This window comes from Meriones unguiculatus, chromosome 3, assembly GCF_030254825.1.
Source record: "Meriones unguiculatus strain TT.TT164.6M chromosome 3, Bangor_MerUng_6.1, whole genome shotgun sequence".
NCBI classification, from domain to species: domain Eukaryota; kingdom Metazoa; phylum Chordata; class Mammalia; order Rodentia; family Muridae; genus Meriones; species Meriones unguiculatus.
This window is the reverse complement of record NC_083351.1, coordinates 150,144,242-150,254,290: the sequence shown is the minus strand read 5'-3', so window position 1 is coordinate 150,254,290 and position 110,049 is coordinate 150,144,242. Positions and strand designations below refer to the sequence as shown.

The 110,049-nt window shown below is 41.8% G+C and overlaps 2 protein-coding genes across 8 annotated transcripts; both read right to left on the bottom strand.

Moving 5' to 3' along the window:
- Positions 1-265: 265 nt before the first annotated feature.
- Exoc1 (exocyst complex component 1) lies at positions 266-44,723 on the bottom strand. 7 transcript variants are annotated; one of them, XM_060380782.1, is made up of 21 exons: positions 44,571-44,723; positions 39,613-39,746; positions 37,148-37,278; positions 33,261-33,420; positions 30,177-30,197; positions 28,484-28,671; positions 27,326-27,553; positions 27,006-27,138; positions 25,664-25,773; positions 24,899-24,952; positions 21,062-21,211; positions 17,986-18,091; positions 14,151-14,195; positions 11,540-11,703; positions 10,919-11,026; positions 9,339-9,415; positions 8,219-8,447; positions 6,064-6,247; positions 3,721-3,920; positions 2,507-2,701; positions 266-925 (listed from the first exon to the last, which is right to left on the bottom strand). In XM_060380782.1, exons 2-21 carry the CDS (start codon positions 39,734-39,736, stop codon positions 773-775), a joined length of 2,760 nt encoding a protein of 919 aa, XP_060236765.1. In that variant the 5' UTR covers positions 39,737-39,746; positions 44,571-44,723; the 3' UTR covers positions 266-772. The 7 variants fall into 7 exon arrangements, with proteins under 7 accessions (XP_060236765.1, XP_060236767.1, XP_060236766.1 ...); XM_060380784.1 differs by lacking the exon at positions 14,151-14,195; XM_060380783.1 differs by lacking the exon at positions 30,177-30,197.
- A 10,559-nt stretch (positions 44,724-55,282) lies between these two features.
- On the bottom strand, positions 55,283-77,999 carry Exoc1l (exocyst complex component 1 like). The gene is made up of 3 exons (XM_021651380.2): positions 77,561-77,999; positions 64,201-64,331; positions 55,283-55,746 (listed from the first exon to the last, which is right to left on the bottom strand). The coding sequence occupies exons 1-3, from the start codon at positions 77,679-77,681 to the stop codon at positions 55,480-55,482; spliced, it is 519 nt and encodes a 172-aa protein (XP_021507055.1). The 5' UTR covers positions 77,682-77,999; the 3' UTR covers positions 55,283-55,479.
- Positions 78,000-110,049: the final 32,050 nt, after the last annotated feature.

The following is a 110,049-nucleotide window of genomic DNA, read 5'->3' as shown; positions in this document are numbered from 1 at the left end:
TGGAATGCAGTCATTCATTCCACTGCTGAGACAGTTAGATGTTCAGTCCAGAGTACTGGACTGACTCTAACATGGAGAGTTAGTCCTAAATATTAAGTATCTTTGATGCTATTATAAATGGCTTTTTTTTTATTAATCTATTAACTTTCTTACTGTTAAAATTCTATGTGTTCTGTGGTATGAGGACTTAAAATTTTGAAAAAGATTCTGTAAAAGTTTGCTTTTACATGCAAGATACATAAAAACCTAAGAATATTACCAAATATCAACTTTTAAAAATGTTCTTTATTTAATATATAGAGCCACATAATCCTCAAAATCCAAGCTGGTAGCTCATTACCATATCAGCTCCCTAACCCGTATGTACACTTGTTAGACAAGGGGACAAAACAATACTGTGCAGTGTTTTCATAGTTCCATGATTTGTGAGCAACTGGCACCGAGCGAGTGTTGACAAACTCCCTGCTCCACTCAGGGCAGCCACTGGCAAAGAGAAGCAGCCGGCAGCAAAGAAAAATGTCCTGCCCGGTCACTGAACAGCGCTGAGGGCACTTCGTGATGGGAGAAATGCTGCTTAGCAAGTACATCACCTGGACGTCAACCCAACCAAGCCACAGGCTGCGGCTGCACCTCAACCTCTGGAGCAGAGTTCTACAGTCATCTGACAGCCCCACGCGAATGCTTGCATCTGCTTCTCAAAGCACTTGCTTCACTCCTTTAGGTGGTGTCTGGTGTACAGAGAAGGCGCTCACTTCTCTCTCTTTCAGGGTGCTTAGTGGGACTGTGCGATGCTGGAGCAGTAGTCCAGAATGTCCTGAATAGTGAACTCCATTGTCACCCCAGACCCAGGGTAACAGCGAGCTACCAAGCCCTCGAAGTGCTTGTACTGCTGTATAAATTCTTCTTGCATGGAGTGCCACACCACCTATTGCAGAACAGAGAGGGCCAAACAGTGGGGAATGATCACATAGTCACATGGACAACAGGATACAAGACAGAATCTAAGAATTTGGCATAACATGGTCTTTTATGGACATGCATTCTGAGCCAGCAGCCTCAGCCCTTTTACTTAAAAGATCTGTGACCTCAAGTATACACCGTTAGTCCTGTGGGCACAAATTCCTACCTGTAAACAAGGTATGGAGAATTACACTCTTCCCTCCTTATTTACACAAGGGAATAAAGCAAAGTGCTTAGGATAGGTCTGGTAGGAGCAAGCGCCCATTATGTGTTAGTTGTTATTACAAAAACTAGTATCCATAATAAATGCAACTTTGCACAATTATGTGTGGAATCAAGACCATCGTTCAGGAAGGGTAATACTTAACATTTAAGTCCATTTCAGACAATTTTTTTTTAAATCTAAAAGTGATAGCATAAAACACTGCTTGATACTATGGAGGGAGCGAGGTTTACTACCTGCAGCTCTGTGACTAATACCCTAGCCATGGAGGCAGACATGCAGATAGTCTCAAGACAGAACTCCATACACACAATGATGCCAGCACTTGGATTCGCTGAGGTCTACTCTGTATCAGCACAGTACGAGCCTCCCTTGGCCCTGGTGAGAGTGAGGACTATGACCATATCTGCACATGTCAACCAAGGAAAGGTACTCTTCTAGGATTTTCTTGTGGACCTCCTAAGTCCTCCACTCCTGTCCATTTCAGACCAGTCACTAACCCCACAGCGTTACACTTTTTGCTCTTCATAATTTAGCTCATGCTGTTTCTCCAGTGAGCATCACAGCTCCACTCGTTAGCAAGAGTTTTCCTCTGGGAAGTGAACACAAAGGTAGCATCACGGGTGAGTGTTCCTACAATGCTGAAATTAGAATTCTCCTCCTCCTCCGGGCCTTTTGGCATGGTTTCATTCCACCAAATCTGGCCCCACTGCACATGCACTAGGCTTGCTGCCACGTTAGTCCGCCTCTCTAAGTGCTCACCTTCATGGAACAAAGTAGCGCCCATCAACTGTCAAAGAAGGACAGTTGAAGCTTGGCCCAACTGCACAGCTTGATGTGGGTCCAGATTACAGACCCACTCTTAGCTCTAAACCCCACACAGTGCCAGAGCACCACACTATACAAGCCTGCACTTACGGTCACCCGAAACACAAAGACAAGGAGACGAAAACTCAGTCAACCACACAAACAACGGCTCACCTTAGGAAAATACAAACGTTAAAGCAGAAATGCTTACATAATGATTCCTTCCGTCCTTACAACTCATCACCCTGGTCCGTGCTTTATGGGATTTTCATTTGTCTTTACTTTTGTTTTGCCTTGCTTAGGCAGGGTCTTATGTAGCCCAGGCTGGCTCTGAGTTCACTATGTAGCCTAGAATGGCCTTGATCTCTTGATCCTTGTGCCTCAGCCTCCCAAGTGCTGTAGCTGTGTGCTTACTCAGCTACAGAACTTTTCTCAAGCACCAGAACCAGAGCATGTGTAGGCTCAATGGAGAGAAGCAGGGGACTCGGGGCCACGCAGGCGAGAGACTGCGCCTACCTGCAGTAGGTTCTCCTCTTCACACAGATGCTTGTCAACCTTCTTGTAGAGGTTATCCAGGCCCTTCTTCACCTCCTTGCCAGGATACTCTTTGATAACTTTGCGAAGCTCTTGTTTGTTAAATGCTAGCTGGTAGCTCACTTCCTCCTCCCGAATGCCCTGGGCCACTCGGGCTTCAACGCCTTCAAAGAAATGCTTCAAGGAGATGAAAATGAACAATGGCTAAGAACTAATTTTATTATCACTAGAATTTTTTAAAAACCAGATTCAAAAGTACGTAGGCGAATGGAAGTTGAAATATCATCTATTACCATGCTACTCAATGGTAATTGGAGCTAACATTTTGGACTTCCTTCTATTTCTTTAATATGGGTATACATAACTATAACCTCAGACGCTGCCATGTTTTCTGCATTTTCCATTTCATATGCTTATAGACTCAGGGTTTCTCTCTGTCTCTCTCGCTCAGCCTCCTAAATGTTGGGATTATAAACATAAACCATTATCTCCAGCAAAGCCATCATTTCTTAATTTTTGTATTATTTACCACTTGCAGATAGATGACTCAAGTCAGGAAAGGAAGGAAAGGCAATGTACAAAACAATTTTGTGCATATGTATGCATGTATGTGATGTATGTGGGTGCGTGTGGGGGCCAGAGGTTGACATCAACCTTCTTCAGTTGCTTCTCTACCTTATATTTTGAAGCAAGATCTCTCACTGAGCAAAGGAACTTGCTGTTAGGGCTGCGTTTGTTGGCCAGCGAGCACTTGGGATCTGCCTGCCTGCATGTCCCTGAACTGGGGTTAGGACATGCTTTTATGAGGGTGTGAGAAGCCCCTGAACCATTTCCTCTGTCCTTTTATCTTATTTTATGAATGTGATTTATGCATTATTACTTTGTGACAGAGCTCTGCTATGTTGCCCAAGCAGGCACTGAACACAATTATGACCCTCGTTTCAGCCTTCCAGGCAGTGAGGATTATAGGAGTGTCTTCCACACCCAGGTATATCACTGTTTGCACGAATTAAATGAAACTACGTATGTATAACGTTTATGAATATCTGGCATGTTGGCAGTTTCAACAACCAAGTCCTTCATCCTCATTCCCCTGTGTCAGTACACAGAATATTTGTGATAAGCGTCTGTTATTCTTATGTAAACTGGTGCGTATGGATTCAAGACCAGGAAAACACTGGTGAAAACATATTTACGTTTAGTTTTTCAAGAGGCTGTCCTAAGGAGTAGATGACATAAGACTGAAGATGATCAGTGTACTTCTGCTTGGCTTCTTTTTTCTCAGCTTCTAGACATGAGATTTTCAAACGAGAAAGAGTTGCAGAAATATGATGAAAGTTTTCCATCATAACCACATCTCTTGGGGTCTTCTGGCTTTCATTTGCTACTTTCTCCACTAAAATCAAAGCAGAAAAAGAAAGAAAGACTTCTCTGATATGAGTCTAATGGTTTGGGACTAAACACAGTATTCTGCATCTCAGGGTCCTCACTGTTTCCTCCCGAAATAGTAAGTCATTTTCACAGAATACCACACACATGTGGAAATTCAGTATGGAGTAAAGGTGACTTTTCAGATCAGTGGAGAAATTATGAACTATAACTGATGTTAGGACAACCAGATGATTCATACATCATGGCTAGATTCTAAAATGTTCAAGCACTTAAATATAAAAAGCAACAACATGCATAAGCACCAAGAAAAATGATCTAGTTAAAAATCAAGTTTTGTGATAGCATGACCTTCTAAAGAATGAATCTAACATAGGAGCTGAGAAAAAAAAGTGACACAAAATTTGAAAACCCCTACAAGGACACCATGAGCAAACTCATGCCCAGTGAGTTGAGTGAGATCATCTAAACCTACTGGTCTGGCAAAAGATAAGACTGACAATAGGTAGTAATGTCCAGCATGGCTAATATAGAGAGCAATGAAACTTTCACCGAATGCTCAGAGCACTCAACTGGCATAAGCTCAATGCACCAGGATTTGGCAACACCTTGACATATACATAAACCTTCGAACCACGAATTGCAATTATAGCTGGAAACAAGCTATGGCATATTCAGTAAGCAAACAGTGATCTGTGGAAGACCATGTGGTCGTTAAAGTGATTATGGGTACTGAAATGGTTAGTATTGTCAGCTTGACAGAATCTAGAGTAATGTGAGAGATGGGCCTTAGAACATGGCCTTGATTACATTAACTGAGGTAGTCAGAACTGCCCACTGTGGGTGGTACCATTCCCTAGGCTGGGAACCTTGGCCTGTATAAGCATAGAGAAAAGAAAGTGAATACTAACATGCATGCATTCACTGTTACCTTGTTCTGACTGTGGGTGTAATGCGACCAGCTGCTTCCAGCTTCATGACCTAACTTCCCTGGCATGATGTACCTGAACTGTGAGTGAAAATTAAGTATTTTTTTCTTAAGCTGCTTTTAAATCAGGATATTTTATCAAAGCAGGAGGGAAAGAAAAAGAAACTAAGACAGAAGCCTGTATCAACTAATAAGGAAAGACAACAGGATTATGGAGTTAGGCAGTTCCAGTGTATGGAAACTTACATCCAAAATTTGTATTACAAAATCATATACAAAATGTGAGAGACAGAGAAGGGCATGTAAAAGTATGTAAGTAGAAACATTTAAAAATTGAATAGGAGGTTGAATTGTGTAATAGTGCATGTAACATCCTTTGTGAAAGCAATTTTTAAAAGTCCATTTTCTAGTTTTGTGAGTGCATATTAGCATTTATTATTTTAAGCATAAGATAAAACAAACAAAATTAATTTTATTAGGTGTATGTATGTGTCCATGTTTCTGTGTATTCTCTATTGTGTATGGTTTTCTACAGATGCCTGTGTAGACTAAAAGATGGCGTCAGATCCTGAGTTAGAGTTACAGTTGTAAGCAACTGATGTGGGCGCTGGAAAGTGAACTTGCAAAGGCAGCATACTCTCTGAACTTTAAGCTAGCTTGCCAGCCCCCCGCTATACTATTTAAAACTTAAATACTAAGCACTGATCATGAAATTTATCTATCCTTTTTCTAGGCTTGCTTTCACAAAAAAAAAAAAAAAAAAAAAAAAAAATGTTACATGCAATATTACACAATTCAACCTATTTAATTTTTACTTTTAAAATCACTTAGTGTAAGTAATCAGACAATTTTTAATTAAATAACATGTCTCAAAATGTTTCTAACTAAGTGGGCTCTCACACAGGCCTGCCCAGCACCTTTAGAAGACCCCTGTTAAAATGCAAATGTACCCCTCAAGGTCATTTCTATATTGGCTTTCTAAAATGGCTTTCAATTGTGCACAGTAATAAGGCCCTAGGAGCCCGGGGCAGGAGTGGCTCTTGATGGGCATCAGTCAGCTTGGGAGCTGCTCAGTTTTCACATTTAAGAGATGCTCAATTTAGGATGCATAACAAAACTACAGACTACTAGAAACAGGGAGCCTGTCTGCACCCAGCATCAGTTACCCAGAAACGAAGAAAAGAGCCCTAACATTCTCTAGAGCAAAACATAAAATTCTCACCATTAACAAACACTCCTCTGATTAGTTTGGTGTATGCTTTGTCCAGATCGCCACGGCGTTCAGCATTTTTGAAGATAGATTCTGCCAGTCCAGCAAATTCTTCAAATTCAACAACAAATGGAAGAATTCCTACTTTACTTTTCTTTGAGATCTTTACTTCTTCCATTTGTCTTATTTGGTTACTCTGAAGTTACACAGAAAGCAAGGGGAGAAAAAGTCACATGACTTAGAAACTACTCACATCTAAATACACAATTGGTGTCTAGTGCTTGTTTGGAACTGCAACCGATGGGGATACTGAAGAAGACCAGTCTTCTAGATGGGCATTCTATATTGTATTTTATTTAGAAAACAAAAGAAGAATTAAATTTACTTAAAAGATGTTTCAATCAAGTCTGTGTTCCAACTAGAAGCAGTACATATTTCTATCTTTCAGGAAAGTCAGGGACGAGGCAGGGACCCATTAGGGTAAGAGCAGAGCTGAGGCCTAGGTGCATAGGGTGTCCCCAGTTGATTTCTGTTTGTGGCCATGTGGCTAAGTTGAAAAGCGTAAACACTTTCAATTCCTACTCATCTAAAACTTTTATTTAGACAAATAAATTTTTGGGGGGTAACAATACCAGAGAAGGAAGACACAAATTTCTATTATGAAGTTGCATGTCATCATTCTGAGAATCCAGCTATGAGGGCCCAGAAAGATCTGTAGATTCAAGTATGATTCGATGTTCTTCTAGGGGGTCCAGGTCCACTCACATAAGAATTACAGTCAAGTCAGTTTAGTTTCTACCTTAAATTTCAGTCTTGAGGTTGGGGGAGTAGAAGCTGAAAAACTACATGGCATACGGATCAGAGGATTAGATAGTAGATTCTAGATCGCAGGTATTTGAGTAAAATGCTCTGTGAGCTCTGTCAATGACTCCGTCTTGTCCTTCCGAATGATCGGCCTCCTCAGCATTAACAAGCTTGCAGAAGGGCGGATGCAGAAGGCAGCAGAGGACTACAGTGCCTCACCAGGCCTGGAGGGTCTGCAAGGCAACCCGGCCACTTTTTAACTGCTGAGTCAGGAGAGTAACTCCGCCTCTTGCACACACAGCACCTCCCCAAGGTGGTGGTAATGCAGGATCAGATGGACTGGGAAACCTGCTCTGGCCTATGCCAGACTGCTGTGAAGTACACAGGCACGAGGCACCAATTCTCTGCCAGGCAGAATGAACAGTGCCTCGATGACGTTCAGCCGCGTCGCTCACCCTGCTATCCCAGCCTGTTAGCTCTTCCTTTCCCTCCAAGTGTCCTCCAGGAGTAAGAAGCTCCTAGTTTGTGTTGTATGATGCTGGGGAAGAGCCCAGAGCCTTACACGTGGCAGGCAAGCCCCATTCCACTGAAATATGCTCCCAATCCAGAGAGTGCTAAATTCTTAAGTATAAAAAAAGTGTCATGGGTTTTAATTGCCCTTAATATTTTCACCTGTCATTATTATATGGATATTTAAGAATTAGCTATAACTTAGAGGCTATCTAAGAGAAACATCCAAATGATAAAAATCCAAAAGCACATTAACAGAATGAAAGGGTTGTAAAAACCAGGCTTTGCACAATTCATTCCTACAAACTGCCAAAGCCTCACAGGAAACAATAGAGCCGCTCAGACTGCTGCTTAGGAGGGGAGGACGCGATGACTGCCAGCAGCTATTAGGGGCAGGTCTCTCTGTGTAGCCCTAGCTGTCCTGGAACCCTACAGATAGACAGTGCTGGGACTAAAGCCAGGTGCCAGCATGCCCAGCAGCAACTGATCCTTAAGAGAAAGAAGCACGATCACTAGACTTTGTACACTATTAGTTACAATGAATTATAATAATGTCAACTATCAAAGTTAATTTTACTAGAGAATATGGAAATAACAATAAATCCAAATACCTTTCCATTGTGTCATTAAACCAAAAGTCACAGATCCCTCAGGTCACTCAGCAGCAGCTGTCCCTATGCCGTACACTGCTGAATTTGCATGTCTCAACAAGCCCTCCAACTTAGTCTGTTCAGATGGGCAACTGCTACCTCCCTACCTCACAATTTTGGGGGGCATGAACTCTAGACCCTCGATTAAGTAAATTAGCCATTTTGTACAACAACTTGTTCTTGACTGAATTTTGACAGCTTACAATGCATTTGTCAAAGTTCCTCTTCACAGTCACCAAAACATTTCCCAATGTGGTACTTAGAAAAGAAGCAGGGTCCACATTTTGTGCAGTCCACACATGATGACTCATTTTGACTAGCATGTAAAGAGAGTTAAAGCTGTCAATTTTGTCTCCTAATGCAATTAAGTTGTTCAGTTCTGGTTCAATGCAACGAAATATTTTGATCATCATTTGGCGAATCATATCTTTCCTGTTCATAAAGCAAGAAAAAAATATATAGTTAGTATAGACTTCAGGTGAATTCACCTTTAATTGTAACTGTAATTTACTCTATAAAAATACAGCTAAAACTAGTACTGCAACTAAAAGTGTCAAATTATGATGAACTGTTCTATAGCAGTTTTGAATATAAAAATAGCTCACTGAAAGTAAGGTTTGTCATTCCAATTAGCTTTGCTTTATTTGTAAAGCTGGGCGCTGAACTGTCTTTTCTATCTTCAAAAAATCACTGCAGCTTGAAGCCTACTTTCTAGCGTCAGACACTGGCACTGACTGATGCCCCTGTGATCATCAGACAGAAGAGTTCCTGAGCCCTCAGGCAGGACCAATAACAGTTCCTAGTAAGACAATGATCACCTGTGATTAGTATTGTCAACTTGACAAGATCTGGAGTCATCCAGGAGACAAGACTCCATGTATAGCTGTGAAAGATTATCTATGCTAGATGGCTTCTGGACACACCTGTGGCAGGTCATCTTGATTAGGTTAGCCGCATGGGACGGTCTATGTGCTGGGGGGTCACCGTTCCCTGGGCTGCATTCTGACCATATTAAAAGAACATGAGCTACACACAGGCATTCCTTGCTCTCCTCTTCCTGACAACTGAGGGAACATGACCACATGCTTCAAGTTCCTGTTGTCTTGATTTCCCTACCTGAACTGTAGGCCGAAACAGACCTTTTGCTTTTATCAGGGATTTTCATCATCATAGCAACAGAAACACTGGTAGGATAAGCATACAGGTCTGTGTGGGTACCTGAAGGCTGCTTAGAACCCTGTGGACATTTCAATGAGAAACACTTCCTTATGCCTCAACATTTACTTTTTCCAGAACAAACAACAGAGAATAATAAATACATACTCAGATGAAATAGGCAGCAGTGTGCCAGAACTATGCTGCCGTGACAATGAGCCTCCATCCAGGTCTTCTGCTTCAGTCTGGAAAAATATTCTCATACTTTAATGAAAGACCAACATACTGATAAGTTTATACATAAAAAGCCTGCTACTTTAAAAAATACCTACAAGAAAATATATCATGGAAAAGAATTATTTTTTTTACTATTAAAGCAATATAATATTGTATGCTCTTTAAGAAAGTTTCATGAAATGCACTGTTCTTTGATTTAAAAAACTGATTTGTTAAGTGTGCACACATAAATGCCACAGTGTGCATGTGGAGAGAAGAGGACTGTTCTTTCATTTTTCACTGTTATTTGAGTTCCAGGAATTGAACTCAGGTCATCAAGTTTGCTCAGCAAGCATCTTTACCCACTGACCCATCTTATCGGCGCACGCTCACACGCACGCTCACACACACGCACACACACACACACACACACACACACACACAAACATCCAACAACTCTAGAATGAAAACTTTAGCATTGAAAAAAAAATGCTGTCAGGCTTGAAGATGGCTCAGCAGCTAAGAGCACTGGCTGTTCTTGTGAAAGACCCAGGTTAGATTCCCAGCATCCCCATGGCAGCTCACAACCACCTGTAAACTCCAGTTCCTGGCCATCCTACAACCCTCTTCTGGCTTCCCTGGGCAATGCACACATGTGGGGCACAGACAGACATGCAGACAAAACATGAATACAAATAAACTAATAAGAAAACATAACACATAAAAGCTGTTATAAATTCCTCTGGAGCTGAGCAAGCAAACTTAACCACCACTCTTACTTCCAGGAAAGACAGACTCTGAACAATAATGAGTTCCTCATTCATCTATGGTGGCTTTCAAAGTTGGTTGCCCAAGGCATAATGTTTTGAGACGCTCATTTGAATTGTGGTTTTTAGTTCTTCATTTCATTCTCTTACACTTAAGCCTTGAAGGCATGCTGAGGAATGGCTACGTTCATATTACGCAAGTGGGGACTGGGGATCAGGGCAGCCACTGCACTGTCTAACTGCTTATCTGCAAGTCCCCAAGACAAAATCTGACTCAACGCTGATGCCACATTCCCCTGTTTATCATTGTCTCTTAGGTTGGATTTTTTTCTTTGAAAACACTAAAATATTAAAATTGGTATGATTTCTGTATTTTTTTTAGATCTGATATTATGCATCCCAGGCTAGCCTGGAACTCATGCAATCTTTCCACCTAAGTTTCCCAAGTGACTATAGACTTGGGCTAGCATATCCTGCTTAAAGTTGTGTTTTGAATGATGTTCTCTACATAATAAACACATACATTTCCTTTCTTATTAACTTAGAGGTTGTCAGCTTAAGACATTCTGGAATATTAGAAATCCAAAACCAGCTACTTTCCTGTTCTCAGTATTTTGTGAATGAAAAGAATACTTAAAGATTGATTTATTACAAATCCTTCCCATTTCATTTGTACACTGAAACTGTAAACTCATACTATCATAGTAACTAGGTTAATTTTATGTTACAGACTGTAAATACTGTCCAAATAAAGGTAAGCCATACCATTGATGCAGACATGTTTTGATGTTGCTGTAGTTTGAAAAATTTACTTATGAAGTCTTGTTCTGCCAGACACAGGGGCTCCAGCTCACTCAGTACCTGTTCAAAGATCTGAAGAAACCAAAGGACCCAAGGATTAAAGAACCACATGGAACACTTAAACAACACTCCATGTTGAATTCACTTTTTGGCAAGGACACAGATCATAGTATGAATAATCTATCAAGTCTAGGCTCTCCCAATATTGCCAAAGATAAACTTTCCCAAGACTGATAGTGTAATACAATACCAAAGTGAAACAGATATAAAAACCCCCAAAAGACTTTGAAACATGAGGCATCAGAGCTGCAATAAAGCTGTTACTCTTGAGCCTGTCATTCCTCAAACAACTTACATGTGATTTTATTTGCACATCATATATCTAACAAGTAAGTGTTAATGAATATTTTGTTACCTAATTGATAAGTCATACTTTAGCTGACTCTTGGACTGAGATTATTTTTCAGATTGAAGTCAGAATTAGAAGGACATGGTCATGACTTTAAAAGATGTTCCAAGAGCCCAAATCTCTAGAAACACTGAAGCAAGCCTGAGGCGAATGCTAAGAATCGCCTGTTATTTTACCTTATCAAATTTGGCTCTGTCAGCGACATCAAGGTCAGAGGCGGACATGTTCCCCATGTCCAGCAGGGAGGAGGACTGGGACCTGCGATTGCCGGAGCTCTGGACGCTCAGTTTATTCAGACTAGAAGTTGACCCGGTGAGTTTCCCAGAGCTTCCATGGAGACCTAAGAAACAAGAGAGCTTTGAAAGCTGTGTCTCAGGAATAAAATTCCTACAGTCTGCCTTGTAGAGCCTTGGTCTTCCAGGATTTCTTTTCTACTACGAAGCTTGCAGAGTCCTTCCCATTCATTAACTCTGGGGTCTTACTGCAGAGAATATTGTATGGAAGGAAGGCTATACGTATTGCTGGACTAGGAAGAAAAGGACCTTACTGACTGAACAGTCTATGCCCTGCCCCATCGCATCCTAAAGGTAAAGCTATCCAGTGCTCTCACTGAATACTTTGCTATCACTACAGCTGTCACAACTCTGTGACATTCCTAAAGAAAACCTACAGCTGAGTATTAATCATCTCTAATACCAATCTGTTAAGTTGAACTACATGAAACGATCACTTGACAAATTTTCCCATAAAACTCAATCATTTATGATTAAATTTAGTATGTTCCTAAGTCTAGAAACTCTTGCTTTTCTGAGTAGGTGGGCTGGTTAACATAGGGACAGATGAGAGCATGTGGTATTTTTAAAATGTAACAGCAATGTAGCATATTACTAGCCAAACGAGTAAGAGACATTTGTGCTTGGGTAAGATTTCGGAATTCCTCACGGCTATGGGGAAAATGAGAACATACAGCTGAGCAACAGTCCCTATACACTAAGGAATTAATGCTTTGTTCTTTTTTCCCCTTCATTTATTTATCTTACTCACTTTACATCCTTGTAGCCCCTTCCCTTTTCCCCTTCTAGTCCCACTTTCTCCCCTTCCCCCTCCTAGGTCCCCTTCCCCCTCCTAGATCCCCCTCCCTTTTTCCTCAGAAAAAGGGATTCCTTTCCCATCCAGCCCAGCTCATCAAGCTGCTTCAGGACTGAACCTATCCCTCTCCCCCCCCCACCCCCGGCCTGGCAAGACAGCCCCGCCAGGGGAAGGTGATCTAAATGCTAGCAAGTGAGTCCCTGTCTGATGTAGTCTCTACCTCCCTTACTAGAGGACTCACACAAAACCTAAACTGCCCATCTGCTACATCTTTGTAGGGGAGGTAGGTCCAGTTCATATATGGTCCTTGGTTGATGTTTCAGTCTCAGCAACCCCCCCCAGGCCCTGGTTACTTGGTTCTGCTGTGTTTCTTATGGAACTCTTGTCACTTCCGGGTCCTTTTCTCTTCCCTCCCACTATTCCCCAAGACTCCCTATGCATCGACCAAAGTCTCGGCAACTGTTTTGAGGTGCTACTGGGTAGAGCTCTCAGAGGACAACTCTGACAGCCTCCTGTCTGCAAGCTTAGCAGAGTATTGTTCATAGTGTCAGAGGTTGGCACTCTTTGATAAGGTGGGTCTTTGGTTGGGCCAGGCATTGGTTGGGCATTCCCTCAATCTTTGCTCTATTTGATCTATCTTTATTCCTGCACAACTCATAGACAGGGTAAATTTTGGGTCAAAGGTTTTGTGGGTGGGTTGGTGTTCCCTGCCCTTTACTAGAAGACTAGTCTAGTTAGAGGGTGTCCTCTTCAGTCTCTGCTACTAGGAGTCTTTGCTTGAATCCCCCTCATATACTCCCACAAGCCTATCCTGACTTAGGTCTCCAGTTTGTCATAGAGATATCCCCACCCTCAGTTTCTCTTTTCTCTACAGGCTTTCTGTTCTCTTACCCTCACTCTCCTCAGATCTGATCTCCCCCCTCTTAACTCTCTGTGCCCCTCTCTTACCTTGTTCCCTCTCTTCAGTCACTACCTATGCCTATTCTATCTCCCCTCACATGTTAGAACATATGTTTAAATTCAGAATACAAACAATAAAACACTTTAAAAACCACACTTCTTGAATACTGCTCAGTTAATTCGTACTAATTACTAATGGACAGAAAGGAAAAATAAAGTTATAATACGGACAATTCAAGCTTTGGCCTCATTATACAAACCATTGCTGGACCTCTAAGACTTTTTTCTACAATTTATTTTTATTATTATTTTAAATCATGTGTGAGTGTGTGAATGTGGGTATGTGCATGTGAGTGTGGGCATCAGCAGAAGCTGGAGGTATCAAATCCCACTGGAGCTGGAGTGACAGGGGGCTGTGAGCAACCGCGGGTGGGAGCTGGCACCGCCCTCAGGTCCTCTCAGAGCAGTATATACCCTTAACTGCTGAGCCATCCCTCCAATGCCCTAGAGTAACAACAGCTATAGCTCCTCTAAACACAGCCTGTGACACGAGTGTGATGGTAAGGTTTTTCACACATTTCTGACAGGAAAGCTTTTGCTCCTCGCTGTGTAACTGTAACCACGTCACTTATTTCTTGGATGTACACACAACCACCATGCTGGGTTTCTTTTCTCCAATACCTGGCGATTCGGTGCAGTCAACATATCTGCTATTAATGTTTTCAAGACAAGTCACTAACATCTAGACATTCACAAACATGCACTGAGGGTGCCTGCTAGCACAGTAAGCATACTCACTCTCGGTTTCCTGTTTGACAGCACTTTCTTTTCGAGGCAGTGTAGCTGTGATGGATTAGGTTGCAAGCATCAAAGACAAAGACAAGTTAATAAACTGCAATTTGCACAAACCATGCACAAGAGGCAGTTAAAGCTCTAGTTTAAAAGACACATGCAAAGAACTATGAGCACTGACTAACAAGAGGTGCAAACACACGTGTAATTGCTCAGTGACTGTTAAGAAGGTATGAGATGTTTTATAGTCCTTTAAAGTAGGGACTTACATTTTCAGGAAAAATATCAGTGTTTAAACCTTTCCCCCCACCTTTTTAAATGTACGGGACTGTTGTTGTTTTAGTTTAGGAAGTTGGTACACTTACATTTAAAAGAATAAATTTACAAGGCTTTGTTTCCTGAGAAAATGAAGCTCAAGTAATTTAATAAAGTGAAGAATGATGGGGTTGCTTTAGATACTAGCAATCTTATATCTCCTGAAAACCTCTAAAGGGAACGGACCTCTACCACACTAAACTTTTACTTTGTCTGTTAAAGACTATTACCTGGGGCTTTAAAGATAAAATGTAAAATCAAATATCACACTGAATTACTTGTAACTAGCCTATGGATACAAGACTGAATGTGGAAAACAGCAATCAGAAGCTGTGTGGAAGAATAGTGCTGAGGGACAGATTAGGTGGGGAAGTTTGAACTCTATCATGGTCATTTCACAATTCTTTCACTCTCAAACTCTATTCTACATACTATCTACAGATTAATTTTGGAACTTATGCCATAAACATTCTGAACTCAAACTCAGAAGATGAAAGGCAAGAAGCAAATCATATACTGAAACTAAAGATTAAACTATAACCTAAAAGCAGCTCACACAGAATGGCGATCAACTGGCAGGCACCAGGCCGTGCTTGAGGCAGTCCGAAAAGAGCTCTGAACTGGCCATTCCAGTGCTACTGCGTCTTCCCAGCTTGGCCCCTGGAGCTCAAGGGGCACAAAATGAGAAGCTAGATATGAACATGGCAAATGTTGGGGCCCAAGGCTCTAAAGTGTCATTCTGCATGCTTACCTGCCCAGAGCAAAGTCTATTTCATAGTTGTTGTTTTTCAGCAGACAATCATGCCCCGCCACCAGTACTGCCTATTAAGTATAGTTTGGAACTTAAAACATTCTAGATTCTTTCTCAGCAGCAGATTATTCTGGAAAGTGTTAAGTATCTTTAAGTAATCGTCAGGGGATGACAAGCAGGGATGACAAGCTGGAGTGGACAGGGCCTTTGCTCACTGCTGCACTTCAGGGCCTAAGTGTGCTTATGTGTACCATGAGAATTTATAAACATTCCCTGAATTACTCTTCCACCAGGCCTTGAATCTAGCCTTGTATTCAACTACTTTTCAAATCAAAAGCTTACTTAGTTTAATTGATAATTAATTAATTAATTGATAATTAGATAATTTCAGGAACCATTTTAAAGGTTTTACAATATTAAACAGGATCACTATGATAATGTAACTACATATATGAAGGAACTAAAGCCTCATATATGTTTTACAAATAACTCAATTGTCTTTCTATAGTTAGCTGTATATATGTATCATATATACTAAACCCAAGCTACAGCCCAACTGTAAGCACCATCGTGTCACCCAGTGACACATCTTAAGGTGTTCACCTTAAGTGAGGAAGGAACAACCCGTAAAGACAGTAATTGTAAAAATAATCACTCGGTTTCCTTTGCCTCCATCGCATTAAATACATTTGGAGAAGGAGATGGAAGGCTCCATCAAAGTACCAACCCTAGGAGGAAAATCCTACGCCCCTGAGGAAATCAAGGTAAAACTATTCATCAAAAGAGAGGATAATTTATGTAGAGGCCTTATTACAAAGAACTGCTATCCTCTTAGCATCTTTAACCCATTTTGACAGTCTTGAAATAAGTGATGTTGAAGAAGGAGGAGGCACCCCATTCTGATGATGCCTGTTACATCATGTTCTTCCTTTTGTAAGATCTGTGATGTAGGATTTTCAGAGCCAGTTCAAAGCAGAAGCCTATATTTAAAACTATCAACTCTTGAGTCAAAAACTCTTGAGTTAAAAAGCTAACTTTCCAAATTTGAGGGTTTCAGTTTTAATTACAATTACTATTAAAATTCATTTAATATAATCTGGATCATTAAAAAAATCTATTGGGAAAATTTTTCTATTCTACTTGATTCAGAGTTTCTGAAGTCATGTGTATTTAATTAGAATTTTACTTTTTAAATGCTAAAAAGTCAAATCTTGAGAGAGGAATAAACTGCTGTTATTCTCTGAATTTAGTTTTTCTTCTCTTGTAGTTGATAACCAAAGAACTGACATTGTAATTTTCTGTGCTTATCACAAATTACTCTTATCCATCAATAATTAATAGATAAATATAGAAAACTTATCATTTTGTTATGACATTGTTTTAACATTATAAAATACATTCTAAATCTATATTATATAAATTAAAATATTTTAATAAGCTAATTTAAGGATTTATAGTAGAAAAGGAAAAGGCTTAAGCTTAGGATAATATGCTAATATAAAGATACTTCTGGATTTTATTTAAGTTGTATTTTTATTTCATTTATCTTACTGTGTATCCAACTTTTTTTCACACACCAAAAAGATTTCTCAGCATTAAATGGTACATTAACAAGTGATGACGAATATACTCAATGAAAACATTAAACATGTAATTGCATTAATACTGTGTTCTTTGCCCCAAAAAGGCATAACATATCCACAGTGAAACGTCAACAAGGATATAAACACACTGCTGTTTAAGAACAATTAGCCTTTAGGATGAGTTAGCATTTCTGTTTTCAAAGCCTACTGTCCCAAGACAGTGTTTTACAAAGTGTAGCATGTTAACAGACCAATCAAAACCACTTCAAATTCATTAATTTGACATCTAAGGACAGTCTTCTCTGCCCTAAAGTGAATGACAACAGGAGCCAGCAATCTTCGATGCTGCTGTCTGCTTCCTTTAGTTACTGAGGGCACAGGCTCCTTTCAACAGTCAATGCTAAACTCAGTGTTCTAAAGGGACTCCGCAGACACACTGAGGAGTGCACAACGTAGCCCTTAAAGGCCAGGTTTGGACTTGAGTAGGCACAGAACTCCATCCAAAGAGAACTCCAGAGATGGGTACATGCAAGAGCAGAACGTGGCCTCAGTACATCCTTTCTCAGCTTGATACTGTCACTGGCTCTTCTTGCAAATAATGTTTTTGTCCCTTTAAATAATAGGAAATAAAAAGCAGGATGGCCCAAATATATTGTTTTAGAAAATGAAGGTCCAATCACATGGGGGATTCTGCTGCCATTTTTATATGCAATCGGTGAGAGAGAAAAGAAACACTTTTCTCCTAGAGTTCAAAGCAGCCAGTGAGAAGTAAGAAGCCAGGAATGACTTCTAGTTCTTTCTCTGTAGAGAGCAATGACTTGCCCCCACCTGCAAACAGTGTTCTGGGCTCAGGAGCCAGACTCTCAGCAGTCTCCAGTGTAGACCTTTCTACCGGGCTGCACTGCACTCTCTAACCTATGCTTCCCCTATCAACACAGATGTGGAACCACAGTACGAGTGCCTCACCGCTGCTGCACAGACACACTACATCATCTTGGCTTGGGAAAAGCATATGGACAGATACAGATTTCTTTTCAAGCAGATTTTCTTTGAAACACCTATAAATCAAATATATTAGCTAGCCCTCCTCTTTAACTCTGTGTTTTCTCCCATCTTGTTTAAAAGCCTTTGAGTTACTGTTCTGTAAGTAAGACTACTCTCCATGAGATGCTGAGCCCAAGGCTAGGCTTACCAAACTTCTTGCTTTCTTTAGTGGTGCCAGTCATCTTGATCTTTGCAACTTCAAAGAAATCTTTGATTTCTCTTTCATATAGTCGGGATAAATAATCCATGTAATTCTTAAAATAAATGGAACATGCAATGATTAGTAAACTAACTGAACAAATTTCTCTTTAATCTTCCCCTTAAATTCTTCATGCTTGTAAAGCCTTAGCATATTTTAGAGAATATAAAAAGTGAGGCTATTTTCTTTCTTGGAAAAGAAACAAAGCAAAACAAATAGTAACATGACATTACCGTGTATAGCAATGTCAAGTTAATCACACTTACATATTTCCTTTCCCTTTTCTGTGTTACCCTGGTATAGTTTAACTATGGCTGCGAACACATGGGCTAGGAGAGATGCTTCTCCTGTGTCACTGTCATGGAAGCAGAGTGTTCCAGTGTGTGGGTGTACCACAGTCCAGCCGCTGAAGTCACTTCAGTGCTCTCACATGACAGTGTCACAGTGAGTTCTGCATCCTCTGGGCAGATTACAGGGTCACCCGGAAGGCCCCTGGGAACCTTTCCCCCTCTCCCTTCACACTGCCATGGTACCCAACAGTGACAGTGGCAATGCACAATGCATGTTCCCATAGAGATCTTCAGATTTCACTGAACCTTTGTCAGTGAACTTAACTAATACACATACAACCCAATTTTCCTATTCATTCCAACAAGTACGAGCAGTGTATACCCAACCACGACCTTAGAGAAACATGGGTTTGCTTATTCATTTGAGTTATTTTTGGTATTGTTCTTCTGTCACTTTTTTCTTCCATTTTAAACAAAATTTGTTATTTTTCACAAAATTTCAGCAACTAAATTGGCTATATAAGGTGTGTGTGTGTTTACACAAAAAGCTCAAAGCAAAGGATCAAGTAACATTCCTGGAAAATGTCAATTTCATTTAAAAAGCTCATTTGTGTCATTCAAAATTACCCTCTTGTAGGAAAAAATACTCTCTGAGCAGAGAATGATGGGTAAGTCACCATGAGGCTGGTGCTCATCTTCTTCTTCACTTTAAATTATATTCATGAATACTGCATAATATAGAAAGACAGGATAGTAATACTTTGAGAATACAATTAGGCAAAAAGCTTATTGATTACTTATTTGAATAGTCACTAGGGGCCAAAACACTTGTTGGCATGAAACTCTTAAGAAGACATATTTAATTATTTAAAATATTAATGTCCTAAAACTTCAAAAAGGAAAGAATTTGACTACTATATATATTTTTACTTAACTATAAATATTTTTACTTAACATACTTCCAAATCAGAATTCTGTTGAATGAAACAAAACAGCAGAGTAACACAACAGAAGAATTGCAGAACACTCAACAGACTCATTCTGAGGAGCAAACATAATCTTACCTACACCAGCAAGCAAGATCAGATGCACATAGACACGTCAGGGGATAAAAATTTGTTTTGAAGAAGATTTAAAAAATTGTGTGCACTCATACTGTGTGTGTGTGTGTGTGTGTGTGTGTGTGTGTGTGTGTTTGTATGGGAGGGGTGGGCAAGAAGTTGAGAGGGAGAAAGCAGGTGGAAGTCAGAAGACAACTTGCAAGAATTGCTTTTCTCTTCTACCATATGGTTCCTGGAGATTGAACTCAGGCTGTTGGGATTGACAGCAGTCACCATTACTAGCTGAACCTTCTCAGCAGCCTTTGGAAGGCGTTTTAAATTATGGTTTGAAGATACATTTTACTAGATTTGTCTTGCCTTTTTAAAAGTCTCAGTTTATGATGGTAAGGCCCTATTGCTGAAGCCAACACTTCCCTATCTAATTGAACATAGATAAGTCAAGCTGCTGTCTAATTAGAGCCTTCACATCTACTGACTAGTATTCATGTACTAGAAGATACTCTGCACACTACCAGAGAAGGGTAAACATGCCTCAGAGACAATCCCTGCAGTCTACAATGGTGACCTGGCTGCAAGATACACCAGTGTAACAGTGGCACAAGTGTTGAAAGAGTGACCAACAACTCTCCCCTTGGATTTAAGACCCGCTCCACAAGGTAGAGCCCACGCCTGACACTGCTCAGGTGGCCAAGAATCTGAGATTCTAGGCCATGGGCTGCTGTTCTGCCAAAGGAACATGGCAATAAAGTGACTCCTGAGTACACTCTGCCTTGCTCAGCCTTTATCAGTGAAGAATCCTCTTATAGAAGAGCAGAACTAACACAGAGACCCAAACTGAACAGTGTACATAGAATGAGACACTTTGGAACACTCAGTCCTAAATGGAATGTCTTTATCAAACCAGATGGATGACTCCAAGGAAACAAAGCCCCTAAATACAACAGGACTGCCACAGAATAGAACTCAAGAGTCTATGGCAGCATGCGCAGGGCTTGCACAGGTCCACGCCAGACAGGTCTCAGTACTGAGATGAGCTCCCAGCACACACATTAGGTGGTTCACAAATGCTTACAACTCCAACTCCATGAGCATCCAACATTTCTAACCTCCATAGGCACTGGCACTCATGTACACATACTCACACACATACACTGAACTAAAAATAAATCTTTAAGCAAACGAACAAACAAAGCTGGGTGTGGCCACGTAACCTAGTGGTAGGGGCAAGCAGAGACAGGAGGATCTTTGGTGACCTGCTGGCCACCCTGCCTAGATGAAAATGAGTCCTAGGTTCAGTGAGAGACTCCATCTAAACAGCACAAGGCAGACAGCAATGGGGGAAGACACCCAATGTCTTCATCTGGCCTCTGCACAACTGCATACATACACTCACACGGACACACACAGAGACAGACGTACAGACACAGACAAAAGAAAAGCAAAGAAGAAAAAGCATTGCTCATGATACATTTGACTAAACAGACAAATATTTCAGATTACAGTATGGCTTAATCCTATTTTACACTGAAGTCAAAATTTGCTCTTTTTATCCAAGTAAATAAATGAGCACTCAGAAATTCAATTATCTTTTGCTTTGTCAAAAGTATACTATAGTATTTTAAACTTAAGGACTCTACTGTAGATCCAGTTAAGTAGCTGAAATCAAATTCATACCTTTGTTAGTCCTTCATATTTTCCATAATCTGTACTCTTTAGCCACTCCATCAGCTTGGCATATCGAAGTAGGTCTCTATGAAATGGATGATGATTGGGTAAAGTAAGTTCAACAGAGTGCTGAGCAAGAGTTGAACTCTGATCATGACCCTAGAGTGAGTAAATAGGTAAATAAATATGATGGAACATTTAAAAGAATACTGTTACAACAGAAAATGCTAGACAACGACCAAATGTGGCCAAGTGATACCAGGCGAATTCAGAAAAATAAAAACCGAGTACTTACTGGTCTATTCTTATCATCCTGTGTATCCATGGAATACTACCACCGTTACTATTCACAAACATGCATAGGTGGCACTGTGACAAAACGTCACTCACTTCATCTTTCAAGAGAGTCGAGAAGGTTGTATAAAGCTTGTCTCTTTACATCACTTTAAAACTTACTAAGCAAGTGAACTTGATACGGACTGTGTTAAGAAACATACGAAAGGAAGTCGCTCCAGAGAAACTGTCCAATGTAATGAGATTCCCATTAGGAGCTATATTTTATTGAACAGATAAAAATGTACAAGTAAGATATGAAATTTAAAGTTAATAAGGAGTATAGACGGCTGCATCTTGGGCTTTTGACAAAAATTCAGAAATAACAATATAATTCCAATTTTTCCATTAAAGTGATGTGCTAGTCAAACTACTACATACAACTATTTTAAACCTGACAATTTTATGTAAATAAATTAATAATAATAGTCTTAGTTAAATCATATGTTTTGGCTTTTGCTTTAGAAAAATATAGACTGCTGAATTATTGGCTTATTAACCCTATTTTCCAGAAGAACTCAAGATTTAGTGTGTTAAGTGACTTGCTCAGGTCACGTAGAAGGAAAGTCATAACTGGAATCCTGTTCAACAAAGACAAACTTCTGTCTTCCTTTAAAAACATCCAAACAAAAGCAATTAACCAGAATCAAAAACTTAACTGCCAATGAGCTCTTAAGGTGTAGAGTGAGTGTGTGCACATCTCTCTGTAAATGTAACATCGCAGGTTTCTATTGAACTAGGCATTTCTTTCTGACTCTTTAGTCAACACCTGTGATGAAGCTTAAAGTCAGCGCCTAGGAGACAAGGAGCTGCCAGATCAGATTCCATCTGAAAGTTTCCAACCAGCAAGCAAAGGCCAGCACAAGCCATAGTTACCTCAAGACATTTTCATTCATTGGAGTTGCCTAGTCATGGCTGTTTCAGTGTTTTGTGGAAACTATTAAATTTACAAAGGCTGCTGAATTGGGAAGAGGAGTTGGATAATTAATTTCTTGATAAAGTCACCTAGACATATATAATACTAGTTGAAATACAATAGTTTGATAAGCATCTTTAGTTTAAAGAATTAAATTATTTTAATTTGAAAAGATCTCTCCCTTCTAATTCACATGCTTTATTATGTGTATCTCTGTTCTGCCTCTACCTCTAACTTTTCAAGGTTCATATCACATTACAGAAGGCTTCTACATAATTGCACGTGTATGACAAGGTGTTCATAAACGCTACTCTTTCAGGTATCTCTTACCTAGCTGTGCTGACAGAGAGGAAGAAGGTCTCCTGCTTCACAAATGTTCCAAACACTGTGCTAAAGAGCAAGGTCATTACCCCAAATAGTCTTCTCCATTAACTTTTCTCAGTGACTCAAGACACAAAACCATGTTTTATACAACTATTTACTCCATCTATTTTTTGTTAAGTTGCATTATTCCAAGCTGAGAAAGCTTTTAAGTCATTTAAAATCTCTCCAGGGAAGTGGAAGAATTAATCATTGACAATTGCTATTTTTCCCCTTGTCTGGAATGGAAATCTTTTTTTTTTTTTAATCTCGTTTCCTAGTGACCTCATGACCAAGTTCAACAGAGACAATCTCTTTCAGTCTATGAAGCTCTTTGCATATGCTACTATGCTAAATACCTCATCATTCCCATGTCACAAACACCTGAGAAAGTGGCCTTTCACATATTATCATTACCTTTAACTATTACTGTCAAGATAGCCTGAATGTTACTAAAAGATTTAATTTTAGATAAAATGGTTCAAGAATGAGGATGAGAAATTGTAAAATTGTTTAAGTTGCTTAATTCAATCAATATTATAAAAATCATCACATGCAAAACACTAAGTATGAAGAATTTGGTTCTTCATATGCTTAAAAATGTTAAACATTTTAGAAGTGTCTATTATACATGATAGATTACTGACAACAATTACAGAATTACTGACTGCCCACTCACTGCCTTGGTACTTTAATATACAAATTTGAATCCGTACCATAACAACTCTATGATTATTATAGTTCACAGGGTATTCAGATTAAGAAACATTATATAAAAACTTGGTGAGCCACAGGTTTTACCAACACATATATATTATGTACTACAATTTTTGTTTCAGTTTTCGAAAAGGGTCTCACTGTGCAGCCTTAGCTAGCCTGGAACTTTCTATGTAGAGCAGGCTGGCCTCAAACTCATAGAAATCTGCCTGCCTCTGTTTCCCAAGGGCTGGGAATAAAGGCATGCACTCCCCATATCCAGTTAAGATACTAAAATTTTTAATGAAAATTAGCATGGAGGAGCATACTATAGGCGAACACTAGCCCAAATGAACTAGGTGCTTTTCTTATCTTCATTATTAAGTAAGGCAGCTAAGATGGGAACTGACAGAGGCACATCACCATCATATGCTAGTCAAAACCTCTCAGCTATTTTTCCCCTCGTCTGAAATGGAAATTTTTTTTTTAATTCTAAAAAAATTAATTTTTTTAATTCACTAGGATTCCTAGTGACCTCACGAGCAAGTTCAACAGAGACAGTCTCCTTCTTGTGCTTGAGACAGCCTTTTCCATCTTTGGTGACACATCCCAGGCTGTTGCAACGCTCTGGTTTTTAACATGCATCACCCAAATGTAAACAGTACATATTAGATTTTCAGAAACGAGAAGCATTCATCTTAAACAAAGCCATTAGTTTAAAAGGCAAAGAAGCAAACAGAATGAATAACTGCATATTATAAACAAGTTAAAGATGCAAAAAGGCCACTGTTGACCAGCATTTTTGATGGCATCTAAACATGTGGATAGCATCACTGCCAACAACGTTAAAAATAATAAGCTGCCAGGCGCAGTAGTGTACTCCTCAAATCCCAGCGCACAGGGAGGCAGGAGGCAGGCAGACTGCTGTGAGTTCAAGGCCAGACTGGCCTACAAAGCTGGACAGGACAGCCAAGATTCCAGACAGCCAAGGCTACACAGAGAAACCCTGTCTCAAAAAAACAAAACAAAACAAAACAAAACAAAACAAAAAGATAAGAAAAATAGGAGTTTCCTATGTGATTTTTCAGTTGATCTCTTCACGAAACATTCCAGGCCCAGTGAAATGCTGAGGGAGTCTGCCCTGCTCCCTCTCCCATGCTTAGTGAGGTGGTCTTTTATGCTTACATAGCACCATCATCACAGCGGCATTCCCACGGGTATTTATCTCCCTTCCCTAGACTCTGAGCTTCTTCAGGGCAGGATCAGCACCATTTATCCCAAAGCAATGTCTACAATGCATCTCAACCGTTGACAAGTAAAAATTCAAGGATATGAGAAACAGGGAGGAAGGCAAGCAGAATGAGGTTAAATGCCTTTTTGGCCAAATGGGACATTTAAAAATTCTTACAAATACAGTTAATGGGTAGCTTAGATCAGTAAGTTAAGCTGGAAGCATAGATATTCTGCTGCTAACTTTAGCAAACTTTACAAACATATAGAAAAAAAAATCAGAGAAGCTTGAGCCAATTTGATGTACTCACAGGAACCGAAAGAAAGTAGGACCTGTTATAGAGCTGAAGGAGGGCCTGAGTAAACTAGGTGGAAATAAAATATGATACAGACAATTGTTTTAGAATACTGCAAAGAGGAGCCAATGTTTTCAGAGAGCATTTATTATTAAGATTTCTCCTTATTTTTTTGCTTAATATGCATAACAAAATAAAGAAAAAGACAAAACCCCCACAAGAACCTAATTATAATAACTACTACAATATCTTGTTCAAATCCTGTAAGGTGCCCTTGGCATTATTAAAATATTGCTGCCATATCATTAATTATCACATCTCTTCCCATAGAAAACGCAAGTTTGCAACCCATGGACCCAATCTGCTAAAATTCAGTTGAGCTAGTTGCTTCCTTACATGTATACAATGTATTGGATTACACAGAACCTAAGAAACACTGAAAATAATGAGGTCTGAGTCTTACCTCAAAACACTGACAAATACAAGAGGCTCAGCAGTTATCATACACTACCAATTGTATATGTAATTAATGAACTGATTCCTAAAATCAGTTTCAGCTAAAATGAACTTGATGATGTTTGTGTTAGGGGTTACCTGAAACCCAAAGTAATTCTATAGGCACTATGCACAGATTTCAAAGTCTTAAATCGTAAGAAATGTGTGAAGAAATATAGCCCCAAATGAACAAATTAAATTTTGTATGGGAATTTAAGTTTAGGGCAAAAAGACATATAAATGACCTGTGGAAACAAGTCAGTTTTAACAGTAAACTGAAATTACCTGTTGAACAAAAACATTGTTGAGATGACTGGCCAGTCTTCGGGCAAAATGCTCCCTCAGGTCACCGAAGCGCTGCTGCTGCTGCTTGACCGCCAGGAGCATGTCATGGCCTGCACCAGAACAACAGCCCCTCAGTGACTCGGCAAGGACAAAGATGCCCTCCACGTCTCAACAGAATTGCTAGGGCACAGTGTACATGTGGAGGTCAGAGGTCACCCTAGCTTGGGTTCCAGTGATCCAACTCAGGTCTCCAAACAGAACAGCAAACTCCTCTTCTTGATGGACCATCTTGCTGCCTTCCTTCCATACTTAATAAACTCACCCCACCCTGAGACCCTAAGGGACTCAGAGCCTTGTTAGACTATTAGTTTCCCACTGAGCTGCAGCTCCAATCTGTGCTATCCTAATGATAGCCACACTTAAGTTTTAAGGAACCCAAAGCTGTAATGGCTTATTTATCTGCTTAATAAAATTTGAGAAGGAAAAATAATAAAACACACTGGTTCTTCTTCAGTGTCACCTGGCAACAACTAGAAATGTGAATTTTAGGACCTTAGTTCAGGCCTACCCAACGTGGGGACACACCTGGTAATCTGTTTTTATGAGGCCGCTAGGTGATCTGAATGTACAATCAAGTTTTGGAACCACTGCTGGGAAAAACCGTATCTTCTCTGGCCTATGGTAACATTGACTTGTGCTTGCTTCTGCCAAAGAAACACTGAAAAATTGTGGTAGGCAGCAAGGTGGCTCTGCAGGTAAAGGTGCTTGCACATAAACCTTGCAATCTGAGGTCAACCCCCAAACCCACACAAAGGTGCAGGAAGAAAACTGAACCTACAAAGATGTCCTCTGACCTCAACATGTACACTGCAATATACAGTGTGCAGCATGCACACGTGCACACTGTATAATAAATAAATTTATAATAAATAAAATTATAAATTATAATAAATAAATAAGTTTATAATAAATAAAATTACACTTTTAAACACAATTATGGTGAGAGTACTGCATGGTGGTGCCTGCCTGTACTCCTAACACTTGCGAAGCAGAGGGATTGTAGGTTTGAGGCCAGCGGAGGCTACCCAGTGAGATGCTAATCCCCAAACTAAGCAAAATAAAAACTAGACAGATAATAATAAATACATGAAGGTAAAGATGTTAGAGTGAAGGAACTAAAATGAGTTCTTAGAGTTAACACAAATTTGTTGGGGAATCTGTGAAACTCATTTGTATAGCTAACAAAGTAACCCTAAATCACTTGGCCCAAGGTATTTCTTGTCAGAATTTCCAGTGTCAGTCTCAGTTCTTGATCAGATTTCATCACAGCTACTGGACACACCTGGTCGAAGGGCGACATTCATGCACTGCAGAAGGGCATCAGCAGCGTTGGTGCAGGCCTCAATGCCTTTGGAAGAAGCAAGGTCTCCTTCCTGAAGAGCCTTTATATGACCTTTGGCCAAGTCCATGTGGTTCTGGAACACATTCAAACACACCACTTGCACATGTAATTGGGGGGAAATACTGGCAGGACCTATTCAATCCTATCACTCAGTCCTGTAATTACTTTAAATCTTAATCTCACAAGGAAGCGGATGAGCTTTACGTAACATCGCTAGTCTTCCTGCCTTTGCTCTGCTGGTAATCTATGGAGATGCTCACCACGAGGAACTCTATCTCTGACAGGAGTTTCACATTATTCGTGTTACTGAGATGAATCAGGTGATTGCTTTCAGAGATCTGATCCATTTGCTCTTTTACGCTTTGGAGCATTTCTTCATAGCTGCTCAGTTTCAATTCAATCTGGTCCACCTCCTTCAGGGCCTCATCCAGCAACTGCATCAGGGTGTTCACTTGTTTTTCAGAGGCCATGATTGATTGAATGTTGGCCTACAAAGGGAGAGAAGACTGTAACAGTTCATGCTGTTTAAGCGTGTAAGGGAAGCACAAAGGCGAAATGCTGCCAGGTCTCTTTGCATCTAGCCAATCAGTTTCTGACTCACTTTCTACACTGTGTTCTTGGAAGGCTTACTTGCCGCTGTATTAAGGTTTGAGACCGTGCCTCAGAAACAGTGCAGAGAAATCAGAGGGCTCTGTTCTAAAACCTGGTTAGCAGCAAGCCCTAGATCCTTTCCCTTTCTTACCACGCTTACTCTGCTCCCCTTTGGTAAATGACTTGCTCATTTCAGCTGCTTTTCTATTATTTTAATTTGTACTTACTGTGTGTGTGTGTGCTTTTTGTTACAAAAAATAACAATGCTTATTCTTTGGTAATGAACTACTCAGAGCCTAGGAGAATTAAACCCCTGGGATGGTATCTGGTTGTCTACATTTTTCTTCCACCACTGCATATTAAGAATATTCCAAAATCTAAAACCTTAGCCAAATGTCTTCACTGGAAATGCTTGTGTGTGTGTGTGTGCGCGCGCGTGCATGTGATATGTGAATACGCATTTGCAGGTGTGTATGTGAGCATGGATACCAAATATAGTGTGTCTCTCTTAATTGCTCTCTCCTTATTGAGACAAGGTCTCTCACCTGAGCCCAGAGCTCCCTGATTTGTCTAGTCAGCTTGCTTCCGGGACCCGCTATCTCTGACTTACAAGCATTAGGGCTATAGAAAAGCTGATATGCCCACCCAGTGTTCAGCCACTCGGCTATCTCCTTAGCACCTGGTCCTATCTTCTCAACAGCTAATAACGAGCTTGCAAAGACAGCAGTAATCCCACTGTAAAAGCTGAAGTGCCGAGGCAGAACACGAGAGCACCACAAGCCTTCACAATCCGCCGCACCACTCAATCACAGCTCACCAGTTCTTACCCCATCTAGCACCTGCAGCTCTCGAGACAACTTCTCTGCAAAGGCTTCAGCGTTGGAGATGGCATACTCGCAGCCTTCCACCATGATTTCAATATCCTGCTCTTCTCTTGCGTTTAGCTCTTGGTACTCGTCTCCTGCTTCCTCATCCCCTCCTGCTACACTCTGATTTTCTCCACTTGGGACAGATTCTTAAAGGTAGAAATGTAAGGAAAGAAAGTTGTCAAAAAATGGGAAGAGCTGTAACATGGAACTTAAAGTGATAGCTAGTTAAGACCAATTATAAGCACAGGACACATTTAGTGGCTGAAGGATAGAAAAGAATGATTCAGAATATTTGAAAAAAAAATCTCAAACTTTACTTTCATACAAAACCACAATGTAACTGAAGTGGGGTCCTAAAAGCAACAGGAAGCATGCAGTCTAGTATGTGTGCTGTCTTCCAAGTGTTAAAACGGGCTCTAGTCACAATCTCTCAAAGCACAACTCCACTAACATAGAAAGCAACAAGTGGGTCTAATTCTCTTTCCCCCACTGGAGGTGGCTGTTGCTCTAACAAAACAGTAACGAATTGTGAACATGGAAAACAGTTTTTTCAGTTCTTCCCAGGCAGCATTTACCCTTGTTGTTTTTTTGCTATTCCTCTTCTCTTTTTCTCTCTCTCTCACACATGTTTCAAATAAATTTTAACTGAAGTGAGAAGTGTTTGTATTACAAGAAATTGTAAATACTGAAAATATTAACTGACTTTCTATTTTTGGCTGTTGTTTAAATTTTTCACCTGCATAGATAAGACAGCTAAGGGATTTCCTCAGTAGCTCTAATGAGAGAGTACCAACAATGCGGTGACTTGGAACTATAAAACTGCATAGCTCCCAGGCTTCTTAACAAATGTTAAGAGGCCAAGTCTGAAAAGCCGTCTAGATCAACATCTTGATCCACTTTGGAGAAAGGAACACATATAGTATGTAAGCACTTATAGTACAAAATTTGAGTTTGGTAGAGGTGAAATGAAAATCACTGTTAGCCCTAACTATGGCTCTAAAACAGCTACTGGTTTTCTAGACTGACTGTGACAGAAACTAAATCACAAATTCTGGATGCCCATAGTGTTTGTTATTTTACATGAAAATGAATATTTTCACTCAGCATGACTTGAAACATATTTATTTGTCTCAGAACAAAAATCTGCTAATTCCAGGGGAAACAGTATTTGCCTTGAAGAAGATAATAAGTTAGGCAGATTTCGTTACATCCCAGGGGGAAAAGAAGATGAAAACTTATGGTACAGGCAATTTACAGACTACACTCTGGAAATGTTTCTAGAGAGGCATTGCCATGTTCCTTGTCTTTTCAATGAGGTCATTTCATTGTAAAAATGTCACTATCGGATGTGACTTCATATTAACCACTAGAGGGCAGTGACTGCCTAACTAACCCACCACTGCTTTGCACTAAACATTTCAAACAAACAAGTGTTTTAAGTCATCAAAACTATTTTAGTGTACTTTCTTTCCCTGAAGCAGTCCTTTGGAAGCTAATAATGAATAGTACTATTAGTTTTATTACTATGGGATTTTGTAAAAAATTTATCGTTGGACACAACTACATAAAATATGCAACCAACCAATGGTATACGACAGAGGCAAGTAATACACACATGTGGAATAGAGTAAAAAGAAAAGGTGTTACGCACCTTCTGTAACTTTAGGCAGCTCTGGAGTGAAAGGTATGGAAAAGCAGAGGAAAGTAAGCACAGAGTATTAGCTGGGTAGAAAAGTGGACAGATTTAAAACTTTTAACTAATACCCGTATCTCATTTGAGCTTCATGATAAACTCGGGTTCTCAGGGCAACATTAAAACCAACTACACAGTTGGAAGATCCCTAAGAAGCTAAACTTCCATGTTTGTTTTTCTTATTCATTGTCTAGAAGTGCATTGCCCTATTTTCTCTCAGTCTTTCAGAAACAGTATCAAGTAGTCCTTGAAGAAGAAAGCTGGAAAGCGAAAACATTTCCAGGGTATTATTTGTGGGTCAGTTGTGACTCATGCATTTAATGTAGTTATTTTCACTCAAAGCCCAAAGCTTTGCCAGGACACTCCCTCACAAAGGATTAGTCACAAAACATTGTTTCAAACAATAAGACAGAGTTAAGAAACAAACACAGGAAAGAACAGGGCAAGCAGGCATTCAAGAATTCAAGGGGAAGATTGTTTAAAATCTGGCTGAAAGTCAACTGATGAAAAAGAAAAGAAAAAGAAAACTGAGGAAAAATAAAAAAAACTTCCTTCTCCAATTCTAAAACTCCAACATCCCACAGTCATTTATAAAAACTAGGGAAGCTGCTGCTGCTGCTCCTGCTGCTTGAACACTTTCAACAGTATCAACTTACTTGGGTGATTATTTAGCTCTTCAAATGAAGTGGTAATGAGGGCTTCCCCCTAACAGCCAACCTAAAGGCTTTACTTCTTTAAAATGAAAATGAATGGCTCATTAAAACTAGTTTTTAGACATTTATAAAGCTTTTCCCTGAATACTAAAATAACAGTTATTGAGCAACAGAAACTGCTTTCCAAAATGCCATCCTGAAGGATTTTAGCAGCCTTAAAACAAATCTCAATTGAGTTAATTTTTATAAATATTAAAACACCTACATATTTATTGTATGTCCTGAAAAATTAAGTACCTTAAAAGAAGTCCAAAGCTATTCTTAAAATCAGCACTAGTCTGTGCATGCTTTTGGTAATGTTTTTTTTTTTAGTGCAAGATAGAATATGCATTTTTCAATATAGTTGTCCTAATGAAATACCTTAACTTAAAGTATATATTAGGAATAAATAACATCTGGAAACACAGAATATTTGAAAACAGAATAGCAAGCTTTTCAATGAATGATTAATCAGAATACTCTTGCCTCAATTGGTAAAACAAACAAATCAATAATCCCCAAATTCATTCAAAGCAAATGAATGTGTAGTTGAAAGTAAGAAAAATTACCACACATTTCTAGGGAGTCATTTCCTCAACATAGCTCACAGTCAAGGCCCTGGTGAGGAGGCAGCCCTGGTGCTCCTAACCTAGCCCAGTGTCTCAGTGGGAAGGGGCTTGGGGGCCGCTCAGGGTCTTGACAGACTGGAGTATTTGCCAGTTTTCTGCAGCTCTGAGCACCAAGGCTAGAGAGTGCAGACCTTCTGAGAGAGAGGAATCTATGTGAAAGGAGGAAAGTCCACAGTCAAATAAAAATAGGATCAAATAAAATAAGAGGCAAGTGTCTAGGTGAATGTTTTTCTTTATACTATATCTTAAGTTTTTTAATACTGGGCCAGAGACTGGCTCAATGACTATAGGTGCTAGGCAGATAACCCACACTAATCCCTGGAAGCCAACTTCACAACATCATCTCTGACAACCACACAAGCGTCATGGGAAGCACACGTTCTCCTCCCAATAAATACATGAATAAAGTTTTAAGGCAGACATGATGGCTCACAGGGAAGGTTAGGCAGGAAGCCTGCCGTGAGTTTCAAGTCAATCTGGATACAAAATGAACTCCAAGCTAGCCTGCACTTCATAGGGAAAAACAGCTGGTTTCTTCTGTGAGATAAAGAATGCTATACAAATGGCACCCATTGGGCATTCAGAACCATTTCCAGATGATGCTACACCCTCAGGAAAGACACCTGCCAAGCATGAAACCTCACTGAACACTTCAATACTTCAGGGTAGAGGCTGACTTGCCACACAGAATAGTCCAAGTAACATTTGCAAAGGCAGATGAATCAAAGATGTCCCCATCAACCTCCTACCCAAGGGTTCTGCTGCAAGAAGAGAATTTGTTGAGCATTTACTATAAACCTGACACCCTTCTCATCGCGTTTATGTAGGAAGAAACGGGATGCTTACAATAACTGTAGGGAAATACTATTTTCATCTCTATTTTGGACATAAGGGAAACTGAGGCTGCCATTAACTATATAAAGGCAGGCAACAGCTGGCAAAGCCAGACTTTAAACACAGGCAGTGTAACATCAGAGCTGCCTTAGCCTACTATGTCTACTGCTAGGCATAAAAGTACTGCTGTAGGGTCAGTTATCCCACAGCTGTTTCAAATAAGAAAGGACAGAAACTTAATTAATCAATAAATAATGGTATAGCCAGACAATGGAATACTACGGTGCTAATAAAAATTTAGAGTATTTAGTAACATAAAAAAAAATGTTTGTGCCGAATTCATTATATGAAAAAGGAATGTTAGGAAACAAGTATGAATTTCTCTATTTAAAGAAAATTATTTAAGTAGTCATAGAAAAAAGCCTTGAAGAATATATGTCAAAATGTTAGCAGTAATTATCTCCTAGGAGCATATTTATAGGTGAATACATTTTAAGTACTGAGATTGAACCCACTGTCCCTGCATATGCTAGGCAAGTGCTCTAACAATGAGCTGTCTCTAGAGCCTGTCACTGTTTATTTTTAGACAGGGTCTCACTAAGTTGCCCAAGAGACTCCTCTGGAGCTGAGACAGTCTTGAACTTGTGATCACTCTGCCTTAGCCTCCCAAGTACTTGGAACTGCTGACCTGTGATTCTACTTTTTAAATTTAATATACCAGTACCCTATAATGTACACTTACAATGTCTTCAATAAAAAAATCACGTAGACATTTTTATGACATATTGTAAGGGAGACTCAGCATCCTAATTACTTTAAATAGTGCCAAATCCTATAGTCATTTAAGGATACACACGATCATGCATACACATTTTCATTTACTTTACCTTCCAAGAGCTGTGAGCTCACATTAACAAAATCAATTTTCTTGCGGAGATAGCGCTGATTCAGTTTCCAAATGCAGGAAATGAATGCATTCTTTTCAGCAGTGCTGCTGGCAACCCACTTATACACTTTTTCAAAATGTAAATCAAATTCAGGATTTTCCTAAAACAAAAAAGTGTAGAAAATAGGTTGTGATCCTATCACTTTTCATTGTTAATATAAAATCTACTTAAAAATTAAGAGTGGAAGCTGGTTTTGGGAGGCAAAGAAAAAAAACATTAGAAATATCATGTACATGGCTAGAGATATACTTGCCTCCCATATTTAGGGGCTTGGCTTCAAACACTGCATACATACATGCACTGAATGACTTGAAGTGCTTAGAGAATACAATTTATAGAAAAAACTGGACAAGCAACATCCCAGGCAGTGAACACTTTCCCTCTGAAAGGGCAGGTTCCACACTTGATGGCTTTGTGCTCAGCTTCCCTGAGGAACATGACAATGGTGTCTAGCTTGAACACGGCTCTCATTTTCTCTTTTTAGTGGCTTATGACGTTTTGGTTACATAATTTCTTCAACAATGTGTGATCTGAAACTAATTCCCTATTAAAGAATATACCTAATTAAAACACGAGGGAAAAAAACCCTTGTATACTTTCTAAGACCAAAGATGGTGAGAAACAATTTGTTTCTTTGTGTAGGCTTGGCTGTCCTGGACTGGCTTTGTTGACCAGGCTGGCCTTGAACTCACAGAAATCCGCCTGTCTCTGCCTTCCAGAGTATTGGGATTACAGGTGTGCACCCCTATACCCAGCTTTTTTTTTTTTTTTTGGCACTTATTGTTTTATGTTTTGAAAATGTAGAATTAACAGGCATCTCAAAAGGCAAAAATGTTGGAGAACTTTAAAGTTGTTTAAGAGACTGAGGCAGACTGAATTGCACTGTACCTTCTGCAAGTCTTCAGGTCAGTGCTTAGTCTTCTTCTCTGCTGCTCTTTGATAAACACTGACCACACTGATGTGGAGAAGAATGGGTTTATTTCATCTTACACTACTGGGTAACTGTCCACCACAGAGAGACGTCAGGGCAGGAACTTGAGCAGGATCAGAGGCAGGAACCATGAAAAAAAGCTGCTTACTGGCCTGCGCCCATGCTCTCATTTAGGTATTTTTATTATACCTTCAAGGACGGCCTGCCCAGGGATGGCACCATCCACAGCGGGTTGGGCCCTCTGAATCAATCAACAATCAAGAAAATGCCACAGAGATATGCCTATGGCCAATCTGATGGAAGCATTTCCTCAGCTGAAGCTCCTTCCTTCCACGGGACTCTAGTTTGTGTCAGGCTGACAGAAACTAACCAGTACTGCCATTATATAGCAGTATTTCTTTCCTGACTACAGGACTACTTGACTCTTACGCAGGAATGAAAACATGAATGTATACTATTGTCCACTTCCAAAGAATTAAAACTTAGACTCAAATGCACTACAATATAGGACAGTGATATATTCCAACATATTAAATCTTCTATATAGTAAAGAGATAATTTTATTCATTTACAGCAATATTCAGGGGGAACAAAATGTCGACAGACCTTCCAGGCAAGAAAAGTTAGATGAGACTATTACTTTGAATAATAGAGTATTTTAAGGAACAGGACTTGATTTGTAGCATGATGATCATAGAACATTAGGATACAATTAGTAATTTGTTCAACTTACATCTTATAAACAGAGCTTATGCATTCAAGAAACTGAAAACCTGAGCTGGTGAGACAGCTCAGCAGGTAAAGGCACCTGCTGTCAGTCTAACAAGCTGCTGCCCAGGACGGAGGAGAGAGCAGATTCACAAATTGTCCTCCGACCTCCACAAGCCTGCACATGTGCAACTTTTATCGAAAACTTGTATTTATGGTTGAAAGTAATCCCTGTCCTGCTTAGAAACATATCTGAGAGTACTGGCAACGAATGTGAACTTGCTGGGAAATGAGCGCTTCCCTGGGAATACTTCCTCTAACGCCAGTAATGAGGCTGAGTGCTCCAGCGGCAGCAGCTGCACCAATCAATGCGCAATACTAAATGGCACTGCCAGGCTACGTATGAAAAGTTCATATTTTATATCCATCTACAGTAAACACACACCAAGGGGCCTACACAGGATGAAACAACAAAAACAAAAAACTCCAACCTATTGAGCAAGTGAGCCCTGAGGGCTCTGCCGAAGGAAGCGCTGGGCAGTGTGAGGGAACTTCACAAGCCTATGGATGCAGGAGGTGTGTTTCTGAAAGGCTGCCCATGTGCTTCCTCTTACAGCTTTCCAAAGGCTGCCTTCTCTTGCCACCTTAGTGTCAGAAATTATTTACTGAAGCTAAAAACAACAACAACAAAACCCCCACACAACAGAAAACTCCTTTTCTGTCCAAATACTCCTCTTCTTCCCTCCCCACACTTGTCAAACCACTTCACACATTTTCCTAAATTCTGTGTGCTTCTTAGGAATAAGGCAAAAGTCTAGCTTACTAAAACACTTAACATCTCTCTCTCTCTTTCTCTCTCCCTCTCTATCTCTCTCTCTCTCTTTCTGTGTCTCTTTGTCTCTCTCCCTGTCTCTTTCTCTGTGTGTGTGTGTGAGAGACAGAGAAAGAGATTGATTCAGAAGAAATCTGACAAAGATTGACTAAAATTACTCTTGCTTTTATTTCTTAGCACATGCCTCAACCTTTCATTTTATTCAGCTTTTTAATGCCTAGATTTATGCCACAGAAGAGCAAAACCAGGGTTTCAGCCAGGTGTGGTGGTGCATGTCCGTCATCCCAGTATTTGGGAAACAGAGGCATAAGAAGCAGGAGTTTAGAGACAGCTTCAGCCACCACAAGAAGTTTGAGGTCAAACTCATGGGTTGCCTGAGACCCTGTCTCAAAGGAACAAACAAACAAGACCCTACAGTTTTCTCTCACCAGATCAATTTACAAATGTCTACATCACTTTTTCTTCTTTGTGCTTTCTGAAAAACAGACATAACTTTTGGAGTTGCGGCAGAGGTGTGACAGCTACATGAGTATGAGCCTGGCTCTGAGTCCCCCAGCACAGTGGCTGTGCTGTAGTGTTCTGCTGTGCTCCTGAGGCGCACGGTGACAGAAGACAAGACGTCGGAGCTAGCCAGGAGGGGAGGTGGAGGAAGACCCATGAACTCAGGGAGGAGCAATACTGGATTTCACAGGCACTGCTGAGAACTGCCTTGAGCTGCCTTTAGTGACCCTTTACCGTGATTACTGTTAATATCTGTCCTCCAAGTTTGCTCACACTGAAGGTGTAAATTTATATACTTAAAATTTTATTTAATCACCTCAAAATAAGGTGGGGCCCCATTCCCATCACTTCCTTTATTTGAACCACAAACACCAAATGTCAAATTGCCTGCATTCACTGCTGAGTCTTCATTTCATGAAGGAGGATTATGCAAAGATGGCTCCTTATGTACATCACACATGCTTTGAACCAAGGCTTACCAAAACAATGACTGATTTTTAGAGAGTTAATTCACACGATACACTAAAGTTCATACTAATTTATAGAATTTTAAACTAAGGATATTTAATTTAAATAAAGAACTACATAGCATTAAGGTTATTATACTCTAGTTTGTCTAGCTTGGCCACAAATATAAGTGTAGTTTTTACAAACTAAAAAGCCGAATCAAACATACATATGTAGTTATTTTAAGTTGTCTAATAGTGGGGGTGAAGAATAGAGATTAATGTATTTTAGACTAACAAGCGGCAGACCGACAGCCACAGAACAAGTTTGATCACCTCAGGACACACATGCTGTATATAACATGAAAGACACCTTCTGAACACAGTCAAGGGACCATTGCAAACATACTTTGATGGCATCTTTAGCATCTACCACAGCGAGGTCTCGAAGGGCCCAAGCAATTTGCCTCTTGTAGAAATCTCCCTTGTCAGATTTCTTGACTTTGACCACCTTCACCTGCACGGGGCGTTCAGTTGTCACTGTTGAACAAAACACACACCATTGTTAGCAGTATCAGTCATCTACCCATTCATTCGCTCACTGTAAATGTGGCTTTCAGGTGCCTGATGTGGTGAATCTGAAGTAAGTGTACTGCCTTGTAATAAGTCACAGAGGAGTTCACAGAGGCCACAGGAGTCGCCTAATACCATCAGAAAACACAGATATTTACATTATGATTCATAACAGTAGAAAAGTTACAGTTATGAAGTAGCAGCAAAAATAATTTTATGGTTGGTGGTAACCACAACCTGAAGAACTATTTTAAAGAGTTGAAGCATTAGAAAGGTTGAGAACCACTGGGCTAAAGAATATTCAGGGGAAAAAAATCTATTAAATTGCATTTGCTAAGCAAAAATCACCTCCACTCCTCCAATCTAGTCCAGCAGTTCTACCTCCTCCTCCTGCCAAGTTTTCAAAAAGAGAATAACTCCAAACACACAACTATTCTAGTGAGAAAACAAGGGGTGTGTCCTGACTTGTTTACTAACTGATTAACAAGCCAAAGGCAACAAGAGGAAATTTACACATATACAATGAAAAGGGATGTAAAAATCTTAAACCAGTATACTGGCAAATAGGCCATTTATAAAAGATACCATTTTGTTTCATCAAATCTTACATTATTACTGGTAATCACACATAGACCTAAGGAAGAAGACCTCATAACAAATATAACATGCAAAACTTTGAGAAAACAGACAAAATAATGAGGCTCACAGAACAGAAAATCAACATGTTAATGGCATAAACACACCATTAAAAAAAAAAAATGCAAGCTCCCTACAAATTGAATGACAGCTTCAAAACAATCCCAATCAAAACTGCAACAAATTCTGGAACTTAAGAAGTTGATTCTACAATTAGAGTGAAAGAGTAAATAAAAAAAAATAAAACAAAAATGAGATATAAGAGAAAATCCTGAAATACAAATATGTGCTCACGCACACAGACAGACACATAAAAATATACCACATTCACTAAGACATAGTAAATCAAAACCTTTACAAAATAATGCTGTAAAAGCCATAAAGCATCAATTTTATTAAATGACAATTAAGTTTCACTATGAGAAACCATAAAAAGTGCAAAGATAAACCAGAAACTATACACCCCCATACTAGAAATATCTATGCAGCTAATAGATATTACAGTATCTATCCAAATAATAATAATAATTTAAAAACTGTACAAATCTGTATAAGGACAACTAGTCCAATAGGAAGATAAGCAAAAGGCTTAAGTGGTAAATTTCCTAAGGAAAGAAAATGGCCAATACATTCTTGAGAGGGTGCACAACCTCATCATCAGTTAGCAAAGTGCATTTTTGAAACCACAATGACACACTAAGTCACTCCACCTTCCTGGTGACGATCTGTCTGTGAGAAGAAACTGTTGTTGATTAGGGTGTAGCGAGTACAAGGAAACCACACTGCTGTGGGACTGAAAAGAAGAATCCCATAAAACAACAACAAAAAAACAAAACTGTATCTTAGAGCAGAATCCACACCTAAGTGGATTTATAATGATTTTTAAAGTACCCTTTTATTTTAAAATAATTTTGGTGTGTATAGCAGAAGACAAGCTCAAACGCATTCACAAACCAGTCGTCTGAACAGCAAAGCCTAGAACAAACGTCACGTCATGCTCCCCCTGGTAGGATGTGTATGGGGACGATGAGACACTCATGGTGGAATATGAATAGCAGTGACTATGAAGGTATTACAGCCTTGTGAAAGAACAAAAACCAAACTCATGGCCAGGGGTGGTAGCCGATTGCAGAGGCAGGTGGGTCTCTGAGTTCTAGGCTAGCTTGGTTTATGTGAGCTCCAGGGTAGCCAGGAATACAACGTGAGATCCTGTCTCAAAAACAAACCAATAAGAAACTCCAAAATAAAACACAATTCTCATGAATGTATTACTGAATGGGAGAGGTCACAAAGAATTCTAATTCAACTTATTAAAAGTTTAAAGACAAGTAGAACTAAATAATATAGTTTGAAATTACACATGGGAATGTGATAAGATTCAGGATAGCAGACAGCTGAAAGGCAGAAAGGCACGGGTAAGGAAGACACCGCAACACTTCATGGACAATGAAGCTGTCACCTTACACTGTGTGCTGAGTGTTCTCCCTGTGACTTCCCATCCACCTTAGACACAAGGCATAAAAAACACCGGCTCGGCAGTCAATAAAAACAATTAAAAATTAATTTGTCCGTCCAGGAATTTCCCCGGTCATAGAAACAATGAGAATCTGACCCTAAGGAATGAAGGAGTATCAAACACACATCTCTGCTTTAATGAACGCCTACCTGTGGCACACAGAAAACAGTTCTTTTTCTTTTTGCCGGCTTTGCAGACATTCACGATGCTCAGCAGGCGCTCATCGTTTGGTGTGAAAATATCTCTCTGTAACGCATGCTTGATTGCTGTCATCTTTTCTCAGCTGAAAAAAATTTAGAATAGAGGTATTGAGCTCATTCTTAAAATCACTGTCCTCCCTCATAAACTGTCCCATTTATGACTCAAATGGGAAATTCTTCACTAACAAAGACATAAACACATATCCATACATCTACAGCATGAAAGCATGGAGCTGTAAATAAAGCTGTAAAGTTGTAAATAAAATCAGAGAAACCAGCATCGTCAAAGTCAAAACTTTTCCAAGGGTTCAACAACACATTCACACATACACACATACATACATACATACACGCCCATTCACACACAGAGATAACACACACACATACATACATGCACACACACACAGACACTTGTACAACTAGCCAATAAATATACGAATAAAAACGAAAGTTCAGTATTGGGCTAGGTGATAGCTGCTAGTAAAGCGCTTCCTGGTAAGCATCAGGACACAAGTCCAATCTTGTTTAATCTCTGGCGCTCACACAACAAGCAGTGCGTGGTGGGGCCTGCTTTTAACCTAGTGCCGGGGAGGCAGAGACAAGCCCCGGTGAACCTGGGGTTCACTGACCCGATAGCCTCACCTATTTGTGGAGAGCTGGTCTGGTGAGATGCCATGACTAAGAAAAGGGAAGAGGTATGAATGGTGCCTTGAGGAAAAACATGTGCAGCTGCCCTCTGGCTTTTGCAAAGGCTTTCCATATCATTAACCATTTGGGAAGTGCAAATGAGATCCCCAGTGAGGTATCCACTAATTTCACCTGCTAGGAATGCCAAAAATCCAAAGGACACACAGCAGCAAGTACTGATGAAGAAAACTCTCCCACATGGCTATGGAATTACAAATGGTATAGTTGCTTTAGAAAACAGTTCGGCAGTTTCTTCAAAAAGGCAAGCATGCAACTCCCCTTATGATCCAGCTTATTACTCCCAAAAGAAATGAAAAGATCTCCACAGAAAAACTCATACGAGTGTTCAAAGAAACATGACAACCACTGGTTATATGAGAGGCACCAGCTCCAAGCCCCCTGTGGATACCAAAACCTACAGACATCCATGCCCCTACATAGAATGCTATAGTGTTGTTAATAGACTATAGTCCATAGATTTGTATAATCTCTAGATTACATTTAATCCCAAGTGTAATGTAAATGCTATATAGTTACTGTGTATTGTTTAGAGAATGTTTAAAAAAAAACCCTCTATACATGCTCAGTACAAAAACCATTTTCCCCCAACTATCTCAGTTGGAGGCTGGTTGAATGTCTGGACTCGGAACCTGCAGATACAGAAGGCGAACCTCATTTATAGAAGCCAAGAAAGCACGAACAACTCAAACAGTCATTGATGGAGAGATACCGAAATATGCCACATTGAGGCATTGAGGCTGTGAAAAATAACAGGGATGGAGTACTGATACAGGCACGATATGGATAAAGCGTTAAGCAAAAGAAATAAAAGACTATGCATGATCAGATTACATTTATCACAAGTGCTTCTTAGAACGGAAACACTCATGAAGACAGAAAGAAGAAAAACTGCTAGGAGATGGAGATGAAGAAGGGAAACAAAGCTACTAGAGAAGGAAACCATTCTTCACTTAGTGTGATGGTATACAAACTTGTGAGTATACTAAACAACGAAGAGATGCTTGAAATGGGGATTCTATAAGTGAATTATGTATCAAACCAATATAGAGGTAGCTTTCCTTTTCCTTTCTTCTCGTTTAATTCAGTCTTTCTTTAAACATTAATTTTTAAAGATCTTCATTTTTTAATAAAAATAATTTAAACAGTTTTCTTTATATGTATCTATTACTATTTTCCAAGGAAAATGTGCCTGCGGCATTAATTTCTTTTACTATCATTTCTTTCAATGGGAAAAGAAACAATGACTTCTTTATAGAACTCCTACAAACTATATCTCTGCAATATTTTCCTCTGTGAAGCTTCTACCTGTTCTCCAACTATAAAATCCCTTTTCTCATGAAACCCACACCTTCCACTTCCATCCCTTGTTCACCTCAGCTTGAGTCTTAGCCATAACTTCTTCCTCAGCCTAGCCTGGAGGCAATACTCATTTCACAGTATCTATCTCCTTGATTTACCAGACTTACAGACCAATTTAACACCACCCACTTATCCATCTCCATAAACTGGGTTTGTTTTCTACTTCTATTAAGGCCACCAGCCAGTTTAAAAAGCTGTGTCTATCATAATCGTTGCAAATATCTAAACCCAGTCCAAACTGGGGATTTAAGCTGCTCTGAAATTCTTTACCAGTACCTCTAATGATTCCTTTCCCAGTTCCATCACTCTTGTTGCAAATTCTTAGTACTCTCCTATCAGTCTCCCCCCTGTCCCACAGGGAGTAAAGTAGGAAGCACAATTCTCCCTAGTGCTCTCTATCTCTGCACACTCGCCTATCCTAACCTCCACTCTATACAGAGTGTCTGTGCTGCTTGTCCTAGTTAGGGTTACTGTTGTAATGAAACACCATGACCAAAGCAACCTGGGGATGAAAGAGTTAATTTCAGTTCCGCTTCCACATCACAGTTCAGCATCAGGGAAGTCAAGACAGGAACTCAAACAAGGCAGGAACCTGGAGGCAGGAGCTGGTGCAGAGGCCATGAGGAGTACTGCTTACTGGCTTGCTCCTCATGACTTGCTCAGCCTGCTTTATTACAGAACCCAGAACCATTAGCTCAGGGAGAGCACCACCCACAATGGGCTGGACCTCCCCCATCAATCGCCAAGAAAATGCCTTACAGGCCTACAGCCCATCTGAAGGAGGCATTTTCTCCATTGAGGTTCCCTCCTTTCAGATGACTCTAGCTTGTGTCACACTGACATAAAACTAGCCAGCACACCCCTTAATATGTCTTAGGGCCTGGGTGTGACACTAAAGCTCCATTCCATCTTATCCTCAAACCAAACTGGACACTATCCAGTTTACTGTTCTGTCTCTGGGCTTTTTATTGTTGTTGCTCACGTTTGTCCTTTTTCTGAAATTCTTGTCACTGTATCAAATTCCAACTCACCCCCAAAGATTCTGATAGCACACTGCCTCTTTGAAGCCTTTTCTCCTAGACAAATTCCTTTTCTACTGTTCCTCATCTCACCTCTCCTCTGACAACAGCCCTTCCACACTGTGTTTTTTTAGCTAGTGCACTCTAGCCCCTATTAAAAGAAGTTCTCTGTTAGCAAGGACCTTATCTTACTCATCTTTATATACCTAGCATTTGACAGGAGGTACACAGCTGGTGCTTAGTAACTACGTAAGGGAATACTATAGCACTCAATAACAAACCAGGGATAGTTCCCTCGGTTGCCTCTTTCCAACTATCACATCTGTAAGCAAACAGTCAGGTTCAAAAATGTCATAACTGACCACTTCCTCCATGTCACCATGAAACCTGTTAGCATATTCTGTGACTTCTCCATCTACATACAATTTACTTTCCCTCTGCTTTGCTGTCAACACATGGACCAAGACTTAGTACCTTTATGTGATAACAACTGTTATCTCTTTTTAGGTTTCTACAGCCCTGAAAAAGTAGCAAATAACTTTAGAACCGTTCTTACGTACTACACAACCTGTTCAACAGCAGTCCAATGTTCTCAAGCCAAGCCTTTCATTCAAAGCCCTCTGTTCATTTCTGGCTTGAAATCTTTGCTTAAGCACCTTCCCATGCAGGACATATTACCTTCTCCCTATCCAAACTTACATTTCTCGGTTCCTATGAAGCTGGTTCAAAAAAGATCTTAACCCACATTGATGGTTCGCCTAAATGTCCAGAGCACCTATTGCATTTACCAGACAAATGTTTGCTATCTAATTGTGGCATGACTGCCATCACCTGGATCTCCACAGACAGTTGTGAGAGGGGGAGGAGGGGTGCTCTGTCACAGGTTTGTGTCTTGGGTACTTACCAACAACCATTTTACTGCAACAGTGAAAAGCTGATCGAAAGAACAATTAACAATGGCCAATGTTCACCATACTAAAGACTCGGTGCATGGCAAATGATGAAACAGAAGAGGGTTGTCCATAACGCATAAAGGAATTACACATAATTCAACAAATATTGCTATTTGCTAAGTGCCAGGCTCTGGTGTGTAGTAGAGAATCTGACAGACATGAATGGGATGACATAGCTCCGTGACAGTCTTCTTTGGGGCTAGTAATGAACTCTCCAGTGGTTTATACAGATCTTTTCATTATGCCAGCAACTAAATTAATATAGTAGCCTTCACAGCTATTTCCCAGGTCTAAAACCCATGCCCATACTCTGGGTTCTCTTTAGATCTTCGCTTTCTGAATAAAAACTAAAGCCTGCCCGCTACAGAGGCAGCTAACCACTGTTCATGGTGGGTCTTGTTTCCTTCAGCAGTAGGGCCACCGTTACACTGGGTGTCAAAGCAAGTGCCTTAGTGGGCTGGGCCCACCTACCGCAGACACATCTCAGCACGGAGTGATGTCATTCAGCGGAGAAGACTGGTCAGAGGCTGGGCAATGCACGTAAGAGATTTATAAGGACATGTTACGCTGATTTGGACCAGTGCAAGCCATGCCACTCCTCCTTTCCCAGGCCACGCTGGTTGGGCAAAAATGAAATCTGTCCGGGATGAGCGGAACCGTGAAGGGAAAGACGAGGCTGCCTCCCGGCTCCGCCTTCTCCCAGAGCGGGACAGCGAGGGGTAAGGACGCAGCCTAGGATCTGCGGCCGGGAGTGGAGCTGGGTGGGTGGGCCGGGTCACCTGGGAGTGGCCGACCCGGACAGCACCGAACACCGCCTCCACTCAGGCTGCCACCTCTATGACCGCGGGCCCCCGGCCACAAAGCTTACCGCGAGGCCGAGGCGGGTGCTCTGAGACGGACACTGGAAGGGCACCGGCAGCGACAGCCGCTGTGAAGCGCTTTTCATTGAGCAGGGAAAAGAGGCCAGCAGCCGCCACTTCCCGTATCCGGACACGTGACCGCTCTGGGCCGGAAGTTGACCCGGCGGAGAAGGAAATGGAGTCGGTGGAGGAAACGGGCCTGGCCAACGGCGTGGAGGAGGCAGAATGTCGCATTGATGGGTGGGGCGGGGCTGCACTGTGGGCGTGAAAAGGCAGGGTGGGGCCTGCGTGCACACAGCCAGGGGGGTTTTCGGGATCAAACGCTCCTTTTATAGGGGTTCACGTGTCAGATATCCTGTATATCAGATATTTACATTACGAGTCATAACAGTGGCAAAATTACAGTTTTTAAGGCAGCAACGAAAATAATTTCATGGTTGGGGTCTCTACCACCTGAGGAACTGTATTAAAGGGTCACGGCATTAGGAAAGTTGAAGACCACTGACATAGGCTTGGTTGGAGGAGTTGATACGGTGTTATTTCCTTTTTCCAGACATACCCATTGTGGTACTTACGGCAATTCATTTGAGAGTTCATGAAATGTTTTTTTTTTTTCCTTTGCATATGCAAAACCGTGTTAACTCTAGATCCTTGGGAGCACGTCAGTGAATTAAGTGAGAATCTCTGCAAGAAGAACCTAGACATCATTCGTTCTCTTAATTTCCTCCCACTTAATTCCCAGAAGCAGCTACAGTCTAGAACCATGGCACTTAGGAACTTCATACTCTACCGGGACTTCACAGACCTACTTCTTGGGTGCTTTTTAAGAAAGTGCACCCTTGCTGGCTCACCTGAGATACTGAACCAGAGTCTTCATTTTAAGATGATGCTTGTTTCAGTGTGAAAGGAATGAATGAGGCCAAGATTTGCCACATTTCTGGCTGGGGTTGAGTGCTAGGAAATTTGATTCCAGGTAAAAAGGCCATTCAAACTTTAATCGTATACCGAAGGAGTTCCCAATGAGGTAGGACTAGACAAGGTGATAGCGAGAGAAGGATGCATACTATACCAGGACGGGCTTAAGAAAATGACAGATGAGCTGTCAAGGTATCTTGCACCATTTATCTGAAAATAGAAGTTTGGAAAAATTGGGAGAAATAACAAATAGGGACTTTTTTGGTTGATGAGGGTCATTATCTTCTAGTCAAGAAGAATGAATCACACAGGATTTAATTCTATATTTGAGAAGACTTCTTGGGTCTTTACTTCTGACATCCAGAACGTTTGCCTTGAACAGCTTTCCCAACAATTGAATGTGGGTGTTTTTGTTGTCCTTTGCCTTTTTAAGCGTTTTTGTTTTTTAACCTGTATATCACAGTTCTCCCCAGAGTTGTTGGGAAGTGAATGGTATTCCAGAAGGCTAAGCTCTGCTCCTTAACTCCAGATCTGTGTAGCCACTTCTCCACCTCTACTATTTCTGTTTGGATAACTGAAAGGTAATAACAACAACAATAATAAAATATTTAAATTAAATTATAATTCATTAATTTAATTATATAGTTCTATAATTAGAAATTATTTTACATAATATTTTTATTTAAAATATAAATTATATCATCTTTAATAACTACTATTATATCAATTCTCTTTTTTCTCCTCCCCTCTCTTTGAGGATTTGACCCCAGAGGGTAGAAAGGATTGGCGTGGGAGGAGAAATGAAACATCACAAAAAGATGCAGTCAGAGGAGGCGTGTTTGGTTGATCACCACCACATTTGAATATTTTCTGACTCTCTGGGGACATTTAAGAAACTTTGTGAATCTCTGAGCTGTCTACTGCAGGCAAGAATGAGGGAGGCGTTTGTATGTCAGCCTCTTCCTTTGAGCAAAGGGTAGTAACAGGGCTGGGCATTAACTGCTCCACACTTTGAAGGCTCAGCTTGCACTCACAGGAAACATGTGCTGACGCAGGGGTGAGGGAACGGGTGCTGTGGTGGTGCGCTTGCTCAGAGCTCAGCAAGCACTGTTCAGAACAGACTGCTGGAAGCAGCAGTTAAAACAATGAAGGAAGCTGGAGTGGTAACAGAAGATGTGCACAGAGGACGTGTCCTCTCCAACCCTCCCTGCACCATTCTCATCTGCTCATCTTCTCTCTGTTAGGTTTAAATCTTCACACAAGTCACTTCAAAGTGATTACCAGCCACAAATTCTGCAAGAAACTAGTAAAAAGGGGGCGTGGTTAATGAAATAAGCTCAGTTCTCACTGGTGCATGTGTGATAAGACCATACTGGCATTCACCAGCTCCCTCCCACACTGCACACCCTTCACCAGCACATCAGCTGATCTAGGTTGTTTCCATAGTAAGGTGATATACAGCCTCAGACTTTATTTTTCTTATCGTAGTTGTGCCACAGCTGTTGTAATTTCCTGATGAACTTTTTCCTGGGCCTCCAAGATAAGCCTCGATTAATTGTTTTAAGTCCAGATTCCTCAAGTCTGATGTGTAACAGCAATCCCAGATCCTTTTGCTAATCACAGTTGATTACTTCCACCAGTAGAATGCTTTTTCTTTTCTGGTTTATTTCTATAAGAAATACAAAGGGACAAATTGACAAAGTTTCAAGTTCAGTAAACTCCTCACTGTCCCAGTGGAAGCACTCTGAACTTAGTTTCCAATTAGCCAATGTAAGCAATGTTGGGATCTAGCAAAGACTAAATTTGGTAGGTGTATTAGTTAGGGTTTTATTGCTGTGAAGAGACACCATGGCCATGGCAACTCTTATAAAGGAAAACGTTTAGTTTGGGTTGGCTTACAGTTTTAGAGCTTTAGTCCATCCATTATTATCATGGCAGGAAGCATGGCAGTGTGCAGGCAGACATGGTGCTGGAGAAGGAGCTACATTTTGATCCACAGGCAGCAGAAGGACACTGTTTCACACTGACTAGACTTGAACACATAAAATTCCTCAAAGCCCACCTCCACAGTGACACACTTCTTCCAACAAGGCCACACCTACTCCAACCAGGCCACACCTCCTAATAGTACCAGTCCCTGTGAGCCAAGAATTCAAATACATGAATCTATGGGAGTCCTTCCTATTAAAACTACTACATTAGGTAAGAAACCAGTGAGTCACTGGGGTCTATAAGGTAGGTCAGTCCTGCTCTTATTCCAGAGTTCCTGGTGCCAGGCCTTAAACTGTGGGGAGTTTTTGTATTGGTTGTTTCAATGTACTTACTTAACACATTGCAGGACAATCCGCCAATCCCTACTGATCAAAGTGCTCAAGATAGGAAAAGGTCATTCTAGCACTTCACAAGGCCACCTCCATTATGATAAAATTATGGCAGTGTGGTGGTCTGAATGTGAATGGTCCAAATAGGCTCACATATTTGAATGCTTGGTCATTAGGGAGGAGTGATGCTACTTGACAGGGATTAAGAGGTGTGGCCTTGTTGAGGTAGGTGTAACCTTGTTGGAGGAAGTGTGTCACTTGAGGGTGGGCTTTGGGGTTTTCAATGCTCAAGAAAGGCCTGGCGTTTTTCTCTTCCTGCTGCTCCGATCCAGATGTAGAAGTCTCAGGTCCTTCTCCAGTGGTGTGTGTGCCATCATGCTTCCCTCTGTGATGATAAACCTCTCAAACTGTAGGCAAGCCTCAATCAAATGCTTTCTTTCTATAAGGGTTGCCATGGTCAAGGTGTCTCTTCTTACCAACAGAACACTGACTGAGACAGGCAGTGATAGTGGATTTTGTAGTTCTGCATTGGTCCTGAGAGTGCTGTAAAAAAAGATGTAGTAGGTTGAAGTAATGATGATCAGGGATGCTATAGTTTTGGTGATTTCGGACATTGGTAGAATTAATGAGAGAAAAGAGAGCCTTACTTCAGAAGGTCACTTCTTCCCTCTTACATAAAAATGAAAAATAAAGTGTATTTCTACAAGCTGTATTGACAAAGAAGATTCCCTGGTGGGTACTTAATGTTCCTACGAGCTATCCCTGAGAATGACATGCAGCGGTCAATGTGATATGCCAGCCCATCTGTGACCTGGAATCAAGTTCTTTTTTCTGTATTTGGTAGCCACAAAGGACTCCCACGTGGCCAGGAAAGTGAGTTGCAGAAGAGATGGCCATGTTGTGAAAGTAAATGATGAGGGAGTTGGGACTACCCAGTCTTGAAATTAATTGTGTTTTTCAGACCTGTTCAACTTGATTTTACGCCATTTTCATACTTCAACGGGTTGTTTCTGAGCCTGTGCACCTGTGAGTTGGTGGAACTAATAATAAATCCATCTCATGATAAGATGACCCTTATTTTCCCAGTAGAGAGTTATTGTCTGCTTCAGAAAGCTTGTCTTGCAGAACAGTAAGGACCTGTGTGGCAACTCTTAGAGAGTTTACACAGTGCTTTTATCTATCCCAGATCCCATTCCTTCATCTCTGTTGGGGCAAATGGCTCGGTAGTAGGGCAACTTGAACGGCATCCCTTTTGGGCAACACAGGCAAGTAGTGAGTACTATACTTTTGCATGAAGTTTGTTCCAACATCCTTTCTTCTGGGAAACAATCTAGTAACTCTTCTTCCTTCCTCACAGTGTAAATTCATTCCAATACTCCTGATTCCCCATCCTTCTGACTCTCAGTACCCATTCAGTGCTGTTCTAGCATCTTAATCTCATTTGTCACAGGTCATCGTCAGGTCCAGGAAGCACAAAGGCTGTGTTTTAGAACTTACTTCACCGATCCTCGCAAAAACACTGCATGGTGAATCAGCTAATGTCATCCACTTTCCTCTGTCCAGCCTTATGCTTGTATTTTATTCTTCTGATCTAAAACTTTCAATGTTTATTCTCATATACACTCTACTTGTTCTTATTTTGCATATTAGGCCGTTTTTGCTTTATTGTTTGAGTTAGCATAATTCAGTGATTCTCAACATGAGATGATTTTTTTTGTCCCTGGGGAACATTTGACAACGTTTTGACATTTTTTTTGGTTGTCATTACTGAAAGCGATCTGCTGACATCTAGTGGGTAGAAGACATAGTTGGTGTTAAACAATCTACAACGCCAAGGATAACCCTTCACAAGAAAGAAATATCCACCCAAAATGTCCCAGCTGTTCAAAGTGTAGTTATTGTTGCTTTTTTTTTCCTAGAGCAGAGATTGCAATTTGTCACAAAGGCTGTTTTGAGGGATTTTATAGGGATGGGATATGAAGGAAATAGAGTTTCATTTTGCAGCAAAAAAAATTTTTTTGCAACATTTACAGACATGGGGAGACTGCTCTTCATTGTCAAAAGGAAAAATACATGAGGTTGAAAAACTCTGAGGCTTTAAAAGTGTGAAGTTTGAAAGGAAAAATTTCAGCTCTGAACCCCAGGGACCAAGCTCTCAGAACAAAGGAGATTTATTTGCCCCAGAGGGACAGAAGCAGGAAATAAGAGACATGGACAGGAGGCAGAGGACAAGAGAGAAGAGGGAGAGAATAAAAGAGAGGGAGGAAGAGTATTTGTCCTGAAGAGATAAAGGACTGCCTCTGGATAAGAGAGGGACAGATACGGCATAAAGGAAAATGGCAGTTTATAGGTAAAAGGAGAAACCCTGTGTTAGGATGAGGTGTTTAATTTTAAATTGGGTATGCTAATTAGGTGTGCCAAAGGGAGCTTTTGAGTGCTGGACTTCTATACTTTGATAGCTGGACCTTGGTAGTCAGCCTCAGGAAGGGAAAGTGGCCGAATAAGGGAATGGACCTTTGTGGTTAGCTTCAGGAATGTAATCTAACAGTTTTTAGCCAGGCAGGGGGAACTGGAGAGAAGGCATGGCCTGCCAGAGCCATGCCTGCCACATTCAAGCTGGCCAGAGTCCCTACAAAATCTATACAATGTCCCCATTCTAGATTTCAAAACCCATCCCTTCTCTGTCTGTGCCCTGGCTTTGATGGAGATGGTATTTCTAGGCTATGAATTTAGATTCTCTTGAGCTTCTGTTTCTTTTTTATTACATACTGGGACTGAGTTTCAGCACAGTCTGCAGAGTGGTTCCACCACCCCAGAGGCCCTCTGGCTTTTGTAGTGAGCTATGATTTTGTGGTACTTTCTGAGAACTTTAGAGATGAGTCTTACAATTTTACACAAGTGAAAAAAGAGACATGTTCATCTGCTGACTTCCCCTGACACCAGTCACTATTTCAGCACATACTTAGAGTGCACATGTGACCGGAGGAATTTGAAACATGCAAATATTCCTAGCCATGGCACTGTCTGCAATATGGAGTCCTGGAGAGTGAGAGAGGCAAGTTGTTGTCATAGCATCCTTGAGAGCAGCCGATACCTAGACTAAGAGATAAAGCTAGAAGGGTTTGGGGTACCTCTCAATGAAACAGACACTGCTGGTCCCTCCGTTGTCATCTCCTTGTCATATGGATTCTCCATGTTTTCAGCTGTCCAAACTGGTCCTTGACTTCTTATCTCTCACACTCTGCATCTGGTTTCTCCAGAAAGCTTGTTCTACCTTCACTATGTACGCTGAATCTAACCACTCCTCAGTGTTTTCGCATCTATTCCTTCCTGGATTTCACTATGACATGTCCTTCTTGAATTACCGCACTTCAGTCACACTTGTGTCAAATAAGGGGTGCAGCGTTTGAGCTAATCTGCACATGGGGAATTTAGGAATGATGCCACTGGCAAGCCCAGACTTGCCTCCTAGAAATACAGATTGGCCCTGGTATATGCTTTTGAAATCTAAAAATCTACCCCAAGTGATATATCTTCTCCAACAAAGCTATACCTCCAACAAGGCCACACTTCCTCCAGTAAGGCCACGCCTCCTAATCTTTCCCAAATAGTTCCACATACTGGAAACCAAACATTCAAACACTTGAGCTTAAGGGGAGTCTCATGTGGGGTACATGGACCGTGCCACCAGAGGAACTGGCATGGAATGGGTGAGGTGGAGTATGTTCAAACCCAGGAAATCTCAAACTTGAGATTTAAATCTCATCCCGAGATGGCAGGAGTGGGACAGCTTCCTCCCTGTTTCCATGCCTGCCTCTGAGCATAGAGCACACGCTCCCCAGGGAGGGATCTGGTAGTCAGGTATGTAGTTGGGCACCTGGAGGCAAATAGAGCACCACCCACATCCCAGCTACAACCAAGGAAATCCATTCACTCTAAAAAAAAACCCTACCCACTGCCCAAGGTTCATATAACATTCATTCACTCTGGAATAAAACCACACATAAGCTGTTTCACTAAATATGGCCTAAGCGTAGCTGCTTCATCCTCTGAGAAGGTCTTCTCCCCATGGTCCTCCCAGCTGTGCTGGAATCCTGTATATGGCCGTCCCCAGTTGGTTCTGGGCTATGCTTTATCCTCCTCAGCTTGGTGCCCGATGGTGTCCAGACACTCCAGGGAGAAGCAGAACATGGGGCCACATTCTCATTCAAGCCCCCACCATCTCTGAGTATGTTTGTAGGTTTGCTGGATTTTGACAAATATTCATAGATGTAGCAACAACCACAATTAAGATGCTTCTGAGTACTCAATGACCAGATTATATGCAAAAACAGAACTCGGGCTTACAACCTGCCCATTAGTACATTAGTACAGCACAGGAACCAACATGCTACCACAGTAACTAGTCCATGATGTTATCCACCACGTATAGTGTGTGGTCCATACAGCTAACCAAGAAACTCTGGAGCAAATAGGACACAGTGGCCAGGACTTCATAATTAATGGCTTTCCTGATTCCTGATTCCTCCTTAAAACTTAGAGCCAAACTGAAGAAGCCAAATAAGCATTCCTGAGTAATCACAGGTGATTCCCTGCTCCTAGTTATCTACTCCACCCTGAGTCAGGGTGCTTTAAAACCTTCTCCGTTTTCTCCTGCACACTGTCTTATTTCATATATAATAGTGTGTTCTATTAATCTTCCAGTGTTGGACACTTGAGCTCATTTAAACATTTTGCAAACAACATATACCTGCACACGTGTCATTTTGTAGCTGCTCCAATGAATCTTTGGGGTCTGGATTACCAAATTGAAGAGCAAACACGCATACACTGAAATACACACATACACACTCACATACACACACACACACAATTTGAAAACAATGTCAACTTTTTATCCTGTACAATAAGAAGCACAAGAACTAATTTCCACCTCAATGAAACACTATCAATATTTTGGGCTTTTTTTTCCAATAAGACAAGAAGTGAGCTCAACCCAAAGATACAATGTCAGTTTCTTTCCTGAACAAGGATGAGCATCTTTTCTTAGCTTCCCAGTGTCATTTGCAATTCCTTTCCTGTGAATTGTCTGCTCATATATTTTCCAATTGGTTGCTTGACTTTTTTTTTTATTTTCAAAAAGTCTTCAACTTTAGGCGTACATACAAGCATGTGTTTTCACAAGTTGTAATTCTTCCCAGTTTGCAAGTTGTTTGTCTTTGTAATTTTTTCATATATGTTTTATATAGTTAGTATTATTTACCCTGTTTCTGGATTTTTGAGTGCTAGCAAGGAAAGTTTCCCCCATTCTTAGTTTGTAAAACGTTTTCCTATTTTCCTTCTAGTAGACTCACAGATATCCTTTTTCTCTTTTATATCTTTATTATTGTATAGTTCATTCGTCATATAACCTACCTATTTAAAGTATGTAGCATATGCTGTTTATCACATTATTTGGTCATGTTCACTATGTAGCATTAAATATTTTAACCATTCTCAATGCACAACAAGATAGTATTAGTCACATTTGCCATGTTGCACAACCATCTTCGTTTCTAAAACTTTTTCATCACAGAAAGTGTATAACAGTTCCTTTTTCTCTCCTCCCGTATGCTAGTGTTTCCTCTCGCCTGTCTCTGACTTTATCTACTCCATACATTTCATAAAGTCAAATGGTGCAACAATCGTCCTTTCCTTTGGGGATTATTTAACCTAGCACAATGTTTTCAGAGTTTACTCACGTTGCAGCAAAACTTTTATTCCTTTTAAGGCTGAATACTATCCCATTATTTGGCTATACCATATTTTGTTAATTCATTCCTCTTTTGATGGACACATGATGCTTTCTTCTTTGGGTATCGCGAGAACTGCTGCAAACACAATTAGAAGCCAACTTAGAGTATTATGTACATTAGTATGCAACTATGCATTCAAGTCACCGTTTTGAATTTGCTTGAGTCTGCACCTAGAAGCAAACTGCTGAGTCATTTGGTAACTTTACTTCCTTTAAGGAAATGCTTGTATGGACTGACCCATCTTGAATTGTGCCTTCCATGACTACCCTTGAATAGTACTGCTCAGTTCTCTCTTTGCTTCCCAGAAAGTATACATAAACAAGTTTTTAGAGTAATGTGTGTTTTACGACTGAACAAAGAATGATGAGGCCATCATTACCAATACTTTAAGGGACAGTTTAAGGGTACTGAGTGTGACTGAACAAGGTACATTTCATCTTACTTGAATTAACTTTTGTCCTCATCCAAATTCCAGGGATCTTAATGGTATTCTGGCCACCGACACCTATGTTTTTGTCAATAAGTCCCCAGTAGAATCAATCCTAGATCTGTCTGCCTTTTTGCTTTGGTCCCGTGACTCCCTGGGCTTGGTTCTTGTATGTGGGGAGTAGCTTGCTCAAGTGCACCAACAAACCCATTTATCATGTGGCTGTGGCCCCTACATTCCCACCGGCAGCAGAGGAGAGCTCCAGCTGCTCCACACCCTCACACCCTCGCTAACCCTTATCTCCCACTTTTGTTCCACAAAGATATAGTCATCCTAGTAGAAGAGAGAGCAGCTCTGACTTGACACCTGGCTTTTGATTTCCATTTCCCTAATGACTACTGATGCTAAACACCTTTCTCATGCTAGTTGGTGATTTGCATATTTGTAGAAAGAGCTATCAACATCCTTTGTCCATGTTTAAATCGGGTTGTTTTTGTGTCACCGAGTTCTCTGTGTGTCTGGGTAGTAAGTCTTCTTTAGACAGATGATTTGAAGATATGTTCTTTCCTCCAAGGCTTGTTTTCCATTTCTTGATAATGTCCTTTGGTGCAAAGATGTCTTCATTTTTCATGAAATCTGGCTTATTATTTCTCTCTCTCTTTTTAGTTATGATTCTCTTGATAAAAATCCAGTGTCAATCCCCAAATCCTTAAGGTTTACCCTTATATTTCATTCTAATAATTTATGGGTTTAGTTACTATGTTTAGGTTATTGATTCATTTAGATTTTTATGGCTGGAGTGAGGTACATGTCCAACTCAGTTCTTCTCTGTGGTTGTTGAGTTTTCTAGTCTCATCAGTTAAAGAGATTATTTCTTCTCCCTTGGATGAACTTGGTAGCTTTGTGTTCTGGGACTGTTCTTGTGCTAGTACCATACTGTTTTGATTATAATTTTTTTTCAGTGAGTTTCAAAATCAGAAAGCATAAGTCCTCCGATATTTCGTACTTATTTTTAAAGAATTTTGTATGTTTGTTTTTGTTATCAGGAGCCTTTTGCAATTCTGGATGAATTTTGAAGATTGGATTTTTCATTTTTATAACACAGGCCATTGCAAGTTTTAGAGGAATTATCTTGGATTTGAAGAATGTTTTGAAGAGTGCTGCTATCTTGAAAAGATGGAATCTTCTCATGAACCCCAAATCTCTTTTAAAGTTTTTCTTGATTCTAATTTAGCTCAAACCATACAACACCTTCCAAAGTTACTGAGAAACACAAGGGACCAAAGAAGTTCCAGCTGTTGAACAATCACGCTAAAACACATTTCATTGCAATTCACAAAGCCTCATCTTAGTTTACTATAAATAATAGCCATCCAGAAAGAGGAAAAACAAACTTCAATTATACTCAGTTGGGGGGCCATTTTCTTCGGATATTGGTGAAGGACTTAGGGCTGCATCTTCAAAGTGGCAGGGGACACAGAGACAAGCACACAAGATTGAAAGCATAAAAACATATTCTCATGAGGACCAGGCAGTCCTTGTTGTTGGAGGACCAAATGGAGTCATCATTAATGTAGGTAGAATCAAAGTTCACAATGTGTAAATCCTTCTTAAGATACACGTGATTGAGCCTGTTCACCGTTCGAGCAAAGGAGTACTTTGAGGCACAGCTGTAAGCCTCCAAGCTGTACACTTTCTTGAAATGCAGATCAAAAAATGGATTGTCCTAGAAGAGAAAGAAGATTTACTTTTTATTCAAAGCCATTTCCTGGATTCCCATATTCTGCTGGCTATGCCTAGCAGTTCAGACATATTTTAAAATCTGTAGATCAGCTTTCCAAAGGTAAGAGTGTCAAATAGAATTACTTCTTAAAAGTCAACAGTACAACCATTGATTTATCCTAGCCCCCAAGTTCAGAAGGCATTCCCTGGGAACCCACAGGCCACCCCAGCCAGAGAAGCAGGTAGGCTAACTGCAGATCTTTTCCTTCCATTCTTCTAGCTCCATCCCCAGTCTCATCCCCACCTCTGCAGCAGACCGCCTGCCTCAGCCTCCCCTTCCTGCCTCCTCCCAGTGAATCTTTCGTTCCACACACACACCCTCATTACTTTATCCCAGCCCCCAACTATAGCAGCCATTCCCTGGGAACCTGCAGGCCACTGTGGCCAGGAAAGCAGGTAGACTAACTGCAGCTCTCCATCGCTCCCTCCTCTTCTCCTAATCCAGTCCCTGAGTCTTGCCCCATCTTTATAGAAGACCACCTGCCCGGGTCTCCCCAGGCCTCTCTGCCCCCATCTCCCGTGGATCATGCAGATATTCTACTTCAACTTTCTTCCTCACTCATCATGCTTTCCCAGCCCACAACTCTGGCAGGAATTCCTACTAACTAAGGCTGAAGCAAGCAAGACAGTAAAGCAGGTAAGCAAGATTCAGATCTTCATTCTCCCTCCTCTTCTCTATATTCAATCCCAGAGTCCCATCCCCAGCCCTGTAGCAAACTAGCTGGGTGGGCTGTCCTCACTCTCTGCCACTATTCTCAGGGGACTGAGCAGGTCCTGGTAGAACACTGTGGATGACTATCCCAAAAGGCAGTTCAGTTCAGCATGACTCAGTAGCTAGTGTTGGTCCAAACATTGAGAATATGACCTCAAGTAGTTTATTTTAGTCATATTTAAACACAGCACAATTTGGTAAAAAGTTTGCAGGTAATAATTAAGTCAGTCCTATGTGCAGAACAAAGCTTAAGACACGACTACGTTAAAACTTTCTGTAAAGTACAAATGACATCTTCCATGGAGATAGGTTCTATAGATTGAGAAAACAAGATCAAAGTAATTGGAAGGGGATCTGGTGTGCTCTCAGCTCACACAGATAGCACAGAAGTCATCAGGCTATTAATCACATCCATTCCCGGCTTTCTGGGTGGAAAGCAGGTTATTCCTGTCTCCCTTTGAAGAGACATCCCTGCATGTTTAACATTCCTGGTTCCCCTAGTGCTTATCTGTGAGCACAAGGACCTACATTCCTCCTACAGAACCTTACTTTCCTCCCTCTTATGGACCTTGCCCTTAGCCTTCTCCAGCCCATCCCTTTCCTGTCAGCTCTGAATACCTAGGAAAACATTTTATCCAGAAACCCCAATGGCCACACCTATCAGGATCTCAGAAGAGTTTTCTACCAGGCAGCACACTGCCATTACACTCTCCTGAGAGCCAGAGAGGACAACAAAAAACAAAGAACAGAACACATACCAGACAAAGACAAGTCCAGATTCCAGCACCTAGAATTACAATCTTCTGAAACTATGTCTAGATGCCAGCATTAAAAAACCAATAAAAGGCGGGACAATGTGTCTCCAGCAGAGGCCAGCAACCCTATAACAGCAAGCCCTGAGTACTGCAACATAGCTGAACCACAAGAAAAACACCTTCAAATAATCTTTATGAATATGACAGAAATCTTTAAACAGGAAATGAATAAATCTTTTAAAGAAATCTATGAAAACATAAACAATGGGAAAAACAAAGCAGTTCAAGACCTTAAAGTGAAAAATAGAATCAATACAGAGGGAAATCTGGAAATAAAAAAATTTAGGAACTCAAACAGGAACCTCATTGGCAAGCCTCACCAACAGAATACAAGAGATTGAAAAGAGAGTCCTGGGCATTGAAAATATGATAGAAGAAATAGATACTTCAGTCAAAGAAAATGTTAAATTAAAAAAAAAAATCATGCACAAAACATTCAGAAAATCTGGGACACTATGAAAAGACCAAACATAGGACCAACGGAGACAACTAACCCAGACCTGTGGTGCTAAAAGAGACTGAGGCATCGGCTAAGGAACATGCATGGTCTGGACCAAGGCCCCCTGCACATATGTGGCCGATGAGCAGCTTGGCCTTCATGTGGGTTGCCTGGTGTGTGGTGGTGGTGGTAGGGACTGTTTCTAACATGGACTCTATTGCCTGCTTTTGGATCACTTCCCCCTGGCAGGGCTGCCTTGCCTGGCCTCAGAGGATGAGGATATGCTCAGTCCTGATGTGACTTGATGTGTTGGGGAGGGTTGATAGGAGGGAAGGAGGGCTCCCCTTTTCTGGAGGAAAAGTGAGAGGAGAAGGGGAAGGAGGTCAATGTAGGGTGACTGAGAGGAGAAGAGGAAGAGGGACGCCCTTGGGATGTAAAGTAAATAAACTGTAATAAAAAATTTAAAACAAAACCTCTAAAAACCCCCAAAGATTTGGTTCTTTAGGAAAATCAGTGAGATCCATAATTATCCAAATTAACTAAAAGGCAGAGAGAAGATATAAATTAAAATTAGAAATAAAAAGGAAGACATAACAACAGATTCTTAGGAAATCCAGGAACTCATAAGAACATACTTTTAAAACCTGTACTCTGACAATTGGTGAATCTAAAAGAAATGGATAATTTTTTCGATATATACCACTTAAACTAAAGTTAAATCAAGACCAGATAAGCAAGGTAAATAGACCTATAACTGCTAGCAAAAAAGTAATCATCAAAAGTCTCCCAACCAAAATAAACAAATAAACAACAAAAAAAGAAAGAAAGCAAAGCTCAGGGCTGAATGGTTTTAGTGAAGAATTTTCTAGACTTTCAAAGCAGAGTTAATGCTAATGCTCCTCAAATTTTTCCACTAAATAGCAAGAGAAGGAACCTGCCCAGGTAGTTTTCTGAGGCCACAATTACCCCCAAACCCAAATCATATAAAGACCCAACAAAGAAAGAAAATTACAGACCAATTTCCCTTATGAAATAAATGCAAAATGTCTCAATAAACTGTACTTGCAAGTATAAATGCAGGCACACATGAAAAAGATCATCTACCATGATCAAGTAGGTTTCATCCCAGAGATGCAGGGATGGTTTAAGATATGTAAATAGATCAATCAATACAATTTACCATATAAACAAACGAAAACACAAAAATCAGATGATCATCTCATTAAATGCAGAAAAGGCCTTTGACAAAATGCAACACTTCTTCATCATGAATGTGCTGGAGAGATTAGGGATTCAAGGGCTATATGTCAACATAATAAAGACAATTTACAGCAAGCCCATAGCCAATATCCATTTAAATGGAGAGAAAGTCAAATCAATTGCCTAAAGTCAGGAACAAGACAAGGCTGACCACTCTTTCCATGCCTATTCAATAGGGTACTTAAAATTCTAGTTAGAGCAATGACAACTGAAAAAGATCAAAGGGATACAAACTGGAAAGGAAAAAGTCAAAGTATCTTTATTTGCAGATGATATGATAGTACATACAAAAAAATTCACCAGGAAACTTCTACACTTTCAGCAAAGTAGCAGGATACAAAATTAACTCACAAAAATCAGCAGGCCTCCTATATAAAAATGACAAACAGACTGAGAATAAAATCAGGGAAACATTATCTTTCACAATAGTCCCAAATAATATAAAATCTTGAGGTCACTCTAACTCAGCAAATAAAAGACTTGTACGATAAAAAAAAAATTTAAGATATTAAAGGAAGAAATTGAAGGAAAGATCAGTAGAATTAATATTGTAAAAATGGACATCCTACCAAGGGCAATCTACACATTCAATACAGTCCCCATCAAAATTCCAACATAGACAATCTTCAACTTCATGTGAAAACACACACACACACACACACATACACACACACACACACACAAAAAAAAAAACACCTCAGGATAGCTACGACAATACTGAATAATAATAAACTCTTGACATTATCCCCATCCCTGACCCCAAATTGTACTAGCTATAATAATAAAAGCAGCATGGAATTGGCATAAAAATGGGCACATGGATCAATGGATTCAAATTTAAGATCTAGACATAAATTCAACCTAATTTTTAAAAATAAAGCCAGAAGTATGTACCAGAAAAAAAGACAGCACCTTCAAGAAATCGTGTTAGTCAAACTGGATGGCTACATGTGGAAGAATCCAAATAGACTCAGTTATCACCTTGCACAAAACTCAACTCCAGATGGATTGAAGACCTCAACTTAAAACCAAATACAATAGCTGGGCATGGTGGCACAGGAAGGCAGAGGCAGATGTATCTCTGTGAGTTCGAGGTCAGCGTGGTATACAAGCATGTCCAAGACAGCCAAGGCTACACAGAGAAACCCTGTCTCAAAAAAGTAAAAAATAAAAAACAGAACAAAACAAAACAGAAAACCAAATTCACTGAAACTGATAGAAGAGAAAGTGGAGAATAGCCTTGAACTCGTTGGCACTGTAGATGTCTTTCTGAACAGAACACTGTTAGCACAGGTACCAAGATCAACAATTAATAAATGAGACCTCATGAAACTGAAAATCTTCTGCATAGCAAAGGACACTTTTCTTTGGACAAAGTGGCAGCCTACAGAATGGAAGATTTTTTTTTTCTGCCAAACATACATCAATAGAAGGCTAATATATAAAACATATAGGGAATTTAAAAATACTAGATATCAAGAAAACAAATATTCCAAAATAGATAACTCTTTAAAAAATGTAGTGCAGATGTAAAAAGAATTGTCAGAAGCAAAAGCTCAGATGACTGAGAAACACTTAAAGAAATGTTCAATATCCTTAGTCATCTGGGAAATGCAAATCAAAACTACCTTGAGATTTCATCTTACACCTGTCAATATGGCTAAGATCAATAACACAAGTGACAGCTAATGCTGGCAAGCAAGTGGAGCAAGGAAAATACTCCTCCATGGTGGGAGTGCAAACTTGAACAACTACCGTGGAGGATCCTCGGGATGATGGGAATGGATCTGTCCCAATATCTAGAAATACTACTCTTGGTATACACCCAAATGATGCTTCATTCTACCACAGAGACACTTGCTCAACCATGCTTATTGCTGCTCTATTCATAACAGCCAGAAACTGTAAATGACATAGATGTCTTTCAACAGAAGAAAGATTTTTTTAATGTGGTACATTTACACAATGGAGTATTACTCAGCCATTAAAAAAATGAAATTTGCAGGTAAATGGATGAAACTAGAAAAAAAATCTTGAGTGAGGTAACCTAGACCCAGAAAGACAAATATGGTACCTACTCAGGTATATGTGGATGTTAGCTATTAAGTCAATGATAAAGCTACAATCCATGGAATCATAGAGGTTGGATAAAGAAGAAGAGAGTGGGGGTGATAGATCTTCGTAGGAAAAGGAAATAGAGACAGTTATGGATGAGGTGGGGCAGAGACTGGAATGGGAGGATCAAGTGGAGAGAGGGAGGGAAGATGAGGACAAGAGAGGTAATATGAAGAGAGACAGGTAAAATTAAGGGCCATTTGATGGATAGTGTGGATACCTCATATGGTAAAAGCTTCCTAGAATATATATACATATATAAAGGCTATCTAAGTAAATCACCAAATAATGGGGAGAAGGAGCTCCAACTAGCCATTTCTTATAACCAAACAAAGCTTCCAGTACTGGATTGAGTTACATCTAATGGAGTTGTTGGCCAAAGGGGTCCGATGGGAATCCTCAAACAACCCAGGCTATTGCCAAAACTATAGGTTTTCCCCTCCAAACCAATGGCAAGGCTCCATGGCTGAAAACAACACTTACAGAGTTCATTGAATATGGAGAAGTTGAGTTGGTGCTTACATAAAGCCCTCGCCCCTGTGTTCTAGTGTCTTTGAAGTAGGATGTTTCTGTATGCTACCAAAGGAGATACGTAAACACTAACACAGCCACAAACCCTTTGCTGTGCAATGGAGTCCTGGTTGCAAGATATGCTAGTGCAATGGTGGCACAATGCCTAGGGAAGTAACCAACCAATATTTGATTTGGCTTAATTATTAAGGTCCATTTCACAAGATGAAACCCATTTCTGACACAGCTCGGTGACCAAGAACCTGAAACTAGATAGCCTAGGGTAAAACCAAATACTACTATTAAAAAAAGAAAACAAAACAAAACCAACCAAACAGACAAAAACAAAAACCATATACACAATAAAGTGTTTCCTAATGATATTCTGCTATATTCACAAGATTTGTGCCTTGCTCAGCCCTAAACCAGTGTCTTCATCAAATTCTTCTCCTCAGGGCTCAGGTAATCCTGAGGAAGAGGAGGTAGAAAAATGAAAGAGCCAGAAAGAATAGAAGAGAATGAGCAAACAAGACCCTCTAGATATCAACATGATGACCTCACAGAGACTGAGGCAGTATACACAGAGCCTGTGTGGTCAGCATCAGTTGGGGTCCTAGAGCTGAAAGAAGAATCTCCGACTGGTAACCACTGGCTGATGAAAATTTGGGAGTCTCACTGGATAAAGAAACTACTCCTAAGGGTAGGCTGCATGCCCAGCAGCAGAAGGCCAACAGAAAATGAACTCAATGGCATCTTCGGAGGTTCCTTGTCTCATATTGTGTCAGAGCTCTTTCCTTTTTTTTAATTATCTTATTATTATTACTTTTATTTTATTTATATATATATTTTTCTTTTCCCTGTTTACCCTGCAGGTCCTTCGTATATATATTATGGCTTCCAGTTTAGTGTTTTTATGGAGTTCCTGAATGTGCAAACAAATAAGCCTCTTTTTTTCTTGTGCCATTTTCTGGGCTCTTTTCCTTCTGTTTCCTTCTGTTGACCACTTATGATATGTTAGTTTTTATTTTATTTTATTTTATTATTATCACATAGAAGCCTGTTTGTTTTCTAGTGAGAGAAGAAAGGGATGAGTCTGGATGGGAGGGAAGGGAAGGAGGAGCTGGAAGGAGTAGAGGAAGGAGAAACTGTAATCAGGATATATTATATGAGAAAGAAATATATATTTTCAATAAAAAGAAAAGAAAAAGTATACCGTGCCAAAGATTTTGGAACACCCTTGTCTTTTCAGTTGTACAAAGAGAATGTCATATAATATGTAGTTACCAAGTTTCCTCAGTAAATTTTAGAGTATGGGTAGGGATAGAAAAAGAGAATCAACCCACTTACAGACTTCTGGAGTAAATAAGAGGTTCTCTTTATGTTTTAAGGGATTCTATGATTCTATGATGAAGAAGTGGATCCTTCATGCTGTTTTGGAGGCAAATGTGGACACACAGGATGGCTAACTTACCCTTTGACATTGTACTGTTCAGCAACTTGATTGCTTTGAAGCTAGCAATGCAGAGTCAGCTTTAGCAGAGTAGTGAGAACCGTAGTCTTTTGAGTGATGCGTCATTGACTTGGACCTACGCTTTAAGGTTTTCTTTAACTTTGTATCACACCATAGTGTTTTCAAAACATAGGAGAACACTCAGTATGTCAGAACAAAAGGACAAGCTAAGAATATGCTATATTCAATAACAAACGACTTTAAGTTCGGATTCAAAAACCATAACACCACAGATATTTATTGGGTCCTTTACTAGGCAGAAGGCTGTGATAAAGAATGAAGTCATAGTTCCAGAATTTTAGGAGTTTTTCTATCCAAAGGGGAATGGTGTAGCCCATGTATTTTCATTCATAATGAATGAGTTATGGGGATGGGCAATTGTGTGTAAGATTTATTCAATGGGAAATCCGGAGCTGGGGTAAGAGATGAGGGTGACTGGGCATTCTGAGCCTAAACAGTAAGAAATTCAGCACTGTAAACAGACAAAGGTCAATGGTACGGAATGACCTTTCAATCAACAGAAGAGTTCAAAAACAGCTTGAGAAAATGACTGGCTGAGTGAGGAGACTTGGAGAGCCACTCTGTTCCCTTCCAACGCTAAGATTTCCTAGGTAATCCTTCTGGAAGGGGAAGTGGGCTTGCTGACTGTGTGCTTGCTGTCAGAAGGAAGGAATCCTCAAAACTTAATAAAACAATTCAACAAACTGGGTTTAAGAGAGAGTCATTGGAAATATCATCTGTTTGAGAAGGTTACATTTAAAGTTGCAGGTTTAACTGGAAGGCTGTGCTTAACGTGTCAAGAAGAGCTTAGGAAAGATGCTTTTAAACTTAATAGACGAAATTCAGATTCCGACTCATAAAAGCAAATCGTAAAAGCCAATATAGATCATCGCAGGAAATTAATCCATACCACTTAAGAACAACATAATGTCATTTTAACACTTTGCACATGCCAAGAATCTATAAAGTAGAACATCGAACATAACGATCTCCAGTGTATTGATCCCGCACTGCCTTTATAAAATGGCAACGCTTACCGTATCTGCTTCTTTTCCGTCAATCATCCGCAGGTCATTCAAAGACCAATTTTTTGTTACTTCGTACTTTTCATCTAGTCCTACCCTGTAGTGTTTCACCATGATTATTTTTACTTCATCAGTTTTGGTCACTGCAGGATAGAAGGAAATATTGGTTTATACAAACTCAAACTTTGTAAGTTCTCCAAGTTACATTTCAGTATTTTATTATCTCCCTTTTATTTAATGACCTTGTACTCAAATCCTAAGTACACTCCTACTATGAGTCTTGGTGTAGCTTTTGTCAAAATGCCCCCGGATTTGTTCAAGGTGTTAACTTTATTTTGTGACATTTGTGTGTCAGAACACTGAGCAACGTGCTTTGAACGCTGAGCTTTGTTGGGAAGGATGTCCAAGTTGGGGCAGAAAGTGAAAGGCTGAGCTTAAGCAGACAGTTGAGGGCCAAATGTTCACCAGAGCAACTTAGACTTTTAGTTGTTGACTAAATAAGGAGAAAATAAGGTACAAATAGCAAAGAGCTCTGCTCGTACCGCAGTTCGGTATTGAAGAGTGACCAAACAGAATGGTTGACACTTGCTTCTATACTGGCTGTGAGACTTTGAATGCAGATGTGCCTGTGACACAGCTTCCGTCAACTTGCTTGGGAATGCTTGAGGGTGAAAATCCTCTCACAAGAGTCTCTCCAACTCTAGTGTTCAAAATGTGCCACCTGCATAGCCTAGTCTAACATTCTATTTTGAAAGGCATGGGGGTAATCTTTCCTCAGTTAATGTGAACAAAATGAGAATAACAACTCCCTGGTCCTGAAATCATTTGTCTGTGGTCTTATTGGGATATTGAGCTCTTTTATTAAAACTATCAATGAGTCAATAATCACTCAGCATTTACTAAGTATTTGCTATTTGCTGAGTAGATTATAAACGCCACAGGGGAGACAAGTGAGAAACCTGCGCTCTGCCCTGTAGATGCTCAGGATTTTAGTAAGAAAACAAGACTATCCCTGGATTAGATCTACTAGCTTGTTATAAAGAGGTGGCAGAGGGGATAAGGTGCCTACAGTTTCTTTTCAGATGGTTAGTGTCACCTGGAGAGTCGTGAGCTGATGGTGTCTTCCTAGAGTGAAACTGAATTTGTTTGGGGGGAAGATTCCCTTTGGTTCTAGAAGGTTTCTTTTGGCGTGGTGCTGTGATTTGAACGACTGGCCCTCAAGTTCTTGTGCTGGAAACTTCATTGCAACATTGCTACATTGCTGAGCGGTGAAGCCTCTAAGAGGTTAGGTCTTGAGGTCAGAACCCTCATGAATAGATCAGTGCTGCTGTTACAGGGTGAGGTAGCTTTTGTGTGAGTATGCTTTAATGAAAGGATGTTTGGCCTAAGGCCTGCATCTCTTTTCCTCTCCTATTCTCACTCACACTCTTTCACCCTCAGTCCTCCACTACAGATGATACTACAAGAAGGCTCTCACCAGATGTGAGCTCCTTAATCTTGGAATCCTCCCCCTCTTCCCTGAGAGCTTTAAGAAATGCTTCTCTGTTCTTTATAAATTACTAAATCACAAGTAGTTTGTTACAGTATCACAAAACACACTAAGACTTGTGACATTCTAGTTATGTAGATATAAGGTGATTACAATATAATCATAGTCATAGATGATTAATAGAAACAGAGGATCCAGTTTGGAAACAGAGGGTCATGTTGTGGGCACTCCTTGGGAAAGGTCAGTGTGAGGAAACTCACAATGGAAGCTAAGCTTCATCAGGTAAAAGAAAGAAAGGGGGCTGTGTAGCCTGGCCAATATTAACAAATGGTAGACAACAAGGTTAACTAGGTTTGGGAAGTTGTTTAAATGCTTTGAAAGACTTTGACTTCACAAGAGGGTGAAACCATGCTGGGGTTGCGATGGTTAAGACCTATCCTGTGAGAATCCAAAATTGGGAATCCAAGAGACCAGCTGAACTCAGCTGACAACAGAGGGAGTTCAACCCGGAGAACTGGAGTCTGAGCCAGGTGACAAGGGCAACATGAGGGTATTGTGTCAGGGGTTCAAGCTCATGCCGTGACACCTAGTCAGTAGTCCCTTCCCTTTGTGAGCCAAGAATTAAGAAAATGGTGCCCCGTGGAAGAATTTTTCTTTTTCTTTTCTTTTCTTTTTTCTTTTTTTTTTTGGCAGCACAGTGCACAGAACTCATTAGAGAAGGAAGCAGAGTTGAAGGGCCTTGGGAGGGACAATGCTCTCAGTGAACTCTGCTGTGTAATGTTCTGGAATCAAATCCCAACACCACTCCTTGGGGTTTATGTGAATTAATTAATTTCTAGAGAATAAACGTCACTCATGGTGTTCTAAGGGGACACAAGAGTAAAACTGTCCCACAAGGAAAACTTAAGGCACACAAATGACTTAGAGTAGACAGACACTCATGGCTGAAGAGTTTTATTTAGTATGCTAAGAGATGTAGGCAGCCTCGGAATGAATGGTGTGGGGATGGCAAATAGAAATCTACAGGGAAGTAAAGTCTCAGGCAAGGCTTTCCTGACATTGGCTTAGAATGCTACAGACAGTGAATCCAAATGGAAAGGGGTGGGACATGGGCCCATTGGCAGGATAAGGAGCTTGGAGATCCACGTGGGGTATCTGCAAGGTACCTCAGAAGCGGGTGAGTTGGAAGTTTCGTAGTTTTGCAATGATTTGTCTGTGCCGGAATGACTTTCCAAGTCAGATTAATGGGGAGTTTTTCAGAGGCGAGAAGTGAGATAGTGTAGAGAGAAGTTGATAGCTAAGAGGCCGGAGGAGAAAGAGGCAGGTCCAACAGCTTAAGGAAATGAAAGGCAGATAAGAAGCTAGGGCAGAGTTTGAGGACAATCCTGTGGACTCACAGGGGTAAGATGGAGAGGCTTGGGTCTGAATCTGACTTGGGGAAGAAGATCGCTGAACCCTCAACTGTCTCTCTACAGTGGCTCTAGAAGGCGGCTTGCAGAGGACTAACACAGATTGCATGTGCCCAGGGCCGTGTAAACTTTTAAAGGATAGTAGAAAGAAAGGCTGAAGGGTCTGATGTGAACCATATATCCTAGGAATTTAGAAGGGATGACACGTTCGGGGTCCAGAGGAAGAAACTGAGGGGCACGTCCGGGAAGACATCAATTACAGGTGTTGGGCCCAACCGAGGCTGAGAGCCTGGAATCTTCCCAAGACAATGTGCAGAAGTGGGTGGGTTTCTACACTCTGTATCTCTCTACCCCCAAAATGATTCATGCACATGGACCCAGATGTGAGCCTTGGAAAGGAGCGAAGATAAGCAGTATGCTCGCAGGGCTGAAGCGGAGGCATGGAAGGTCTTGTAGCTTCCACTAGGAGGCAGCCGTGTCTGTCCAGTTCTAACAGTGGGTCTCAAGCTGTGGGTGTCGACCCCTTTGCCAACCCTCTATCTCAAAACATGTTTGCTGAAGTAGCGATGAAAATAATTTTCCGGTTGGTGTTTTAGAGAGGGTTTTTATTGCTGTGACAAAACACCATGACCAAAAATCAAGTCGGGGAGAAAAGGATTTAATCAGCTTACAGGTCCACGTTGTTGTACATCACCAAAGGAAGTCAGGATAAGCACTCAAACAGGGCAGGAACCTAAAGGCAGGAGCTGATGCAGAGGCCGAGGAGGGGTGCTGCTTACTGGCTTGCTTCACATGGCTTACTCAGCCTGCTTTAAAAATACACACCACACACACACACACACACACAGACACAGACACACACACACCACACCACACACACACACACACACACACACACACACACATCTCCCGGGACCACCAGCCCAGGGATACCACCACCTACTGGACCCTCCCCCATTGATCACTAATTAAGAAAGCCCCTTACAGCTGGATCTCAGGGAGACACTTCCTCCACTGAAGCTCCACCCTCTCTGATGACTCTCTCTCATGTCAGGTTGACCCGAAAACCCAGCCAGCACATGAAGAAGTGTTTTAAAGGAGCAGAGCACCAGGAAGGTCAAGAACCACTAAGCTAGAGGCTCCACCTCAGAATCAGTACACTGTTACTCCCCCAGCTCGCTGCCTCACTAGCAAGAGACAATAGGGGTAAAGAAATTTGGAGAAACAATCGGACAGCGTGTGAAAGTATAATTTTCCAGGAGCAGATCTCATGGCGTAGTCTACAAGTCATGAGAGCCAGCTGATTGATGTGGAGCCGCTCATTGGCTTCATTAAGCTGATAAATATTTAAATGTCCCCTGTGACACAAGCATAGTGCTAGGAATTGAAAAAAAAAAAAAAAAAAAAAAAGGATTCCCATAAGGCACCATTCCTGCTCTCACTGACACCGCAGCAGAGAATGGAGGCTCCAGAAGAAAACCTACGAAGGGTGCTGAGAACAGTGAGGTGGATGAGGCCTGGACAAGGTCGGATGAGAGGGGCCTAGCCAGGACAATAAAGGAGGAGCATGGCTATTTGTCCACCCGCAGGAGGAAAGGCTTAGGGAGGGCATCATCTGAGTAGTGAAAGGAGGAACTTTCCCAGAATGAAGAAAGAAGACAGGGACAAAGGCAATTTTAGAAACACGTGGGTAGAAAGGCATGAACCGCCTGGCACTTCCGAGTCCTGGCAAGTGTTTGGTATTGTTGGCATGAAGCCAGAGGGTGGCCAGGTGGTAGAGAGAAGGTTAGGGAGGCGTTAGTTCCTGACAGGACTGGAAGACTGTGTCCACATAGGGTGTCACTGAAAGTTACTAAATAAATGGGGAGGCTGTGGTTTAAGTTTTAGAACATGTTTGAACTGAGAAAAGATATTTATTCTTAATACTTTATTCAGAAGATACATATGTATGTATGTATGTACATATGTGTCTGCAGCTAGGTAATTTATTAAATATATTTACCTCATGACATCTTACATTCTGCGTATTTATTTTATTTTTTGTCAGTTTCACACACATGTACAAAGCATGTGTCGTATTCATCCTCATCGCCCTCTCTAGTTCTCCTTCCATTCCTACCGACTTCCTTCCTCTCCCTGACTAGCCCCACCTCCTACTTTTATATGTGTGTGTGTGTGTGTGTGTGTTGCAGGTAGCCATAACTGTGGCATGCTCACAAATGCAAAAGCCACGTAACATTCTGAAGCCCGTATTTTGCAGCATGATTCTCCATCCTCTGCTCTTACACTCTTTCCTTCTGTTCTTCCTGCTGTTTCCTGGCTTTGGAAGGCATGTATCCATGCCCTGTTTGGGACTGTACATTCAAGAGTCACCTATTCTCAGAACTTTGAGCAGTTGTAAGAACATTAAAACATTCTTTTGGGAAGTTCCATAAAGGATGGGTTGGAAGCAGAGAAGGAAAAGAGATGTTAAAGGAAGTAAGCCCTACCAGTAATCAATTTTTTTTTAACAATAATGGTCATTATCCCCTTAATACTAGACTCAGAAAACATAAGGGGCTGTCTAAAAGTTAAGCTTTTGTAAGATGAGGCAGTGAAGAAAGAGAGAACAGCCTCTTTGATTTGACAAAATAACCTGCTTTAGTTCTCAGGATGTTCCAAGGGTTCCCTTTGCCAGGATCCAAAGGAGTCTGCTGAGGCTGGAGTTGACCCAATCCCTCATTTCCATCCTTGAGCTTTGCTGCCAGCTGGAATTAAGTGGCCATCTCCACATTAATGCAGTTGCAAAATGGAAATTTATCACATTGTCTTAAAAACCCAAATGTGTTTATAAAGTGTAGACATTAGAGAGTTGTTTTCTCTTACTTAGAGGAGCTGTTTTGTAACTATGGCTTAGGGAGTAATATCTACAGATCCAGGGAACTTTAGAAGCAATGTGCTCTGGGTATAAGATTTTATTCTGTTACTGCCCCTCCCTGGGTTTTATATTTTAGTAGCTATTTTCAGAATTCCAGTCTGCGCAGCCATCACTATTTTAATTTTAATGTAAGCCTTGTCATTAATAAATTCTTCGATCAACTTTAAAAGAGCTACCCGTATTTGGGAAGCGAATGGAAAGAGAACTGGCCAATTGATTTAAAATAATTAAGATCGAGGAAACATGAAACTCACAATTAAGTCGCACAGAAATGCATTGATTAAATAGATGCGTCTTTTGTTTTTTTAATCCGCTGGTATGTAATGGTTTTCATTGTTTAAATTAAATAATGGGAGAAGTTATAAAATATTTTTAAAAGCCTGAGCGAAATATCATACTGTGTTGCTAATGCCTTGCGGTTGTTGAGAAGGCTGTGATTGATTTCACCAAAATCATATTTTCAAGTAATATTTTTTTCTAGAAATACCTTTATAAAATCTGTTCCAGGCTACGCTGTGAGCCTTTGAAATATTAAAAGGGTTGGCTTTAAGCAAGTTAGGGCTGGTGCCATTGGTGAACTTAAGGAACGCAAGGCATGTGGAGCAGAAAGAAACTGACTCTGTAGGAACCGAAGTGCCAAAGAGACAAAAATAGCCACCGGCGAGGTTGATGTTGGTTTGTTCCATCAGCTCCATACTAGAATCTTCTCGGTGCACCTACTGAGAGCCACGAGGCAGAACACATACGCATGTGTGGTCCTGGCTTTCAAGCTTCCGTTTGTCTACCGGCGCGTGATCTTGGGCAACTGCCATTTGACTTTCTCTTTTCCAAGAAGTGACAAATGAGCTGACGTATACGAAGTTGAAGTGTCTGCATACTGCACGTGCTAAGAGGTGCAGTGATTCTCAGTTAGAATCAGTGGTGAAATGGAAAAAACAAACAAACAAACAAACAAAAAAACAAAAAAACCCAAAAAACCAAAAAACCTTTGGTGTTGGAGGTGCAGTGATTCTAATTCGAATGAATCTGACCATAAGGCCACGGTTTCCTCATCTACAGCATGCTTCACCGGCATGAAGATGGAATATCTCACCAACATGGCCTAAGTGAACTGGTGCCCGACCTTGAGGAGGAACGCCTCACATTTTATTTGTTTGGTGTGTGTATCCTTGTATGTAGTGTGTGTACTCAAGTAAATACATCTGAGCATGTGTGTGCGAGTGTGTGTGTGTGTGTAAACCTCAGATGGCATTCCTCGGGATGCTAGCCGTCGTGTTTTCTGAAATAGGGTCTCCCCCTAGCCTGAGAATGATCCAGGGATTGACCTGCCTCTGTCCCCCAAGCACGGGATGCTGACACAGCAGGCTGTTTTCCTGCTCCGCTGGCACCTTAGCCTGTTTGTTGAGTTTAGGGATAAAGATAATACATCAGGTTGGATGGCCAAGCCTTTTGCCAACAAAAATGAAATCACAAGCGTAAGGGAACAAGAGGACCCAGAAAAGAGCATTGCTTTCTGTATTATGCATGCTGGTTTGGAAAGTCAAAATATTTGTATTTATATTTCTCCAGAGAGACAGTGATAATCCACTAATGTACTTTAATTGTGTGTGTGTCTGTGTGCAAGTGATATATATATATTTACTTTGATAGTATATATATATTTATATATATATTTACTTTGATAGTCAAACTTTCATATATCCCAGTTTTGATTGTAACCAAGTTATGTGACAACTTTTGTGTTTTGTGCAATTTTAATAAGTTGTACACTTGTTTCATGAATCAACCCTGTGTTAATCCCCCCTTTAACAACATATAATAAAAGGGCAATCCAAGCCTGATTTCTCCAAATGTGTTCTCTTTGGGGACACAGATTTCAACACTGTTGCAGAATCAAGTGTGTTCATGACTATATTCGAGAATGAAAACAAATGAACACACTGGCTTTCCTGTGCTCAGGACATATACATGGCAGTGGTCCAAGTGTTGCTATACTGCCATAATGATATCATTCTTATATATATGGAAACCAAAAACAGTATCCCATGAAATAGTATCTCATACTTTTATTCTCACTAACGATTATCACCTAGCAAAACTGATCTCAAATTAATGCTGACAAGTTTAAGCTATTTGATGAAACTTCGGCTTTTAAACTGTGTGCTCCCTATGAATGAGACCTCGGGAAGTCAGAGGTTCCGAATGAGCTTTCTCTCTACATTACCCTACTTACGTTATATTACCTTTATACGTCATGTGGCCAAACTGTTCTTTTCTTTGGGTCACAGAGAAAACCGTCCTGGGTGGCATCAAAACCCAATGGGTAGAAACATTTTGCTCAGTAGGGCATGATGGCTCACACCTTTAATCCCAGAAGCAGAGGCAGAGGTGGGTGGATCTCTGTGATTTTGAGGCCAGCCTGGTCTACAGAGTAAGTTTTAGGACAGCCAGGGCTATACAGGGAAGCCCTGTCTCAACAAAACAACAAGACAAAAACAAAAAACAAAACAAAACAAAACAAAAAAAAAAAAACAAAAAAAAGAAGAAAAGTTATGCTCATTGTCTTCATTACTCTGACAAGTGTTACTTATTTTGAAATCAATACTTATGAAATACTCACGAGTGTCTACATTACAGGCTAGGATCAGCTTGAGGCAAATCATGCAGTTTTTTTTCTCTTTGGGATTGCATTACCTCCCTGAATGTTATACATTCTAAGTCCATCTAAGTGAACAGAGGTGATGTGGATACGGTATAACACTTAGAAAAGAGACTAGGAAAGGGTACCATCCGGTCACAAGGGAGGGTACACGCAGGGAAAGAGACACCGGAGACACGAAAGGGGATATGAAGCTAAACGGTTTTCTAGTTTCAACTGTCGGGTTTTTCCTTTCTTCTTGGTGTGATTGACAGTGAAAATGTAAAACCCTAAGCGAAGCTCCATGGCTTTAGAATGGCCCTTGAGATGGAGACTGTGGCAGCAGACACTGAACCTACACAGGCTCACGCTAGACAGGGTCTCAGCATTGAGAGGGGAAGTAGACATGAGCGCTACCTCTAATCAAGAAGCTATTTGCAATTGATACCTGCTGGCAAAGGTTTTCTCCAGCGGAGTTCCACTAGTATACCATCCATGCCCCGGGGCAGGCCTGGGAATAGCCAAGGTAAAATGAACTCAGTGGTATTTTTGTGGGCTTCCCCCACAACCCCTATCTTGCTATCTTTTGTCTTATTTGTCTTTAGCTTATTTTGATTTCTTTGTTTCTTATCTGTTTTTTTAAAGGACCAAGAGAGGAGAGGGAGAGAGGGAGCAAGGAGAAAGAACATAAAGTTGAGTGGTAGGGAGGTAGAAAAGATTTAGGAAGGGTTGGGGTAAAGGAAAAATATGACCAAAATATATCATATAGAAAACAATTTTTATTAAAAAAAGAAATGTAAAAAAAATCTGTCCACAAAACCTTGACCCACAATTTGTCCTGCCTACAGTATGTGCAAGAATAAAAATGGAGCAGAAATTGAAGAAGTGGCCAACAAATGACTGGCCCAACTTGAAAGCCGGGCCGTGAGAGAGAGCCCACCCCTGGCTCTGTGAATGATAGTCTGCTATGCTTGCAGACAGGAGCCTAGCATAACTGTCACTTTAGAGGCATCATCCAGCCACTGGCGGAAACACAAGCGGAGACCCACAGCCAAACGTTAGGTAGAGCTTGGGGAATTTTATGGAGGAAGGCTCGAAGAAGACAGAGAGGTCCAGGACACCATAAGAAAACCTACAGAATCAACAAACCTGGACCCACAGGGGCTCATAGAGACTGATTTGTCAACCAGACAGCATGCATGGGCTGTATCTAGGCCCATATGTAACAAATGTGCAGCTCAGTCTTCATGGAAACCCCTATCAGCAGGAGCTGGGGTTGTCTCTGTTGGCCTGCCTTTGGATTCCTTTCCCCTAATTGTGCTGCCTTTCTAGCCTCAATAAAAGATGTGCTTAGTCCTACTACAACTTGATATGCCAAGGTGGGTTGATATCCATGGGAGGCTTCCCCTTCTCTAAGGAGAAAGGGGTGGGGTGGGGATGGGGAGATGAGAGGGAGATCCAGGAGGAGAGGAGGAAGGGGAATCTGTGATCAGGATGTAAAGTTATTAATTAATTAATTAATTAAAATTTTATAGGGCCAGAACTAGCCAAATGTTTGTTTGACTGGCCACATTAATTTAGCTGCATAATGTTTTTATTTGTGAATTCATTACAGTAAAGTGATTTTTTATTAAAAAACATGATTAAAATGTTTTCTTAAAAGTGTAAAAACACTCAAAATATTCTATAAATGAACATGTGTTTAATTTAAAAGGTAACAAAGGACATCCATTTTCCTATATGTTTTATTTTTACTATGAATATATATTTACAGCATATTTATATATACATAATCCAGTTTATATATATATATAGACATATATATGTCTATATATAGGCATTAACTATTTTTCTATATACTTTAAAACTTCGAGCTACCTCTTTTAAAGCTCTGTTTTTATTTTCTTAGAATATAAACTATCACTAATAAAAATTGATACGGGAGAATAGTAAGGGAACACTTCATGAGGGTCTAGATTTTTTATTAGTTGTTTGAGAATGTCATGCGATGTGTTTTGATCGTATTTACCTCCCTCCCAACTCTTTCCAGGCCCATCCCCCACCTTACCTACACACTCAACATTGTGTTGATCCCACCCTTTTTAAACGATTCCGTCTAATTTGTGCTTCCCATGTGATGCTCTTGGATGTGCGGCCATCCAGGAGCCTGTGTGGGGCACGATGGACCCACCAAGGGCCACACCCTTCAAGAGACCTCCCTCTACCAGCAGCTATTTCAGCCGCCAATAGCTCCGCAGCTAGAGGAGGGATTTGTGGCCACCTGCCCTCTCCGTGGTGGGATTTTTATCTAGCTCCATCTTGTGCGGGTCTTGTACATGCTGTCACAACCACTGTGAGTTGATTGCGCAACGGCCCTGTTTTCAGAGATGGCAGCCAATGAGCCCAGTACAGGATAATCATCTCACCCCCAGCTTCACAGCGATAGGACCAGATTTCGCAAAGAGCTCCGATGCCAAGACTTTCCAGGTCTGTCCCACCGAGCCCTTTTACTTCCCATTTGGTTTTAGCTAGTGCTAAAACAGGTTTTCACACCCTTCTCCTTACACATTACTCTTTCCTCACACCTTCAGGCAACAGAGATTCCTCCCCACTCTCCCCAACCTTCCCCCCACCCCACCTCACCAGAAGACACTGCTTTTTACTGTCGGGAAGAGTGGTAAGCTAGTCCATGGGAAAGCACCATGAAAAGCCTGAAATCCTAAAGATGCAGGTCTCCAGGAATGCCCAAGTGTATTTTGTAGCCAAGTACTGAGAGGGACTTTGGGTTTATGATATCTTATTTTGATATCAGTCATCAAAACATTAAGATTTAATAGAAAACAATCCTTGTTTTGAGATTTCTCTGAAAGATAGACCCTACTCAGATAAGGAGGTTCAATTACATTTACATAGATTCTCTTTAATCAGAAAAATGCAGGATTGACTGTAACTACTCAGAACCAATAGGTCTTGTTAATAAGAACCCCTGGCATAAAGCATGTGGAGAGGCAACCGTGTGACCCTCCCTGCTCCTGAAGGTAGACCACGCTCAAAGTATGGAGTCGCCTGCTTTAACAAGTATCCAAGAACTTGCTTGATTTACCCCAATGGATGTTTTCCAGGTGAAGCATGGCCAGACTTGGGACCGTGAGGCATCATGGAAACTGCTGCTTGCTTGAAATATTTTTGTAGTGGTCATTAAAAAAAAAAAAAGTGTTACACTTTGGGAAAGTGCTCCCAGAATGGTGGACGTAAAGCATGGCTATGAAAGTGAGGGAAGCAACAAGGCTGAGCGAGTTAACTTCGTGTAAATTATCATGAAATAACTTCTTCCCCATCTCTGAGAAGAGCTCGATTTCCTTAGTACATGTCAGGGTCACCGGACACTTTCCAAATGTTTAATCGCAGAACACACACACACACACACACACACACACACACACACACACACACTTAAACTTAGAACAAATTTAATAACATAATTATTGAAGGCAGTCACTAAGATATGTTTGCCCAATTAGATCCACAATTTACGGTGGCTATTTTATTTTTGAAACTTTTCCTTTTAAAACACTTCCAGTGCTACCTAGTAAGAAGTTACTTTTACAAAGCAGGATCATCCCAGGTAAAGATTCTTGTATTTCATATTAGAATGGGCATCCTCTTTAGCAGAGTGGGTAGAAATACTTTTGATTCAGTGATTTGGTAGTGAGGACTCAATGTGGTCTATTGAGTAATTTTAATTTACCTTTTTACATAATTTGTTTTCGTGAGCTGATGGAATCTTTTATTTGTTGTTATGCCAAATTCCCGTACTTCATATATGTAGTAAAATATGCTTGGGGATTAGATAAATGTTACTATTTTTAGTGTTGGATAAATACTTCTATACTTATTAGAAATGATAACCTTTTAAACATTATTTTAGAACTTTTTTCAAAGATGCTTGGCTTCTTCTTGGCACGTTTAGAAAGATTTTCTAGACCAGTTATCAGGGGGACAGAGATGATGAGCCATCTGAAAATGGGTGCCTTTAAGAGGAACACCTCGACCATTACTTAGAGTTTCTGAGTTCTTTTCTCCAAAGGCCCCTGAAGGGAACTGAGAAGCATCAGCCAGGAAAAGGGTGAGCTACATATCAAATTCAATAATGACACCAACATTTCTACCTAAATTCATAAAAGGTTTGGAATATCATAATTGATGCAAGAGCCAGTACATGGGCAATTTTCATGTATTTTAAAAACAGGAAGGAAATATTTATTTTTACTAAATACTGTATACATCAGATCTCTATATTAGGGATTGTTTCCTCAACTGTAAAGCTCTGTCTTCATGAGTAAATTGCTTCTGTTAATGTATTGGCATAGTTTTTCTGTGAGGGAATCTTTTAAAAGAGAATATCTTTCTTAAAAAAAAACCAAAACAAACAACAATAACAACAACAACAACAACAAAACCACCATCGGAAGTCTCAATAGAAAGAAAAGTCCAAGGTTGTGTTTCTATTCCAGGATCGAAAGTCATCAGGCATAGCTGTATAAGTTTCTTCTGCAATGCATTTAATCATATTCTGAATGCTATTGAGTTTTTAAAAGTAAACCTTTATAAAATATCAGATAAAAGATTGGAGGGAAAAAAAAAACAAAACAAACAAACGACCAAACCAAGAGAAGTACAGGCTCAGTTTCACTTCTGAACTATTCATGTTGTGTAACACATTTTGTTTTGTTTTGTTTTGGTTCACTTCCGTGTTTTAAAAGTCTGTAGAATATAGGTATCTTTAGTTGGCTAATTAAACTCTCAAGAAGATCCATGCATGTCTGAGCTGGGTAGGAAGGCAGACTAGCTTCCCCTATACCCTTTATGCACTTTTGAGATCTTCCCATTTGGAAATGATATCAGAGAGTTCTGCTTACCTGACACACAGAGGTAATATCTGTCCTGGACTGAGAACTCGATCTCAATAAACTCACAGAGATTCTGCGCCAGCGGCTTAAACAGTTTTTTCTCCAAGTCTTCCTTCACCAGCGATGACATCTCGGGTTCCACCTGCCCCCTGTTTTGGTTCAAGCTCACGTTTCCCTTTGCTGCTGCAGCTTGCTGCAGCTTAGATGTCTCCTTTGGGTGTGCAAGCCTCCAGGTTCCCTCCTCACAGCAAAAGGCGAGGCTCCCAACAGTGGGTGCCTTCTCTCTGGCAGCCCCACCTCACCAGCCGAAAGCCAGTATTAACCCACCCTTCATCTTCATTCAGCATCCGGCCAGCAGCAGGCTGCTCTCTGAAAGATCTGTGGCTCGCTGATGGGGAACATATTGATGAACGCTGACAGATGGCCACAGATCCACTTGGGGAGTCCCCGGGTCGGCAGCCTTTCTTCCCCTTTCACAGCGGCACTATGCAGAGAAAGACCACTACTTCAGCGTGAGGCCATTACATAAATCAGCTGTCTGGCGCTATTGATTGGGATCGTCTTCCATTAAGAACTTTGCTTTCACTGCCTAGAAAAAAAGGTATCTGTGCTTGCACCCAGCACTGCCAACAAGTCTCCACTCCTCTTTTCTCTGGCCTCCTGCAACACGCTCCAGCCTTTGCATCCAAGAGTTTTCACCAGTCCCTAGGCCTAAATTATTTTTAGGATGGACATTTAAATGGGCCCACTTTAACTCTATTTGTGCCTCCATCGCAATGAAAATATATTTAGGTACCTGCTAGGGTGAAACATTTGTTACCTTTATTTCTCAAGAGGATAAATTTCCTGTTCTCCAGGACTTTATAGTCTAATAGAGAAGAGTTAAACTAAATAAGTATTTGAACCATGAAAGAGAGAACACTGAACAAAAGAGGAGGGAAGACATGAGAGAAAGGGTGTTTGCATGAAGCACCTTCATCACTGTCCCATTGCTGTGAAGAGACACCATGACCAAGGCAACTTACAAAGAAGCCATTTAGCTATGGCTTACTTACGGTTTCAGGAGATGAGTGCACAGATATCATGGCAGGCAGTGTGGTGGCAGGCAGGCAGGCATGGTGTTGGAGCAGTAACTGATCCTCATCTGCAGGCAGGAGGCAGAGCCCCAGAGCCAGAGATGGGAGAAAGAGATAGAGAGACTGAGACAGACAGAGAAAGGAGGGAGGGAAGGAAGGAGAGAGACATAGAGAGCCTAAGCCCTCTGCAGCGTACAGACATACATGCAAGCAAAACACCAATTCATGTAAAACAAAAATAAGCTTTGAAAAAATAAATTCATCAGAAGCCATGGGATTAAGAGATGGTGTCCGAATAAAATCTTTAAGAAGCTCTGCTAGACCCTGACCAAAGAACTTTTTACTCCCCCAAGGCTTGTTGTAGTCCTATACCCCTATGTTGGAATTCCAGCTCCTTCCCTCTCACTGTCCAACTCAGGCATTTACTATCAACCTGGCAGCTGAAGCAACGAGGCTTCTAAAGATGAAATGGCCTTGTCTGGATAAACAACTTCAGGAAGCAGAGACTGCAAACGGTCATGTAGCCTCTGAAGCCGCATTTAACTTCTCCGTTCCCCAAGCACCCAATACAAACTTCAAGCATTCCTTTTCCTCTTGGCAGACACCCCTTTTCTACTGTGTCTGTCCTTGTCCTTTGCTGTTTGTGATAAACTGCTCCATCTGCTGATGTTAGACCAGTCTCTTCCTGCCTTCTGTCTCTCAACCTTGCCTCAGAAATCTAACAGGTGCGACCTTTAAGAAATGTCTAGGGCGGGGAGTGCTTCTCCCTTATGGATCAGATCAGATTCTTAGAAAAGAGGCTCTTCATGGCCTTTTCCTGGCCTGTGCCTCAGCCTCGCAAAGACAGTGTTCTCCCCTGCAAGACACTTCCCTCCCCACACCTTTGGAACACCTTTGAAACCTCAAAGCCCACTCCCAGTGGCACACCTTCTCCAATAAGGCCACACCTCCTAATCCTTCCCCCAAAGTTCCATCAGCTAAGGAACAAGCATTCAAATATATGAGTCACCAGACACCTGAACATCAGGACACCTCAGTCTTGGACTTCCCAGCTTCCAGAAATGTGAGAAATAAATTCTGCTCCCTAAAAAAAAAAATCACTCAATGTTGGCATTTTGATAAAGAAGCATGACAAATTCAGGGTGTTGGAAAGAATAGGAAATAATCACATTCTCCAAAGTCACAAAGTATATGAATGTAAGACAGTGATTCTCAACATGTAGATCACAACCCTCTTCACAGGGGCAGGGTAAGGCCATCAGAAAGCACAGATATTTTCATTATGATTCATAACAGTAGCAAAATTACAGTTAGTAAGCAGAAATGGAAATAATTTAATGGTTTGGGGTCACCACAACATGAGGAATTGTATTAAAGAGTCGCAACATTAAGAATGTTGAGAACCACGGATATGGATGATAAGGCTAGAAAGATAGAACGAACCCAAAGTATTGGGCCTCGGAAGTTGGGTCAATCCTCTGAATTTTATTTCTTATCAGTAGAGATATGATGAAGATTTTTAGATTGTTCACCGTCATTCAACTGGCAAGTATTTATCAGACATTGACTGTATACCAACCTCTCGTCTAAGAAGTAGAGAAATGGCAGTGGAAACTGGGTCAGATTTTGACAGTGTGTAGCAGTCAGGTAGATGAAAAGTAAGAAGACAAGTGCTAGCATATTCAGGAGCACACAGCTGCAGAGAGAAAGCCTGATACACGTCTGGATAATCTCCTAGGATAAGAGGTTCTTAGCCAGACAGTCCAAAGGTGAGCTCATGCATGAATCCTGCATGCGCTCTTGTCTCCCGATCTACTCACAGAAGCTAGCCTTTCTTTTGGTCTCTAGGCGTCTGTGACAGAGAAGAAGAAATGTCTCTTTTTGATTCTTTTCTTTAAGGAGGCAAATGTTTCTCAGCAGGCAATCTTTCCATGTTGGTGCCTGGAGCTGACTTACATGACCACGCCTAACATGATGGTTAATTTTTACTGTCAACCTGACTGGAGTTTAAGATCATCTAGGAGTCATGCTTCTGGGTATCCCAGAAGGTGGGAGGTGGGGGTGGGGTGGGGAGTACATTTCCAGAGAGATCTGACTAAAGATGGAAGCCCAGTCCTGGATGTCAGCAACACCACTCTTTCCCTAAATAGAAACGAGAAGGGGAGCTGAGCTCCAGCATCCATTTCCCTCTGCTTCGAGACTGTTGCTGCAATGAGACCACTTGCCTCAAAGCCCCTGCTGCTGTGTCTTCCCCACCAGGGTTGACGAGAACCTTGAACACTAAGCCCAAGGGAATCGTTCCTTTCTTGAGCTGTTTTTGTCAGGCGTTTTGTAGCAGCAATGAGAGGAGCAATCGGTACATGTAGGAGATACGCATTTGTCATTTTGGCTGCTGTCATAGAAGGGATTTCTGATGAGGAAGACGGGATGTGAGTGACTGTAAGCAGGTAACCAGTAGTGTCTCCCATGGTTGCTGTATGAAAGATTAACGATGGGTGTGTTGTTGAGCTGTGGGGAGGAGTCCTGGGTGAGTTCCGGGGTCATCGTCTGAAGAATAACTCCTCAGGTCTTTTCCTACTGTAATATTTGCCTTGTCTGCATGTCTATATTTGCATGTCTAAACTATTTGGGTAAGAGAGCAGAGGGAATAGAGAAGAGAAGATGCATATAAGATACACCTGGCCAATGAACTCTGTGACACCCACTTGGAGGAGGGGGTCATTATGATACAGCTACTTTCCCCATTCAGGTGGAAAATGAGAAAAACGGTTCACCCCACAACAGGTAGGTTTTTGGAGGAGGGATCATCTCCAACTTTTATACTTAAGAGTTCTTTACTAAAACTTGCGATATTGCAATGGGGAAAAACTAGTACAACTTGTTGGGCCAAGACATCAGCACAGAAACCCTAATCCAGGACTTGTTTGTTTGCGTGGTTCTTCATGCTTTGCTCTGTTAGTCTGCAAGCTCCCTGAGGGCGGGAACCGTGTGTTCTATACTCACCATAATTATGCGTGATCTGCAAGGCTTCACATGTGGCGGCACATGTTTCTACATGCATTAATCTATATGTATTTACTGAAGAACAGGTGACCAAATCAAAAAATCATGTGATGAACATTTAATAATTCCTTTGCAGTGACACACACCCCAAAATGGAGTAGACAGTCTTACCAATCACTTATATTAATATCAAGGTTTTTTTTTCCATGAAGATATGCTCTTTAGTTGTGAGAATCAAATGCATTTATGGGGTAGATATGTCTTTCCTTCTTTATAGGTTTTACTGTTTTTTATTATATTTTAATTTCTGGGGTTTTGGAGGGGAGTGCATTTGAAGGTGTTATTTCTTCACTTCTTCCGTGTGGTTCCCACACATGGAACTCAGATCATCAGACTTGGCAGCAAACTCTTCCCCACCTAAGCCATCCCTCCTGCCCCCCCTCCCTTTTAAAATCAGGATCTTGACATGTAGTTGGGCTAGCCTGGAACTTGCAGTGATTCTTCTGCCTCAGTCCTGAATGCTGGTATCCCAAGCAAGTGCTGCCACAACCGGCTCACGTAAGGTTTCCATTCCAAAACGAAGTGTTTGCTACCAACTGTGTCGACAAGCAATTTCTCATTGTGTTGAATAGTCTTACATATTGTGGAGTTGGTTAGCAGACACAAAGGAAAGATGATAAACGCACATTAAAATGTTATTAAACATCTTAACTCTCTGAATGATTCTTTAAGAAAATTATGTGAAAACATTGTCTAAGGTAACTAATTTAAAAGCCTAAACTTTAAAAGTATTTGCAAATGAAGCAGGACAGTCTCCCCAAGCATGGTTGGCTACCATAAAAAGCTAAAATGTTACGCTCAGGATGCGAGGCTAAGCACTGCACTCAGGGTCAGCCGCTTTTGACCCAGAGAAGAGCATGTCTGATTGCATGCGGGTTGATGCCCCAGGTCCCGCCTCTGAGAAAAAGGTATCGGACAGGTCTGATGCTCTTTGGGTGGATGACACCTAAATGAACATCAGTACAAAGTCCCAATTTATTTCTAATATCAGAGATCAGACCTCTACTCTTGCCTGATGCGTCTAAAACAAAAAGGGGGAACTGTAGAGAGCTGCGGAATGCTATGCCTTAAAGATGGAGCTGGTTTCTGCCTTCCACCTTCCCGATGGTGAGTGCTCTCTGTCACGAACAATTCCACATTTGGCTAAGGCTGAGGATCTGGCTTGCTTCCATGTATGTGGACCTATCTGCATTGCCCATGTGGCACGCTGGGGTTGGCTACCCAGAGGCTATTTAAGCTGTGGGCTGGCTTTCCCCAGGGCCAGATGATTGTTCAAGGTTCCTGAATAAACTACATTGAAAAAAAAAAAAGAAAAAAAACGTAAGGCCTTCATTTTATTGCTTGTTTATTCAGAGAGATACTAGGCTTCTAAAATTTAAGATTAAAAAGGTCACAGAGAAATAGATAACAAAACACATTCACTGATGTTAACAATGGTTAACAGGGGCTCTCAGCATTATTTCCACACAGACGAACACTATTGCAGTCTGTAGATGTAGTTTCTGAAATGCTACAGAATTATTGGTGAGGGTAAGGGAGAAAACAGACCAAAATGGCATTTAAAAGTCTCCCATGTTGTTGCACTAGTGAGAACAAGCTAGCCCACCACTGTGGGTAAAGAAACAAAGCCTCTGGCTTCCCAGACAGACACTGCCCAGCTGCTGCAGAGGAAGGAGGGCTACTCAGGATGGAAGACCTTGCGTGTAAGCCTTGGAGATTAACTGTGCTGTTAACCACGGAGCCGAAGGCTGGGTTCTGAAGGACAACTGGAGGAGTCAGCGATGAATTCAAGGACTGAAGATAATCCAGGCATTCTTATCACTACCATTTTCAGAGACTGCAAAAATGGATTTTCCTTTCTCTTTCATTTGCGGGATCTTGTTTTAATCACTTCACAATCTGCCTTTTAATTTTTAATACGCCTTTGCAAGCATAAACTGCCTATTTGCTTAAGAAGACTTAAATGCCCTTTCTGTGTTAGCAGCTAATGGTCTGGGTCCTTTTGCTTTTCCTAGACAGAAATTGTGTGGAGTTACTGTAGCTGTCTTCTTGACACAATCTAGAATTATCTGGGAAGAGAGTCTCAGTAAGGGACTGCCTAGGTTTAAGCGTCTTTGTGGCCACATCTGTGGGGGACCGCCTCCATTATGCTAACAGATATTAGCAGATCTAACTTAAAAGTGGACCGCACCATTCCTAGGGCTTGGGTCTTGGACTGTATAGAAAAGGAAGAGGCGAGCTGATCACAGGCGTGCACGCATTCTGCTGCTCTCTGCTGCTGCCTGGATGTGACTGGCCGCCTCAAGATTCTCTCTCCACTTTCCCACCATGCTAGACTATGACCTGGAATTGTTAAGCCGAAAAAAACCCTTTCTCTCTCTAAACTGCTTCTATAGAGGTATTTCATGGCAGCAACAGGGAACAAAGGTGAGGCAGAAGGCAAGGAGAATTATGTCCAGTGCAGAGGGCAGAGTTACATCCAGTGCTGCTCTTTGGCAGCTTTTGCTGCTCTCTTCACAGGACAGCAGGGAGCAAAAACAGCACTGGGCAGGCAAAAGCAGCAGCAGGCTGGGTCCCCTAGTGTGACAGCCCTCTTGCAGGCCACAGTTACCAGGACTAGAGTTGAATGATTAATAAAATAAAATAAAACAAAGTGTCTCTGTAACAGAGAACAAGAGACATGAAGGCAGCCTGGGCTCCGTGTCCTACAACCCAAGAAAAGGACTAGTTTGCCTGTCTCAGAGCTGACTTCACTTACGTTCTGTCTCACGGGGCTTTGCTTCAATTGCAAGATGGCTCCAGGAACCAGGTAGGGTGGGGAGTAACAAGAATCCCTTCTCCTCTTGGTTTGGCCAAACTCCAAATGAGTATGTTTTACTGTGCCTATTTTTGATTCATAATTTCTTTAGAATGCAGAAAAAAAAAATGGAGCCGGCTGGTTTATGGATCGAAGTGCTCAGAGACTTTAGCCCTAGGTGACAAGTGATCTGGTTCTTCTAGAGGCCTTGAGTGTCGGGATCTGTAGCCCCACAAGCTCCTGTGTGGACCTAGAAGGCTGGGATTCCTCAGCCATCAACAGTAGCTGGTGCTGCAGCTTCTGGGCCTAGGTGTGGACGCCCGGCCGTCACCAGTTCCAGCGGCTCTCCGTCCTCTCTACGCCTGTGGTTGCCGCTCTCTCTTCACATTGGTAGCTCAGACCACACTCAGGCCAATTGATTTTTTTTTTTTTAAGATTTGTTTTGTATTTTTTAAAGTATGTGTGTGTCTGTGTGTGTACATAATAAGTGAAAATGACCACAAAGGCCAAAAACAAAAACAAAACAAAAGCAACAACAACAACAAAAAAAAAACCAAAAAAAGAAACAGGTATAGAATTTCCTGGAGCTGGAGTTACAGGTAGTTGTGAGAGGCCATGCGGATGCTGGGAATAGAATTCAGATCCTCTGGAAGAGTAGCCAGTGTTCTTAATCACTAAGAACTCCAAGAGGCCTTTTATTGGATGGGGGGGGGGGGGAGGCGGGGACACAGGGAAAGTATTTTCCAGCCAGTTCACAGAGTGAGCCGATCTGCTGGTATAGCCAGAGAAGGGCTCTTTCAGGAAATACAGCGACGGTTTATTCAGATGGAGGTTGGAATTTCCACTAACGTTGACATTATTCTTTCACAGCAGTCACAACTGACCCCATAGGCCACGGGGGGTGGGGTGGGGTGTCCGCTGTCTAGCCCCACCTAGACAGAATTGGTTGCCAGTTGTGTGCAAGCTGTTTAGAACAGTCGTGGCGGGGGAAGCCCAGGCAAGTGGTTGTGGTCATTCTTCGCAGCGTCCCTCCTGCACCAATTCGCACCATAGCCTTCTCTTTCGTGGTCCTTTCTTGTTTAGACTTTGCTTGAGTCCATGAACACGCCCGTGGTTTAGGGCTGGCAAGGGTTCGCTTCAATCAGTGCTGAGTGAGGGTTTCGATCTTACAGAAAGGCTTTAAATTTCCCTTTCTTTAACTGATGACCCCGACTGGAACCAGCTACTCCAGTTGTTTCTCTAACTTTCTTCCCTCTCCTGTGGGAGAGCTCCCATGCTCCTGAGGAAGCCTTCACGCTTTTGGTGTGGAGCCGCTCGCCCTGGCTTTGGGCTTGACGGCAGCAACCAACGTGTGAACCGGGCCTGGACTCGGCTCATCAGCGTTGTCCTTCTCTTAGCCTGAGTGCTTCAGGACTGTGCCTGCGACTCAGGTGGCACTGCACCTGATTTATTGGCTCCTAGCCCCAAACCTGCTCTTCTTCGCTTGGCTTTACAGTCTTGAGGTTGAGCCCTAGGAATATTTTGGCTTTGCCTGCCAGCAGAATGGCAAGCCACCTCTGTATTTATAGATTCATTCATTAATTCACATATAGATTTACATAATATATATAAAACATTTTAAAATATTACATATTTTTCTTTCATACCTTAGGATCTTTAAATTATTATTATTATTAATTTATTTAGATTGTCAAGGAATAGGTTTTTACCTGGGGTTTTCATTAGTCTTTCGTTTTGGTTGATTTTTCTGCCTCCTACACCCCACCCCACTTCTCATGTCTCTGCCTCTTTTCCTGGTTGTACCTTTTCACACCAAGTATTACCTTCCACTTTGCTTTCTCGTCTTCCCACCCAGCTCCTCTTTATACCCGCTGGTCTCGAGGGCCCTTTTGCAGTGTCCTGGCCTTCACTCATGTTTACTCCTGCTTGGACACAGAGTGAACAGTTAGAGGCTAGGTTCCGCCTGTGAGGGAGATGATGCAGTTCTGTCTTCTGTTGTTGTAGTACCCGAAGCCTGGAGATAGGAGAGGGTTATTTCTACCCGCTATCTCCGTGCCTGTTATGAGTCTTTCCTCGTGTTTTTAGTGACTTTCACTTCTCAGCGGTGAAGGGGGAGGGGCTAACGTTCAGGTAGAGCACTTTTCACACACTTCTAGTCAGAAAGAAGTATTGAAGTCCCCCCAGACAAGCAGCTGGGTTTCTGTACCCCAGCTGGTCCTGATTTCCGTGAAGCTAATCCGTGCCTTCTCTGACAGCCTTCTTTTTTCTTCCCACTGGATCTAGAGCTGAAAGTGTGAAGTAAGCAGGAGCCGCCTGAGGCCACTGTCCCTAACAACAGGGAGCACACGCAGAGAGAAAACAGACGTGAGACAGATGAAGAGCGAGAGGCTCCTGCTGGCATCACTGGGAGCTCTCACATCCAGCCAGGCCTGAAGCCGTGATCCATCCTATGGCCTGTGCTGTCTTTCACCTTCTCAATGTGTGGGTTAATTGCTTCTCTTGAAAATTTGAGAATACTTTGATTATCATTCAAAAGGAATAATCACTTTCTATTTTTTGTATATTGAATTTTTTTAATTTCATGTATGTGTGCTGTATTTACACCATTCCCTCTCCTTCTGATTCTTACAATGCCTCCCAAACACTCTCTCAAATTCATAGCCTCTTAAAAATTATATACATATATGTATATATATATATAAAACATGAATAAATAAATAAATCTATAAATAGTCTATCATATCCATTTAGTGTTGCTCATATGCATATCTTTTTTAGGGCTGATCACTGGTATTGATAGCCATTTAGGAGGCAGATTACTTGAGAAGACTGATTTTTTCTGTCTCAGCTGACCCTAATTGTCTGTAGCTCTTCTTCATGAAGCTCTGTGAGATTTCCCTCATCTATTTGGGGATGTCAGCTGGTGTTGTTGTTTACACAAAGAGGGATGGATGGATGGAGGGAGTGAGACCAAGGAAGGAGGGACAGACTGATTGATGGATGGACAGACAGACACAGAAACAGTATCATTGTCCCTGTTGAGCGGCTTCTTTAAAATTTATTCTGAGCGTGGCTCTGCAGACAGCTTCTCTTGTTTTGCTCACAGAGATTATGTCTCAGTGTAACGAATACACTTTGCTTCTGCCTTAGATGAATTTACTCACCATAGGCATCCTAGCCCTGTGGTTCTTACAGTCTTTCTAGTACCTGTTAGGTCTCAAACCCAGGGCAGACTGGCCTACTGAAGTGCCTATTAACATATCAAAGTTGACTGCCAGTTCTCCAAGGCATCCCCCAGTCCCTACTAGACACCGGGACCTCCTGGCTGGCATTCCCCACCCCCTACCCTAAATTTTTCCAGCCCAGGGACTGGCCTGGGCTTTTCCTTCCCCTAGCTTCTCTGATTCCCACATAACTCAGTCATTTTTGTTACACAGTCCTTTTTCCTCTTTTGGCCTCCTGCCCTAGCTGCCACTGTTCCTGATTTCCTTCTCTTGTGCTCCCCAACCCCAACTCCTCATATGGCCTGGTCCAGTCTGCTGATCATGTCCACTCAGGACTCTCTCAGATGTCTCTGCATCTGCTTGTTCTCTCTCTCTCTCTCTCTCTCTCTCTCTCTCTCTCTCTCTCTTTTAGCCTATAATAAAAACAACCCCTCAGAAGTAGTCATGTTCTCCTTTTATTTCATTTATTTTTCAGAACCTTTAATTTTTTTTGAAAGATTACAGGCTTTTCTTACAGTCTAGTGAAAGCAACTTCTGCTGGCTGTCTGCTGTCAGCCCACTGTCAGCCCACTTTCCTTAAAGGGGGGTTCAGGCAGTGAGTGCACTGAAGTGCCAACATAAGTTTGTCTGGGGAATTAGACTGGATCTCCCTAAGAAAGGGACCATCTGCAGGTCCCCAAAGGAAGCAGAGACTTGCCCTGTCCTCCCAGATATACGTTCAGGGTGGGGCTTCAGCCATCAGATCATCCCACAGACACGGGGGGGGGGGTGTCCCCTGGTGTTTATTAGGGACACACGACTAAGACAGGTATTGGGAATTTAAAGCTGAATATTGGCCCTGCTTTAAACAAATATTATTGACCATTAATTTAATTTTCTATAATCCAATGCTTTGACATCTGGAGCCTCAATGACCCTGGAGGGTTAACTCCTTCCTGAAAGTTAAAATAATTCCCAAAGAGAGTAACCTCAGGGGTGAGTAAGCTCACTGGGGAGGGCACCTCACTACCCCAGGAAAGACTAGTCAACCATGGACAGCCCCAGTCTTCCAGAGTCTACAGAAAGTATTCAGATTAGCCAATCCTATATGCCTTCACTCAGCCTTACGTGTTGCTGCCCACAGAAACCACAATAAAAGCTCGTGGCCATACTTTCTCTTTTCTCTTTGTTCCTTCTGACCAACCCCAGGGCCTGCTGTGTGTCCTGGACAACCTCTGTGTGCTGTAAAGAGGCCCTGCTTCAGAATCCATAAGTGCAAAAAGCCATCTTCTTTATGACAACTGTCTTCTGACTCAGGGGCTTTACTGAACGTGAAGTCTTCGGTCAGTAAACTATATTTTAAAAAGACAGCCTTACAGAAATGTCAAGTGTTTTCCCTGCTCTCTACAATTTGACTTGAAAATAGACTATGTGCACCTGTCCATCCTCACTAGTTACCTGTACCTACAGTCATGACCACCCATAAGAGTTTTCAGGCATCTGTTGCTTGAAAACTTTCCCCTCTGATTTTGACCAACTCTACTCCCCTTCAAGCGGCTATGAGTTACCCCAGGCTCACTGGTTACTGTGAGTGCCGGTCTCACACAGATGGCTGTGCGGAGTCAGTCTTCCCCCAGGACAAAGTTGTTTTGCCTCAGAGCAGGGGGGTCTCAGAGCAGGACCACTGCTGTCCCCCCGGCAGGACTGCTATCTCCTCAGAAAGAGTTAATTTATACGCCCCTTTAGGAAGGTAGTGGCTGCATGAGCAGTTTCTGACTCAGGACAAGACAGTCAGCATCCCAAGGCCAGGCTGTTGCTAAACAAGATAAGCCCCAACCACAATTATCTCAGAACACTGTGCTAAAGAACTACTCTCCCATTGCTGGGTAGAACCTCCCCTCAGGAGCAGCTCTTTAGCTTACTCTGTGGACAGCCTCCCTCTGCTGTTTCTCTCATTGTGGTTGTGCCTCATTCTAATATACTCCACATCTGCCTTCTTTTGTCTTAAGTGAGTTTATTGACAGCTCATTCCTCACCAGCCTGTCAGTGACATCCCTGAAAGGGCAGTTACTTTCCTTCATTGCTCTGTCTTTAAACTTTGTTGTCATCAAATGACAAATCCACAAATCTCTCCTGACTATCTCTCTGAGGTCTTTGATTTCTTCCCCTGCCAAGCTGTCTGAAATCGTTCTTTGGTTCTTATTTAGTGACACTGGGGATTTAGGGCTCTATGCTAGGTGAATGTTCTACTATTGATCTATAACCCCAAACCCATTTTGTTTGTTTGTTTGTTTTTTTAAGACAAAAATCTCTTTAAGTTTCCTACGCTAGCCTTGAACTTGTGATCTTCCTGCCTTTAGAGTACCTGAGATTACAAACCTGGCTTCGTCCTCCTTTTCCTCATTCAGCCTGTTTATCCATGTTCCTGTCTTCCTTCTGCCTATCTCTGTCTCTGTGTGTCTCCCTGCCCCTGTCTGTCTCTCTGTGTGTCTCTGTCTCTATCTCCTCTAGATTGTTACACCCTTGGAGAAAGAAACCATACTTTAGACCTTGCTGTATTCTCAGTGTCTGCTAGCTGGTGCTCTATTAAGTGCCTATTAGATGCATGCAAAAGTATCGGATTGTAAACTCCTTTTGGGCAGGAACCATATTTAACTTTTCCTTGTGTGATTTGGGATATTTACTTTGAGACCTTGTCTGTTGATGATCAGTACTGAGTGAATTGAGTAAACTTACAGGGAAGCTGGATAAGCAGAATTTATAACCTCAGTTGACAAAGAAGCAGAGGTTCAGTGATATTACTGCCTTCTTGAAGGGGACTGTCACCACAGTTCTGTTGAGTGATCCACGTGACACAATGTACAGCCACCTGGAAAGGAGTCTCAATGAGGAATTGCCTTCATTAGGTTGACCAGTTGGTGATGTTCTTACTTGGGTTAATTGAGGTGGGAAGATCTGCCCTCAATGTGGGCAGCCCTATTTTACGACTAAATGAAAAGATGAGAGTGGGACTAGCATTGGCACACGTGCATTAACCCATTCCTCTTTGCCATTGACTGTGGATGTGATGTGACCAGTTGCTCCAAGTTCTTACCTTCAACCTTGGCTTCCATGCAATGATGGGCTATAACCTGGCATTGCGAGCCAAATAGACCTTTTCTCCCTTAAGTGGCTTTTGTCAGGCTATTTCATCAGTGCAACTGGAAAGGAAGCTAAGACACTCATCATCAAACATGATTGAATCTAGGAGGAAGGTAAAGGTGTTGGGAGATTTCCAAGGAGGCACATATAATGCTTTCCATTATATGTGTTTGAAGGCCTCTCCATTTTCATAATATTAGAAATGTATTGTGGCCTTTATTGACGGCAGATTCTTGGATGTGTCTCTGGTATTGATGCAAAGATTGAACTGGAGTTGAGGAATCGGCAGGTGCCAGGAACTCGGCATCGTTTCCCTGAGAATGGCACACTGGAAGCTGAATCTCCTTTAATGGTGCAAACAAACAAACAAACAAACAAACAAAATGGGTTTGGGGTTATAGATCAATAGTAGAACATTCACCTAGCATAGAGCCCTAAATCCCCAGCCTCGGCAATTACCAATTAACCGAAGTGCTAGGGTTGAACCTAAAATGAGGCGCTCATTGGAGAGGTCTGTCAAGAGACATAAAGACATGGCGGTTACCTGGAAAAAGAAATTACTGTGCACAAAGGACTTTTCATTGAAAAGACAAAAGCACTCTTGCATCATGAAGGAAGCAAGGACCATCCTTTTGCCTGGGGAAAAAGCTAAAGGATGAAGTGATTAAAACATTGAGAAGCTCAGAAGTTGGTGTGGGCTGCTTCTGATTTCCTAAAAAAAAAAAAAAAAAGCCTGGTGCTGGGACGAGGGCCCCTTAGCTGTCCTATGTGGCTGTCCCTGATCAGGATGTGGCTGAAGGTGGGTTTGCAAAGGCTGGGAAAGCGACCAGGAACTTAGTGCTGCAACGGGAAGGTGCTTTTTACCTGGGAGCGAATCATCGCGGAGGCATAACTGACTGCGCCAGGAATCCTCCAAGGAAGAAATCCACCAAATTCAGCTAGGTCCCTCCTTCCTCTCACAGTCCCTCAAGGCTTCAGGAAGACCCTGTTGGCAAGGGGAGTAAAAATCATACTTACAGTGCAAAAACAGGACTTATACAATCCTAGAGCCAGCGTTGCCATGCCAAGAATCAAAGAATGGATTAGAGGCAGAGAGACAGTAGATTTCTATCGACTGCAAGTTGAAGATTTGGTTCTGTTTTGTTTTGTTTTTCCTCCTTTGGCCTGGAATTCCTGACAGAATCACCAAGTCTTGCTTTTAGCAAGTACAACCTGGAGTCCCTTTGACTGGACTAATTTATATATCTCATCTGAAATCGACTGTCTTAAAACCTTTGAGAGGGGAGAAAACACTGCGCGTAGGAAGCGAAATAAAACTATCAGTTGTTGATTAGAGTTGCTAACGGTTAAACTTGCAGGTGTGTCACACTGTCCTCTACTATTTTGGTGTGTTTTCCATAATGAAAGCTTAATCCACAGCATAAAAGAAAGCAATGGAGAGAAATGGAAAATTCTAGAAAGACCTGTGCGGACCGGGGATTTTGAGCATACAAGACATAGAGCAGCTGTGTGCCTGTCTTAGTTCTAGGTCTTTCCTTAGCTGAGGATGGTCTTGGATCCATGTCTTCAAGTCTATGAGCCTGTTTCCTTACTTAAGAAATGAAGAGTTGAAGCTGTCTGACTTCCAGGCCTGCTTGCCCAGCCTAGTGAATTCCTGGAACACCGGCTTGTCCACGCCATCCCTGATTTTCAGACCTAGACAAGGTATGTGCAGCCCATAAGCTGGCTTAGCCTCATGAGCGCCCAAGACTCTGGCCTACCCACATCACCCTCACCTCTGCCAGGCATAGCTTAGGCAGCACAGCTCCCACACGGGCTATTTGCTCCATTTGCATGCTTTCCTGTCTTCCGCTGAACCGGAGGCACCTCTCTTCCTCCCATTTGAAATCAACACTGAGAATATGAACCTACCAACTCCCCATACCAGACCCCAAATCAACCAAGCCCGGGTGACAATAAGAGAAAATAAAAATTTCAGTTCTCCTGGAATTAAAAAAAAATAGGCCCGTTTCAGCCATTCCAAGACTACACCCTGATTAAATACTTTTTTGACACATGCTTCAAGAGTGCTTCTTATATAAGTAGTCCTTGGGAAACACACAGTCTGGTGGAGACAATGGCATCCGCTGAGAGGTTACGCACAGTGACCGACACTGCTGTGAATGGGCGGTGTCTTAAAAGCACAGGGAATTTTATTTAGTGTTCTAAGATTGATGACTTGCCGAGTGCTGTTCTGGGAAAAAGCACTCTGTCAGTGTTGGAGGATACGCTGATGACCGGTCCTGAGAGCTCTTTTAAAAATTATTTTATGGCTTCCCATTCGTCTGTGTTCAGCTGCTAACTGACAGGGTGTTGTTGGGAGTACTGTGCATATGAAGGCCTTATTCTAAAGTCCGAAGCCTGGTGAATTACATATTATTGTTCAGCCCTTCGTAATGATATCATATTCCTACTGGAAAATATTAACATTAAAATGAGTATTTGACTGGTGGCTGAGTTGAGTTGAAATAGAGAGGCTTTCTTTCTAAAGCTAGAAAGCTGGCCAGAGGCGGGTTTCTGAACTCAGTTAATTCAATAGACTCTGCTTAAAAAAAGGTATGTGTGAAACTTTAAACACAAAGTCTCTCTAGTCACTGGGGAAGCAAAACTGAATGCAGGATGTGGAACGTCAGCTTGATTTGATCATGAAGAGAGTGCAGGAAACCAGGAGAGCTCCATTCTTTTAGAAGTATAGTTGAATTAGGATGGAAGGTTATTAACCAGTAACGCTAGACAAAGTGAAAAAATCGACAGCGGTATTGGGCACTTAAGAAAACATGAAGAAAAGTAACTGAAGAAGGCTTAAAGCAGACCTCCTAGCAATGTTTATTTTAAGATATGCAAGAAGAGGCTGTTCTGGGTGCCAATGGGAAGGATGCTGAACTCTCACCTTACCATTTTAAATTCTCCTTGTCTTCTCAATGATTTGGCTGCCTAAAATGGTCTCCAATTTATTGTTCCTGTTACTTGTTTGTAAGAATATGGAATTATGTGTATATAATCTAAAGAAGATCATTTACAAGACTACTTTGAACAGCAGCAGTCCTTGCCAGGTGTGGTGATGGAGACCTGTAATTTTAGTGCCTGGCAAGCAGATCTCCAAGTTCAAGGCCAGCCTGCTTTGCACAGCAAGTTCCAGGCTAGCCAAGGCTACATAGCGGGAACATGTCAAAAAGTAAGTAAGTAAGCAAATACATAAATGCATAAATAAAATAAAATGAAAGAAAGAAAGAAAGAAAGAAAGAAAGAAAGAAAGAAAAGCAGCAGTTTGCTATCCTTGGAGGAAAACACTCCATCCCCAACTTTTGAGCCATTTATTTCCTTTAACTTTGCTTCTGTTTCTTGGAAGCTTCCAACCTCACGGTTAGTTTTTCTTACGGGAAACACAAATAAGATTTATCGTTTCAGGAGCACCGTTCACTGCGAGCAGGTCACTGCTAAGCACTTCAACTTTTCATCCTCTCAAAATGAAGCCCTGTATCCCCTGAACAGTTGCTCTGCCCCAGGCTCAGCTGTCAGCAGTGTCTCGGGCTCTGTGTATTTAACTACCTCACATATATATATATATATATATATATATATATATATATATATATGAGTATCTCATATAAATGGAATTATGCAGCGTTTGTTCTTCATGACCAGGTTGTTTTATTTAGCATGATGTATTAAAGGCTCATCCACATTGTAGCACGGATCAGCGCCCTGTTTCTTTCCAAGGCTGAATAGCATTCCATTATACCCCACATTTTGTTTATCATTAATCTGTCAGTAGGCAAGGAAGTTATTTCTCTCTTTTGACCATTGTGAATAAAGCTGCCTTGGACATGTTTGTACAATTGCCCACTTAAGTCTTTGCTTTCGTTAGTTTGAATATTCAGAAAAACAAATTATTGCATCATATGGTACTGAACTTATTGTTTTTTTCTTTTTCTTTTTTTAAAGAAACTGTCTTATCTTTTCCACGGTGGCTCACCATTTTACACTTCTATCCACAGTGTGGAAGAGTTTTTAGTTCCCTCACCTTCTCGCCAACACTTGTTATTTTCTGTTTCCTTTAAACGTAGACAACGTCATGACTTTATGGTGTATATACTCAGAAGTGGAATTGTTCAACCAAAACTGGAATTGTGGTGCAAAATGTCTGCGGTGATTGCGTGGGTTTTTAAATGGACGTTAGCTTGGATTTCTCATCCGTGTTGCTCTTCTATTCCTCCCTGTGATGGAATATTCAGGAAAGCCAACTCAAGGGAGGAGGGGTTTGTTCTGGCTCCGGCTTACAGAGGTTTTAGCCTGTGGTCAGCTGCTGCATCCCTTTGGACAGAGGTGAAGTGGGACATTACGGTGGCAGGGGCGTGAGCAGAGGTGGCTGTCCATCTCACGTCAGCAGGGGAAACAGAAGAAGGAAGGGCCTCAGGGACAAGATAGACCCACATCTTCCAAAAAGACCCTTCCTTCTGATAGCCCACTAAGCTACGTACCCATCAATAGCCTGATCCGCCAATGAAGTTAGCACTTTTGTGGTCTAATTCCCCCGAACAGTGCCATGAACTAGGGACCAAACCATCAGTATATGAACCTTTGGGGCACTTCATACTAAAACCATGACATCATTCTTACAAGCACTCATGCTAAGCCCCAGCGTAAGGTATAAGCTGTCAATGCGTGCATTTCGGGTGTATTTGCCCTCCACTTTCCAAAAGATTCGTTTCACTCCACCTTCTCTCCTTTCTGTGGCATTTTTACTTCTTCGATTACATGCACGCTTGCCAAGAATTTTTGGTTTCCTGAAAATTTATTTTAAAGACATCTTTGGGTCTGGAAAGATGGCTCCATGGGTACAAGCGTGCGCTGCCAAGCTTGGACGCCTGAGTTCCATCCTCCAGACGCCCGAGGTGAAGGAGAGAGCTGATTCCTCGAAGTTGTCCTCTCACCTCCACAGGTGCACCAAGGCGTGAGCAGGAGTGAGCATGCTCACGCATGCACACACTCATGTGTACCATACAGGCACAGAGAGAAAGGAGGGGAAGAAGGCGAGGGAGAGAGAGGGGGGAAGGACAGAGAGGGAGTGGCCTGACTTTGCCTAATCCTTCAGCTGTGCTAATTTTGCTGCTTTCAGAAGTGGCTGGTGTTGCCCATTGGAGAGGCTTGCAGGATTCTCAGTGGAAGCAGGGAGCTGCTTCCCAGCTGGCTCCTCGAAGGCTCAGGATTCAGGTTTAAGTCAGCCGTCTGGTTGAAATTTCACTGGGGCAGGCCTGGAGCAGGGGCAGGCATTCTGCTGACCTCTGCACAGCCTGACGATGATAGTGAGCGATAGTGTATTCTGTGTTTCAAAATGGCTAAAAGAAATGATGTGAATGTTCTCACAAAAAGTGGTAAACTTAAATTATCTGAAATTATCTGACCCAATTATTCCACCGACATTTGCTTGTCTAGAAAGAAACATCATATTGCATTCTGTATGTAAAACTGCTTTTCTCAACCAAAAAAAAAAAAAAAAAAAAAAAAAGGAAAATAAAGATCACATGCAGGAGTCAATTCTCCCTTGTTCAATATTTTTAGGTTCTTACATTTTTGTGACGTCCTTTCTCCAACCCTCACCTTGAATGCTTTATGGTAATCATTTTATCATTTTTGTGAAAGTGCTTGCACATGCTCAATCTTTTCTCCTGAATGCTGTGTATTTTCTAGCTCTAATGAGCTAAGCATCTAACATTTTGGCAGTAGCAACGTGACAAAACCTCCTAAGTTCAACTGTGTAAGGCTATGTTAAACAAAATATAATTTCCCCATTAATTACAAGCACATGTTTTACACTGTCTGTTCATCTGGTTGGTTTTACAGCTCTCATCGCCAAGGGGAGATGGCGGTGAGATGTCTAACAGCTTGTTGACAGCTTATCCTCTTTGGCGAGGGGACACAGAAAGGAATGCTAAGGGTGTTGGCTAAAAGTGAGGAGTAACTGTGTTAAATTATTAACGTTCGTCCAGCCTTCAGTTAGTTTCAAATATCTGTATTTTATTTATTTATTTATTATTATGTGTATGTATGTGTGTGTGTGTGGGGGGGGGGTGCCATGGGGTTTATGTGGAGGTCAGAAGACAAACGTCAGAAGTTGGTTCTCTCTTCCCACTGTAGGTTCTGGGGAGAAACTCAGCTCTCCAGACTCAGGAAGTAAGTGTCTTTACCTGCTGAGACCGCCATCTTGCCAGCCCAGCTTCAAATACTTTTAAAATCACACAAACAACAATTGCTTTCAACAAACAATAGGCAAAGGATCGTGTCACTTTAATGTGGTCTACTTGTTCAAAGCGTTTTCACGATTACAGTAAGTAATTACACAAGGTCTGTTCAGATAAAGAAACCGAGGTATCAAAGAGACCAGGTAACCACCCTGGGGAAGAACTGATGATCAGGACCTTTCTGAGGTTGGGAAAAACCATGGTTTTGGGCTCTTCTGTATCCGCTCGGCACAATAAGAGCCGTCTAGTGTCCTGAGAACTGTCTAGTCTGAGAGGAGATTTGAAGTAGGCTTGCAGCCATTCGTGATGACAAATTCCTAACTACCTGGTGATGTGCAGAATACTTCTTGCACTGTCCCCGATTGACCTTCATTATGACCCTCTTCCTTTACAGAATGGCAACTGAGAGGGAGAGGTGCTAAGGAACTTGCCCACAAGCATAACTGGAAGATGCCCTTTAAAATCAAACGAGATAGACTGTCCTCAGGCTGGTCTAGAACCATTTAGGAAATTTAGTAGAAGGGAAATACAAGCACAAATTTGCATTCCACACAGACCACTCTGCCGGTGCCAGGTGTGGGCTCAGTTCTAGCTCCCTGCAGGAGATGGAGAGCGCAGGGAGGAGCTGGTTACCAGGCTTTCCAATCTAAGGGCTGTGGCCTCAGAGTCCACCTTCTCTGACCTGTCCCATGACGGCTCGGTCCTCTTGGCAAAGGACAGCACTTGTGGAACAATCACCAAGGTGGCCATGGCCTTCTCTCCAGACACCACAGGCTCCTTGGGGTCCCCCCAGTCCAGAGTCTGGGGCAGGAGGGAGCTGCCTGCATCTTGGTAACCCTCTGCCTTGTGAGACTTTGCCCAGGATCTGAGGATGCAGGTGACCCAGCCATCCCTGTGAGGCCCGACCACAGAACTTGTAGAGAAAAAAAGCTCTTCTTCCTTCTATCCACAGGGACCCTGCTTGCTAGCTAGCGACCAGCCTACCTTCTCTAATTGTGTCTGAGGCAGAGAACCCAAACTGTCCCCTCTCCTCAACTCTCTGTAGGAGACAGAACGGGGGAGGGGGGAGTGTGGTTTGCCATGCTTGCTTTGGGAGGGTGCAAGAACCCAAGAACAAGTCCTCTAAGGTTTTGATTTTATGCACAGCTGCAACTAGGTATCTGTGGGCACAGTCTGCCGCAGAGAACTCTTTGTTTCACGGTGGGGCGGAGGGCTTGGGGGAGGTTGACTTTCCTGTTGCGTACGGCATGGAGAATCATCTACCTATTGAGGGCCTCCGCAAAAGCCAGCTGGTGTGGAGATAGCATCTGCTATAGTCTGGCCCAAATAGAGTTATTTCCCAGCAGTAGGTGTCCGCACGGAACTCTGAAAATAGACAGTTGACCCAAAAGCCCTGAGTGTTACAGGCTTAAGCTACAGCAAGTGGCTCTACTCTGTTGTCATGGAACTTTTAAGAGGCGGGGCCTAGTGACCAACGAGTTGGGGTACGACCTGGATACTGATGCCTCTGGCTGCTTATCTGCCCGACCTAGGTGAACGTCGGAGCACCCCCTGTGCGGTGCTGAGCCAATCGAAATGCAGAGAAACGGGGTCACGTGACCATAGATTTAGCCTCTGTGCAGGTCACATGACCGTAGATTGCACCAGCTCAGACGTTTGCTGTGGCGGTGGAAACCTAAGAGCCTCCATCCGTACTCTTCAAAGAGAAACACGTGGAAATCTTCTTCGACTTTAAACGGGAGGAACTGCCGGATGAAATGAGGGTGTGCGTCGGGGCAGTCTCCCGGATGTGGACTCTTTACGCTATGGTTAAGCTCATCGCTGGAGCCGTCATCTCACCGCTCAGTGTCCAGCTATGGAGAACAACTGGACACGGCTCCCTAGACAACCCCGCTGGTGTGGAAATGGCTCAGAACACCACAGCGGCAACCTGTCAAATTCGTGTTTGGCGAGCCTTCATGCTGTCCGTGACTCCAGGTGGATCACTTGTGTGGTTCTACACGAAGCGCTACCTGGTTGCTTGCTTGCATTTGTACTTAGACCGATGAGTATGTGAAGTATGTAAAAAAAAGTATCTTTTTACAGATGAGGAAACTGAAGCACGGGCTACCAGATGCTGAAGGCGTGCTCCAACTGAGCCGTCTCCCTTAGGGCCCTTTCTCGGCAGTGGGTGCCCGTCATTCAGGTTCGCTGAGTCCAGGCCTCCAATGGGACTCATGTACCTTTGGTCACAAACAGCCCATGCTGTGGACCATCTAGGAGATTGCGCTCCAAGACTCCAGTGTGATGCTTAGCTAAAAGATGACGGGTAAGGTGGTCCATGCAGCGATGTTAATGCCGTAAGAGGAGCACACTTTAGTGTCACTCATGTTCCGTGGGCCCCTGTGGGGTCAGGCTAATGGCCCCACACCTTTGCTTCTGACCTCTCTCCTGCTTCGCCAGAGTTCTCACACCAGTTGCCTCAGGATGTTCTCCCCAGGCTCTGCTTCTGTGAAACCACTCTTGCTATTCCGGAATTTTCAAAGGTTTGTTTATTCACTAGCAACCAGCGATGCACCCACTGGGTTCAAACATACAGAAGGGGGCTTTGTCTTTTGATTAACACCGTGGGATGTATTATGGGAGCAAGACTCCTAAAATAGGCATGAGTTTCCTAACAACAGGAATGCACGTTTTCTGGGAAATGTCATTAGGCGGGTTGGTACAACATCAAGAAACTGTATAATTTTATGGGATTATTGTCATGTGTGTTTTGTCTAGCATTGATCAAAACTGCTTCATGGGGCTGGAGACATGGCTAAGTGTCAGGAGCACAGGCTGCTCCTCTGGGGTACAGCTACCCATCACCCATGTTGGGTAGCCCACAATTGATTCCAGCTTTAGAGGATTTAAAAATATTTTTATGTACATTTGGTGTGTGGCATACAGATGTATCTGTATGAAGGAGTCAGAGCCACTGGAATTCGAGTTACGGAGCAGACAGTGTGAGCTGCCATTTGGGTGCCGAGAATTGAACCAAGGTCCATCTAGAAGAGCAGCCAGTGCTCTTAACCACTGAGCCATCTCTCTAGCCCCTGCTTTAGAAGATTTAATGCCCTCATCTGGCCTTGCTGGGTATCTACAGGTGCACACACACATATGCACTAAACATGTATACACATGTGCATACACAAATAACAAAATAAATATGTTTTTTAAAATATGCTTCATGTGTGTAAGAAAATGATAGAATATCTTGCTGAGACATTCTATCTTCAGGCAGAGACCTCTGTTTCTACCAAGAATGTAGACAAGTCTGCATAGGTGACAGAACTTGATCCCTGATTTCTTGATTGGTTGCAGGGAGCTACATTTTTACAACTTTATAAAAGAAAAATTGACATTTGCAATATACATTTTTAGATGTTTCCACATATTCATGTATCTATAAATTGTTTCTAAAATCATAATGAAAATATCTATCACTTCCAGAAGTTTCCTCTGTGTCTTTGTCATCTCTTTCTTCCTGGCACCAGACCATGCTTGTTATGGGGGCACAAGGTTGGAAATGAACGCGGGCTTCAGTCTGTCTATTCAGCTTGCCCAAGCCCAAGGCTTGAAGGGGTTTTCATGGAGTAAGACTGGTACAGTTTCAATACTGAAACTGAAGCAAAGGGAATGGAAGCTTTCTCTGCTCTCCAGGGAAGAGGTGGGTAAGAAGCCATCCGTAGTGACAGTGAAGCATTCGAGGCACTAACTGAGCAACCCATCTGCATGAGAGGGTCAACTTAAGAGGTAATATCACCCTTTGGCTGTACAACCCAGACAAAAGCGTTCTATCAAAACCTACCACCCCAAGACACAACTCTAGAACTGGCTTTGCAAAGTGGATCTGGAAGGATGTCTGTGCTTCAGGTCCATGCTCTGTGTGATAGCTGATCTTGACTGTCGGATTGACGCACCTGGGGAGAGGGAAACGCAACAGAAGAGTTGCCTCCATCGGAATGACGTGTGGGCATGTCTGTGGGGCAATTTCTTGATTGCTGGTTGATGAGGGAGGGCCCAGCCTGCTGTGGCCATCCCTAGGCAGGTGGACCTTGGCTCTTCAAGAACGGTAGCTGAATACCGTTTGGGAAGCACTCCAGTAAGCACTGCTCCTCAGTGGCCTCTGCTTCAGTCCCTGGTTCCAGGTTCCTGGCTTCAGCTCCTGCCCGGGTTCCCTCAGTGATGGAGTGTGACCTGTAAGGTGTAATAACCCTTTTCCTCTCCAAGTTGCTTTTGGCCATGGTATTTATCCCAGCAACAGAAAGCAACCTGGGATAGTCCTTTAGTTCTACGGGCCAATCCTGGATATAGAGAAACCCTTCTCTTTTTACCCTAACCTGTAACTCAATAACCTCTAACTATAGCGTTCAGATAGGGCTAGACACTGTGCGAGAGCATTAGAATGATGATGGGAGTCACAGATCTACACAACCAGACTGAACACTGAGAACTGAGGTAACCTGGCTTTGTGGCTCTCCTCAGTTCTTCTCATGGGAAGTCCCCGACTCCCGATATTCAAGGCAAGTTCACTTCCGTTTTCTCTGGGACCTGTTAATGCTCCTTTCTGGAGGACAGCTAGAACACCCTGGTAGTTGATTTATAATCTAAGGCTGATCTCATTGGTCCAGACCATCACTGTCTAACACAGACATAATGTGAGCCACAGATGTGAGCTGGACATAATAATCTTAACTTATTAAGATTATAATAAGTAGCCACATACAAAGAAAGGGTAAAACTGAAGTTGGTCATGATAGCACATGCCTGTCATCCCACAAGTCAGGAGGTGGAGGCAGGAGGAGAGAGAATTGAAACCAGCCAGGGCTTCGTAGTGAATCTAAGGCTTTGTCTGAAAAAATATATATGGCAGGAGAAACCAATGAAAGTACTGCGTGCGTGAGAGAGGAACCTGTTGAGTGACATGCGCGTTTGTTACCGTGGGTGTGTGAGCATGTGCATGAGCATCCGTGTGTATCTTTGTGTGTACGGAGCTAGAGGTCTACATCAGCCGTCTCTCCGTGATTGCTCTCTTGTGGAAACTGAAACTCATTAGTTGGGCTAAGTTGACTAAGCTCTAGGGATCCACACTGCCTGCCCAGCTCTGGGTTATAGATGTGAACTGTCACACCTGCTTGCTTTTTTTTTTAATTTTTATTTTTTTGTGACCCAAAGTCAGGTCCATGTCATGCTTGCGTATCAGACACTTTACTGACTGAGCAACCTCCTCCCTCCAAATTATGTTTAACATATTTCAGCCAGTGCTGTAAAAACTGTGATAATATAACAACATGCGTGTATCTTTTAAATATTATTTAAAAATGTTTATCTCTCTGTAGGTATGTATGTAAGTATGTATGTATTATGTGTATGAATGATTTGCATGTTTGTATGTATGTGAAATATGTGCATGCCTTGTGCTCACAGAGGCCAGAGAAGGCAATGGATCCCAGAGAGCTGGAGTTACAGATGCTTGTGAGCTGCTATGTGGGTTCTGGGAACCCACCTTAGATTCTCTGTAAAAACAGCAGCTGCTGCTAACCGCTGAGCCATCAATAGTCACTGGGTCTTTATCCACTGCTTCATTTTCTCCTGCTTTCAACGTACCCGTGGCCGACTGAGGTCCCCAAATATTAATAACTGCCTTGACTCTCAACAGAAGAGACTGTATTCGTGTAGCTTTCACGCTGCAGAGGGCAACAATTGTTTTGTTTTTCCATTTTTAATACACTGTGGTGCTCCCTTATAAGTTAAACCTCGTCATCAGTATGTATGCATAGGAAAGAGGACAGTATGTGGAGGGCGTTTTGCTATCTGCAGTTGTGGGTGACCACTTGGAACACTCTGGCCCCCTTTTGTAGGTTCCTGAAGAGTGTTTGGTGAGCTGCAGTGAGCCTATGTCCCACTGATTCACAACCATTAACTGGAGCAAACTTACTCTCAACTCACTGTAATGGTTCTGTTGTCCTGGTGATAGTCAAACTCAGGCACTTGTACAATGAGGGATCAGTCCCTCACTGGGTGCCTCGGTGGTTTTTAGCAAAGCTATTTCCTCAAGTTATTCCAACAAAGTTTATACGCAGAGCTAAAAGTCAATATTACGAGCACACAACTCCTCATGTTTCCCAGGCTTCAGAGGAACCATGGCCATGGGGACGGCAGTCAGTGTAAACACTTTTTGTTTTACAGAGCAAAGATTTGGAAATGCCGAAGAGAACGCAGTGCATTTCGACCCAACCAAAGGAGCCAAGGAAATCTGAGAGGTAAAGACAGAAAATGTTTACTCTTCTGTGGTACAGGAAGCACAGTTCTGCCGCATTTCGCTTTTCGGCCAGTGTGGGCGAGAACGACCTAACGCCAATACAGCACCATGCTGTATTTTCCTCACAGTTCTGTGGATTCTGTTTGAGCTTTGCTTCAAGTTTTAGTATTTAGAAACAAAAATGAGGCTATCTATATATTTTCTTTTGGTCTGGTGGAACAATTATTTTCTTTCATTAATTCCAAACACTGATTAAAGCAATATTAATCCTTGCCAGGCATGGTGGTGTACACCTTTAATCTCAGCACTCAGGAGGCAGAGGCAGCCGGATCTGCCAGCCTGGTCTACTAAAAATTAAAAAGAGAAAGAAAACACAATCTGTTAATCCCTGAGTTCTTATTTCATTCTCCAGTTTTTCAGTCATTTGAGGTATGTGTTTGAGAAAAAAAATTTTGATTATGGTGCTAAGTGGTTGTAATTAGCTTGTTAAGATGTTTTCTGTAATTTTAAACTTACTAATCTTCGAGTGAACCCCAGTGAGCCATTCTGTAGATACCAATTTCTGTTCCTAAGAGATCAGTTAGATCTTTTCTGTTTCTGTTAAAAATTTAATATGCTTAGGCAAACTGAATTTATATTTGTTGTTTTTAGCCTTTAGAGGAGGTTATATGTTTTATAAGCTGGCAATATGGTAAGAGGCTGTATTGATTTTTGAACATTTTAAGATTAAAAAAACATTTCAGAGGATTATTCTGAGGAATAAAGTGTTATATTACAAGTATCCATCATTCTTTTGGCATCAGGCATATCTCAAAGGCAGTTTTTTGTTTTTTTTTTTTGTCTGCTCACAAAATTATTAACTCTGCTGACATCATTTTTACCTAGGTGGTGGTGGTGACCAACCCTCATAATTACCACAACAATTAATTTCTTGTTGCTACGGGCTGAAATTCTTGCCTGAGCACACGCAGTCCTGAACTAACCAAGAAACCTACAACTTGAACAAAGTGTTAAAAAAGTGTTAGAAGTAACCATGACCTCAACTAAATTCTCATAGAACCATCATATAACATTTACCTGCGAATGTACTGATTGGAGTGGTTAGGTCCCATAGGGAGAGCAGGCCCCACCTCTGGGGGGAGTGTGTTTAAGAATGTGTATATATAGCTATTGATCAACATTAGTGAGAGAGTGTCTGAGGCCAGGGGAAAGCCTCACGTGGTGATCTTACTGTTTATCAATAAGCAACTCTTGGTCATCTAGGGGCGATTTATTTTCTGCACCCTTTTTCCTCTTAAGCTTTCTGTTGGGAAGAATCATGCCCTTTCCCCTCTCCTCCCTTCCTCACCCTCCCTCCCTCTATCACATCTTTCTCTCCTTCCATTGTGCACACACTCATGAGTGTTTGTTTAGGCTAGATATTTTATTGCTTAAGTTATAATTCTGTTACTGTTTCTTGTATAGCTCAGAACATTTCAGCTCTGGCCATTTAAACTCTCATATCTCTCTGGTTTAAAGTTCTTCTCTAACACTGACTTTCATTCATAGTCTAGTCTCACCTTATATTTTCCATGCCCAGAGCTCAAGAACCCACCAATCCTATAATAAACATGGTTCTTGTCATTAGAGAATGGTATTTTTTAGAATCCCAAATTTGGCCTCTGTTAGTCCCGCTTGTGAATAGGGATTATTTGCCTTTAGGCTCTCTCACTGCAAAGACCTAGCAAATGTTTGGGGGCCAATGATAGATCTAAGTCATGATGCGTGACTGCTTTGATGTTGTGTTGAATCCAATTTGCTAATATTTGATTGAAATTGAAATTTATCTACCTACCTTTCTTTCCTGGTTTTTTCTTTTTCTTTACCTGACTTAGGTATCAAAGTGATGGTGGCTTAATGAAGTAGACTTGAAAGTATTCTCTGGAGGATTTAAGGCATATTGTTATTAACATACCTGTGTGTATGTGGTAGAGTTGGGCTGTGATGTATTCCATCCTGGGCTTTTCTTGGCAGGGAATCATTTCTTGTTACTGTTGTGCTCTCTTGATGAATTGACCCCTTTAATGGTGTATAATGATCTTTGTTTCTTTCAGCAGTTTTTGACTTGAAGTTCATTGTGTCAGATACCTGGGATGCTGAGAAGCAGCATGAAATTCATCCTCCTCCCCATCCATTTGTTTGGCTAGTCTATGCTTTTTTTTTTTTTGTTTTTTTCTTGTTTTGTCTTTTTTTGTTTGTTTGTTTGTTTGTTTGTTTTTTGATTGATGAATTTAACCTACTTCAGAGTCACCATTGACATGCAAGGACCTACTGCCGGCACTCTGGTATTTGCTTTTTTGGGTGCTTTGTTGTCACTCTTTCATTTCTTCCTCACTTGTCTTTGGGATTTGATAATAGTCTACCCAGTTTTAATTTCTTCTCTTTCTTGTTATGTCTACTGTCATTTTGATAACATAAACAAATCTAGAATCTCCTATCTTTAACTAACAACTGTTTTACCCTGCCCTCCACAATTTGTTTCAAATTCTTTAAGAGCTAGTTATAACTTACTTGCCTCTGGCCCTTCTTGCCTGTGACTTTCATCCTAGAGGTGTGTGTATGATTTAGGAGCCACTGTTATCATACCAGGCATCAAGATTTGACTGCATTTGCTCCTGCGGGTGAGATTTACACTTTCCTATGGGCTTGTGCTAGTAATTGCTTTTATTTCTGCCTAAGGAAGTCTCTGCAGCTGTTCTTGTTGGTGGGTCCAGTGGTGATATATGCTTCCATCTTCTGCTGTCTGGAAAGGCTTATTTTTCTGAGGGACATCTTGGTTGGGCATAATGTTCTTAGCTGACAAATCTCTCTCTCTCCCTCTCTTTCTCCCTCCCTCCCTCCCTCCCTCCCTTTCCCTCTCTCCCTCCCTCCCTTTCTCTCTCTCCCTCTCACTCTGTCTCCCTCTTCCTCCCTCTCCTTCTCTCTCCCCTTCTCCTTCCCACCCTTCCTCCCTCCCTCTCCTCCTCCCTTCCCTTCTTCCTTTTCTCCATTTTGAATACACCATCCCATTCTCTCCTGGTCTGCAAAATTTCTGCTAAGAAATCCATGGGTTCTCTGAGCATTCCCTTACAAGTAAAATCAACCCCTTTGCTGTTTAAAATTCTCTTTTTGTCTTTGACTTTCAGCAGCTTGAGTGTAATGTGCCTGCGAGTGACCCTCTGTGTTAAATCTGTGGACCTTTGAACTTCATGCATCTGGGTTTTCATCTCTCTTAAGACCTCTGTGTTCTCATAATCACCTCCTTAAACGCCCGTTTGTCTTTTTTCTTTTTTTTTTTTCTTTTTCAACCTCTTTGTCCTTCTTATACTGCCATACTATAAACTCTGTGAGCTGTCTGGCACTATTTTTCATTGTCTCCCCCTCTGAGTTTGTTCAAATCAAAAGTTTGTTCAAAAATCTTTGAATTCACAGATTTTTCTATTTATACCTAGCTGTTAAGGCTCTGAGTTGTACTTTTTATTTAACAGATTGAATTCTCTACATATAAGGTTTTTGTTTGGGTATCACTGCTTTATCTTTTTTAAACATTTTTTTCCTTTTTTTGTGAGTCGGTGTGTGTATGCAGGCACAGGTGCATATGTTTGTGTGTGTGCACACACGTGTGCATGCATGCACATACACATGTGTTCATGTGTGTCCATCCATGCATGTGTACAGAGATCAGAAGAGGACCCTTGTGCTGTTACTCTCTGCTTTATTCCTTTGTGATATCTCTCACTGAAACCAGAGCTAGGCTGGCAGCCAGCAAGCCCCATGATCTTCATCTGAGGGTCCCCCCTGCCCTCCCCAGCTTTGGGGTTACAGGTGCCCATGCAGCCCTGGCTGATTTTTTTTTATGTGAGTCTTGGGGAATCAAAACCCAGGTCCTCACGGATAGTAAACACTCTCCGCACAGACAGCGGAGCTCCTCAGCTCCTCCTCTTTGTCTCTTCATTTTAATTTTTTGTCTGTGTAGTCCTGAACAGCTTGATACTCAGTACGTCGCTTCAGCCAGCCTCAGCTCCATGGTAGTCTTCTGCCTCAGCTTCCCAAACTCTGGGATTAAGAGGCCAGCACCGTCACAGTTGGCTCCTTACGTTCTCACTCAGGTCATGGATTTTCTTCCTAATTTTATCAAATTACACGTTTATATTCTCTTGCTCACCATGGAGTTTCTTTAAAAATTGTTATTTTGAATTTCTTTTCAGGAAATTCATACAGTTCTGTTTTGGGGTTAGAAACTGGAGAACTTCCGTGTTCCTTTGGCGTTTCCTTCCTTTTTGTGTGAGTTTTCCACATGTCCCTATGTTGACCTCTGCAAATCTGCTATGCAGGCATCTTTTCCAGGTTTTACAGGGAGGCTTTCAGTTTTTCCAAATTTTTAATTATTTAAATTATTTTTGCTCTGTGTCTCTGTCTGTTTGTCACTTTCTCTGTCTCTCTGACTCTCTCTCCCTCACTCCCTCTGTGTGTGTAGGGCGGGTCAGAGAACAACTTTTGAAAGTTGATTTTCTTTCTTTCCGCTGTGGGTTCTGGCGGTCAAATTCAGGTCATGAGGTTTTTGTGACAAGTGCTTTTACCTGCTGGTACATCCTGCTAGCCCCAGAGTGGCTTGCAGAGAGGCAAACTCACGTGCAGATGGACTTGACTTGACGGAGCTAACGGGGCCGACTGCACTGACTGTGGCTCCGTAAGCACAGTGACAGTCTCTGTGTCTTCAGCATTAAGAACAGCTTTGGTCTGTCTGGGTTGCAGGCACCTGTGACAGTGACAGTGGCTCCATAGGTTCTCAGAACAAGGGCTTTAAAATCCTCATATTCCTATCTTCCTCACAGTGGGAGGAGTCACGGCTGAGCTCATCTCTCTTGAAGTCTGTCAAAGCTCCCAGGCAGCCATAGCAATATGGTACCCCGGACAAAGGGGATCAGAGTGTCTTTGGAGTCAGGTTGCCGGGAACCTACTGGAACAGAACTGAAGCATAGATTCACTCCCCAACGAATGCCTGAATACAGTTCTCCCCGGTAAGCGAAGTCTGCTTTGAGGCGCCACCCAGAACACCAAAGCCGGCCAACTGGTATATAGCGGTGGATCTGACCCTAGCACGTGAGGCAGACTACAGGCATGACTCTGGGAAACAAGGCGCTTAGGCCCCAAGCACCCAAGAAGGCAGCTGCAGAATCCAGAAACAAGGGGCCACAATGACACTTCCGGCTCCAAGGAACAAGGTACCACTTGACACGGCCTTGTGGAAGCTCATGTTCTGTCGGGCCAGTGGCAGCAGTAGCAGGATGTTCGGGCTGGCTTGGGAATGTTGTAGCTTGGGCGCTAGGGGCCCAGAAACAGGTCAGGAAAGGCACAGGAGAGGGTTAGGTACTTTGGAAGTTTGGGCTGTAGTCTATTCCCAGGCAGACAAGACACTGTGGCTGCCATGGAGGAGGTAGCAGTAAAGGTTCTGATTCCCTGGGATTGAAGGTACCTAGGTTGTTCAGCCCCAGGGACGGCGCATCTGTGGTGCTGGGAAGCAGGATTCTCTAGTGAGAGGTCTGGCATGTCCAGAAGGAAGTGTTTATTCACATGTGTCTGGGTGGGAGATGATCAGCACACAGGAAGTCTCAGGTCCCCAACACATGAAGTACTGTCCTAGCTGTGGTTGTGGGGTACAGCTGCTCCAGTAGGTAACCCTAACAAAAGGCTACACTAGGGGCTGGGATGGCTCAGGGGCCAAGCTGCTTTGCATCAGCTGGGCCCTAAAGCTCAGGCAACCAAAGCAGCTGGGCTCGAGAATGATGTGGTCCTGGGTGGATGTGGTGCCGTTGTGGCCGAGCCTCAGAGACAGGCTCGTGCCACGGGTGCTTGTCCTTGGGGCAATCTGCACGTTAGCCATGGCTCTGGTGCTCTCCTTTTCCGGATTGAGGTCAACATGTAGACACTGGGGAGTCCCCTCAGTCGGGTCAGAAGCCCCTTCCAGAGCCTTCCATAGCTAAAGCTACAGAAGTCTCGTGGTGACGTGGTCTTCCAGAGTCTTCTTGCATACCCTTTTTCCTGCAAGAATCTCATCCTGGTCCTGAGCTCATCCCACACGTAAGGGCGTGGTACCGGAACAAGGCTTTTTCTTCTGTTCTGTGTGTGACCACCCTGGGTTTCTGCATTTCACCAGGCTTTCTGCTTCATTTTTGCTTTTCTTGAGTATTTTGGTGAGGGGAGGGGATGCCGGGAGTTGCCATGTGACCCTCTTGCTGATGCCTGAAGGTGGAGTTAATCTTTGCGTATGGCAAGAGTTATAGGTTCTGACCTGTCCTTTTAGACTTTTAAAGATGCAAACATTTTAAAGATTTAGTAGCCGCATCATAGTTCATTCTCAAAAATAGCAGTCAGATGCAATATTAATGCCTATCAGAACGTGGTACTTCAGAAAAGAAAAGACATATTTGAACTTCTCATCCCTAGTCATCCTGGTCCCCAGCAGATTTCATTCTCGGGGCATTTTGTTTATCCCGCTTGCTGGGCATGACAATTAATTTGATTGTCCACTCGACCAGCTCTAGAACCACGGTTAAGACAGGCCTCTGGGTACATGTGTGAGGGACTATCCAGGTTAGGTTCATTGAAATGAGAAGCCCTTCCTTAACTATGGGT

Bases quoted from the DNA above. Each gene is read 5' to 3' on its own strand.
- Exoc1 (XM_060380782.1), bottom strand. From the start codon at position 39,736: ATGACAGCAATCAAGCATGCGTTACAGAGAGATATTTTCACACCAAAC. The intron at 27,139-27,325 runs GTGAGCATCTCC...AATGTGTTCCAG, and splicing joins CAGAGATAGAGTTCCTCGTG to AACCACATGGACTTGGCCAA. The intron at 926-2,506 runs GTAGGCGCAGTC...GTTCTGCAATAG, and splicing joins AAGAGGAGAACCTACTGCAG to GTGGTGTGGCACTCCATGCA.
- Exoc1l (XM_021651380.2), bottom strand. From the start codon at position 77,681: ATGTCATCGCTGGTGAAGGAAGACTTGGAGAAAAAACTGTTTAAGCCG. The intron at 64,332-77,560 runs GTAAGCAGAACT...TCTATCCTGCAG, and splicing joins ATATTACCTCTGTGTGTCAG to TGACCAAAACTGATGAAGTA. The intron at 55,747-64,200 runs GTAAGCGTTGCC...TTTCTCTTCTAG, and splicing joins ACGGAAAAGAAGCAGATACG to GACAATCCATTTTTTGATCT.